The 144,179-nt window shown below is 32.7% G+C and overlaps 10 protein-coding genes and 1 long non-coding RNA gene across 23 annotated transcripts; 4 read left to right on the top strand and 7 right to left on the bottom strand.

The window, feature by feature from the left end:
* The first annotated feature begins 10,467 nt into the window (after positions 1 to 10,467).
* Positions 10,468 to 14,241, top strand: LOC114191578 (uncharacterized). The gene is made up of 2 exons (XM_028080828.2): positions 10,468 to 10,749; positions 11,925 to 14,241. The coding sequence occupies exon 2, from the start codon at positions 11,934 to 11,936 to the stop codon at positions 14,064 to 14,066; it is 2,133 nt and encodes a 710-aa protein (XP_027936629.2). The 5' UTR covers positions 10,468 to 10,749; positions 11,925 to 11,933; the 3' UTR covers positions 14,067 to 14,241.
* A 1,442-nt stretch (positions 14,242 to 15,683) lies between these two features.
* On the bottom strand, positions 15,684 to 21,203 carry LOC114189730 (uncharacterized). 5 transcript variants are annotated; one of them, XM_028078392.2, is made up of 14 exons: positions 21,045 to 21,203; positions 20,899 to 20,958; positions 20,694 to 20,783; positions 20,543 to 20,620; positions 20,155 to 20,229; positions 19,754 to 19,806; positions 19,077 to 19,227; positions 18,602 to 18,712; positions 18,005 to 18,131; positions 17,815 to 17,912; positions 16,441 to 16,579; positions 16,215 to 16,267; positions 15,883 to 15,990; positions 15,684 to 15,782 (listed from the first exon to the last, which is right to left on the bottom strand). In XM_028078392.2, the coding sequence occupies exons 1-13, from the start codon at positions 21,129 to 21,131 to the stop codon at positions 15,886 to 15,888; spliced, it is 1,227 nt and encodes a 408-aa protein (XP_027934193.2). In that variant the 5' UTR covers positions 21,132 to 21,203; the 3' UTR covers positions 15,684 to 15,782; positions 15,883 to 15,885. The 5 variants fall into 5 exon arrangements, with proteins under 5 accessions (XP_027934193.2, XP_027934192.2, XP_027934194.2 ...); XM_028078391.2 differs by having other exon boundaries at positions 15,873 to 15,990; XM_028078393.2 differs by having other exon boundaries at positions 15,684 to 15,990; positions 17,815 to 17,909.
* Positions 21,204 to 28,244: 7,041 nt separating this feature from the next.
* LOC114191189 (uncharacterized) lies at positions 28,245 to 28,814 on the top strand. The gene is made up of 2 exons (XM_028080369.2): positions 28,245 to 28,342; positions 28,496 to 28,814. The coding sequence occupies exons 1-2, from the start codon at positions 28,245 to 28,247 to the stop codon at positions 28,812 to 28,814; spliced, it is 417 nt and encodes a 138-aa protein (XP_027936170.2).
* A 2,501-nt stretch (positions 28,815 to 31,315) lies between these two features.
* LOC114192099 (uncharacterized) lies at positions 31,316 to 37,578 on the bottom strand. Of its 4 annotated transcripts, none has more exons than XM_028081679.2 (13): positions 37,398 to 37,576; positions 37,240 to 37,299; positions 37,067 to 37,156; positions 36,345 to 36,422; positions 36,176 to 36,250; positions 35,710 to 35,762; positions 34,963 to 35,113; positions 34,500 to 34,610; positions 33,367 to 33,496; positions 33,120 to 33,217; positions 32,225 to 32,363; positions 31,966 to 32,018; positions 31,316 to 31,798 (listed from the first exon to the last, which is right to left on the bottom strand). In XM_028081679.2, exons 2-13 carry the CDS (start codon positions 37,282 to 37,284, stop codon positions 31,700 to 31,702), a joined length of 1,122 nt encoding a protein of 373 aa, XP_027937480.2. In that variant the 5' UTR covers positions 37,285 to 37,299; positions 37,398 to 37,576; the 3' UTR covers positions 31,316 to 31,699. The 4 variants fall into 4 exon arrangements, with proteins under 4 accessions (XP_027937480.2, XP_027937481.2, XP_085521269.1 ...); XM_028081680.2 differs by having other exon boundaries at positions 37,388 to 37,549; XM_085665143.1 differs by lacking the exon at positions 31,966 to 32,018 and having other exon boundaries at positions 37,398 to 37,578.
* Positions 37,579 to 56,328: 18,750 nt separating this feature from the next.
* LOC114190550 (receptor-like serine/threonine-protein kinase ALE2) lies at positions 56,329 to 64,002 on the bottom strand. Of its 3 annotated transcripts, none has more exons than XM_085675426.1 (9): positions 63,499 to 64,002; positions 61,192 to 61,281; positions 61,017 to 61,115; positions 59,981 to 60,349; positions 59,630 to 59,896; positions 58,414 to 58,803; positions 58,097 to 58,337; positions 57,203 to 57,795; positions 56,329 to 56,517 (listed from the first exon to the last, which is right to left on the bottom strand). In XM_085675426.1, exons 1-9 carry the CDS (start codon positions 63,566 to 63,568, stop codon positions 56,510 to 56,512), a joined length of 2,127 nt encoding a protein of 708 aa, XP_085531552.1. In that variant the 5' UTR covers positions 63,569 to 64,002; the 3' UTR covers positions 56,329 to 56,509. The 3 variants fall into 3 exon arrangements, with proteins under 3 accessions (XP_085531552.1, XP_027935286.1, XP_027935284.1); XM_028079485.2 differs by lacking the exon at positions 56,329 to 56,517 and adding an exon at positions 56,524 to 56,664; XM_028079483.2 differs by lacking the exon at positions 56,329 to 56,517 and having other exon boundaries at positions 56,919 to 57,795; positions 63,499 to 64,000.
* A 6,042-nt stretch (positions 64,003 to 70,044) lies between these two features.
* On the top strand, positions 70,045 to 71,797 carry LOC114192523 (uncharacterized). Of its 4 annotated transcripts, none has more exons than XR_003606114.2 (5): positions 70,045 to 70,203; positions 70,395 to 70,708; positions 70,830 to 70,933; positions 71,135 to 71,291; positions 71,388 to 71,797. It is a non-coding gene; the product is annotated as an uncharacterized LOC114192523 (long non-coding RNA). The 4 variants fall into 4 exon arrangements; XR_003606113.2 differs by having other exon boundaries at positions 71,397 to 71,796; XR_003606115.2 differs by lacking the exon at positions 71,135 to 71,291 and having other exon boundaries at positions 70,050 to 70,203; positions 71,388 to 71,793.
* Positions 71,798 to 82,046: 10,249 nt separating this feature from the next.
* LOC114191656 (uncharacterized) lies at positions 82,047 to 83,135 on the bottom strand. Its single transcript, XM_028080964.2, has 2 exons — positions 82,649 to 83,135; positions 82,047 to 82,512 (listed from the first exon to the last, which is right to left on the bottom strand). The coding sequence occupies exons 1-2, from the start codon at positions 82,741 to 82,743 to the stop codon at positions 82,296 to 82,298; spliced, it is 312 nt and encodes a 103-aa protein (XP_027936765.2). The 5' UTR covers positions 82,744 to 83,135; the 3' UTR covers positions 82,047 to 82,295.
* Positions 83,136 to 83,256: 121 nt separating this feature from the next.
* On the bottom strand, positions 83,257 to 87,153 carry LOC114191655 (Beta-ketoacyl synthase). The gene is made up of 14 exons (XM_028080963.2): positions 86,756 to 87,153; positions 86,436 to 86,665; positions 86,187 to 86,294; positions 86,029 to 86,100; positions 85,787 to 85,873; positions 85,100 to 85,251; positions 84,912 to 84,992; positions 84,783 to 84,816; positions 84,635 to 84,701; positions 84,477 to 84,553; positions 84,049 to 84,109; positions 83,844 to 83,926; positions 83,688 to 83,759; positions 83,257 to 83,591 (listed from the first exon to the last, which is right to left on the bottom strand). Exons 1-14 carry the CDS (start codon positions 86,868 to 86,870, stop codon positions 83,421 to 83,423), a joined length of 1,410 nt encoding a protein of 469 aa, XP_027936764.2. The 5' UTR covers positions 86,871 to 87,153; the 3' UTR covers positions 83,257 to 83,420.
* A 33,771-nt stretch (positions 87,154 to 120,924) lies between these two features.
* LOC114190551 (alcohol dehydrogenase class-3) lies at positions 120,925 to 126,367 on the top strand. The gene is made up of 9 exons (XM_028079486.2): positions 120,925 to 121,083; positions 121,230 to 121,366; positions 121,569 to 121,615; positions 121,825 to 122,150; positions 124,771 to 124,853; positions 124,948 to 125,023; positions 125,419 to 125,576; positions 125,734 to 125,895; positions 125,995 to 126,367. Exons 1-9 carry the CDS (start codon positions 121,050 to 121,052, stop codon positions 126,109 to 126,111), a joined length of 1,140 nt encoding a protein of 379 aa, XP_027935287.1. The 5' UTR covers positions 120,925 to 121,049; the 3' UTR covers positions 126,112 to 126,367.
* A 493-nt stretch (positions 126,368 to 126,860) lies between these two features.
* On the bottom strand, positions 126,861 to 130,705 carry TPR2 (Tetratricopeptide repeat (TPR)-like superfamily protein). Its single transcript, XM_085675652.1, has 8 exons — positions 130,471 to 130,705; positions 130,176 to 130,388; positions 129,891 to 130,082; positions 129,597 to 129,801; positions 129,442 to 129,515; positions 128,715 to 128,844; positions 127,336 to 127,422; positions 126,861 to 127,264 (listed from the first exon to the last, which is right to left on the bottom strand). The coding sequence occupies exons 1-8, from the start codon at positions 130,573 to 130,575 to the stop codon at positions 127,188 to 127,190; spliced, it is 1,083 nt and encodes a 360-aa protein (XP_085531778.1). The 5' UTR covers positions 130,576 to 130,705; the 3' UTR covers positions 126,861 to 127,187.
* A 2,852-nt stretch (positions 130,706 to 133,557) lies between these two features.
* ESP1 (hydroxyproline-rich glycoprotein family protein) lies at positions 133,558 to 137,193 on the bottom strand. Its single transcript, XM_028082456.2, has 8 exons — positions 136,961 to 137,193; positions 136,496 to 136,590; positions 136,338 to 136,415; positions 135,766 to 135,804; positions 135,114 to 135,686; positions 134,938 to 135,030; positions 133,967 to 134,152; positions 133,558 to 133,887 (listed from the first exon to the last, which is right to left on the bottom strand). Exons 2-8 carry the CDS (start codon positions 136,586 to 136,588, stop codon positions 133,762 to 133,764), a joined length of 1,188 nt encoding a protein of 395 aa, XP_027938257.1. The 5' UTR covers positions 136,589 to 136,590; positions 136,961 to 137,193; the 3' UTR covers positions 133,558 to 133,761.
* Between the last annotated feature and the right edge of the window lie 6,986 nt (positions 137,194 to 144,179).

The following is a 144,179-nucleotide window of genomic DNA, read 5'->3' on the forward strand; positions in this document are numbered from 1 at the left end:
AATTGAAATATAAATTAAATAACATTATAAAAAAATTATTGTGGTATGTATATAAATTTATTAATTTTTATGATGAGTATTTTAAACCTATAGTTATAATACTTTTATCTTGATTGCTACGGTAAAAAATTATATTTATTATATTAATTCATTCAATTTTTTTTTCAAAAGTATCCTCTTTTGAAAATAATTTTATATTAAAAATCCAGAGAAAAAGGAATATATATATATATATATATATATATATATATATATATATATATAATCTTAAACTTTTATATTAGAGATATAATTTACTCTCTCTTCTTTATTAGTCATCAAAATGTCTATCTCATCCAATTATATCCAATATTTACTAAAACAATATGTAAAAATTAAGCTCGTAAATAATAGTATATTAAAAAAAAGAAACTTTCATAGTAGGGCATGGAAAAAAATAATGGAAATGCACTTTTGCCCTACAAATTGAGTGATTATCGGAATGAAGTGTGGCTTTTTGGGGGAGAGTTTGCCAAACGACGGCGTAAGGTGACACCGCCTTGATAGACGGAACCCTAATTAGGTCACTTTCTAATTTCTAATTTGGGGCTCATAACGGTCCACACACACTCCTACCCTACAAAACGTAAAAGCTGAAAGGGCACTTCCCATATCCATGTCGGTGCCTTATGGAAAGAGACATAACACATGTTGCATTTTGCGTATGCAAGAGTTTGCATCACTTTGTAATTTACCACAAATGTTCTTATATGTTATGTTTGGATTTGTTACGTGTTTCACAGAACTGAATGATGGGCAATTTATTTTTATTCAATTACTAAATATATAAAAGAATTATAAAATTGGCCTCTTAATATATACATATAATATATATATATATATATATATATATATATATATATATATTATTTTAATATTTAAAATTTATTGGCGGGTTGGTGAGTCAACCCGGCTTATCACGGGTTTAACCCGAATGAGTCAGGTTCTTAACGGGTTGAGTTCAATTTTAATCTGTATTGAAATTTGTAATTTTTTTTCAAGCCAACCCGACCCGAACCCATGATGAGCCGGGTTGACTCGCGGGTTATAACCCATTTTGACAGCTCTACTCTTAATATTATGATTAATGTTAAAGTAATTTTTAGTTTAATGTCTAATTAATTACTTAGAGTTACATTTAGATAATAAAAATGGTCACATGAAACTTGATGGTAAGACAAAATCGTGAGGCATTTTGCATATTTAGTAACTAAAAATAACGTTTATATATATATATATATATATATATATATATATATATTCTTGTGGAAACAATAATAGAGTACCAGGAAGCACAAATCATATCTTACTCGTTGACTTTTCAAACGGGTTATTCCTTGGTTTTAGATATGTCCTCTTTTAATGTTGGTGAATTGGACCCTTAGGGGTTACCTGCGGAAAGGACTCTAACCATCAAGTCAACAAAGACTCTCAAAACATACCTTTAATTGTTGGGGTCTGCATGTATTTATAGAGCTATTAACTATGTTTTACCCCCTTTATGGGCTGAGCCCTTCTTTATTGCGTTGGGCCAATGTTCAGGATTTGATTGAGTCCGGGTCAAGCCCAAGTTCCAAGTTTGTGATCTAACACTAGAAGCTCCACTGTTATTTCCTAAGTTTGGAGTTGACGGCTTTTACTTATGTGTTATTCTTAGAGTAGGCGGCGTTAGCCGTTATGTATGTGTCATTATTTTGTGCAGCTAACTAACCATCTATTCTTTTTATGATAGGACTAGTCGTAGGCGGTTCGGACCGGGTAGTTAGCTATATCGATCTTGGCTGCCTAGGTATAGTACATCAGTCCCCTAGCCTTTGGCGAGATAGATCACGTCGAAGGTTATATGTTGTCAGTTTGAACTGGGTAGTTAATCATACTAGCATTGACCGTCTAGATATAGTACATCAGCCCCCAAGCCTTTGGCAAGATAGGTCATGTTGAAGGTTGTCATGTTGTTCTGGCAACTTTTGCAAGAAAAATTACTCCTTTTTTAGTATTTCTTAGAGTATAGTAGTCTCCCAATCTTGAGAAGTAGAAACATCGCTAAGACTCTGTTAAAAGTGATGGAGTAATTGAAGAGACGTATGTTGTCAGAGATCTCATAAAAAAAAGTTTGCACAGTCACATTTTATTTGTGATGTTTCGTATTCATAACGTTTAGGCGGAAAAAAATTTATTGGAGCAATATATTTAAAAATCAAATTCATTATTTATCCGTTTTATAGTTTTAGTAGAAAAAAAATGTATTTAAAATGTATGTTCAATAAGGTTTTAACTTTCCAAACGATAATCTATCGAAATTTTATTTTAACAATAAGATATTTTCTCAACAAATGTCGGGTACAATATTCTACTGTCATTAAATAAGTGTGCATTTAGTGGTATCTGAGAAAACGATAAATTCGTTGGTTTTAATACACTTAATGATTTAGAAATAAAGCTATGCTACTTGTGAAAATACTTATCTCCAAACTCAATTCTAAACTTAATAATCTGTTCATCTATCATTTAATAAAAAATGTTAAATACGGTTTTAATTTGAAATTTTTACTCAAAACTAAAATTTGTCTAATGTACAAATTTTGATACATTTTTTTTTCTAAACTTAAAAACAAAAATTAACAGATATGATTTTTTGTCTCAATATTATGTCAATATTTTTTTAACATACTAGACACGTTTTAAGCTAGTTTTTAAGTTATTTATATCATTTTATATATTCTACTTTTAATATTAAATAAAAAATATATTTGACATAATAAAAAAATTAAATTTAATGTAATTGAGTTAAAAATATTATATTCATTTCTTTCTGAAATTTTAGGATAAAAGTATATTAAAGTTTTGAATAAATAAATTCAATTTTACGTTAAAATTGAAAAATTAAAAATATATTTAATTTAAAAAAATATATATTTTTTCCCTGTTTACTTGGATTGTTCCTAAATATAATTTCTTCATTAATTTAGTTAACAACTCATTAATATTTTAGAAAGACATATTCCAATTTTCAATAATATGCTATTAATTGACCAATGTGTAGGTATATATGCTATGTTTGAAAAAGTGAGCAAGACCATGGGATATTCATTTTGAATATGTGGAGAAAAAAAAAACCTTCTTAGTTTAGAATGTTATTTATGCCTAACTTCTTTTTAAGTAGAAACGTTAAGGTTAATTAAATGACTTACATATATGATACGATGATTAGTTACGTAAATTGATTCACGAGCTTATCCACTTACTCTTTTTTTTTTTAAATAAAATTGTAGTGAAATAGGAATACATAGGTTAAAAATATTTAATCATAAAACAGAAACTAAAAGAATAAAAAAAGAGAGTACATTATGACATCACAAATACCTAACTCCTTCAAAGTGTTTCACAAAATACCTAAATCGTAAAGCATGTGCTCAATCCTTTGCATGAAAAAGTATTTATTAAAAATATACTTTTTTAAATGAATCCAATGGAGAGAAAGATACACTCACTTCATCCCCTGATATTTTTTTTTATATATATTAAAGGTATGAGTTTAAAGTAAATTAAAAAATATTAAAAAAATATAAATAACTTTAAATCTAATTTATTAGTATTTCATTTTTTAAATATAGTTTTTTTACAATCTCTTTGGAAATATAATATGATAATTATTTTTTTTAAATAAATAATGGGATATGTTTGGTTGCGAATGATTAAAGTCTTGTCCACCAACTCTTTTTAAAAGGTTTGTAAGATATAATAGACTTGTTGTTTTGTATGGAAGGTGTGCTGGTCCAGTTAACTAAAGGTAATTCATTATAAGGTTAAATAATTATGTTGGTTTCCATTTTTTTTAGAAAAACTTCAAGTAGGTCTTCTTTTTTTAATTTGTTTTAATTTTGTTTTTTGAAAAATTTATTTTAATTAGGACTTTCACGTTAATAATGTATTAATTATGTATCACGTGTTCGTGTTTATTTTTTAATTTTTAATTTTTTTTTAATTAAAAAAAATTGTCACGTGTCAAGCTGATATTATACCAGATGACAGAGGCGCGATGTAATGTGGTAGTGGTAGTGCCACATGTCACTATTGAATATGAAAATTCTCAATGTAATACCTATATTTGTTATTTTGTCTCAATTTTGTCCTAATTATTTTAAAACTGAAGCAATTTTATCCCTATCAAAATTGAGACCAAATTTATTTATTTTTTTATAAATTTTACAATGATATTTTTATTATAATTGATATTTTAAACCAAATTAAGTTTATTTAAATTTATATTTTGCATTGAACTTTAAAATAAATATATTTATTTAAAATTTTACATTTAAATTTATAAAGTTGTTATTTTTAAACCAACTCTAACACTTTCTAGAAATTATTGATATATAAATATTTGAAATAATATTTAAATAAAGTTCAATGTAAAATATAATTTTAATCTTGTTAAAAATATCATTGTGACATTTATATAAAGGTTAAATTTTGTCTCAATTTGAATAGGAATGAAATTGCTTCAGTTTCAAAAAGATTGGGACCAAATTGAGAAAAAAATAACAAATATAGAGATTAAATCGATAATTTTCATATTCAACAGTGACATGTGGCACTAACACTACCACATCACACTGCCTTTGTCACGTAGTACAACATCAGCTTAACATGTGACAATTTTTTTTTTAAATTATAAAAAAATTAAACAAATTAAAAAAATATAAAAAAACTACGAGTTGACATGTGACACATATTACTGCATTACTAATGGAAATGACCTAATGACAACAAATTTTCCAAAATAGGGACCAAATTGAGACAAATAAAAAGAATGAGACCTACTTGAGATTTTCCTATGAAAATGGAAACCAATGGAATGATTTACCTTAATTATATATATTCATTCAAATTTTGAATTAGATTTGTTGAAAATTGATATCAAATTTCCTATAAGTGGAATTGGAATATACTTGTGGAATGTCGAATATAATTTTGTGTTTTCCATTTTTTCTAAGCCATTTTTGAGTTGCACGTGAGTTTCCTCTACTTCCATGAACTCTCTTTGTATGTTGGTGAGTTCTGCCATGTCTCGGGGTCATTGATTTGATCTTCTTGTGGTGTGTAGTTAGGTTTTCAAAGGGCAAAGTGGTGGGGAAAAGTTAAGGAGCAATTTAGGTGATGGAAGCTAATTCATTGGTCTTAGATGTTTGATTTTTTTTTGTGGATTGTTGAATTGAGGTATGTGATCTTCAATTTTATGAAATTAATATGCTTTAGGGTTTTGGTGTGTTATAAAATTTGGGGCTTTATACGGTATGTGCGGTGAGTGTGATGATTTTTGCTGGATTGATTTGTTTACCACGAATTTGACGTGTTTAGAACATGCATGATGCTTGAAATTGGGTTTCTAGTCATCTAGCAGTCTCAAATTGTATAAAATTTGGCTTTAGAGAGTTTTTCCCTATACCATAATTCAACACAAACCCAAGAGAGTTGTAGGAAATAAAGCAAGAAAAGCTATAACACGCTAAATTGCAAAACTCCAGAGATTGAATGGGATAAGACGAATGTAATGGCCAATAAAGATAAGCAAGAAAATTAAAGGACTTGAAACAAGATAACACTCAAATTGGAAGCCTAGGAATGACACTAGAATTGATTAAAAACAACAAGTAAAAACACAATAGAATGAAAGGAAACTTGTTCTAATCACAATATCCAAACTAAAACAAGTGAATGAGCTCACATTTGCTAAGGCCGAAATTTATGATTGATTAAAACAAGCTACTATTTGAGCAAATTCAAATGATCAACCACAATTTGATGCAAAATCTAAGAGCTATATACTTCACTCAACCAATTTCTGAACTTAAAATATCAATTTTAGCTCTCAATAAATTGCGATTAATCAGATACAAAAGGAAACAACAACATATTTAAAACAAAAATAGCAATTAAAAACATAAAATAAATCTACATTATTGGCCTAAATACAAGCCCATCATATCTTAATATCTTCCTTGGCCCAAGTAAATAAAAGTTGAAGCCCATGTGTCTCAACATGCTCCCACTCTTCTTGCATTCTTCTCAACATGCTTCTAGTAATTGGGTCTCTAGTTGGGCTTATGTCATAAGATTGGAGAATGCGCAAGAATGGACTGGTGCTCGAATGAAGGCTTAGCTAGGGCTCTAGATGAAAAAAGAGGAGGGAAATTTTAATCTGATGCCAATCCTTTTCAATTTACTTCTTACTTCTTTCTTAAACCCAATGTCAGCATAGAGTCATAGAGAGAACGACATTACACTTGGTTTTCACTTTAAAATATCAATTTACTTTATCTGACATGTTTCAATCGAAATTTATTTAATTTTCTTTACTCAATTTGCGTCGTCGTGGACGACGCTAAGAATGTTGTAGAGCTTAATTAATAATATAAATTAGAAATGTAAATTAGTGACTATCTTTGAAATTTTTTTCCTTTTTTGTCTTGTATAGCATCATCTTAGCCGACGTATGGTCGATGCTATTAGCGTCATACATATGGCCAACACATTTTGTTGGAAGCTAAAAGGAAACATTCTTGTAGTGGGTTATATGGTGGGAGTAACATGAGGTTCTAGTCTAGGATTTTTCCTTGACCTAAGACGCGAAGGGGATTAACCTTGTGAGTAGTGGGGTGAAACCCATTGGCAATGACTCTGCAGAGTAGTTGAGGCCACCACAAGTGCATGTTTATGGTGAACCTAATATCAATGCATGTATCAAGATAATTGAGTTTAGAAGAGACTTTGATTATATGGTTTATATTTATATGATTATGTTGAAGTGCATTGTATTTTGATAGGACGTATTTTATAAATATATGATTTTCTTTTTGGAAATTAGCTTACCCTCTTGTGTTTGTTTATCTTATCTGTGGTTGTCTCTCTCTTTTGCAATGATTGTCTTATTAGTGTGAACAAATGAAGATGCAGGTATAAAGGTGCCTTTGGAGGATGAGAAGCCATTGGTTCGAGTTGTGGGATGTTTTGGAAGCAATAGTGGTTAGTTTTGGTATAAGGCTTTTGTTGGTTTAATGTGGTTATATAAATGTCATATTTTTATAGTCCTATCTCTTGGAGGCTTGTATTAATATATTTTATACTCTAGATAATTGGTTTTGAATATTATTACGAAATATCTTATTTTATTAGTTTTATGTTACTAAAATGGGATGCGATATCGTATGTGTATTACTGCATGTAAATGATTATACGAAATGAGTTGTTATATATATATATATATATATATATATATATGATGGATTATATGTACATTATTGTATGCTATATAAATACTTGGAATGATATTGTGTCCTATTATTTTTTATACTACAAAGTACATGAACTAATTAAGGAAAATATATATTTTTTATTTTATACATAATTTAAATTGATATCAAGTGATAAAAAAATGAATGAGGTTTATGCACTTTGGTAGAGTATGTGCAATGAACCATCCTAACACAAGAGAGTTGAGGTGGATTCTAATATTCTTTGAGATGGATTATGTGTTATTTTATTATCAGACGTATAAAATGAATTTTTTTAAAGACATTGAATATAACAAATTTCCTTAATGTCATTGGAGATGCAACTGAAGATTTATGTAGTATTGTAATGTAAATCATGTATAGTTGAATTTCTTTAAATTGAGAATATATAATTAGGACTATTACTGATGTAAAAATATATCATAATTATATATATATATATATATATATATATATATATATATATATATGATGAATCCTAGCTTCAAGAATGACAAATGGAATATTGTAGAATTGGATGTAGCAAAAGCACTTTGAAGTGATTTGGTTTAGTGGAAGGGGGTTGTATGGTGTAAGAAGGGTGCTCTTTATAAAGGTTAGGCCAATTCTATAGGAAGGAGACTCGAGGAAGTCCTAAGGGAATATCTTGCCTAGATGACTCACAAAGAAGAGAGTTATGGAGTGATCTCAATAGAGTTTTCTTACTATCTTCATGAATGAATTACAATGAGGTGGATACCTCAATTTATAGGGATGAAGGTCTCCAAATTCAAGATGAAAAGGGGAGACAAAATTCAAATGAATTCCCCCATGTGCTCCTAAAGAGGTGCTGCACATTGTTGATCAAGTGCAGAGTGGCACTAACACTTCCATGCTTTGCAAAATATGAAAATATGTTCAATGTGAGTTCTCCTAACTTAGGTGACCAGCCTAGAATTTTGATTGGGCTAATTGAAGCCCAATTGAAACCTTAGGTGATCTCATGATCCAAACCTAAAGACAAGAAACCTATAAAGTTTAGTCTAAATAAAAGGTCCAAATGAAATCCTACTCTATTCGGCCAAAATACAAGGCCTAATAAAATCTAATATACTTGGCCCAAATACAAGGCCCAAAGATATCTAATCTTTACATTTTACTAATCATTATAGTTGGACCTTTTCAAAGATGATTTTGGGCCCAATAAGGTTGTTGAACGCACAATTATAAGCTATTGATTTAAACTCTACATCTTGTGTCTCTCTTATTTGATAGATGATATAATTGTGTGAAAGTCATCAAAATATATATATATATATATATATATATATATATATATATATATATATATATATATATATATATATATATACATTTTTATTTTTGATACTTTATATATATTTTAAAATTATGCGCTGTTTGATGATAATGTAAAAATTATATGATTACATTAAGTTATTAATTTTATTTATCGATATAATTTTGCATTGTCGAATAGTATAAATATTTTGGACAATTTCCAAAATAAACAATGACATATAAAAATAAAATGGATGATAATTATGTTATTAAAGTTACTTAGATAAATATAAAAAAGTATACAAAAATTGGGAAATAAACTTTAAAAAATTTCATGTAGTATACAAAAATATGAACTTGAAATATAATATCATAAAGAGGTAGAAGAGAGTGAGCAAAGGTCATTTACGTCCTTTCCAAGAAATAACAAGATATTTTATTAATAAAATATTATTTCACATAAATCTCATAAATGTCCTTTTTTAAGTAAAATATAATTATCTATATAAAAAAATTCCTTTAAGAAGTTAGTTTTTTTCACCATAAAATTTTTCAGTAAAGATAGTGTTATATATTATTACTTAGGAAATTCCATGATAAGGAGATTAAATGAGAGAAATTTAAATTTACGTTGAAATTAAAGTAGGTGAAAAGAGGAGAGTGAAACTCATCCATATGCTTTTTTATATATGATAATGATCTTTTAACTTATTTTTTTTATTCACTTTTAATTTATTATTTTAATTATCATTATATCATCACATCACATCACTAAATAATCAAAATAAATAATTTAACGGTGATTAAAATAATAAATTAAAGTGAATAAAAAGAATAATTAAAATATTATTATCCATTCACGTGACATCAATTAATGATTTTGGTAAATGTTAGACACATATAGAAAATTAAGTGCAAGCAGTTGATAAGTAAAGTGTGAACTTCAATAAAATACTATTATTTTTAACACCTAACAAGAACTGCACCAGAACCCAAATGTGAATAAATCAACAAAAAGGATTTGGTTTTAAAGTGCAGAAATAAATAAGAACAAAAAAAATTCCAAACCAATAATTAGTAATCAATTAGAAACACATTTGACTCGGTCTTTAGACTTATTGGTCATTGAGTAGTACTTGGTCATAAAATATACTTAATTTCACTTTGTTATTATCCGTTTAGATTTGCATCACATTGACGTGCCCGCAACAAACAAATGTAGGACTTTGTCATAATTTTCATTCCTAAACATCGATTTTATGTCACCCATTTGCATATTTCATTTTTTCTCACATTCATTTTTTGTTAGCTAGAAATATATTTTCTTTTATCTTTTTCTTAAACAAAATCCATAGAAACAAGACAAATACTTCACAAATTTACTTTGTGCGGAATTTCTAGGATAAGATTTTTTGCAGAACTAATTTTTCTGAATAAAATTTCTGACATGGGTTTTCCAAAACACTCCACATAAAATGCATTTCGTGAAAAACCTTATCTTTTGAAAAGAACCTTATCTCTTTTTTTTCTTCCTCTGCAGCAATGGCAAGCAACGGCAATGGTGAAAGCAGTGACAACGACGATGAAAGGAAGTTATTTTTATTAGGGGTACAATTAATAATTATAGAGGTGCAGGAAGTAATAACCTTAGAAAATGGATCAGAGTACCCAACTAGTTCCGAATGAAATGGGTTTGAATCACGCTGACCCGGGACAAGATATCAGCTTTATCACTCCTATTTATGTTGCTTTTTCTAAAAAAAATAAGGTAAATATAACCGATTTATCTCTTAATAATATAATAAATTGGTTTTTGAAATCAGTAAAATAGAAAAATATTTCTTAAATTGAAAATTATGAATTAACTTTTTCTTTTCCCTCTCTCTTCTTTCTAAACTAAGGGTTTAGCTCACAGGAACTCACGCACCTCATCTCCATCGCAGTACACCGCACGGGATCGCACCGCACCACCGGACCTGCACCGTTCCGCTGCACCTGCACTGCACTGCACAGCCGAACCTACGCTGCGTCGTTGCGCCTGAAACTTCGTCGTGGACGAGAGGAGTTGCAACGCCGAACAACGGAGCTGATATATCGAAGGTGGTGAAATAGGTCAGCGTTTTCGATCACGAAATAGGTCAGCGTTTTCAACTTCGGTCTTCTCTTCTTCTTCGATTAGGGTTTTCGATTTGGGATTCAATTTCTGTTTTCGATTGGATTTTCGATTTGGGTCGTTGGGGTTTTGGTTTGGTTTTAAAATGCGAATGCCAACGACATGTTTTCTCGTCGTTTTGTCTCGTTCTTCGAACTCGCTGACTCACTCTCGAACTCATGAACAGTGGCATCACGGGCAGACTCGTACGGGTGTACGAGTCAACCCGCGAGTTTGATAACCTTGGAAGGACATGTGTAATTGGAGTAGAGTAGTGTAATAATCGTTGAAAACGGCATGCCGTGTGGGCTGAAGTTATTTGTGAGCTGTTAAAAGAAAACTTGCATATGGTATAAAGTTCGAAATGCTTAGGTAGTGGACTGGAGTCTTTGACTGGTAGATAATTGGCATATTTATTGGTGCTTCTGTTTGCTTCTTTTAGTATAGCTAGATTTTGGTTGGTGATATCACTAACCACAATCTGTAATTAATTATTTCATAAATTAGTAGCTCTATGGTAAGTGCTCTTTGACTAGGTATTTTGATCTAATATGGAGTTCAACACCTTTGGCACCAAAATTTTGTTAGGATGTGTGCCTCTCTTTACCTTTTTCGTTGATTCTTGGGACCATGATGATAATGTCGATATTAAGGTTGATGACACCATTGATAGCGTGAGAAATTGTTACATGTGACCCAATAGCGGGAAATACGAGGCCCAAGAGGATGGTCAATAGGCCTGTTGGTTGGTTTGATTTCATTCACTAATACCATGCATTTTATTAGGACTCATTTTCATTGTAGAAGAAGTTTGTTAAGATTTGCAACGTTGTTGTTTGGCCTTATATACTCTGTACTGTGCATTGACTGAAGGCAGAGAAAAGTATTTCCTATTCCTTCTTTTATCCCTTCTTAGGAGGTAGCCTGACCTCAAATTCAGTGCACATCTGGATGTAGTTGAAAATTTATTTGCGTAAAATATTGAAAAAACAGTTTAGTGGTGCTTGGATGTGAAAAGTTGCATTAAATCATTTAATCTGGACAGAGAAGATTGTGGTTCTTTTTTGTCATGATTCCTGAATTATTTTATTGATATGCATTATAAAATGTTTTTCATACCACCTTTTGGTACTTAAATATTCCATTTATGGTCGAAACAGGTGCTTGATATGCAGATGATGAAGAAGAAGAAATCAGATGTAGAAAGGCAGCAGGACGACTACAATGAATTTAAGAGCAATGCAGATAAAGATGATAGTCAAGACAAAAAGGAGGAGAGGAAGAAGAAAAAACTGAGTGAAGAAGGTAAAAGTAAGGAGTATAATGAATTTGAAAGAAATGAAGCTGAAGATGATGCCCTAAGTAAGAAGAGGAAGAAGAAAAAATTGAGTACAGAAAGCAAAAGTAAGGAGTATGAAGTCTTTGAAAAGAATGAAGGTGAAGGTGATGCCGAAGGTGAAGGTGAGGAGAGGAAGAAGAAAAAACTGAGTGAAGAAGACAAATGTAAGGAGTATAATGAGTTTGAAAACAATGAAGGTGAAGATGATGCCCTGGGTAGGAAGAGAAAGAAGAAAAAATTGAGTAAAGAAAGCAAAAGTAAGGAGTACAATGTCTTTGAAAGGAATGAAGGTGAAGTTGATGTCAAAGATAAGAAGAAGAAGAAGAAGAAAAACAAACTGAGTGAAGAAGCCAAAAGTAAGGAGTATAATGAATTTGAAAGCAATGAAGTTGAAGACAATGCCCAAGGTAAGAAGAAAAAATTGATTCAAGAAAGCAAAAGTGAGGAGTATAATGTTTTTGAAAGGAATGGAGGTGAAAGCCATATCGAAGGTAAGAGGAAGAAGAAAAAGCTGAATAAAGAAGGCAAAAGTAAGGAGTATAATGAATTTGAAAACAATGATGGTGAAGATGATGCCCAAGGTAGGAAGGGGGAGAAGGAAAAATTGAGTAAAGCAAGCAAAGGTGAGGTGTATAATGTCTTTGAAAGGAATGAAGGTGAAGATGATGCCAAAGGTAAGAGGAAAAAGGAGAAGAAAAGAAAACATTGTGAAGAAAGCAAAACTGAGGAGTATAATGTCTTTGAAAGGAATGAAGGTGAAGATGATGCCAAAGGTAAGAAGAAGAAGAAGAAGAAAAGAAAACATGGTGAAGAAGGCAAAAGTAAGGAGTATAATGAGTTTGAAAACAATGAAGGTGAAGATGATGCCCAAGGTAAGAAGAGGAAGAAGAGAAAATTGAGTAAAGAAGGTGAAGATGATGTTGAAGGTAGGAAGAGTAAGAAAGGAAAAATGATTGAAGACGGCAAAAGCAAGGACAAAAATATGATGACAAAGAATAAAGCCAAGGCAGATAATGGCGACTCTCCTAATCCTGCAAACAGTGGATTATCCAAACCCAAACGGGTAACTTTTTCTGATGAAGTGGAGGTTTGTTGTGATGGTTTAGTTCGTGGGAAACGGTTCACACCAGAAGAAGATGAGCAGATTAAATCTGCTGTTTATAATTTTATAGAGTCTCGTGGTTTGGGAGATGAAGGTCTAGATATGGTTCTCCATTGCAGGGCTCATAGGGAAGTTAGATATTGTTGGAAGGAAATTGCAGCAGCCTTACCCCACAGGCCACTTTATAGTGTGTACACTCGTGCCCATATTTTGTTTGAAAGGAGTGAGAAGCGAGAGTGGACACCTGAAGAGTATGAATTTTTACGGAAGGTGAAGGAACAGCATGGATCTAATTGGAGACAAGTAGCGGATGCATTGGGCAAAAATCGAATTCATGTAAAGGATGCATGGCGCAGAGTGAAATTAAGTAATACAAATAAAGGACGATGGACCCAAGAGGAGTATCAAAAGTTATTTGATTTAGTGAACCTGGACCTACGTGTGAGGGCTTCACAGGGTTATAGAAAATCAAAACATGGTATGTTACGAGATAATATTGGTTGGGAGGCAATTGGTGAGAAGTTGGTCACTAGAAACTCCGTGAGCTGCTGCCACAAGTGGTATGATAAATTAAGATCACCCATGGTTGCTGCTGGTGCATGGAGTGATACCGATGACTATCGCCTTGTTGATGCTTTATATAATTTGGATGCCTGCTGCATGGAGGAGGTGGATTGGGACCATCTGCTTGAGCATAGGACTGGTGAGGCATGTAGAAAACGGTGGAACCAAATTGTCCGATATATTGGAGACCATGGAGGGAAGTCATTTGCTGAGCAGGTTGAGATTCTTGCAAAAAGATATTGCCCCGACTTATTGGAAGTAAGAGAGGCATTTGATGCAAAACCTTTGGTTTGTTGAGATTATTGTTTTTAAAAATGTATTGATTTATGATTATGTTCTTGTGGGATCATCCAACACATCAGAAACTGTATTCTATTTGCAGTTAGTTTTTAGTAGTGTTTTCTTATATTGAACTTTACCTTGCAAGTTATTTGAGAATGCTACTTATCGCTGGTTGTTGGATTTTTGTCTATTATTAGTCTTGCTAATTCCAATGTGGTGAGAAACAAAATCTTTTAGGTGCATATACGGTCGCTCAAATAAAGGGTATCCTTATAGATGATACAGGATGACATGTTCCTGGCTAATTGTGCACAATTCAGATGGGCATTTCATGCTCAATTAATCATCTTAGAAAAATGTACTATGCTGTGATTTTGTTCTGAAAAGAAGAATGAGTCGCCTTTGCGTTGCAATGAGATATGTTATGCGAATAATCAAATTCTCCAACTCTATTTGACGTTTTTTTAATTGTTTCTTATAAATAATTACTTTAGGAGTAGAAATTATGGGTTGGAAGGAATATAAAGGATAAATATTAAATTTGAAATAAAATGAAATTGAAAAAGACATGGTAGCAGACTTTCCAGGATAATTGTAGATGGGTTTGATTGTTAAGAATTGTATATTGGAGGAGGCTTGTATCAGGTGAAGGCTATTTTTATGCTACTAACTCTTTTATTAATATTGGGTTATATTTTTTACATTATTCATTTCTATGTATTATTTTAGTTAGAGTATTGATGCATTATTTTAGTTGTATGTTTTGAATCTTTTTGTTAGCATCAAGTTATTTCAATTATCTTAGTGTTTTATTTGTGTCATACTTAGCTATTTTTATCTTTGAACATTTCCACATTTGGAGAATTGGAGATTGTTTGTTGAGATGGAACACATTAACGTTTGTTACAATTGGAAAATTAAAAATTAGATTTTGTTAGATAACAAAATACCCATTTTAATTTCTTGGAAAATTTATCATTCTGCAGCAATTTTTTAAGAAATTATCAAAATTTGGAAAGTCATGCTTAAGAAGTATGAAGTATAACAAGAAATCAGGATTTCAACTTTTTATTTTTTATTATTTTTAATAACACAAATGTTATATTTATTTTATAATATTTTTTTTATTAAAATACAACTTCTACCTTTTGTATCAAAATTATATTTGTTAAAATACGACTTTAATAAATAAAAATAAAAGTTATACCTGATAAGTACGGTTTCACTAAAAAATAGTAAAAAATATGTTTAATAAACATGACTACAATAAACAAAAGTATAACAAACACATTCTGGTAAATTTTCCTGACTTTTTTAAACATTCGCAACCTAAAAGCAACCTGTATATGAAAGGATAACTTCCTATTAATACTTTTTTTGATTACATTCTGTATAAAGATGTAAGGACGCGAGTTTCCATTTTATAAATTTGTCTAGCTTTCTAGGTTTTATACTGATCAAATAAAGTTGTTAGTAACACCCTTTCATTTATTTTTTTTCTATAGTATCTAAACCTTCATTTTTCTTCCACATCACCAAAATACACTATCTTATGATTTAATTGTAATCCATGAGGAAGTTAACTCAAAAGCAAAGTAAAAATTAAAAAGCAGATTATATCTTCACTTCGACTATGAAAAATTAAATATATAGAAGCCAAAAAGTTAAACGGTCGATGATCAATAGCTCCACTGAACAACTCAGTCGAATATCCCAATGAAGACATCTCATCTGAAATGAAAGATTACAAACCATTTATACTTGGAACTATTGCATAACTAACTAACGGAAAACCTAGCTTTGGAAACAGAATACAGGTACATGTTATTACATGTTAAGATGAAGTAATCAATTTCTCCAATATAAAGGATTCTATGCGTGGATCCGCACGGTAAGGAAGACCACTCCGTGCTCCTAGATCCCTGCACTTGGCACCTGCCTGAAGTGGCAATAAAATGAATAAGCTCAACCTGACCCATTCCATCAATGCTAAGGGTTCAGTATGTGGAGTCATTTGTGGGCAAAAAATTATCCAATCGAATAATAAAAAATATACTTTAGTTCAATAGATTGTTCAAATTGCAGTACAAAATAAGGCCATGCATATACTACATTGTATTTGTGTGTGCACGTGCAATGACAATTGAGTATAAGATCGCATACCACATTAGCAGCAAAGGATAGCATTGTCTCTGGTGTAAACTTGGCACAGATAGCTGAAAATAATAACCACAGAACAGATGTCATCGGTGTATTCAGAGAAGTTAAATACGGTTTCAGGAAGAATAAACATAAGACACGTGGAAGTTTATATGCAAGTCGTACATCCTGATATCATGGCCTTGCCAAAGACTATGAGGAAAAGATATAGCAAAGCTGTAGAATTTACCATAGATTACAGCCCCAATAAAAGCATCCCCAGCACCAGTGGTATCAACAAGCTCTGACTGTGGAATACTCTCTGCTGTTCCAACATATAACTTCGCACTAACTGTTCCTATCCCCTCTGCCTTCAATTTCGCCACTGACTGGGTGAATTAAAGGGAAAAAAGTATGACTCAGTTGAACAAAATCCAAACAAGGACGTGAATTTTTTAAGTTACAATCCCTGTTCCTAGAACCGCAAGGATCCAAGCACTTGGCTTTAGTTTGAATGACTGTAGAATACTTTTATTTATCTCTAACACTGTTATCAATATACACAATTAACTCTGAAAATATAAGAAATTAGTATGTAGAAGAGATTAAGTTGAACGCTGCAATCCCAAAGATTAAACAAAGAGTGGCAAGGAATACTAAACACAAGTTGCTCAATCTTCCTTTGTATTGGTTTACACGTAGACAAAGATTGCCTTGGCGGTTTAATGGTTTCAGAGTCTTCCATGTCAAAGATTGGCAAAGGAATGTAGGTTATTAAATTTGGTCATCTCTGCAAAGGTTTTCTGGCATCCCTATCCTTTATTAATATGAGTTTTAGAGGCTATGATCATAACGCTTTGCAAAAAATGTCTAGCTCATGTTAGTGAGACAATATATTCACCTTGTGAATGTCTAAAAAACATGCTCCAATGCTTGGTTTACGCATTATAACACTGGTGTAAATTGTGCATACAACAATTCACTTCAGTGATTTGAAATTGGCTCAAACGGAAGATAATCCAAAATAAGAGCTATAGAAAGATCTCATATAGTATAAACACACCATTTAGTGCTGTGTCTGCAAGTTGGACACAGACACTTCTACAACACACTGCTCAGACACTATTTAAAATCTTTTAACGGAAAAATTGTACTTGTTCGTAGCCAGTTAAACTATTGACAATTTCATTTAAGAAATTCTTAAGATAATGTCAAGAAATTATCCTCCATGTCCTTATTGCACAAATTTTAGAATTTCTTCTGTCTCTACGTTTGTGTTAGTGTCCAAGCTTAACATCTAAGAAAAATTTGAAGCCCTTACCAAATACATTAGTACATCGTAAATGGTTTTACAAAAGAGAGAAGTGATAGCAACACTCTCAGTAGTATTAGTTAAAATTAATTGAAAAGAAATGGGAACCATAGAGATTTGTGATTTTCAATAAATTTCAGCCAATAAAATAGAGTAACATTTGCCTTACTAAAAGCTGGGTGTTTGATATAGCCCAACAACATCAGTTGTTCTAAGTAGCCTAGCCTACCCCATACAGTGTCATAAAGCTTGGGTGAGATTTCAGTAATACCAAAATCAAGGAAAAATAATTCTGGGTTTTGTTGACATTACTGATGATATGCAGGTTGGAGTGGATAGACTCTTATTCCTTTTTAACTCCAATGATTCCAATAAGGTGTCTGCATCCACTTCTTCTGCAGAAGGACCTGCTGCCAGAAAACGCTCAGTAAATAAAACTCTCTTTACATGAAAACCGAATAAAACATGCTAATATAATATGGCTACTATCATCTATACGTACCATCAACCCTTCTCTCCAGCATTATGCATCCATCTTTTCCCAAAGTTACAATCACAAATTTTATGTTGGGCAACATTAAAAGCATAGAAACAAGTGCTTGTGGAACAGTGGATGCCTCTGTCCATGCCTGTCAGCAGAAAAGAGTACATATTTATTAAATAATTAAACCCACAGAATGGAGTAAAAATAAGGTTTCAGTAAAATAAATGGGTATATAGGTGTATGAAATAAAAAAAAAAAAGTTACGGCAACCAAAAAAGGAAAATGATATGTACCATTGGAATCAGGAAAGCAGTGTCCCTTTTCCATCACAAAAAAAATAGCATACAGATTAGATAACTGAAATGAATAGCGTGCTAATGTGCCTAATTACAAATATGAGCGTGCCACACGCACAAAGGAAGAGAATAGTTTTTTCTTTTCTTGAGAGATGACACAGCATATATTTTACAAAGTAAATAAAACATTTATTGATTGGCTGGGAACAGCAAAGTGGACTGTTAAAATCAATTCAACATTTCTGAAATGAAAACAATATTGATGAGAAAATCTGGTATAATACATTTGTCATCAATTTTAGAGAAAAAACACACTTACCTTTGGAAACTTCGCTGAGCATACAACATAATCAGCTAGTTTTAGGAGATCGTCCAACCCTTCCCTTGGCCTTTCTGCATCAATTAAGATGGGTATATTCTTTTTAACTGCCTGCACTGAAAAAATATAAAATTTTGTTTGCTTCCCTTCGGATGAAGCTCTCTTTGTCCATCCCCAACTTCCTTTAACAGCAGGGGAAAACAGATAAAAGAGAGAAATGTGTAAACGGTACTTGTAGTATTCACAAACTAGTAAAACTATACACGTAAAAAGCTCTCCCTAAGATTGGTTGGTGGGTTCCACCCCGCTCCCCCTTAAATTTTCCCTTTTTCGATTCAATAAGTGTATGCTTCTTTTAAATTTTGCATGCTTCAAGCCTTCAGCTTCTATTTTCCTTCTTGCTGATTCCACTATGAAATATGACTAGGCCTTATAAATTGCATCAGAGTTGCAAATAAATTGTACAGATGATAACCTCTTGGGCAACAAGTAGAGCAGTGTCAGGCAACCTGCCATCAAAATAAGCAATTTTCGCTCCATCCAATGCAGATAACAAACTTGATTTTGGCAGGTTGTCTGGTATCATTGGAGGATATCCTGGGGTATGTATACAAGTACGGGTCTTCCTGAAAAATCACACTTAAAATGAGTCAGGTTACCATTAAAATTATCAACAATCTCCCTAGAAGATAGCAATGAAATCAGGTCACAATGCATAAAGAACTCAATTTATAATGAATAATGATAGCAAATAGTTTTTTTTTTTTTTTTGTATTCTTACAACTAATGAGCGATTTCTGTCTCATGCATGCAGTGAAGGTTCGTTGAAACAAGTGTAGGGTATTGTCAAGTGTCCAATTATGGATAAACACAAGATAATGGAGACATGCAAGTTAAAGTCGATAGACATGTAAAAGTAAAACTGAAAAGTTTGCAGCTTCTGTTCATTTCCTTCTATTTTTATTCTTCAATGCAAATAGAAGTACAATAGCATGTCTAGAATTTTATGTTAAAAACATTCAGATGACAGTGACCCAAATCTTGATTAGATACACAAATCATACTCTATGCCCCCACCTATTCGTATTTAGGTCATGAATATACTCAGTAAAGTCAAGATATGTAATATATATGTAAGCCAATGACCATTACGTTTGGTTGTCGACAATAATATATGTAAATGGTGATGTTCCCTCCTTAGACACCTGCAAATAACAGGGAATGCATCCACTGAAAAAGTATTAAAAACAATAGTTATGGCAGATGCCCTCTCAATTATCTATTCTCACCCATCACTAACTGCTTTTAATTGCAAAATCCAGAACAAACATCGGAGGAAATTACAATAAGTAGTTAGTGGGGAGTGTAAAGACAACATTGAGAGCATCAATAGCATTGGAGTTAAAAAAAATGTATGCATACATATACATACACAACCTGGTGAAGAGTTAAAAGAAGCTAATAGCAACTTCGCAATGGAATCATAATATTGCTCATATCCGATGACCTTGACAAAGATTAAAAATTACAAACAGAACCGTCTTAAAAAGTACCACTATAAAGGATGTATCTACACCATCAGCTCGCAGCTCGTCTAATATACCCCTGCCTTGACTGTCATCAGCAACCTAATAATTGTCCAACCGTGTGTGTATCAGTATAAAATTTAAACCATTAAATATTATCCATAGCTTTATTTTTACAAAAGAAATTCTGAGAGGGACATGAGTAAATAGTGCACTGAACCATTGATCATTTAAAGGCTTTTACACTTTCATCGAATGACAAACTGATACGTATACTAAATCTGTTAAGTAATACAACAAATTACCTTAAAAGTCATAGTCACAATGATTTCTGATTGATTGACAGTATAATATTTTTTTAATTCCAAGTGTATAAAAATTAAAACTTTAGTTTATTTAAATGAATAAAAGCAACCTTGGAAATAAGCCTTGGGTTTAGGCCCAAGCGAGCAAGGCAGGTTAAGGCATTTCCAGCATTGCCACCTCCTTGAACCTGATAAAAACCACACCACCAAATGTTAGCACAAAACAAAATTATTCATGAAAAGTGAAAAAGAAGAAGGCACCTTCAAATTTGTGGTTCTGATTTTGTCATCTGGCTTAGGATAAGCGGCCACGCTGGCCAAGAAATCGATAGACACTCCTCCACATCCCACCTGCCCACACACACATACATACATATGTAAAGATTAAAGAAATAAACTCTCTAATTTTGACGACAATGCTTCAAATGGAATCATAAATAAATAGAGAGAGAGAGAGGGAGCTTACAACGACGGCGTTTTGAGGATCGGAGGACATGGTGACCCTGCAGCGAGGCCTTCTCCTTCTCTTTGACCCAAACAAAGTAATTGAGACAAAAAACGGAAATTAAGAACAAATAGTTACAGAATTAGCAAAGAGGGAGAGTGAATTACATTGAAGAAGTTGAGAAGTGGGTGATGTTGAACGCTGAATGTGAAGGTTGAAGAAGCATTGGGAATAACAGCGCAGAGGTTCCACATCTTTTGGTTTGTTAGCGAGTGAGTGAGTGAGCCTTATTCAACTTCATCAACTTTGCTTCTATTTCAACCTACCATTTTCTTTTTCTTTTGCTTCATATTTTGCCTAAAATAAATATTTCGGTTCTTTATATATTTTTCATACATCTATTGTACCGTTTTATTTATTTACTAAAAGAAATATCTTTTCAAAGTAAAACTCTTTGAAAATTTTATTTTTTTAGTTTATTTTCTAAAACACAACTTTAGATCATGTAATACTTCTTATTTAGAGTTACAATACTGATCATCTTCTAAGCATCCCACAATTGTAAAAAATTACTATACTATTGATATACTTACAACCTTCATCGCTTAAAATTTTCAAAGTATTTTTTATGATAAAACATGTCTGAAGATCATAAATATGTATCAATATCTTTAGGGAAAAAATAAATAGTTCTCAGCTATCACATTGATCAACATTCTAGCTTTTACTTTATTTTTGTGCAATACACAATTATTATACATAAAATCACAATCATAAAGCAGAGAAGACAATTTATTCCAAGGTTTAATTACGTTTCGAGACTATGACAAATTTATAAAATTTTAATAGAATCTTCTTAAAATTTTAAAACTTTTTAATTGAATTTCTACAACAAAGTGTAAATGTTAACTTTCTGATATAGTTATTTTGTATTGTCATTCTCTATAAATATTGTTATATAATATATTATTATAAAATACGTTATGACGAAATTTTTCTAAATATTTACCGTATTTAATGAAAATTATTTTTAAATTTAATTAAAATCATAAAATACAGTAAAAGTATAAAAATATAAAATTACAAAAATATAAAACATCTAACTCTAAAATTTTGAGAAAAAAATTATAAAATAAAAAATAAAAAAATAAAACAATATAAACAAAAATTAATAAATTACAAAATTATAAAATTATAAAAATATATAATTTTAAAATTTTAAAATTATAAAATATACAAATATGAAATTATATAATTATAAAAATAGTTACAAAATTTATAGAAATACAAAATTATGAAATTATGTAATTATAAAGTTATTAAATTGTAAATTTTTTTATTTTTTTATTTTTAATTTTACAATGTTATAGTTTCAAAATTATAAAACTATAAATTATAAAATAAAAAAACTGTGAAATATAAAATTGTAAATTACAAAAAATTTACAAAATTTATAAAAAACTACAAAAACAAATAAAAATTATACAATTATAAATGTGAAACCCCCTTTAATTTGCTTCTCTTTCCATATGTTGGAAGAAGCCAACTTCTCCTCACTTCTTCTCTGCTTCTAATTTTTTCCTCAGCCTCTCTTCCAAAAACTGCCCTCTCATCATTTCTTTGAATTGTCACCAGATTCTAAAAGAATAAGTTCAACAGAACCCTCTGCTGCTTCCTCTCTTAACTCCCTTCCTCCTATGTAAGTTTTCACTCGTGCTTTGTTTCAATTCCAGTTAGAATTCACAATTTTGTCTCTGATTCTGAGTTTAATTATGAGATTTTTCCTTCCGTGTGTCTGGATGATGAACTCCCTAGGTTGAATTGAGATTTTTGCCTCTTACAACTAAATTGACTTCACCAAGCTCAAAATTCAGTGAAAAGGTAAGGGAAGCTAACTCTTTACTCAATTTTCGGAAAGTGTCCTTAAGTACTTGGATTGCATGATTTTATGTTTGATTGATGTTTGGAATTGTTTGTTGTGTGAAATTGGGATTCTGGTATGAAATTCGAAGTTTGCATGTGAAAAACAGATTGGGATCCTAATGATTTCGCCTAGGCAAGTAGCTCTCGCCTGAGCGAAAGTATCAAAGAATTCACCTCTGTCACTACGCGAGGTCTCGCCCAGGCGAGCTGGTTTCGCTTGAGCGAGGGATCCTCTCGTCTAAGTGAAACAACTTAGCCTGAGCGAGAATTCGCTCAGACTTGGGGTTGCCCACTGTTTGGGGTCTCGCCCAAGCGAGAACGACCCGCTTAAGCGAGATCACCCTCTAGCCTAGGCGAGATTCTCTAACTTGAGCGAGTGTCACTGCAGATGTTATGTTGCTTTCTCTATTTTAGGTAAATAAGGCTTTGTTAAATGAAATAATGTGATGTTTGCTTATAGTATGCTTGGATGATCATGGTTGGTAGTATATCGAAAGATGAAGAACTAAATTAGTCTAAAGTTTCAAAATGAACTAATTCCAAAATCATTGAAAGTTAAGGGATCAAAAATATATTTAACCCTTAAAATTATATATAATGGTAAGGAGATGATTCTGAATTTTCACGTTTTCCAATTATGAAATTTTTAGGATGTAATTAATTTTTGGAGGGGCCTTGCTGCGGGATAATTCTATTAGATGTAGCATATAAGTTATACTAAAATATAATGTTTATATATATTGTACTGTAAATCTAGTAAGTACGATATTAATTTATAATAAATTAATTTTGTATATAAAAGGAAAGGTGTTATCATATAAATATTAGCTATTGCTTCTGGACATTATTGAATACTTCTATTTTATATGTTACGTATGATATAGATTAAATTGTATGAGTAGTATTATAAATAGGGTGAAATTCATTATTATATTTGAAAAAAAATACATATGCCATAGAGGTAATTATGTGCGATGCAATTTGGGAAATTCGTATATAATTAATTTATTATACATAACGTAGATTATAATATTTTATTAAATGATTAGGATATCATATCGCATCGGGATATGATAATTTATTCCATATAGGTGTTTGTAAGAATAATATATATTATGTATATTAATCGTATTTTAGATGTATAAAACTAAATTAAAGTTATGGAATTATTTAATGAAGGTGTAATAAAAGGTTAATATGTTTACGAATATGTATATAATAATAATATACTTTTTATTAATTGGGATAGCAAGAATGGGTTCTTCAATGATTTACCTAGGAAACTCTAGTTATTGGTGTAACGTCTAACGTATGGATTGGACCGCCAGACGATAGCTACTAACGGGAGGATTCTGAAGCATGTGGCGCTCGGTGGTGTATCGGAACCGTCAGGCGATCTGCATTGTAACTTTGCCTGGTGGCGTAGTGGTTGCGTTATGCGATAGTGTTGTGGCAATTTACGTTGTGGTGTGTTTTGCATGGCTTGTTGTGTTGGTTCTGATATGGGATATGCTTAACCGTATCATGAGCGGGTAGGTTCGTGATTGGTGTTGGAACGCGTGATTAATATGAGCAGGGAGGTTCATATTAATGATACTCTCGTGTGAGGATACAAGCGGGGAGGTTCGTATGTTTCGTGCTAACACTTGAGAGTTGCTGCGAGTAGGGAGGTTCTTAGCTGAATGGATCATGTGTGTTGGACTACGGACAGGGAGGTTCGTAGAGTTGGACTACGAGCGAGGAGGTTCGTAGAGTTAGGCCACGAGCGAGCAGGGTCGTGGAAGCATTGGAATTCCTAAGACCAACTTGAGTGTGTATCTTGTATGGGCAATGTGTTTTCCTTAATTTCGTTTTGATGTGTTGAGATGTGGACTTAGACCAGGAGATGCTTGACAGGGTCATGAGCGGGTAGGTTTATGATTGGTGGTGAACGCATGGTTAATATAAGCAGGGAGGTTCATATTAATGATGCTCTCGTGTGAGGATACAAGCGGGGATGTTCGTAGAGTTGGACCACGAGCGGACATGTTCGTGGAAGCATGATATATCCTGGGTCCATGACCAAGTAATTATATGGGTAAATGGATTAGTAGTTTCATTTGTATAATGAGACGAGAATCTGAAATCCTTGGGTATCGAGTGTTAAGATTAAGCAATTTAGATGAAATAAAGTAGTTTGTGGTGAATCTCTATTTTTATTAATTGTATATTTGTATTGTTATGAGTTCACTCTTTTTTTTGTGTGTTTGGTGATGATCGTGTGACTTGTCACACAGGAGCAGATGATGTTCCAGATGATGCTGGTGAGACATAGAGCCAGAGAGGGGCTAGCGTGGGAAAGCTTTTGTGGAAGTTTAATATCATTTTATTTTCAAATTTTTGTAAACCGTATTTTTACTCGAATATGAACTAGTATGGATTATTAGAACAATGTGGTTTAATTGGATGAGTTTATTAAATGTTTTAAATTTTTGGCGGTTTTGGAAAAGACAATAATAATAAATGCGAGTTTGTATTTATTTCTATTTTATTTAAATTAGTAATATCTGGTCGGGATATTACAGTAAGCATTTCACCGAATTGCCTCAAAAAATGGTAAAAGATAAACTTACTCTGATTTAGATTCTGATCATATAGTATGATTGCCTCTGCATTAGGACTTCTATGGTGCATTCCAATCTTCAAATTGATGATCAAATGTAGAGAAATATATAAGAAGAGAATATAAGTATGTTTTATAGAGAAAATGTCTATTAGTTAATTTTCTATTTATAGTTCAATCTTTTTAATATTAAGTTAATTGAGTTTCACTTGTATCGTCTACTCGTCTCATCTACCAATATTGTGAAACCCTTCTTTTTTTAAAAGTTCTCTCCTTGCTCTCTCTATGGTAAAGACCCAAATGGCTAGCCACCTCCACTTTTCTCTTCAGCTCTAAACACTCTCAAAGCTCTACATTCTTAACCAATTTCCTCACCATTTCTTTAATCTATGATCAGATTTTGGAAGCAACAACCCAACTGAACCCTCTGTAGCATCCTCCCTCCACTCCTTACCTCCTAGGTATGCTCTTTTCTGTTCTGGCTCAATCCCAGCTCGAATTTACCGTTTAATCTCTGAATTCTAAGTCTAATTGTGAAATTCTCCCTTCTCTACGTCTTGGTGATAAATCCTCTAGGTCAAATTGAGATTTCTGCCTCCTTGCAACTAGTTTGCCTCCACCAAACTCAATTTCTTAGCAAAAAGGTAAGGGAAGCTAACCTTCACTAAAATTCGAGTATATAGTATCCTTGAGTGCTTAAATGGTATGATTCTTGTTTAAATCGTTGTTTGAGAATTGCTTGTTGGTTGGAATTGCATATTTACATGATTTTCGTAGCTCTGCATGTGAAAAACAGTGTGGAATCCTGATACTCTAGCCTAGGCGGGGAGCGCCAATGTTGCTGGTTAAAAAGAAAGATGGCAGTTCTAGACTCTGTGTGGATTACAGACAGTTAAATAAGTTAACCATCAAGAATAAGTACCCTCTGCCAATGATAGACGACTTGATGGATCAATTGCACGGAGCCACCGTGTTTTCTAAGATCGATCTAAGATCAGGATACCATCAGATTCGAGTCAAGTCTGATGATATTCAGAAAACAACTTTCAGGTCCAGATACAGGCATTACGAGTACGTAATAATGCCTTTTGGAGTAACTAATGCCCCTGCCATGTTCATGGACTATATGAACAGAATCTTCAGGCCATTCTTGGACAAGTTCGTGGTGGTTTTCATCGATGACATGTTAGTATACTCTCGGAGTCTTGAGGAGCATACAGAGCATTTGAGGACAGTTTTGGGCATCTTGAGAGAGAAACAATTATATGTGAAACTGTCGAAGTGTGAGTTTTGGATGACCACAGTCCAATTCTTAGGGCATACAATCTCAGCTTAGGGTATATCAGTGGATCCATCCAAAGTGGAAGTTGTGTTGAAATGGGAGCGTCCTAAAACGGTGACTGAAATAAGGAGCTTCGTAGGGTTGGCTGGCTACTATAGGAGGTTCGTTGAAGGATTCTCTAAAATAGTGTCACTCCTGACACAGTTGATTCGAAAGGACTAGCCTTTCGCTTGGACTGACCGGTGTGAAGAAAGTTTCCTTGAGTTGAAACAAAAGTTGACTAGTGCCCCTGTGTTGGTGATCCCTGATGCCAGTAAACCCTTTGAGGTTTACTGCGATGTTTCCCATCAGGGATTAGGGTGCGTTTTGATGCAAGACAGAAGGGTGGTTGCTATGCCTCGAGACAACTGAAAAACCATGAAAAGAACTATCCCACACATGACTTGGAACTGGCCGCTGTGGTTTTTGCTTTGAAGATCTGGAGACATTATCTGTATGGCGCGCAGTTCCAGGTTTTCAGTGACCACAAGAGTTTGAAGTACCTGTTTGACTAGAGAGAGTTAAACATGAGGCAAAGACGGTGGATGGAGTTTCTGAAGGACTTCGACTTCGAATTGTTATACCACCCAGGAAAAGCAAATGTGGTGGCCGACGCTTTGAGTAGAAAAATAGTTCATGCGGCTCACATGATGATTAAGGAGTTGGACTTGGTGGAATAGTTCAGAGACATGAAGTTACAGGTGATTTTAGGAGAAAGTGTCATTAGATGCAACCATCTAACTGTGTCTAATGATTTCCTTGTCTTGATCAAAGAGAAGCAACTATCCGATCCAAAGCTACAGAAGACAGTGAAGTTACTTGGTACAGAAAAAGCCAAGGACTTTATAATAGGAGGTGATGGGGTGTTGAGATTCAGAGGCAGAGTATGTATACCTGAAGACATAGAGGTGAAAGGTATGATCCTTGAGGAGGGGCACAAAAGTTGTTTTAGTATGCATCTAGGCATGACTAAAATGTACCATGACTTGAAAGAATCTTTCTGGTGGTCGGGCATGAAGCAAGATGTTGCCCATTTTGTATCCTCTTGTTTTACCTGTCAAAAGGCTAAGACAGAGCATCAGAGGCCTGGGGGAATGCTGCAACAAATGGAGATACCAGAATGGAAGTGGGATAGCATTGCTATGGATTTTGTTACACACTTGCCGTGGACTGCGAGAGGCCACGACGCCATCTGGGTTATAGTGGACTGCCTGACTAAGAGCGCCCACTTTCTGGTTGTGAATCTGAGGATGTCCATGGCTAAGCTGGCGTAGTTATACATCAGTGAGATCGTGAGGTTGCACGGGGTGCTGTCCAGTATAGTCTTAGATAGGGACCCACATTTTACTTCCCGTTTCTGGCAGACTTTGCAGAGCGCCTTGGGTAGCAGATTGGCCATGAGCTCAGCCTACCACCCCCAAACGAATGGTTAGTCCGAGAGGACCATCCAGTCCCTTGAGGATCTCTTGCGGACGTGCGTGCTTGACCATCTGGGTGCCTGGATGAGATGCAAGCATTGGCATGTCACCTTACGAAGCTCTCTATGGCAAGAGGTGCAAGACTCCCTTGTGCTGGTACCAAGATGGGGAGTCAGTGGTAGTGGGACCAGAGTTACTGAGGTAGACTACTGAGAAGGTCAAGCTGATACAAGAGAGAAAGAAGGCATCTCAGAGTCGACAAAAATCTTATGCTGATTAGAGGAGAAGGCCTTTAAAATTTGCACTTGGAGATCATGTCTTCTTGAGAGTTACCCTGACTACTGGTGTGGGAAGGGTGATTCGCTCTAGGAAGTTATCTCCTAAGTTCATTGGTCCCTATCAAATCCTGAGAAGGATTGGACTAGTGGCTTATGAAGTCACTTTACCTCCTCAATTGGCCAACCTTCACCGAGTGTTTCACGTCTCGCAGCTTAGAAAGTATGTGCTTGACCCCTCCCATGTACTTGAGGCAGAAGAATTGCAAATTAGAGGGTATCTGTCAGTAGAAGCTCAGCCAGTTGGTCTTGGTGATATCCAGATAAGACAACTCAAAGGGAAGTCCATCAACCTAGTTCAGGTCATATGGGATAAGAGAACAGACGATTCCACTTGAGAAATTGAGGAAGACGTGAGAAAGTCATACCCCCACATGTTCTTGGGTAAGCATCAATTTTTGGGTCAAAAATTTTTGTTGTAGGGGAGAATGTGAAACCCCTCTTTTTTTAAAAGTTCTCTCCTTGCTCTCTCTATGGTAAAGACCCAAATGGCCAGCCACCTCCACTTTTCTCTTCAGCTCTAAACACTCTCAAAGCTCTGCATTCTTAACCAATTTCCTCACCATTTCTTTAATCTGTGATCAGATTTTGGAAGCAACAGCCCAACTGAACCCTCTGTAGCATCCTCCTTCCCTTCCTTACCTCCTAGGTATGCTCTTTTCTGTTCTGGCTCAATCCCAGCTCGAATTTACCGTTTAATCTCTGAATTCTAAGTCTAATTGTGAAATTCTCCCTTCTCTACGTCTTGGTGATAAATCCTCTAGGTCAAATTGAGATTTCTGCCTCCTTGCAACTAGTTTGCCTCCACCAAACTCAATTTCTTAGCAAAAAGGTAAGGGAAGCTAACCTTCACTAAAATTCGAGTATATAGTATCCTTGAGTGCTTAAATGGTATGATCCTTGTTTAAATCGTTGTTTGAGAATTGCTTGTTGGTTGGAATTGGATTTTTACATGATTTTCGTAGCTCTGCATGTGAAAAACAGTGTGGAATGCTGATACTTTCGCTCAGGCGAGCAGGTCTCGCCTGAGCGAAAGTATCAAAGAGTTACCCCTGATACTGCACGAGGTCTCGTCTAGGCGAGCTGGGGTCGCTTGAGCGGGAGATCTTCTTGTCTAAGCGAACCAGTTTAGCCTGAACGAGAACTCGCCCAAAATTGTGGGTTGCCCACTGTATGGGGTCTCGCCCAGACGAGAGTAGTTCGCCTAAGCGTGATTACTCCCTAGCCTAGGCAAGATTCTCTAGCTTAAGCGAATTTTCACTACAGAGTTATGTCCTTTCCCTGTTGTAGATGCTCAAAAGCCTTATTTTAGTGAGATAATGTGATGTTTGTTTATGGTATACTGGAAAACTGTGATTGGTGATGTATACCTATAATTGCATGATGAAAGCTTGAGGAATGGAAGTGTGAAGGGGTGTGATGGAACTAGGATTTCAACGGAAATTCTAGGAGAAGTATGTAGTGTATGTGTAAGCACTTAAGGACTCAGATTTGGTTGGCATCCTGACGCTCCAATAGTCCATTAAGACTCATGTAGAGTATGATGGACTATGTCGTGAGGAGTAGTAGGAGGTCCTAGTCTATGGACCCGATCAGTCATGGACGCAAGTACCTTGGGAGTGGTTGGGTGATAACCCCTTGAGCCCAAACTCTGCAGAGTTTGGGAACCTTCACAAGTGCAAGCCACCAAGAGATCCAAAGTTGCTTACATAATCCAGATGTCGAGTCTAAGGTTATGTAACTGTTTTGTTCTGTGTTGGTCTCTTAAATACCTATGATAAAGTGAATTTTCCTTACTAATAATTATAATTAAATTGCTTGATTTATATTGTTAGCTTACCCTTCTTGTATTGGTTTGCCTTCTTTGTGTATGTTCTCTTTGCGATGATCACCTACGTTGTGATGTGTGCAGGAAAGGATCAAGAAAAGGATACTCCCCTTCAGGATCAGAGTTGACTCGTCGCTATGAGGCGTTTTGTAGACTTCTGTTTTGTGTAGCTTGGGATTAAAGTCCCCTTTTGATTTTATATTCGATCTTTCTCTAGTATAGACCATACTTATGCTTGAAGGTTCATATAGTTATTTGAATGATTGTATTAAACTCGTGTATAGTTTATTCCAACTACCTGCTTGTTAAATCATGATATAATGTTCTGTTTAGTAGTTTGAAACTATTAAAATGGGATGTTACAAATATTGTTTACGTATATAATCTATTCCTACATATTAAACTTTAACAAACTCATAATGATTTTCTTATGGAAATTTTAAATACTAATTATTTTGTATTAATCTGTTTCTTTTTTCTCTTTCGTAAAATAAAATCTACTTTTTTTAAATGTATAAAATCTAAAAAACTTAATTACTTTTGCTTTAATATCTCCATTATTAAGATACTTTTATGTAAATTAAATTACTTTTTGTGTAAAATTTTTATTTTCATCGACGAGGTCTGTTCACATTTTTATTTTTGAGAATTAACCTTTCATTTTTAATTATTTTTGTTTTTAATCTTCCTTTGCCTTTTAATTCTATTTGAATTTTATTTAAATTCTAAAAATTATTAAATTAGTATGCATAAAAAGAATATTAAAATTTACATACAATAAATAAAAATTTGCTTGTTGAGAATCAACCTATATTACAAAATTTTATAAAAACTTAAATGCTTTGATTTCAAAATAACATTGAATATTAAGCATTACTTGAACCACTGAATGCCATTTTTTCTTCAAATTCTAAACAAAAATAAGAAACTCAAGGAGGAAAAGAAGCTAACAAAACAAGAAAAAGAAGCGAGAAGAATAACAAAATAAAGAGTGAGTAGAATAGAAAATGATTGTTCACAACTATAAAGATAACACCATTGATTATGAAGGCAACACAAACTACAATTGTCATGACTTGCCAGTGAAGCTTTACGTGAATGCTCCAATGGTTGTCTAAGATACAAGAAGTGTTTGTTGGCCTTGTTTATGGGTAGGGTTGGGTCATTTTTTAACCCAACCCTATATCTTACAGAAAAACACTTTATTGCAAAAAGAAGATCTGAGTAACTTGGACCTTGACGACACATTTTTCCCAACATCTATACAATTTAAGCTACAACTAGATACACAAACATTTGAGCTGCATGATTAATTATAAACTGGAAGACAGCAGAAAAATTCCTATACTGAAGCCTTGTTTCTTGCATGATTAATCTACGATTTAGATGAACTGTTTAGGACTCTACTATACTCTCAGTAAAAGATGTCAGGTATGGATTGGTGCGGTATGGAAGGCCAGCACGAGCTCCAAGGGCTCTACATTTGGAAGCTGCCTGTAATTAGCATCAAAAGCAACCTTGATTATCTTCAAATTTCCAATTAAGTTGAACATAGAAAAGTATGTGTTTCTCTAATGTTCTGTATTTGTGTACAACTTTTTGTATGTGATAACATTGATTACATTATAAATCCAAATTAAGCCATCTTGTTTCTTGCTTACCACATAAGAAGCAAAAGGTAACATTTTTTTTGGTGGTAAGTTGGCACAGATCGCTGCAGATAAAATAAGCACCATGTAAATTCTGAAATTGTAGCATCAAAGGAGCAAAACTAACAAGTGACATGATCAAAATTTACAGAGGGTAGAAGTGATGGATATAATAGAATTATGGTGAACAATATAATTCTATCTCTGAAATTGGGTAGAATCTGTATAGAGGAAAAAACAGAAAATTCCTATATGAAGAGATTGCACTTACCATATAAAACAGCTCCTGTAAATGCATCCCCGGCACCTGTTGTATCAATAAGCTCTGATGGTGGAATCTTTTCAGTTGTCCCAAAATATAACCTCCCACACACAGATCCTATCCCTTCAGCTATTAATTTTGTAACTGGCTGGGAGGATTAAGCAAAAAGATCAATCCAAGAGGATTTTTACATGAATATAATGCAACCAGACATTGTTTAGACAACATTTACCATAAATCAGAGCTATGACAAATGGTGTTACAGGTATAGAAAATTTTAACCTCAATTAATAGAATGCTAGAAATTTCAAGTTCCATGACATTTGAATCAAAATGCCTTTACAAAAAAGGTATCCCATCGCATACTTTTAGGTTGCCCATCATTTGATCAACATGAAAAGAACTTTTGATCTGTACTTATCTTAATTACAAAAGGATCAACTCTCTTTCCACAATCAAAATAAGTTGAGCGCAAAGTCTCAAATTTTTTTTGCCATGTCCATATATCCATGGGAAAAGTATCAGTTTTATTTTATTTTTTTTGCCTTATTCTGTTAACCAATGTTATCTTGCCCCAGGAATAGTAACCTAAATTAAATTTCTCCCATTTTGGACATTTAAAATGTGACACTTTTTTGTCTGGACAGTCTCTACCAGAAACATGTATATATCTACCAGTTGGACAAGCTCTTGTGCCATTTGATAAAAAGACTGTCTTGTGTAAGTGACGACTTTGTACAACTAGTGTTTCATATGACAGATTATTAGAAGCAGTTCAGTCCATATCCCTAAAGGGTCCAATGGTGGGGTAATAAACATGGAAGATCATCTCTTAAGAAATAAGAGAACACATTGCACAATCAGAGCTAACCTAGAATTATAACAATAAATAGCAGGTTATTACCGAGGCTATGCAGGTTGGCATGGCTATGCTATCGTCCTTTGTTTTTGTTAATGATGTCAAACAGCTGTCAACATCCATTTCTTCTATATGAGAACTCTCTGCCAGAAAGTAATTGCAACTTATGCTACAGAAGAACTTAAATGTAAAAAATAAAAAATATTATTTATCCAGAAGCTACACTTTCTGCCTATTTTTTCATATGAATTCAACTTGATAGCGCCCAAAACAAGTAAACAAGTATTTTTACCATCATCTACACATTTCTCAAGCATTATGCAGCCTTCTTTTCCCAAAGTTACAATTGCAAATTTAAGTCTTGGCAACCTTAAAATAATTGCAACTAGTGCTCTTGGAATAGATGATGCCTCTGTCCAGGCCTGTAAAATTGTCACTCACAAATCAAAAATACAATTCATATAGAAAGAAATATCACATAACCAGCTCAACCAAGTAGAATAGAGAACCATACATGAAATATAATAATGCACAAACATTCAACTTTAAAATCGAAAAAGATGAAATTAGGAAAGAATTCCTCAAAACAATGAAATCTGATTTCATGGTTTCTTGTACAAATCTTTGAAATTAGGAAACAAATGGTGAAAGTATTGTAATTACAAGTGAAAACAGAAAATGGAAATAGAACACATTCTCTTTCTCTCAAAGTAACGAGCCCTTAAAATGGTCACATGTTAGACTTGGAAGGAAATGGTTAGTGACAGTTGTTCACTCACAGAACTGATCAACCATTGTCCATTTACATGCCCTGATGCACTAGTTATGTCTTATTTGACCTGATTTACCAGTTTTCCTTTACCTGCTCCTTTTAAACATCAGGTTGACCTGATTTTTACTAAACATATGCACCTGTTGTGAAAGATGTCAAGGCACATTCCTAACGTAGATCCACCATGGGACAGTCTGGTGGATGCCTTTAGAAAGAGGCTGGGAGATGCATACACCATGCATGTTACATAAACCTCTTTTTTTATGCTTTATGATGCAATGCATGTATGATGTTCCCTAAAGCAAGTCCCAAGTTCTACTCTACAAGGAGGTCCTTTCACATGTTAGATGGGAACAAAATCATATTTCCATTTTATTATAAGCTGTAAATAGTTTTCCTAGGTCATTCTTCTGACTATAAGACAGAAACAATTTGAATTTGCAAAATAAAATTCATTAAATAGTTCTCCTAGGTCCTTCTTCTGACTATAAGACAAACAATTTTGAATTTGCAAAAGAGAGTTCATCATCTAATGATGAGATGGTTGGAATCTAAGAATTATACAATATATCTGCAAGCCAAAAAAGGACTCACAGGTCCCAAGTATTTGAGATATTCTAGGATTCTACTTCATGATAGTATGAGTAACTTACCTTTGGAAAATTTTCAGAACATACAACATAATCAGCCAATCCAAGGAGGTCGTTCAACCCTTCCCTAGGCCTTTCAGCATCAATCAAGATAGATATATTCTGCCGAAATGCCTGAAAGGACAATATAATTAAATTTAGCTTATGTTTCACCACAATGCTTTCTCTTCAAATATCAAACGCAATCACGTTAAGGACAACTTTTGTGAGTCTAGTAATGATTCATTTACAGATACATAATCAGGTGTATTTTCACAATACTTCATACAAAAAAGGGATTTGAAGTTTTCTATCCTAATTACGAGGCATATGATCTGTTATCTTCAATCATTGCTAGGATTTGAATTAGTAACCTTAATAAGTATTGATAGCAGTCACAAATTTGACTTGAGCACAAATCTAATGAGAATAATTCTATATGGAAGTTTGCATTACCCAAACTAGGTAACAACTAAGATGTAATTACCTCTTGAGCAATGACAAGAGCAGTGTCAGCCATCCTTGCATCAAAATAGACCACTCTTGCTCCATCCAGTGCAGACAACAAATTGGCTTTTGGAAGATCAGCTGGAACCATTGGAGGGTATCCTGGGGTGAATATACATGTCCTTGTTTTCCTGAATGTTTAAATTTCTAGGTTTAATCATTTTGCTCACCTGAATCAATCAGGTACAAGGAGTCATTTAAATCATTTCAGTTAGGCATGACAATTTATAAAGAAAGAAACTTTCATATGAAGATATTATTCTACTGTATTTCCATCATGTTCTTGCAAATGTCCTTTGTAATGTATAAATTGCACATATAAACAAACAAGAATGTTGAGTCACTGTTAACCTCACAACTTTAATCTAGTTTTATCATTATTTCAAAAGAAATTTAGATAAAGGAACGAAATTTAAATGCAATTTTCTAAAATACTCTTAGTGTTGTTCTCCGGTCAAAATTAACTCAAAAATTAGAATTTTATCTGATCCATGTATTGATACTTTGGAGGTTAAAAATATATTATGCAGATTAAAGTGAAACTTTAATTCTGACTAAAGAACAACACGAACAATAGTTAAAGAACTGCATTAAAGTTTTGTGCTTACAAAAAATGTCATTGTCAAAACTTTCATTTTTCAAAGCCCATCAAGTGAGAAACCGTACAGACTTAGACAAGATAATACACATAAATCTTGTCTAAAAATTGTTTAAGTATGTCACATACGTTTGGCTGTCAATAATGATGTAGCTAAATGGTGAAGTCCCTTCCTTCGAGACCTGAAAAGAAATGGAAAAAAGAATCAATGAAAGAACAACCTCAAAATAGAGACTGGATTGAGCACTGTTTTGCTTGCCACAACCAGGAGCAAATGACAAAAGGATAAAGTGGCATTTAAAACTTTTTTCATGAATTTATTCATACTTCTATTACAGACCAAGTAGCAATTTAAGCAACCAAAAATAAGAGTATTTTACTATGATTCAACAACTACATGTATAAATGACAAAGCATTAGAAGATTCAATCTTCATGGCACTATCAAAATCGATGGTCAAAGACTAAAGTTTACTACAATGTTATCTTACAACATATGCTTGTGTGTGTGTGTGTGTTTTGTAGGAGGAAGAGTATCCAAGTGCATGTAACTCTCTGCTCTTCAGACTAACAAAAAAACATCGACATATACATACCACTAAAAAGGAGGTATCCACCCCTTCAGCCTCTAGTTCCTCCATCATACTCTTACCCGGAGCATCATTTGAAACCTAGAGATTTCAAATTGCATAATCATAAGAAATTAACCCCAATCATGATATTAAGTGCTCTATCATAAACTTAGGTCATGCAAACAAGAGAAACCTTAGAAATTATTCTTGGCTTTAAGCCCAAACGGGCAGCACATGTCATAGTATTTCCAGTATTTCCACCACCTTGGACCTGCCAAACCGAAAATCACAAAAAACATTAATCACCCTTATCATCACATTACCACTGTTAGGAAGTGATCATTCTGGAAAAGTAATTTTAAAAAACAAGAAATAATAATTTTTCATGTTTAAAAAGTAAAAGAAAAAAGATATCTACTGTGAATTTGCCCGAATTAAAACAGAAAAATATATAGAAGTAGTGCCACTCAAGCAAGAATGATAATGGTTATCCATAATAATACAGTACTATACAGTAAAAAGCAACAATTAAATTACAATTAGCCACACTTTATAATTAAAGTTGTGATCAAGGTGACATTATTTTAAATAAACAAAGGCAAATCATTTAATCTATTTGAGTTTTAAAAGGAAAAAATAGTGGTCCACTCTACCGAAAGTGAGTGGTTAGAGTTGGTTACTTGGTTTAGTTAATGTTAAAGTCAACGTCAAACAAAAAAACTTTTCTGGACCCAGAAGCAAAAACCACATCATTTTAATTTTAATTAATGATGTTTGGTGTGATGTGCTCAAAGTTATCACAAATCTGAGGTGTTGGAAAGGAAGAATAGTAACCATGATAGCATCAAGAATAATAACAACAATAGAAGAAAGAGGAAAGAAAAGAGCGTGAGTGGAAGCTAGAGAAGGAAAAACCTTGAATTCAGTGGTTCTGATCTTGGCATCAGGTTTAGGAAAAAATGGCACTACTGCCAGAAAATCCACCCCAACCCCACCAAACCCCACCTGCCAAATAAACACAACACACACTCATAAATTGAATTAAGAAGAATCATTATGAGAATGAGAATGGTAGTAATGATGCTCACAATGATGGGAGTTTCGAGGAGAGGAAGAACAGAATCAGAAGACATTATCTGTTCTTCAGCCTGGGAAAAGTTAGCAATCATGTCATATATCATCGTACCATATGTTATATTTATAAGAAGAATAACGTGAGATAAGAAATGAGTGTACTTCAATTTACCAGAGAAACCTTGTGATGATGGTAGCACAAAAGTGGCAAGTGGTGAGGAAAAGTGGAAGAAGGTGTGTGTGAAGATGAAGAGAGCAATTAGTGAAAACAACAGGAAAAGGGTTTTAAGTTTTGACTGTGAAATCATTGTCACCATTAAGGTTTTGGTTTGGTATATGTCCTGCTAAGATTGACTTTTGAAAAATCAATGTTGCCCTTTGTAAGGGTTATGATCTTTTGAATTTCATCCCTTTGATTTTTCTTTTCAAATCGTGCAATTCATTTGAATTGAAGGATACGGGTAGTCATCATTGCTTCAGATTTTTTTAATTAATTTACCTCAAAGTAATTTCAACTTTTAGTTTAATGATTCTTCATCTAGTAAAATTGCTTTAAAATACCAAAAATCAAATCAATCAAGACGGTAAAAATTTAAAATGATATATTTTTTAAATTTAAAATATTGATTGAATATTTAATTGATAGACAAAAAATAACAAAACAAATAAATGCTAAAATTAACAAAAATAATTAAGTCTTGTATTTTTTTTTATGGAAAACTTTTGTCTTAGAGGATTGATGTGAAATAAATTTAATATTGTAAAATTAACTGAAAGTTGCTACAAAGTTCTTTGGACTAACTTTCCCAACTACCACCTTTTGAATTTTTATTTATATTAGATATTTGTATCGGTCTGATTACTTTAAAGTAAATGGTCTGACAAATATAAAAAAATAATCATATATTTTATTTTGGTAATAATAATTTTATTTTTATTCTAATTTGTATTAATAATTAATATAATTCATGAAGTATTCTAACTTTAAAATTAGTCTGTGTATTTGTTAAAACAAATTAAAATAACATGTGATTAATTTTTAAAAAACAGTAAATATCTTAAATTTACAAAATAAAAAATAAAAAGAGTAAAATAGTCCTTAAAGATTAATTATATACTAAACTTAATTTTTCTTTTAATAAATACGAGTAACAATTGCCGAAGATTAAATATATGTTAATTATTTCTATTATTAACATATTTCAAACGAAATTAATATTTTTATTATTAACATATTAAGAAGTTAGTGTTTATGAGAAATAATAAAGGGGTAATAAAGTCAAAATTAGTGAGAGGTAATATAATATAGATAATATAATATAAGGATTCATGTTTACATGAGATATTATTATTTTTAGTTCAATTATCCCTTCAATATCATATTAAAATATTTCTAACTTCAGCTAAGTGCATAACATCATTTTTAATTATAAACTAAAACTTAACTAAATTAATTTAAAAAAATACTTTAATTATAAAATAATTATAAAAGTATTTGATGTCTTCCATTAATTACATGTTAGAACATATTAAAATATATAATTTTTTGCGTCTTTAATTATATAAAGTAACGTCCCATTTAATTAATAAATATAATTAAAGGAAGTATCACACTGAATAATATAGAAATGCGATCCAAGAGTTTAAACCTTACTCTTTACAATATTCGAGGCACACCACATACCACGATGCCAAAATATAACATAATACAAGAACTAAAGACTAACAGTAGATGATAGAATATTAAAGAGTAAAGCAATACATGGGCCATATCCCTAACGAAAAGCCCAAAGAAAACATAATGTCCAACCCAAGCAGACTATGTAGCGGAATCATCTTTTCCCGGTTGACCTCGAGTGCCTCTCGCATCTACTCACATCAACAAGTTGATGATCATCGTAAAAGAAGAAGAACCACATACAAGACAATCAAACAAACAAATAGGGTAAGGTAGAGTAGAAACCATACATCAAGCGGTCACATACTATTACACAATCCAAGCAGTACATATATCATCCAATCATGTTATGACTTCTCAAGCAATACACTAGACTCTGACTCAACTCATCCGGATACATATAATCTAGTCAGATTCAGCGGATGCTTGCACTTGTGGTGCATATCTCTGCTCACCCCCGAGCTAAGTGTTATAAGTGTTACAATGTTTCAATCCCCCCACACAAGGTTAGCCCTTAATGAGTTTCAGGCCTCCTGCTACTCTCACCACAAGAGTCAGTCTGCTCTAAGTGAGATAACTTACTCCTTAGAGTATCAGGATGCAACCTTACCTTGAATCCTTACCAGACTATATAGATGGGGCACCACCATGGACACCCACTAATAGGGGCCATGGAATTACGTCCCGACTACTGAAGCACGACCCTGAAATCTCACCTAGAGATTTCAAGGAATTACGCAATGACCACATACCAAACATATTCAAACAACCAAGTAATATTTATCATGCATGTATATATATTATGTCAACCTTTATAACCAACCCTCACTCGTATTCCATGTCAAATCCATACCAACTCATCATTCTCAAACCATGGAACCAACCATACATGTAGCATATCCAAATCATGTTAAACTCATTCATCGCAGACTATAGATTTTCTTATTCATACCAAATTCATGACCACATATATAACCAACCATTCATGTATATTCCATACCAAGATCATGCCAAACTCATCATTCACCACCCATAAACTATCTTTACTCATGCATATTCACTCATCTCATGCTTTAACATAGCAATCCAACTTAACATCACATTGTGCAAACGATTTTGGGATTTTAGAAATAAAACCACAGCTTGTGTAAAGCTCAGAAAATTTTTGTATTTATATTCAAATTAAATATGATTGAATCAAGAACCAAATGAAACAAGAACCAACTTAATTGAATAACTATAAAGAAGGTTGTACACCAAACAAGCAACAAAGGTCAATGTTGTCAACAACCAAACTACAATGATCATTGCGATAAAAACTGCTCTCACTACTGAGCTCCGATTCAAGATCGGACCGGTTAAAGTCAAAACCTATGTGTTAAGGATCAGCTGTTAAAATATCAACTCGATCTAATGGTTAACGAAGTAGTAACTTTCATTTTACGAAAAGTGTACAGTGTTGTCAACAACCAAAGTACAGTGACCTTGCGATAAAAACTGCTCTCACTACAGAGCTCCGATTAAAGATCCGACCAGTCAAAGTCAAGACGTTTGTGTTAAGGATCAACTTTTAAAATATCAGTTCGATCCAACGGTTAACGCAGTAGGAATCTTCATTTTACGAAAAGTGTGCAATGTAGAAAAAGAGTAGCGCCACATCAATCAAACATACTCACACACCATACATTTTTATTCGACCAACAACATCATTCAAGCATCATAACCATACAAACAGACCAAAAATCGGCAAAATAACTTTAAATATATAAACCCTAGCTTCCATTACCTGGAAAAAAGTTAGCAGAATATCCGACACCCAAGCAAGTGAGTACTACCGACCACGGAGCAGATTCACGATTTGTAAAACAGTGGAATATATTCAAAATGGGTTACCATGGTGAACCCTAATTAGAATCATGATGACAGAGTTGGGAATGAAAAAGGTATGGTGGAGAATCAACTTACATGGATTGAAGAATGTGGTTGAGTTAATGCAAAGAAGGGTAAGACCCAAACCCTAGCAAACCTACTGTGGAGAGAAAAAGGAAGAGCGAAGCGGGTGCAGAATGAGAGACCTTGGCACCCTATGGGTCAGCCTTTAGGTCCAACTGATTAGGGGCCGCCCTTAAAAATAAGAGTAGAAAATAATTGAGCCTTACAATAACATATTTACTAGATTATAAATTTAAAATATGAGCTTTTTATATTATTAGAATAAAAAAAAATATTTTCAAAACAATTTTCAAAACTTACAAATTAAAACTTAGAAAATAAACTTAAAAAGAAATTATTGATATACGAATCTTATAAACTTAGTATTCAAACAAAAGTTATGAAATTTGAAGATTAACCTAACAAAATAAAAAATAAATTAATATTTGATGAATTGTATGACAGAATAATCCTTCATGCAGCGGTCTTAAAGCGTAGGCAGTCGTTTTCGACGAATAATACATGACAGCAGCATTACCCGCCAAATATAATAATTGACTTCATTTTTGGGGCGACGTGGTGGTTGATTGCAATGCTTCATCCACCACTTCTACATCTATCTTCTTTTATGTTTTATGTTAATTTCATCTCTTTTATTTATTTCACTATATTTTATTTTTAATCCAAAAATAATAATTTAAAAATATGAGTGACAATATGATGTCAAAGAAATCTGTACCCGTGGATATCTATGGATAAAACTCATAACGCATAGAGAATGAATATTAAAAATAGATATCGCTGGTAACAAGTACGAGTAATTTTTATACCTACATGTTAACAGGACATATACGAGTATCATAGTATCCGCCGTTATACTTTAATTAAAATTAAAAATAAAAAAATAAAAAAAATGATTAAAATATTAACACATTGATTTTGAATGAGTTATTTTTTATCAATTGGTTTTAAAAAATCTCCATTTATTTGTAAACTATCATTCAACACTATTTAAATAGGTTATTTGCACTTTGTTTGAAATTTATAAATGTTATGCATTGTATTTTTATTTGAAGTTATAGCTAAAATTTGTTGTTAAATATTAAATTTTTCTTTTTGTAAATACTCGCGGGTACCCGTGGATATCCGTGGATTTTAAAAAAATATGCGGGTATCCGCATAACGGATACTCAAACCAATATGGTTACGGGTACGGATAGATATTTATCCGGCGGGTAGGGTACGAGGGAGCTACTACCCGTACCCTACCCACCCTATTGACATCCCTAGTGGTAATGTTATTTCATTAATAGATTTGGTGGGTAAGTTAAGCTTTTTTTTTTCTGATGATTTTGTCTATTAAAATACTATTGTAAAATATCTTTCTAACAAAAGAAAAAAAATCCATTCCCTCTTCTTTATTTTTTTAAATTTCACCTCCAATCTTCATCTCTTTCAGAATTAGATTGCACCTCACAATAGTTGAGGAGTCAGAGAACACTTTTGTGTGACCTGATTTTAGATTAAGTTTTTATTTGTTCTGTACATTTTTTCTTCTCTTATTTTTCTTAGGATTTTGTCGTCAATATTGGTGGGATCAATTGATAAAAGTGATTCAAATGTTTGGGTACCTTGCTCTAACTCCCTAAGTTTTGAGTAGCCTTATTGTAACATCTCATTTAATAGCATGAACTACTAAATAAAATATTATAAAATCGGTGTTTCAAAATAGAAAGTTAAACTCATATATATAGTATTGATACAATTATCCAAAATAATAACTATAATAATAAAATATATGTACGATGAGTCATTATTTTTTCCTATTCCATTGCCTTTTTGTGTTCATTTTTATGGATGTTTACTGCTTAATTGTCTATCTTTAGTGCATTTTCATCCGATGGGCTTTATTGGGTCATTATTCCAAATTTTGATTAATTTGAAATTAATTGGTCTAATTTTTGTTTCTAAATATTTTTAGGTATTTTGTGAAACAATTTTGAAGCTTGGACGCTAATCATAAGGTGAAGACAGAGTTGTCACATCATTTCCACATCATTGTCATATCTACACCATGTCAATTAATCTGTCAATGTCATTGGACCAACATTTTAGGCCTACAATGACATTTTTGTAATTTCGAAGTCTTTAATGTCATTTTTGTAAATATGAGTGACAAATTTTAGAGCACCACATTTTTCTAGGGTTTTATGAGGGTTTTAGACTTCATCTTCTTCCTCCATTATGTTTTCACATTTTTATGAGAGCACCCAGTTGGGATTTTTCGATTTTGGTGATTTTGAGACCATTGGAGCACCACCCAACTTAGGATTTTCGTCCCATTCAATCTAAATTGTGTTTCTTCGAAAATCTTTCCTTACTCTTATAATTCAATTTTGTTTTTGTTTGAGTATTTCGAATTTCATGTCTAGCTAAATTTTTTGTATTGATTCCTTGAAGAAATTGAAATCAAACCATGAGGTTATTGTTCGTTTTCGAATTATGTTCTGGTTTGCCCTTCTTCAGGTTGCATTTTCATGGTAAAACACGAAATTGATGTATGTTTAATCTCAATTTTGTGTTTCTACACCTAAATCGACTTATAATCATGCTTAATGAGTATGAGTTGTTCACAGTATGCTTAATTCGTGGGTGTTAGTTGCTTCAAGTATGATTTTCTTAATGACATATTGAACTCGTGTTAATTATCGCTTAGTTGATTAATTTCGGATTTCATGAGAGAAAATTAGATAGAACAATTAATTGTGTAATATGTGATTGGTGAAATTTTAGTTGAATCAAGGAATCAATACGCTTTGAAATCTGTTTAATTAAATTTTGCAATTACGTTTTGTTAATTTTGTGTTTGAATCCGAATCTGCTAAACCAACCCCCCTATGTTGAATTTGGAACCTTTGGTTAAAAACAATGGTCACTGGAAGACGATCTTGGGTTAACTCTTGAGTATTGCATTTATTTGTTTTATTTGGTTGGGTATGACCTCGATCAATGTACATACCAAAATGCAAGATTGCTTTTTTGTTCACAATCACATCTCCTTGAAATTAGTATTTGTATTTTCAAAATGTGAACGAAGCTGGTTTTTAAAGGCGAATATGTTTACTTATGATATTAATTGATTATGAAAAATATTATAATCGATTAATATTCTTTAGCTTTCAAACTTTATAAAAGTGTTCTGTTTTAATTGATTGGATTAGTGAGCTACTTAGTTAATGAAGGTCAATGGCAAATATATATTTTAAAATGAATCCTTTTTCGCACCAAAACTGGTCTTAATTGATTATCCTATGATTAACTTGATTTTAAAACATTTTGCATGGCTTACAACATTATCTAAACTCAAAATACTTATCTGGACTTAGATAGTAGATGGACATCATCAAAAATCAAAGACTTGAATAACTTGAAGATCTATAGCACCCCCTTTTAACAATCTCCTTTTTTTTAGATGCCAACTTGCGGTCAGGAAAACATGTCTTTCTCCCCCTATGGGCATCCGCAAAAAATGGGAACAAGATAGAATATAGTCATAAACCACAAAGGCAATTGTAAATTAAGTCATGCAAAATATTACAAACAATAGCAAAACAATGAACAAAAACATAAGTCACAGAGTTCATGATATTTAAAAAATAGGACACAATGAACAAGAGGAAAGTAAACATGAAACTAAGTCAAACGAGACCATTACAAAATATGTCCTAAGGGTTCGAAGGGTCGATAGTATCTATTCTTCATCAAAGTCCCCACTTGCTTCCTCCTCCTCATGTTTTTCTTCCTCCTCAACAACATCATCCTTACCACTACCAATGTTGTGTTCTCCAAGGTGCTTCTGGATGGTTGTTATTGCTTTGTCTAAGCCATCAAATATGTCTAGATAGAAAGGATGGTCGGAGATAAGCGAATTTAGTTGCTTGGGGTACACATTTCTGAAAATCATTCTTTGGATGCACAACAGCTAAAGCTTGAGACATATCAACATTAACAAGATCAACATCTTCTCCTAGGTTAGCTTGAGGCTCATCTTTAAAAATTCATCCATCTTCCGTCTATCTTAATCCCTTGTGATGAAGTGTAGACTTTTCAATTTTGTGGGAACTGGAAGTGGCTCTGGATACTTCATCAGTTAAATTCGCATGATAGTATTAAAATACTTTAAAGAGAAACACAACATAAGGTAATGCAACCATGGGTAACCTCGTAGTTTCGATGATGGTATCACTAACAACTTCAACCCAATTAGTGAGAATGTGTTCCTTAAAAGCATGTATGAGATAAATGTCTTACTAGTTAACTAAGCATGATTGCTCCCCTTGGGAATCAAAAGCCATGTAATAATAAACACCAACAAACAATCATCCCTTTTCATGCCACTGACTTTAAAGAGTGTGTAATCTCTGGGTTCATTACGATACCTTAAACAAGATTGGAAAATCAGTAGTTTGTTCATCCCTGGAAAAACCTTGTGGGATGTTGCTCTGTCCAGCTGAAACCCAACAATAGAGGTCTAGATGTCATAATCTAACACTATGTGTATTTCTTTCACTCAAGAGACAGTGGTTCCATCCACCACTATGACATTAACATAGAATACTTTAACTAAATCAAGACACCACGTACTAGTCCTTTGCACAACGCTCCAAACCCTAATAGGCGAGCAAATCTAGAAAAGAGAACCCTCACTTTGATAAAATTGCAGGTTTATATACATGTGATTGATGACATTGTATATTCAACATAAGCAAATGAAGTTTTATTGCACCTCTTCATCACTCATTCATCCCTCTACATCAGCTTCACAAACTTGTATTTGGGCCTTTCTCTAAATGCGCTTGGGTTTCAAGGATGAAGACATGGTTGGTTTGTAGAAAAGAAAAATGAAGTATGGTTTCTAGGGTTTGGTTCTCGTAGTGAGAGAGATGTAGATTTAGGGGTTTTGTGGGGCAAAAGGTTTCAGGCCCATAAGGTTTAATGTATTTGACTTGGTCAACTTAAATGTAAAATTTAAATGTGTGGTCAAGGCAATTTTTTTACATACTGGCGGTCAAACATAATGGTAAAGTAAAGCATGACGTGAAGTATATCAAAGGATGACATGTAACATCCCTAAGGAATATTACCTATTTTAATTAAATAAAATTGGAATCACAATAAATACTACATTGAATCATAAAACGATTTCCCAAAAACGCGGGAAAATTTTAAAAGAACATAACTGGTACCATACATAATCTGAATGTACCATATCGTTATATACAACTGATATTAAAATTCAACATCAAAATATTTACATCAAAACAAAACAGTAGAGTTTCTTTCAAAATCCCAAGTAGCCCATGCTCTCCGTCTCTAAGCAGCTCCTGACTCACCTGTCACATCATCTGCTCTCGGATAACAAATTATCTGATCATCGCCATACATACACAGATAGGGTGAGCTATGCACAAAACAATGTAAACATATATATAAAGAAAACATAAGTATAAATATGTTTCCCAACCCAAAATAACATAACTAAGTTCATAATTTCCAAATCTCCCAACCATGACCTCATAGTCCTTCATGAGTCATATGCATGTATTAGGTCTTGTGACTTCCCTGTGCTCCCACGAAACTAACTCATTCGTGGTCCAATCCTATGAGCCTATCCCGCTCATAGTCCTGCCCTACAGACTCCTCGCCTGTAGTATAAACATCCAAGTCTCACACTTGGACCCTGGCACGCACGCAATCACCATACTATGGACTCCTCGCCCGATAGCAGCCGACGGGAACATCACAGTTCCTTGCCTATCGTCCGCCCGACACATGCAATCACCATACTAAGGACTCCTCGCCCATTAGTAGCCGACGGGAACTCAACCAGTTCCATGTCCATCATGTGTCTAACCACCGAGCACATCTCAGACCCCTATTGGACTTAGTCCTTCAAGCCCAAACATCACACCACATGCATAAACAATCTAAACTTGGTATAACAGCTAAACACACTCATAAGCACATAGAAACATAGTAAATCACATAAACTCGCTTAAGCTAGGACCCCTCGCCCAAGCTAGACCCTCAGTCTCGCCTAGGCTAGTCCACGTCGCCTGAGCGAGTTTAAATCAGCCACAACCTTCACGTTATCTCGCTTAGGCGAGATTCCCTCGCTTGGGCGAGCTGCACCATCGCTCAAAGTAACACCCACCCCTCACCTAAACGAAGAACCACTTAACAATGTCATTTCACATCGCGACCTCGCTCAGGCGAATGTCTCTCGCCTGAGCGAGACGGAGTCGTTCAAAACACCAATACTTCTCGCCTGGGTGAGATATCGCGCTCAAAAGCACCCAAGTTTCCTTGTGACCTCGCTTAGGCGAGCTGTCCCTCGCCTGAGCGAGACTAAGTCGCTCAACACCAAACCAAGGTCACCTGGGCGAACAACGCGACCCAAACCAGACGTGAGGTTCTACAACTCTCGCCAAGACGAGATGGACTCGCTTGGGCGAGACTTGCAGAGTTCCTTCACTGTCACACACGCATTTTACCCAAAACAGTGTCAATTCATACCCAACAATATACCACCAAACATGCAATCGATACTAATCTAATTGTAATGGCAAATAGCACCCAAAACCACGCTTTCCAATCCCAAATACAATCAGAAATAACCAAGATTATCAAAACCCTTATCCCACAACCTATTACACATACTTAATCATGCTTCCAACCCCAAATAACTTCCAATTCACAACCACAATGCATAAGGTACGAATTTTACCAATCAAATAGAAATCAATTGAGACACCAATGACTCAAAATCACAACACATAGCAATTTATTAGCATACTCAAAATACAACTCCCCTAACCTGAAAGTTTGATTAAAATTGGAAGAAAAATGAGATTTCCTTAGTTCAGCCCCTTTTTCGCACCCAAACTTCACCTCTCAACCTCAATTTCGTGCTCTCTCTGGAGCAGCTCACCACAATTTCCAAAACCCTTCCTTGGGATTGGCTTTAGGGTGGCCTTAATGACTATTCAAGTCCTTTAGTGAGTGATTTTTCAGCACCTCCTACTGCTAGGTTTTCTTTACCCCTTCACATTCATGCCATAACTAATAATTAGCAAAACAAATAAAACTTATGCTTTACCCCACCAAGGTTTGAACCTATGACCTTCCACTCCTAAGGCCAAAGCACAACCACTATGCCAAATCACATTTGATGATATCCTCTAACCTAAACAGTTTACATCATCCATCCCATACTCATACGTATTATAAAAAGGCAATAATAAAATAACAATACATAATTGGCATACATAGGACTCAAACCTAAGTCCTCTCACACAACCAAAGTACTCTTAACCACATGAGCTAGTACTTTTCCACACCTTATTAAACAACAACAATTATCACAAAGACGCCTTTTACCTGCATTTATTAATTAATTAATTATTTAATTAATTAATTTTCCCGGTCTTACATGACACATGGTAAGGTTCACAGATTTAATTAATGGAAAACTAATGTAATCGATTAAAGAGTATAGCTACATAAGGGATACATAGTCAATAAAGTATAATAAATTAAGACGAGTCATAATCAATTAAAACAAGAAGCAATTTTAGTATTAGATAATCATATATTAATCAATTAAAGTGGACCATAATCAATTAATTTGTGCAGAAGCACATATGATGCATGTATTTCAATTTGAGCATGAATATCTAGTAAGCCTACTTCATTTCTGATTGTATAAAATCTTTCTCATGCTAAGGGTTCGGTAAACACATCAGCTAGTTGATTTAAGGTGTCTATGTACTCAATTTTGCACTCCCTTTAGGTACATGATCTCTAATGAAAAGGTGTCTGACCTCGATATGATTTGTTTTAGAATGCAGGAAGGGTTCTTGGTTAGATTTATAACACTAGTGTTGTTGCATCTGAGATGAATATGTTCTAGATAGATGCCATAGTCTTCTAATTGGGTTTTAATCCAAATAGATTGGGCACAACAACTACAAACAACAATGTATTAGGCTTCAATGGTTGAAAGTGCCCACTAGTGCTTTTCTTACCAGTTTTGTAGATCTTAAAGTCTGAATCACTATACCTAGTTAATAAAATATTTGCCCCTCTAGGATACCACAACCTAAGGATTTGGTTCCTTTTAGGTATTTTAAGATTCTTTTAACAACAATTAAATGTGATTCCTTAAGGCATGATTGAAATCTGGCACACACACGAACATTGTGCACACCTTTGTATTTGGTTTGATCAACATTCTTTCCAGATTCATCAGCATCTAAACAACAGTTTATAAACATTGGGGTTGATGATTCTTTGCAATTGTCCATTTGGAACTTTTTCAGCAATTTAGTGTAATATTTTGATTAATATATAAAGAGACCATGTTTTCCTTGTTTGATTTGTTAGCACAAATGATTTGGTGCTTGAAGATTAGATGAAGATATATAAAGACATTGCATTAGGACGTGATGAAGCTATGATACAATTCAATGGAGATTGGCTTCATCAAATTAGGGGAAATTGCTCGCACAAATGATTTAATGCTTGAAGATTTGACGAAGATATATGAAGACATTACATTGGGATGTGATGAAGCTATGATAAATTGATGAAGAAGTGAAGACTTGGAGACTTGAATGTTGATCAAGCTTGGAATGTGTGCTAAATTTGGGTTTCACATGAAAATCACAAAGCTTGAAGATTGGTGCTCTTAGTGTAGACAATTTGGCATTGTATAAATGTTTAGGGTATGGTTGGTGTCTTTTAGCTTGTTAATTGGGTTTTTAACATGTTAAATGGTTTTCTACTATAGTTGTATAAGTTACATGGTGCCACCATATTCTCCAAAATAGACTTGAATTATCAGTACAATCAAATTAGAATTAAAGAAGGTGATGAATGGAAAACCTCTTTCAAGACTAAGTTTGGATTGTATGAGTGGTTAGTCATACCTTTTTGGCTTGACCAATGCACCTAGTACCTTCATGAGACTCATGCATCATATGCTTAAAGACTACTTAGGCAAGTTTTTTGTGGTCTACTTTGATGATATTCTCATTTATAGCTTGTCAAGGAAGAAGCATATGCATCATTTAAAAAGTGTGTTAGAGACCCTAAGGAAGAAGTCCTTGTATGCTAACATGGAGGAATGCATTTTTGGAATGGATCATGTGATCTTCCTAGGGTTTAAAATCAATCAACATGGGGTCCATGTGGACCAAGAAAAAGTAGTGGCTATCAAGGAGTGCCTTACACCCAAGAATGTGAGTGAGCTTAGATATTTTCATTGACTAGCTATCTTCTATAGGACAATTGGGCCAAACTTTAGCACAATAGCATCCCTTTTAATGAGTTGGTTAAGAAAGGTGTGGGCTCCAAGTGGGAATTGATAAAACAAAGGCCTTTGAATCTTTAAAAGAAAAATTTATCAATGTACCACTTCTAGCCCTTCCCAACTTTTCCAGGACATTTGAAATTGAGTGTGATGCACCAAATGTGGTATTGGGGTCGTGCTTCGTCAAGAAGGACACCTCATAGCCTACTTTAGTGAGAAGCTTAAGGGTAGTCACATTAACTACTTCACCTATGACAAAGATATTTATACTCTTGTGAGAACTTTGCAAACCTGACAACACTACCCTCTTTCCAAGGAGCTTGTGATCCATAGTAATTATAAATCCTTAAAGTTTTTGAAAAGCTAAGGCAAGTTGAACAAGAGACATGAAAGATGGGTAGAGTTTCTTGAACAATTCCCCTATGTGATTAAGCATAAACAAGGGAAATCCAACATAGTGGAGGATGTGCTTTCAAGAAGGCATTCCCTTCTTTCCATGCTTGAAACCAAATTTCAGAGTAGTTGATGGAATCATGCCCAAGACCTTCAAAGAGATCTCAAAATGGACATGATTTTAATCGGTTAAACTCTTAGAATTTGACATGTAATTGATGCACATGACTAAAACAACATGGATTAGATGCTCAAATCAAAATTAAACTCAATTTAAAAAAATCACTACATAAAATGAAGAAGACTCAAACAAAAGTGCAAAAGCACACAAAATGACACATAGGAATCATAATTAATTTGTACCGAAGGATTCAAGAAGATGAACAAGTTGAACCATCATTCAAGCATATAAACTCAAAATAAATAGTGGAAACAATAAGACATCAAAGGAATCATGAAGAACAACACAAAAATAAAGATGGAACCGAGAACTTAGCTCAAACCCAAGACAAACATGGTTTGATTTGACTCTTGACACCACTTGATGAGGCTCCAAATACATGAATTGATGGAGAATGAGAGCTTCATTGGATGAGCAGCGTGGAAGCAAACTTGGAGAAGGATAACATTCAATATCTCAAAAGTGTTTATATATGAGGTGGAGCTCTCAATTTATAGGAAGTAGAGCTCCAAATTTCATCCACACTATTGGAGGAAAAATTCAAATAATTCAACACATGTTTTCTAATAATAATTGAATCATATTAGTTAGCATGAAAGATAAATTGGTTGAATGGTTGTGCATTGACTTGATGACAATCATGGTATAGGTTCGAACCTTGGAGAACCCAAATTAAACTCTATTTTGCTATTTTTAGTTTTGGCTTGAATTTGAAGGGTTAAAGGACACCCTAGCAGACCTAGCAGCCAAGGATGGCTGAAAAAACAGAAGGTATCAAACAATTGAATGGTAATTAACATTACCATTAATCTTTATTTGTGTTTTTGACAATTAATCATCATTAAGCCTCCATTATAAGGCCTATTAGTGGTAAAAAGGAAGGTTTGGTTGGCTGGCATTGGAGAGGGTACTGTGAGGAGCAAAAATTCAGAAAGAAACGTGTGTTCTGAAGTGATAGGGGAGCTGAGATAGGAGAATAAGTTGAGAGGAAGCCATTGGTGATCATTGGAAGCTTTCAAGGAGTCCAATTTTAAGCGAGGAAACCAGGTTAGGGGAGTTAATTTGGTGTGTTTTATATCTTGTATATGTTTTCGTGCTATTCTGGATTAAATGGATTGTGAAAATTGGACTTTCGTTGAAATCTGTCGCGTTTCTGGAAATTTCCAGAAACTGCCTGGCGGCGTTGAAGGTCCGCCAGGCGGCTCATGCCTCCAGAACCCATTTTCTGGGTTTTCTACTATGCACTGCCTGACGACTAAGTGTTGTCCGTCAGGCGACACCTTGCCCAGTTCTCTATGATTTTGGTATTTTCGTGATGTGGGGGCGCTTGAGAGTGATTCTTCTGATACGAGATTAATCAGTATGACAAATTATTGTCTGTAAATTTGTAATTGGTGGACTATTGCATGAACTTTTACTTGAATTGGGGATTTAGGGTTCATGTGGGATGGGAATTGAAAAACGTGGATGATCTTTGTGATTAGCAATGTTGATGTGGAAATTGAAGTTAACATGATTAGATTATGAAAACTGGATACTGTGTGTACGTGAAAGCATGTCAGTTTGAATGTGAACTAAAATGGGGGTGTTTGTGAATCTTGCTGGATTGGGTAAAATGTGGCAGAACCCAATATTGGCACGAACTGCCTGGCGGCACTTAGGTTGCCGCCAGGCGACGCATCAGAGTAGAGGTTGCTTGGCGATGTTTGCTGCGAGTTGTGTTCTTAGGGAGTCGCGGGTGATTTCTGTGAGAATTGGATTAGTGGTCAGGGCTTTCCTCTTTAGAATTGGGTGAGGGTGAACATTTTAACACGTGTGTGTGTACTAAGGATCATTTTGTGGTATGACTTAGGTGTAAATGAAATTTGAGAAGGGTACTGTAAACTGTAAAATTGTATTGGGGCAAATGGGAAGGGTTACAACATTGATATTTTGTGAATTGTCCTAAATCGGTGAATAAAGTAAAGTAAGCTAAGGAATTGAAATTACTTGGTTGGGCGTGAAATACTTGTACATATGTAGTGGTGGTTGCCGTGTTATGTTCTAAATGCTATGATTTATGTGTGAAAGATGCATTGCAATTTTGGGTCCTCTTAAGATCTGTGAATAGTGCCAAAAACTAGTAGCATTGCGCTACTGGTATGGCGCCTGGCCATGTGGGGCGAGCCGCCAAGCGATAGGGCTCTAAAGCAGTGGCAGTGGCCACTGTCTGCAGGAGGCGCCTGGCGGCAGGGTTGTGTCCGCTAGGTGGTGACAGAGCTATGTGGCTCCTGTTGTTTAGTGGTGCCTCGCGGTGGGGGTTTGGTCGCCAAGCGGTTTGCTTCCAGTTTCCGACTAACGGTGTATAGGCGGCGCCAGGCGGTTTTGGTTACTGTGAAATTTGTTGTTGCTTTGATTAGTGGACTTGAAGGACTAAGTTCACTTATCTTTGTGTTTGGGCTTGATGGACTAAGTCCAATAGGTGTTTGGGATGTGCTTGGTGGTGGGACGCATGATGGGCATGGAACTTGTTAGTTCTCGTCGGCTACTAAGAGGCGAGGAGTCCTTAGTATGATGATTACATGCGTCGGACGCACGATGGGCAATGAGTAGTTTTATTCCCGTTGGCTGCTATTGGGCGAGGAGTCCATAGTATGGTGATTGCATGCGTGCCAGGGTCCAAGCTAGGAAGGCTTGGATGTTTTACTACAGATGAGGAGTCTGTGGGGCTGGACTATGAGCGGGATAGTTTCGTGGGAGCACAGTAAAGTCCCAAGACCTAGTTTCATGCATATGACTCATGAAGGACTATGAGATCAGGGATGGGTAATTTGAAGTTGACACATTTGAGTAAAATTTATTTCTTGGGATGGGTGTCATATTTATTTTATATTTATATGTGCATAGCTCACCCTATCTGTTTGTGTGTGGCGATGATCGGATAACTTGTTATCCAGGAGCACATGATTTGACAGGTGAGCCAGAAGACGCTTGAGTTTAGAGAGTGGGAATATATGGGCATTTTAAGATTTTGATCTTTTGATCTTTTTATGTTTTTGAACATTAGCTATTTTAGTTGTTTTATGGTTATAATAAATTTTTTATTGCGAATATTTGTAATGTATGCGATTCCATGGTTTTAATTTTCCCGCGTTATTGGGAAAGTACTGTTATAAATGAGATTTGACCGTTAATAATTTGTTTAATTATTTTATTATATTTATTATAAAAGTAATATTTTTTAGGGATGTTACAACAAGTGGCACCTCACATTTACCATGCTTTGCACCATGTGCTAAATATGTTAAATGTGTGGTGTTAAGAAGATAGTTCTCGACCTAGCATTTAAATTAATTTAAATGCTAGGTGATTTTCCATGATCCAATTTTAATGTGCAACTCAATTATTTTAAGTAAGGCCTAAATACAAGGCTCAAATTAAATTGATGCTAATGTACTAGGCCCAAATAAATTTGATCTTTGTATAACTCTTATTTGAAAGCATGGTTGGACATATGTCATCAATCTTCCTCTGTGTTCCAATCTTCAAGAGCATTCATCAAGCCAGTCAGATCTTGCCACTTGTCTAAAAGTCCTCGATCTGGGTCCCAGTAAGAACACATATAAATACTTGGATCTCAAAATTTTCATACACAAATTATTCCTAAATTAAGAAGCAAGTAAAAAAAATCAACTTAACAAACATCATCAACCTTTTAGATGGCAGAAGCGAGGAACAAACGAGTGGTACTCATAATTTAATGTGCAGTAGAAATATCCAAAACATAACATAACATAGTCCTTTAATGTGCAACATAAATATCCGAAACATAAGAATTTTGCAGCAAACCATTACAATCTGTCAAACACATTGCTTACTAAAGAAAAACATGGATTTTCACAGCATCCGAATTGGGGAACTCGAACTTACATCAATGAATCACAACGACACCTTCAACTCCAATTGGGGAAATATCGAAATTAGAGTTAGGAAATTTGCGAATTAGGGCTAAAAATTGAAAATTAGGGATGGAAATGTCGAATTAGGAATGAACCTATGTCGTGGTGGTAGCCCTTCATCAGAATCACCGTTATCGCGATGTGGTGGCTCTATGTTGTCCTCGTGGTGTAGTCGTATCGTGGCTCTGCGTCCCGTCACCATTGCGCTGTGGTGGTCGTGTTGCCTTCAACACCATCAAGGTCTCACGATGGACGAAGGAGAAAGATGAAGGAGAAGAGAAAGACGCAATAGTGTTGTGAATGCAGAGAAAAGAAGAGTGTTTTCTAATGACTTCGCGATAGTGTAAAAGAACTTCTTTTTTATGCCTTAATAACACAACAACACTTAACACTCATCATTGTTTGACCACAACATACTGTGCAAGTTTATTTTTAAGAAGTGCGGGTCACAAGTTGGGTCGTTTTTGCCTACGTGTTGGCCCGTCAGGTTAGCGGGCCAAGCCGGTCGAGTTGGTGCATGTTGACGGGTTGCGTTCTTTATCCTGACCCGATTTTTTTGGGTGGGTCAGTGGGCTGACCTGTGGACCGAACCCATTTTGACAAGCCTAAATAAGATATTTTTGGACCTATATTTAATATTGAAAGAATTTAATCATCATTCTTTAACCATAACTTGAATTAGCAAACATCTTAAAATTGATTTAAAACATGAAAGTTCTTATCATTTTTGTGGTGAATTTTAATTTAAAAAATGAAAAGTAATTTAAGAATAATCAACATAATGATATCAAATTCTTTAAAGTCATTTAGCTTTTTTTTAAAATCACGTTAAACATCAGTGTGAAATATTAAGATACCTTATGAAATATTATCATTTTAACTAGGTTAACATCTTTAAGTTTTGTTAATCACAAGTTACTACATGAAAAATCTATAAAAGCAGGAAAAAAAAATTTACAGTAACCATGAGAGCAAACCAAAGTTGTGCAAATAATAACCAACCTCCAAACAGTTAAATGATTTCCATTAAAGAATGAAAACAAATACGGAAAGGTAAAGCATCAAATTAAAAAAAAAAATGTCAAGTCCATTAACAAGATCAATGTTAAAAAAATCTCAATGCATTTATTACTCTCTTAAACAAGTGTGAAAGACTTTAAAATCAATATATTTATAAGTATTAAGAGCCTTCCCCCAACGAATTTTCATTCTCCACGAAACAATGTCAAAATTATAGAAAAAGTGACACCAAAAAAAATAAAAAAAATTTATTGGAAGGATGATCATCAATTCAACTTTTCATTTAGCTGCGTTCTATATAACTATAAAATAATATTAAATATTTATACTAGTGTTGCATTTATCAAAAAAGTTTTACATTTAAGATTAATTATGTCTCGGGATAAATTAAATGATCTTATTTTAATTTTTTTTATTAATTTTTTAAAATTATTGATTATGGTTTCTTAATGATTTAAAACACATAAGAATATTTAAATGATTAGAAAAGCATCAATTTCTCATACCCAGTACAAAAAAATCTCAAACCCGTTCCTCCTTAGAGCTTTCGGTTCTATTAGGGATTTGCTTTACAAACGCAGCAACTAATTACCCAAACAAAGATCCAACATAGATTTTCCTTTATTAATAAGAAGACAGCTGTACATTGCTTAGAGAACTTGCAGTATTAGATTGAGGGTGAAGAAAAACAACACGAGATTTAATTCTTCCCTGACTTGGCACCTTCTGACAAAGGAACGAATGAATATTTATGAGAGTCCCACTTGAGTTAATGATCTGCGGAACCAAAGAAAATACTAAAAGCTTTATTTCCTGAAAAAGACCAGATACCCTCCTTATATCACATCCTATTTTTTTACTTAAAGCCTTTGTGCAGTTGATATGGATTTCTATGACAGTATTTTCACACAACTTTCAGGAAGCCTGAAGAATGAAAAAGAATATATAAAACAAGTGAGAAAAAAGAGAGATTAAAAAAATGAAAAAAGTAACAAGATAATAAAAAGGGGAATTTTAAAAAATATAAATAAACATCCAAGTAAAACAATCATAGTTGAGTTGTATACCATATACATTCTATACTTGCTGTATGAGTTGAGATTGAAACTAAAATAACATTTAAATAAAGTCTAAGATCAAGTAATTTTAATCCCTTTTGCCTTTTTTCTCCAAAGAAATAAGTTTAACTGTTTGAAATCTTGTATAATTAAATCAATTCAGAATTATAACTGAAATTTCTCCTTCCCTGGTCTAACTCTAAAAATGTAAGGATTTGAGGACTTGTTTGAAACTGTACATTTCTGAAACGCAAGAATTGTGAAACCTTAACCTATTAACCATTGATAAATATTATTAAAACCTAAACCCAGTAAGTAACCATCAATTCATCATTACAAACACGCTTGGAAGGGAACCACATGATCACTGCGACTTCGAGTAAGCTTAGCAAAGGATGGCTTACCCCGGGCTGTTCTCAAGGGGCCTGATCTATTCCCGTGCCTGATTGGCAAAGATGTCTCACCTGCATTCAAGCTTGATGTTCCCTTTTCCATTTCTAGTACACCAGAACTGTACTCCATAGTGATGAGGGAAGATTCTGGTCCATAAGTTAATCTCGGGGCTACCCATTCACCATCCAACCAACTGCTATCAGAAAACACAAGCTCACCTCCAAAATCCGATTCATGCCACAAAGACTCCTTCTCACTCTCGTTGGTGTCGTCGTTGTAGATCAATTTAAGAGCCTGCACAACTTCACCCATAAAAGGCCTTTGAGTGACCTCCGGGTGTACGCACATGGAAGCAATAGCAGCCACCTTTGCCATCTCATCCAAGTCACACTTTCCAGCCAAAAATGGATCCACCAGCTTTTCTAAACCTTCTCTGCATCTCAACAGTGGTCGAGCCCACGTTACAAGATTCTCCTCTCCTTCAGGTTGAGACATGTCCACTGATTTTCTGCCTGTTATAAGCTCAAGCAATACAACACCATAACTATAAACATCACTTTTAACGAGTAAATGGCCTGTCATTGCATATTCTGGGGCAACATACCTGCCAAACGGAATAGTAGAAATGGTATAAGTTGAAGGCTACGAATATACAATGGCATGAAAAATATAAGGTCAATCTAGAGTCGAACATTATATTAAGAATAAAAATCTCAGAGAAAAACTTTATGATGTTGATTGATGATGTTATCTAGTGTTAAAGAAATGGAAAAACCATACAGCATGAGTGTACCAGACACACACAGGACCACCCCCATATGCTATGGCAGTTAGGTTCAAACCCAAGCCGTGAAGTGGAACTCAAAACAACGCTAAATCTCCATGGACAAAGTCTTAGAACTTACCCAAAAGTACCCATGACCCTTGTAGAAATATGACCATTTCCTTCACCCACTTCTCTGGCTAATCCAAAATCAGAAACCTTAGGGGTAAAGTCATCTTCTAACAACACATTACTAGCTTTAAAGTCTCGGTGAATTACACGAGGATTGGAATCCTCGTGTAGATAGGCCAAACCTCTTGCAGATCCAATGGCAATTCTTTTCCGTGCTTCCCAATCCAGAGGGCAGCTTTTCTTGTCATCACCTTCAGGATCATTAAGAAGAAGTAAATTTGATTGATATAGAAAGGCATTATAATTGAACAAAAACTAAATAATTACCATGCAAATGAGACTCAACACTGCCATTGCAAACAAACTCATAAACCAAGCAACGCTTTCTCCCTTCTATGCATATACCAAAGAGTTTCACAAGATTACGATGATGCAAACGGCTTAGCATCTCAACTTCTGTAATAAATTCACGGTCTCTATTCTGATCATTCCTTGTTAGCAGCTTAACTGCAACTTCATTTCCATCATCCAATGTCCCAGAATAAACACGCCCAAATCCTCCTTCTCCCAAAACTCTCTGAGAACTGAATCTATCTGTTGCTTTCTCAAGCTCAGAGAAGGAAAATGTTTTAACGGAGAGAATAGAAGCAGCAATAGTGGACACAAGGGACATAGATCTTGAGCTCATAATTCTGCCTGACAATATAAATTCCACGCCTGCATAATCCATCCATTTATCTCTTCAACTATGAGACAGTTTACATAACAAAGTAAATGATCAAGACTCAAGAGTCCAAGACAACATAAAGTGGAATTCATTGTCTTGAAAATGAAAAATGTTGACTTCACCAGTCTATTTGATTGCAGGTATATTCCATAACCACCAAAAGTGAAGGGCATCTCACTAACTTATTGATCCAATAGGAATACTAGCGTCCTTTTAGTAGAAAATATGATATAAGGATACGTTACTACAGGTCCTAGACTACCAGTCAAATTATCAATGACGGGCCTAGAATCCTTGAGGGACAAGCAGAGGCCCACCAAAGGATTGCCTCCAAAGAAATTTTTTCTAGTCAGGAAGACTACTCGACTAACCTTTGGAAAGCAAGTGATATCCTTTTGAAATACTAGTTATATTGATGGGGATAAGAATCTGTTTTACCATTATTATATAATGGTCTTCATGTAAATCACAAATATCTAATTTAGTTGTGAGACAAAATTAACTACTTCATAAGCTAGGCAAACCTTTAAAAGCCATTGTAAAACAAAAATATTTTTACAAGTACTTTTCAAAGAAATAGAAATGACTAGACTAATCGTTGGCACATAGTAAGCAGAACTTAGTGAACCGATAAAATAAAGTTGCAAAAGGAACTGTACTCAACCTAACAAATGATATTTTAGGCATCAATTCAGCTAAGTATAATTTACAATAAATTGCTTACCAATCAAACAACAAATTCTTCCAATTCTATATAAGCATCTGAAAATGATTTTATGAAAATATTAACATACACAGTAAAGTAAAAAGATATACCAGATCTCTTATTTAGATATGATGTGAGTGAAGAGCTGATAGCACTTGATGAGCTCCTAATTTTCCACCATTTCAAAAAAATGAAAAATGCTCCAACCAAAACTAAAAAGAGTACAGCAGAACATAGAGAAATAATGAGTATGGTTTTAAGAGTCAATTTCTCGTGCTCACGCATGAGGGAAGCGGTGATTGGGAGAAAACCACCGGTATCACTGGGCAGGGGACTACTCCCAATTAGATATCCAGGTGGCAGTGCTGATGGAATACCTGGATACCAACTGCATCAGTCTCACGCAGTAACATAAGATAATGATAAAGTAAAATGTCATTAGAAAAAAATGAAACCACTACCTGGATAAGCAACGTACAATGTTGAATAATCACCAAAAAGGCTCCTATTTAGATGAACTTTTTTGTGGCAAAACCTCTCATACAACAGAAGTGCAGTGGTATTTTCAAAATTTTCCCCAAGTGGAACCAAGTCAATATCAACAATGGTTCTCCACTGATTTTGATTGTCAGCACTGACACCTATTATCCTCACTTGGCTCTGCTTCAAATATGTTCCAGATGCAACTTCAATCTCTAACTCAGTAGTGACTGGAAAAACAACCATAGGGGCTACACCCAGTACTAGTCTGACTTTCATGGGAAATATACAACCACAAGGTGAACCAAAAGGAGTTGCAGTGAATGGATCAGTACAGATTTGGCTACATGCTGCCAGAAATTATTTTGTTAAGTGAGTGTATGGCTTTATGGTATAGTCATGTTAGATAACAAAGACTGGGCTATTTCACAGAATTGTGTGCAATTTAATAAGAAAAGGATTGAACTCATCACTCATGCCAAATGAAACTTTGAATTTTCCATTATAGAATATTTAGTTCCACTCCAGTGTATTAAATATTTACTAAACCTTTCAGGCCAACCATACCTTAAGACAGCAGACTATGAGAATCTGAAGGCTTATTGAAATAACATTGAGAAACTAATACAATCCAAAAAAATTTTCTTTTACCCCATTGCACTTTTACCCTTACCTAGTGAAGAAAACATCAAATATTGTAAATATATTAATTTAAAAAAAAGTACTCAAGCATCAAACAAATTAGATCCGAAAGATTCTTCCAAATAATCCGAATTTTGACATCATGCCTATTTACACTATCTCACCATGTATGACAGTATCATACATTAAAAGAATCAAATTTTTATTCCCTTCACCAACACACAGTACAAAATACAGACGTAGAGAATTATATGAAAGAAAAAAGGACTATAACTACAGTATTGCCTGAGCAGAAAAGCAATTGAGATTTTAGAAATAGCCCCGACCTTGGTAAAAGTGGTAGCAGAAGAAGAGTGTATAGCATTCAGGAAATACCTGGGTCTTTATAAGGGGATGGAACCACAGGATAAGGTTTCCCACTGTGGTGATGATGGTCATAATGAGGAAGTTTTGGTCTTGGAGTCAGAATAGGACCTACATAAGAAAACTAATTCTTAGTCTCGTAGTAAACATGAAGTATAATGACTTGTTGAAAAATATGACAGCTTACCTTGAGACGGAGATTGCTTAGAAGGTTTAAGTAACAACATTTTAGCTCGTTCAGATGAAGCAAATGGGACATTCATAGAAACTGAGTCCACTGCAAGAAAATCACCTATCAGTGTTATATATAGCAGCATAGTTAAATTTGCAGAGAAAACGTCATAACGAATCTGTTAAAATCATTTACAAATAAATGAATTAGTCACACTCCTTCTCAAGTAGCCACCTCTGCCTAGTAGGCAAAAGACTTTTGATTCCATTTAAAATCCTCTCCATGAATTACAAAGTGATTTGGTATGGACTGGAGCTCAAGTATAAAAGTAGTAGTGCATAGGATTCATTTAGAAAAAATCTATCCAATATCGGAAGGGTTTTATACTACCATCTTATTTAATTAAATCTGAGTTTAATATTTTTCATGATCAAGAGCCTATACATTATGGCATATCCTCTAATATCCTTTTCAATGCTTTAATGGAAATATAATGAAGTATAAAATCTCCAACTGTCAGGTACACAACCCAACAAGATGGAAAACGATCACAAAACACACTTATGAAAGGAAATTGTATAAGTAACTGGAAGATCAAGGTGGCCTTCTCCAAGAAAATTGAATAAAACATGAGAGTATGACACATAATTACCTTCCAATTTTAAGAAACTTAAGAATAAGAATACAAGAAGAAAATGAGAAAGTTTGTTCATAGGCAAATCTAATAATTTATATATATTCAACAGCCACTGAGAGAAATGTCTGTTTACAGTTCAATCATTAAATACTCCAAAAGATGAAGCATTTTAAACATCATGTAACCAATGTCAAAAGATTAACTTATAATAGACTCTATATTTGCAAGGACTAGTGTTATTGAATACAACGATATAAAAAGATAGATTTCCTACATTAATTCACATTTAAATTTTCAAGTATTCCAGTACTAAGTCATTGGTCTGCATAAAACACTATAGGGCAGATGTTAGCGAATGCATTGTTCAACTTATACTTCTTTGACTGACAAAGGTCGCACATGACCGGAGAAGGAGGAAATTGTATGTTGACGAAGAGAAATGAGCCAAGATACAATGTGTCCTAGGCTTCACTAAAGAATAGCAGACACTATCTCATGTTCAACTGTACAGCAGATTCTGACATAACAAGACAGACTTACAAAGTACATGTACAAGTCTTCTCCTAAAGTTCCTAAATGAAAAAAATACAAGGTGAACACATGCCACATTAAAACAAAAATCACAAAAGATCATCGCAATATGTTTTAGGCCAAATTTGAATTCAAATGGAATCCCTGCCCCAGAATGTATGACATTACATTCAGATCAATTTTCTCGGACCTAAGCTTACCATTTTCAGCAACAGATGTATAGGTTAAATTCTCTCTAATACATTCATCTTTAATCCTATCTTATGTCCCCTCTTCCAACTTAACATCTCATGACTTCTACGTGCAACTAGTAGGCATAAACAGTGATTTCATTTTAACATAGTCAATGAGAAGCATGCTAGAAATGCTTTCTGACAAATTCTCAGACAAGTGGATGAAGAAGAAGCCAATGTGATGAGAGATGGAAAATGAGCAGTAGGACCAGATAAAAGTGTAGTGGAATGCAGTCATAGCATTAAAATACTCAATGATGTCTGCATGCAAAGCCAATCCACACAGAGCACACTACTCTATTTACAAACATAGAATTAGGTTTCATATGAGAAGCAAATATTATCTAGAACTACCGAATAATTAAATATACAGCCGCCAGTCTAACAAGAACTACATGTAAGAAACACTAGAAAGCTGCTCAAGATGGAATAATTAAGAAGAAAAAAATTGACCAAAATGTGAAGAAACCAACTAATTATTAAACATAACGTGAACTCCCAACATAATCAATAGTCATAATAACTTTCTACTACAGTTTAGGTGCTGTCAACATGAACCCATTCAACGACCATCGCCCTATAGTGAAAATGCACTAGGTAATAGCTACAATTCACCAATTTCATTGTCTGCCACATGTTAGCTAATGTCCAAATGTTAGCTTGACATGCTACGGCTCAACCTCAACAAATTAATTTTTCAATCTTCTTAGATTTCCTTCCACTGTTATACACTCTCCCTGGTGTAACCATTCAAAGACCCTGCACAATTGAAAACCAACCTTTCTCCAAGAAATTTCACGTGGCAGAAAATGACAAAGGCTCGTGAGATTATTTGTTCGTCATTCATGAGAGGAAAATAGTAACAGCATGCGAATTGATTAAGCAGCGTAAGCAACTGGAAGGAATCATCATGATTGATACCTTGGAAAGAGAGAAGCATCAAATGGAGGAGAGCAAGGATGAACATGAAGGAGGTTGACATCAAAATCATCGTCAGTACTGGAGCTCGCGGAAAGTCGTTATCGTCCAGCAGTTACAGTGTATACAGAAGCTGGGCGTAGCGTGAGGATACCGAAGGAATCATCGGCATGTGGATTGGAAAACCTAGAGGAGAGAGAAGAATGTAGAAGACGACGGTGGATTGAGGAATGCAAAGCTTCTAGATCCCAGAAATGCAGGAAAGAAAGGTATGAAGAAAAAATGCCGCATGTATGAAGAAGAAGAAGAAGATTGTTGAGGAAGAAAGGTATAGAGAAAAAAGAAAAATGGTGGAAGAGGAGAGAATTTTGTTGAAATTGTGAGTAAATGGGTTTAAGCAATCGAAGAGAGTTGATGGAGTAACACAAGTTTGTGAGTAACACAAGTGTTGGAGCCATAGCGAGGAGGATGGGTTCACCAAACGACAGATGGAGAGCCGTTTCATGCGTTATTTGAAACAGTTCTACTACTTCTTTTCTTCATAGGGTGACACCATTCCATAGAGAGAAGTGATCCAGTGTGACGCAGCATCATGGAAGTAGGTGGCCCCCTTCTCAAATCAAAATCATCCTTTCCATCTAATTATGGTTTTGCATTTTTTTTTAGTTTTTCAACATTAATTTCAAAGAACATTAATTACTCGTTATTGTTGTTGTCTTTATTATTTATTTTTATATTTGTTTTAATCTTAATTATGATTTATAAGTTTGGAAACTTTCGATTTAAATCTTAATAAATTTTTACAATTTAAAATTTTTTTAATTGAGTCTACACTTTCCTTACATGCGGGTGTTAAGTTAATATTATATTGCACTCATTTTTTCATAGATATTATTATATATTGTTAAAAAAGATAGACGACAAAATCTTTTTTAAATATTTATTATATTTATCAAAAAATATTTTTTAAATTTAATTAAAATTAAAAAATTAAAAATATAAAAAAAATTTATAAAATATAAAATATGTAATTGTAAAATTATGAATATAAAATAATAAAATTTTGTATTTTCATAGTTTCACGATTTCTTATTTTTATAGTTTTTGTAGCTAGTATTATAATTATATAATTTTATATTTGTATATTTTATAATTTCATTATTATCAAATTATATATTTTATAAGTTTTATAATTTTGTAATTTTTTATTTTTGTAATTTTTTAATTTTATAGCTTTAAAATTTTATAATTTTTTAAAATTTTATAATTTTAAAATTTTTTAAATTTAATAATTTTATATTCCACATTTTTGTTTTATAATTTTATGGTTCTATAATTTTTTTAAAAATTTTTAAATTTTTTAAATTTAATAATTTTATATTTCACAATTTTATTTTATAATTTTATAGTTCTATAATTTTGAAATTATAAAACTATAAAGTAAAAATTGTGAAATATGAAATTATAAAATTAAAAAAAATTAAAAATTTACAATTTCATAATTTTATGATTTCATAATTTTTTATTTTCATAATTTCGTAATTTCATAATTTTACAATTTTATAATGTTTTTTTAACTTTTAACTAGTTTTATAGTTATATAACTTTATAATTTTATATTTGTATATTTTATAATTTTGTAATTATGAAGTTATATATTTTTATATTTTTTAACTTTTTAATTTTTTATTTTATAATTGTGTTTTCATAATTGTACAGTTATATGTTTTATATTTTTTAATTTATTTTTATTTTTCTTTAATTTTATAATTTTCATTAAATTTAAAATTGAAAATTGTTAAATACCATACATATTTGGAAAGATTTCATCACAGTCTCTTTGTAATAAAATATTATGTGACGCTTTATGAAAAGTGACAATAATTTTTGTTAAATATCATAAATATTTGGAAAGATTTCATCAGGGTCTCTTATAATCAAATATTATGTGACATTTTATGAGAAGTGACAGTATAAGATGAGTGTTACATCAAACGTTAACAGCCACAATTAACGGTAGAAACTCAATTAACAAGTTTTAAAATTTTAAGAACTACATAGACCACCAAAATTAATGAGAGATTCAATCAAAAATTATCAAATCTATCAAGGAACCTCGAAATGTAATTAAGACATTATTTTATAATAATTGTTTATGATTTTTTTCTAACTAAAATAATTTAATTTTATAATTTAGTTTGAATCATGTATTTTCCTCTCTTTTTTCCTTTTTTTTATTTGAATTTTTTTTTCTGCTATTTGACTCTCTCCGTACATTTAAAATTTTTTAAAGTTAAAAAATATAAATAAGAAAATATTTTTTTACAAAGATACAACTGAAATAATTAATTTATATGTGTGCATTTATTATAATATATAATAATTAAAATAGTTATAAATATTTTATTAAAATAAAAAATATATTCCATTTCTTTAAAACTAAATTTAAATAACATTTAATAAAGAATGAATATTATTATTGATTGTTACCATTATTAAAATATAATACAAATTATTTATTAACAGGTGCGGTTTTAAGAGAGCTTTAGCTACACTTCTAAACTTAGTTTAGATTATAGAAAATAATGTTCGTACAGTAATTAGTTAAACATAATCTTAAGTAATTTTTTTTTAAACAATTAGATTACAAAAGTTAATTATTTTTATATTTCATTTTATATATGCTAATTTTTTTAATAAGTTTATCACTATAGGATTCTAGGCTATGTTTTTACATCTTCTTTAACCTATATGAATTTTAACTTGGGTTTATCATGCTTAGAGGAGGTTTAGTCTTCTTCTATTCTCCTAGTCTTAATTCGAGTTGTAGGTCCCTTGATTGGAGGTGTGTCATCACTTGACATTCTTCACGCAAGCATCATTTCTTCTGAGTGATTGGTATGGCTTCTCTGAAGATAGTCAGTTTGTGTGACATAACCCATAGGTGTATGTCAGACATGTTGGTCGACGTCTATTTGAACAAATCTTTATTGTTTTCAAGCACGGTTGTTACTACCTGTGTTTCTTCATTGTCTAAATTGATTCCTAATTGGGTGGTTTGACCTTCCAACCTACCTTTTTCATTCCTTAGTCTCTCCTTGCGCCTCCATTTTGTCTTCTATTTTGGTTCGGGGTACAAGTTGGTCATAGTTACCTCCGATCAATGAACCTTTCTAGGTGGGTGATAGGGCATCATCTTTAACCCTACTGCATAACACTCAATAACCGTCATTTGATCGACGTACATTGTACAAATTCTCCCTTATCGGAGGGAAACTTCATTGCCAAGTGTGGTGTAGACACTATGGCTCCCAAGTGTTCAAACACATTCGACTGATTAACAAATTGTACAATGTGTTGGCCTCTACCAAGACATATCTTACTCTAATCTCTTGACTATCCATTCCTAAGCAGAATCGAGCACGAATGTTTAGATATCCGAAAGTATCGACTCGTTCACTCGAGAATCCTACAATCTGCTCACTGTACAAGATGATGAGATCTTCATCTATGTCCATCTTGAGGAACGTCTTCCAAGAAATAATGTTGACTGAGCTACCTTGGTCAATAAGGATTTTGCTTATAGCATAGTTGGTGAGCTTGATCGATATAACTATCGGATCATCATGATCGAAGTTAGGTGCCTTGAGATCTTTGTCTAAAAAGGTGATGAGAGGCATGCTTTTGACTCTATTCTCAACCAAGTGCATTATTTTGAGTGCTCGAATGTGCCTTTTCCGAGTTGACCTGGTGTGCCCCCCACTAGCAAAACCTCTATAAATGGTGTTAATTACGCTCCTTAGTGGGCGGTCTCTGCTTTTGCTCATTCTTCTACTTTGTCAGCAAGGCTATTCTTTGCATAGATTGGTTCTTGGCACTACCCTTTGGGGTCTTCGAGCCAGACTTCGCCTACGAGGGGGACTTCTCTCTTAGCAGTTCGTCCTGATAAACTTTTTCAGGTGTTGTGCTTAGATCAACTCTTCTAATTTATCTCTCAAGGTCGCGCACTCCTCGATGGTGTGGCCAAGGTTATGGTTGTGCTTAGATCAACATGGCCACATTAAGGGCTACCTTGAGGATCTTTGTGTGAAGAGCGTTTAGCGGTGTGCATTGATGAAAGTGTGATCCCCTTATTGATTCCTTGGACCACAATTTATGTTTTTCATCGAACAATTTTTTGTTTGTTCCTTTCTTTCACATGCAACCTTTGACTGCATCTGTTTGCATAAATTCCTCAATCCCTCAATCTGCATGAACTTTACTACTCTCTACCTTAGTTCATCCAGGTCTTCTACTGGTCGCATGCATATGCTATCAACGAACTGTCTAGGTCGCAACGCTATGATCATGTGATGCATAGCCACCTTAGGACTTAAGTTCCTGATATGTAAGGCTACTTTCCGAATTAGTCCATGAATGTCCGAAAGGATTCATCTTTCTCCTACCTAATGTTGACCACGACTATGGAAGTCATGTGGTGCGGTCTGTTGGTGGCAAACTAAGCATCGAACCTCACTCAGATTATGGCAAAGAAGTCTACAGAGTTGGCCAAGAAGCACGTGAACAATGACAGGGTTTCTCTTGTGATTCATCGTGTACAGTGCCATTTGGGTGACGAACATGTTAACTTGCTTATTTGGGTCAGTTGACTCACCGTACTTCTTGAACACTAGCATCCTCCAATTGTTAAGCAATGGAGTCCCCATGATGTTAGTGGTGAACGGGTGCGTGCCCGATGTGTTCATCGTGACTGGGGCAAACGAGTCATGACACTTGCTTTTGTTAGTGCTACTTTCTTGGACTGTTTAGTTTCGTTTATTGTGGGGTTGTTTGGATGGTTCAGGTTGAGTGGGGTAGACAACAAAGGCTCCCTCATCCCATATCTTGCCTTATGAATGCATTCTCCACGTGCAAGACCTTCAACTCATCCTCATACTTCCTCTTCATTGCATTCATTTCCCTCCTCATTTCTCTCATCATTATTATAGAATCTATTTGTTGCTCGTCAGGCACTCTCAACTCTTTGATGGCTTAGTCTTCTAGTCGCTCCTATATCTGATGTGTTTGTTCTCAAATGTATTTCGTTCTTCATGAACCGCTCGGGTGGTGCCTGTAGATGACACTATGATGCTTAAGTTAGTAGGTGTTCGAGTGCAAGAGTATTAAATGTAGTAATCAATGTAAAAAGCTACCTTACTTGAACCTCTATTTATACTATTTGTAGTATGCTTTTACTTACCATTGGCCTAATTATGGTCCAATCATGCCTTAATATGATTACTTACCTGATTTGCATTAAGCTGCTTTTAGACTAGTTAATCGCGTCAGACGTTAACTGATCAGTCATGTTCGAGATTGGTGACCATGGTGATTGATCGACCTATAGAATGGTATGCTACACTTGGTTGTTTGACTAGTCAACGTGTACTATTCAAAAAGCATTTTTGACAAGTTGGAAAATGATTTTATTTAGCTAATATATTTTGGTTTCTTTCCTTTACTTCTGGTTCTTCAACGATCCTAACCTATTGGTATGTCTTGACTGGCCGGTCCATACTATATATACAATCTATTATAACATTACCTATATTAAACATCAAAACTAATAGTTATGGAATTTTACATTTTTCTTATTTTACATAAAAATAATTACATAAGTAAATCAATTAAAGATAAAATAAAAAGTTAGGGTATTGTCAATTTGAAAAATTAAGAGTGTCTTACATTTTAAAAATATAGAAAAATAAAAATAAAATTGAAAATTAAAATGGAATGAAGGGGCTAAATGAAATGTAACGAGCACTCTTTCAATTATTTTTCAACAATTTGTTAATATTTATAAAAATAAAAGTTAAAAAAGAAGAAGAGCAAACGTAGTTTTTTCTTCTGCGTGTGTGTTCTCTGCAAAGGTTTTCTCTTCTTACATCCCCGAAATTTTAACTACACTCGATAATATTTTAAATAACCATTTTATCTTTCATAAAAGTCATTTTTAGATTATTTATTCTGGAAATCTTCCTGGGCGAATTTTTTTAAAATTTTAAATATGATTTCCTAAATACGATTTCATGAATATAATTTTAAAGGATTTTCAAATGGACTGTTTAGAATAAATTCTCTAAAACATATGAAGTATATTCTGAAATAGGTTTTATAGTCTATAATTTTTTTTAATAGGCTTTCAAGACACGTATATGATGTTTTCTGGAACGAGTTTTTCAAAATAAAAATTCCAAAAACATGCAAAATGTGTTCCAAAATGCACTTTTTGGAATGAGTTTTTTAGTAACGCATTCTCTCTCTTGTTTTTCCTCTATTGTTGTGATGGCATGGCTGTGGTGTAATGAGTTAGGGTATTTTAATCTTTTTAGTTAATAATGAAGGGGAGCACTTAGTAATAAATAGGGTGCAGGAAGAGGACGAAATGTCTTAATTACTTATACGTTCTATTATATATCTAAGAAAAAAATGTTAGTGTAGTAAAATTAGTGAGATAGATATTATCAATTGATTGACACGTGTCTTAAATAGAGGATTTTTGGTCTTTCTACACTTATTGAGATTTCCCCCTCATTTTACATTTAACTTCCTATTGATGTTGGTGAGAGAAAATTAGCATTCTTCTTCTCCTCGAAGCCAAGAATTTGCATTCTTCAATTTTCCATCAAAGAGCATTTTGAAGAGCAGAAAAAACCCTTCCGGTTTGAGGTTAGGTTTGCTTTTTCTTGATGAAAGTTTGTACTTTTTAACTTCTTATAGGTTGAACATGGGATTAGTAGTATTTGAAAGTCAGTCGGTTGAGTTTTGTTTGTTCTTTTTAGTGGTGTTTTCTTTATTTTTTTCTTTAAGGGTGCCAAAGTTTCTCTTTTTTGTGCTTATTTTTCATTATCCTATGGTAGAAATCGTTTTAACTGGTCACGAAACGGGTTTGTTGTTTCAACGAAAAGAAAAACGACGAGAACGAGCAGTGGTGGTGGCACCGACAGTAGTAGTTGGCGCATTCCTGAGGTTGCAACGCTATCTACTCTTGCGCGGGAAGGAGAAATCGAAAGAAAAGGAGAGTTCTGACATGCTATTTGTCGGCGTCATTGTTGGTGGCTGCGACGTCGCTGTTTATGGCTTCGGCGTAGCTGTTGGTGGTTGGTGGTGGCTGGTGGAGAAACCTTGGTTCTATGGCAGCAGTGGTCCGAAGGGGAAGAGAAGAAAACCCTAGGTTTCTAATTGAAAATTTTATGGTTTTTTTAGAGAAAGAAATGTGTTGTACTATTCCTTTCTCTAATACACGTTTTCTACTTTTATTTTAACCGAGTTATGTTTCTGTTTCGTATTTGCAGGTCTCCTTCATCAAAGGTATTTAAATAGTAAAGGTATGAAACCAAATTAAAATATCGAAGCAAACTATAAAGCTGGAGAGAGATTAAATGCAAGAATATTAAAGGTAAATTAAATATATAAAGTTTTAGATATGCTACTTGGTTATATGTTTTTCCAGGAGTTTTTATGCTTGTTGGTTATAATATAAGTTGCAACTTCTAGCTGTTAACTATCATTGTTTGTATATTTCTGTGTATATTTTACAATCGAAAATGCTTTGCACAAGACCTGTTGTATCTATAATATGTTTGTTTTATGCACTCAGATAAATATATTGACGATTCAGAAAGTTGTGCCATAATAAGGGTAAACCTAGAAGACAACCTAATATCCTTAAGGGAAAAAATTGGAGTCCAATGAAAATATGGACGGGTTGCTTGACAATGATTTATAAGGAATGAAAATAGTTGTAATTTGGCAAGGTATAAAGAATGTCAACTTGGCTTTCTTGCTTTCTCATTTGTTTCTTCTTCTTAATTGGTTTTTAATTTCTAACACGGGGAAGTATGTTGTTCAAGGAGAAGCAGATAAGGGCAGACGAGGAGAGATTACTGGAGGAGTATGTACCTAAACAACTGATGAGTTTGAAAATTTGATTCAAAGCTCACCCAAGTTTTATCTGCATCAATAACATGGATTTCATGAAAATTTGTTTTTTTTTTTACTTCTTTAGGTTTTTTTGGAGAAGTTATACATATAATAAGTTAGTACATTATTGGACTTTACAGTTATTTTATGAGTTTATTTTTCTGTTGGGTTTATTGTCTTCTGATTGTTTGTTCTATTAAATTTCCTTGATGTGTTGTATTCCAGATATATTAGAAAAGCTCATGTTTTACATTAAATCAGCATTTGAGGATTCATGTCTGATTTTTCCAAAATTCAACAAGGCAACTATAACATCCCTATTTTTAATAAACTGTATTATTTACTTTAAATAAAACACTTAGAAAATCTTCTATTTTTACTAATATCTCATATTTTATTATGATGTAGTTTAAACATTAAAAATATTTTATCATGATGTAGTTTTTACTTATTGAAAATAACAATAAGAAGAAAACAAAACTAATAAAATATGTATATATATATATATATATATTAGGTAAAAATATATTAATTAAAATATTATTAAATAGGTATGTGTATTAAAAAAAATCTTCTAAAGAGATAAGAAGATAAAAAGAGAAGATAAGAAGAAAAGAAAAACAAAAGAAAAACAAAAAGATAAGACGAAGAGATAAGCATTATCTCTTCATTAAGGTAATTAATGATGATTTGGATAAAAACAAGCACATATGCACATGGCTTGCTTATATATATATGGAATGAAGGTTACCTAAGAAAAAGTGAGAAAGAAAGGAAGGAAGGAGAGAAAGAAAGAAAGGAGAAAGAGGGAGAAAGAAAAGGAGAGAGAGAAAGTTTTGAGCAAAGATTTAAAGTGATCCTAGTCCTTTACAAATATTATTAGTGTACCCTTCAATCAATAAGGTAAGGGGAGTGAGGTTAAGCTCTTTTTATATTAATCTTGATAAACTCATGAGTTTTATATTAATCTTTTATTTATTTTGACTTATATATTATTCTATTTACTTTTATTTAACTTATTTTCATTTATTATCCTCATATATTTATTTTATTTAATTATGCACTGATTCTGTTTATTTATTTATTTTATTTAATTTATCTCTAAGTATGGACTGGTCCAGTTTATTTATTTTATTTAATTTATCTCCAATTATGCACGAGTCCTGTTTATTTATTTTATTTAATTTATCTCCAATTATGAGTTATGCATTGGTCCTATTTATTTATTTAATTTAATTTATCTCTAATTATGCATGAGTCCTATTTATTTATTTTATTTAATCTCCAGTTATGCACTGGTTCTGTTTATTTATTTATTTTATTTAATTTATCTCCAATTAGCACTGATCCTGTTTATTTATTTTATTTAATTTATCTCCAGTTATGCACTGGTCCTATTTATTTATTTTATTTTATTTAGCTCCGGTTATGCACTGGTCTTGTTTATTTATTTTATTTAATTTATCTCCAATTATGCACTGGTCCTATTTATTTATTTAATTTAATTTATCTCCAGTTACGCATGGGTCTTATTTATTTATTTTATTTTATTTAATCTCCAGTTATGCACCGATCCTATTTATTTATTTTATTTTATTTTATTTATCTCTAGTTATGTATTGGTTCTGTTTATTTATTTTATTTTATTTATCTTCAGTTACGCACTGGTCCTATTTATTTATTTTATTTATCTCTAGGTATGCACTGGTCCTATTTATTTATTTCAATTAATATATCTCCAGTTACGCACTGGTCCTGTTTAATTATATTTTTGTTATTATATTTATTTATATCGTTCTAATCCTTATCTAATTATTTATTTAAAGTTCTTTCTTTGATTCTTATTTTATCATTATTTTATGATTAAAAATAAATAAATGTGAAGTGCAAGTAAATATTATTTTATTCAGTGAGCTTGGATTGAAGAAAATTGCATGTACATTTTATTGTTGTTTTATATTCTTTGTGTATAGTTTATACAATGACATGAATCGATAGTCATCACATTTTACCTTTGAAAATATCCAAGAGTATGTCAGTTAAGTAAGAGTTAAGTTTGGTTTCAATAAGTTGAGATTAAACTAGTGTCAAAGTGTTTGTATTTGGGAAGTCACAGTTTGGTATACTGCGGGATGAAAGGCAGGGACCATGGTGGTGTCTAAAAAAGTTTTACCAAGTAGGTGAATATCTGGATAGTTCAGAATAGCGCATTGGACTAAGATATTCATAGGCCAAACAATTTAGTTTCTGAAATTGTGATTTATTGTTACATTAGTGCTCTGAAATAGAAAAAATGCACTATGTTACTCACTTTAATCCAAAGATATATGAATCAATGTGATTTAAATGATAATATTAACATGTTTAAAGACTTTTTTTTGTATTTTGTTCAATCTAAAGAATAAAATGATTATTAAATTGACCATTTACTCATCAAGAAAATTATATTTATCTAAAGGTAAGTGAAGAACGGATAAGGAAGATATGTACCAACTGCTGTGAACATTAGGATCAATCCATTAGTAGTTCATTCAAACAAGCTACTTCATATCAAAAATAAAAATCCCTAAGGTAAATACTCCATGGAATTTTTAGCTATCTAAATTGTATTATGATCAACATTATGCAGAAAGTGTTCAATTTCTCATCTGTTGATTTTATAGGAGCAACCTTAATGAAGTGGAAAAAGTTATTTAGTACCCTTATTCAATCTTATCAACAACATTAACGAATTTGTCATGATTATTTCATTATTCAACACTTTCAAAGAAAAAAAAATCATTATATAAGAAAGAGCACTCTTACTTGAGGCAACAAGGAAAGCAAGAACAATCTCCTCATTCATGACAAAATGACTTAGATCACTCTCAGAAAATAAGGTAGAAACATGACCTAATTGAATCAACCGCACAGAAAAATAGTTAATTTTTGGCTGCTGTGGAAACTTTATTTTTAATGCTAAGTGTTATAAGGAATGAGAAGTGAAAAATATGTGCTAGGATATCCATCCCGTTGCAGGAACCAACATAGCGAATAATGTCCCAATTATGTGGCTAACTATTCACCAATTGCTGAAACAAGACCAATTGTGTAGCTAACTTTTCCTTCCATCTCTATCTGTGAACTGTACACTGCAAATCCAGAGCAATCAAGAAAAGGCCCAACTTGAATCATAGAGTTCTCTACATTCATTCTTGAGAATTTCTTGAGAACCCCTTTTGGAGAAAATGAGTATAGGAATCCATCCAATGAACCAATAAATATCCATCCTGTTACATCAAGTCAGAAAAGAGTATGTTTCTGATTCGGTTAATAGCATTATGTTGGTTGTACTGATTTTTAAGATAAATGTAGAGTTTTATACATGATACACACTTGCAATATGATTGCATTTACTAATTGGGAGACCCCATATAAAGGTTTAAATTATTGAAGTTTGATTTTTTAGGATAAGACTTCAAATAATCCAACACCATTAGTGTCCACTAAAGGAGCAGAGTCAACTTTGCTTAATGACCCTATACTTCTCTGCCACAAAACATTACCTGAAAAGACATATAGAGGCAGAACAAGAGCCTTGGTTGGAACTGTTACATACATATATGGTTGTGGATTTCTTTACATTATCACCAAATAATTTTTATAAAAATAGCATTAAAAGGGATCAATATCATTTCATAAGTTGATTTAATTTAAAAAACCATTAGTCTTGACAAAGAAAAGTTAATACCAAACTGTACAATCAAAAAATCACAAACAAAAATACGATTTGATTCTAACTAGGGATGGCAATGGGGCAGGACGGGGACGGGTTTCACTATCCCATACCCATTCCCGTAAAAAAAAAATTCATCCCCATCCCCATACCCAAACCCAACCGGTATCAAATTTTTGTCTCATCTCCATCCCCACCAGGTAACGGGTATAATCTCGTACCCATACCCGTACCCGCTTTCTTACTACTTTAATATTAGTTTTAATTAATTTTTATAAAATAATAAAAAATTACGGTAAAGAAAAGATAATATTATCAAATATTTAATATTAGGAGTATAGTTGTTTCTTCAATATCAAATACTTTGAAATAAATTATAATTGTTTACATTTTAGATTAGAATACCAAATAAAATTTAATGAGAACCAAAACATTTATTAAAATTGCAAACATTAATGAAACCTAGTTGATAAATTTTAAAAATATTTTTAAAATAATATAAAAGGAAATTTTTTTAAAAAATATAAAAGGAAAAAATATTTAAATTAAAATATATTTTAAATATTTGTTTACTTCAATTTTTTAAATTATAATGAATCTATTTTTTATACACTAATAAAAAATATAATACACCACTTGATCAAAATGACGCAAAAAACAAAATAAACATAATAATAAAATTTTAACATAGATATTGTATCTTTTGAACCACAATATATGTTGGATGGTGGTAAAAAATTATTCATGGCAATTACATTAAATTTTTATATTGTAGTAAATAAAAATTATTTATACAATTATAGTGAAAAAAATTAAAGTATGATTGTAATGAGTTAGAAATAAAAGTAATTAGATAAAATTTATCGAAATAGTATTCTACATGATGAAAATAAACAAAAAATAAAAATATTAAAAAATTAACAAATGTGTGTCTTATAAACAATTTGGAGACTATTGGAAGGAATCACACAAAGGAAAATAAATATATAATTAATGGTATGATAAGATGAAAAATATCTTAGAGATGTAAGAAAAATTTTCAAATATCAATATACTCGATGGTTGATAAAAAAAATGACGCAAAGAACAAATAATAAACATAATAAAATTTTATCATAGATCTTGTATATTTTAAACTCCAATATATGTTGGATGGTGATAAAAATAATATTCATTGCAATTACATTAAATTTTTATATTGTAGTAAATAAAAATTATTTATACAATTATAGTGAAAAAAATTAAAGTATGATTTTGTAATGAGTCAGAAAATAAAAAATAATTAGATAAAATTTATCAAAATAGAATTCTACATGATGAAAATAAACAAAAATAAAAAATATTAAAAAATTAACAAATGTGTGTCTTATAAACAATTTGGAGACTATTGGAAGGAATTGCACAAAGAAAAACAGATGTATAATTAAGGGTATGATAAGACGAAAAATATCTTAAAGATCTAAGAAAACTTTTCAAATATGAACATATATATTCAATGGTTGAGAAATAACAAAAATTGTTTTAGCGAAATAAAAGAGAATTGAACAAAGAAAAAACAAATGTATAACTAAGGGTATGATAAGATGAAAAATATCTTAGAGATCTAAGAAAACTTTTCAAATATGAACATATATACTCAATGGTTGAGAAATAACAAAAATTGTTTTAGCGAAATAAATGAGTTCTTCAAATGAAACAAAAATTAATAATAAGTAAAAACTTTTTTTTTATATTACCTAGTAAATGAAATGTTTATGCTATTAAACACTTAAATTGAAAGTATTAAACATTCTCATGTTAGACATAAATTTTTTTTAATTGACATACATCATTTTAACATAATTACATAAAGGTTATAATAAGATAAAAAAATATATTGGAGATGTGAATGAGTTTCATGACAAACCAAATATTTAGAAGAAATAAAAAATAGAAAGAATATATATATATATATATATATATATATATATATATATGGTTACTTAATTAATTGTGAATATTTTAATAATTTAAACGATGATGGAGATATGACGGAGACAGGTATTATGGCGGGGGATATATTCATCCACATCCTCATCCTCATACCCAATTGAGAAAATTGAAGATTTCCCATACTCATATCCAGTCAATGCGGAGATTCCCCATCAAAATGGAGACGGATTCGGATAATACCCACGGGAGCGGGTTTATTTGCCATCTCTAATTCTAACTAGATGAATTCTAAAATTGTTTATTAGTAATTAAGCAAATTAATTGAAAATAATAATACATTTCATTTCTTACTCTGTCATTGAAACAAACTAAAATTACTATAACTATAAATAGTTATAATAAATTAATACACCATATTAAAAAAAATCAAAAAACATAAAAACAATTGATTAGTGAGTTTTTACTAGATTATGTATGTACGCGTTTAAATCTAATAATGACATATAAATATATAAATATATATATAAATATATATATATATATATATATATATATATATATATATATATATTTCATTTTAATATAGTATATGAGTACAATATTTAATTCTAAATTTCAATAATACTGTCATTTTATTTTATTATGTATCACTAATCAATTGTGTCAATATTAGATTATTTAATTTATTATTATACTATTTGTATTAATTAATTTAACTAAAATAAACTTATAACTGATTATTTTTCAATGTAATCTATATTTGAATATTGTATTTATAATTATACATAATTAAACTAATAATAATCATTGAAATAAATAACAATAATAATTCTCTTAAAAGTAAAACTGAAATCAAAAAAAAAAAATGATACTTTAACCCACTTTTTTTTGACTCACTTTTAATCCACCACTTTAATCACCATTAGATCATCACATCACATCATTTGAGAGAATCAAAATAGATGATTTAATGGTGATTGAAGAAGTGGGTTAAAAGTAGGTCAAAAAATGTGGGTTAAACTATCTTTATCCAAACAAAATAGGACAATGATACTTTAACCTATTTTTTTGACTCACTTTTAATCCATCACTTCAATCACCATTAGATCATCACATCACATCATTTGAAATCAATTTCGTTTTGTGTTTTTTTCAGACTAAATTTATAATGCACACACTAATTACATTTTATTTTAACAATTATTTATATATACACCTTTCATTTTTCATTTAAGTATATAGCAATATTATTTTATTACACCGAACTATGAACTATTAATATATTATTATGGGTTAAATATGTTTTCGATCCCTTAACTTTCAGTAAATTTTGGAATTAGTCCATTTTGAAACTTTGGACCAATTTAGTCCTTCATCTTTCGAAATACATAGATTTAGTCCTTTTAATCAAATTTTGTTAAGTTTATTTGATGTTTCGTACGCATTTCAGGAGTTGTTTATACTGTTTGACACATTTTTGCTTTAATGTTAAGTCAAATATTATTGTGAAACGCGCTTGAAATGCCAAATAAACTTAACAAAATTTGATTAAAAGGACTAAATCCACATATTTCAAAAGATGAAGGACTAAATTGGTTCAAAGTTTCAAAATGGACTAATTCCAAAATTCACTAAAAGTTAAAAGACCAAAAACATATTTAACCCTATTATTATTAGTATTATTAATATTATTAGTATTAAAGAATATTTATTATTTTATTATTAATATTATATTTTATTATTATTTATTATTAATTGGTTTACACTATTTTTTTATTAGTAGTAACAGTTATGTCACTATTTTACATTATTAATTTCATGTTTATATTATTAAATAATATTCATGTTACCATAATTTTACAATTTATATTTCACAAAAAATAACATAACATGGTTATTTTTAAAATAATATAGATAAATATATGAAATAATATTACTTTAAATAATATTCTTAAAAAAAAAACTTATAAAGAAACTTTCTTCGATGATAAAAATTGAAATTTGGATAAATAAAAAATTCAATTTTGTAATGACTCTTGTGCATACGTGTACAACTTGGAATTGATTTATATAATCAATAATTATTTGATTCGTAGATAATTTTTTTCATTGACTAATTAATTTCATTAATTATTTTCTAATTCTTTTTTAATCCTTTGAAATCTTTTAAATTTGTATATTTGCAATTAATAATAATATGAATAATTTCAAAATAATTTTTATCAATTAGTTGATTTTATTAATTATTTTAAATTTTTGTAATTATAAATTAAATTTTTTGTTGGTAATTTATAATACTATTATAATTACTATTACTTTTTTTGTTGTTATTTTTATTTGAATCAATGAATATATTTGATTTTAAAGTATTCATTAAATTATTACCCAAGGAATTTAAAGTACTATTTATTTGAATCAATATATATTACTTTTGTTTATAATATTTCGAGTTTAACATCATTTTATTTTAGTATTTTTATTTTATATTGTGAACTCATTTTAAATATTGGCTTAAGTTTTATATCTATTCTTTTATTTCTATTAACAAAGTTTAATATTTACTTCGTTCTGTATTTTTGTTTTGTATGTGATCCATAATACACAATATATGTATATTCTATTTTAATAATCATTTATGCATATGCATTTCATTTTTATGTAATATACATGTGTTTGTATGTACACGTGTTTTTCTTTAGAAATGTTAACATCAATTTCATGTTGAATTTATTTTATACGGGACCATATTACACCATATGTATACGATTTACTTCAACAACGACTCATACATATATACATATGTTTATATCTACACATGTTGTGTTTCTATTTAACATCAATCTCATGTTGTATTTATTTTATTTCGGAACATATTACACAATATGTATACATATTACTTTAACAACGACCCATGGATACACATTTTATTTTAATATAATATATATGTGTTTATTTATATCTACATATGTTTATATTTAAACAAATCTAACATCAACTTCAGGTTGTATTTATTTTGTACGAAATATACTTACATTTTATTTTAACAAGAAATAATGCATACGCATCTCATTTTAATATAAAATACAAGTGTTTATATCAATTTCATACGCATCTACATGTGTTTTTATTTAAACATTTTACATCAATTTCATGTTGTATTGACTTTTTACAGGACCATATTGCACATTATACCTACATTTTACTTTTTAACAACTATTCATGCAGATGCATTTCATTTTAATGTAACATATATTTGTCTACATGTGTTTCTATTTAAAAATGTTAACATCAATTTTATGTTGTATTTATTTTATATGAGACCAACTGTACACGCATTTCATTTTAATATAATATGTAACACAAAATATAATTATAAATTTTATTCTTTTAAAAATATTGTTTTACTATATCTTACTAATCAATTAATGTCAATTTTATAATTTAAAACAAAAAATTCATATTTAACTATTATTTTTAATCTTATTATTATTATTATTATTAATATTAATATTATTATTTCTATTAAATTTAAATATTAATTACTTAATCGTATCATTATGACTATTTCTTTTAATTAATTAAACAAAAATCATATTGTTATAATTAATTAAATTAATCATAAATTTAAATAATAGATTAATCATTATACATAAATTTAAATAATAAATTAATTATTATATAAATTAATCAATAATAATAATCATTCAAATTATTGATTTATATATAATAATAAAATAGGTTTTAAAAATAAAAAATATAAAAAAAAACACACCCGTGCGTATGCACGGGTCTCTTGCTGGTTTTAACTAAAATCCAATTTTGGGCTTTACGATTTTGAAAAAAACAACAAGAATTCTTGAATCTTTTCTTCCTGCACCTCCCTTATTACTAATTGCACTTTCATACTAATAGAGAAAAGTTAAAATACTCTCCCTCACTGCACCACACATCACCACTTCCAAAAAGCTCATTTAGAAAGCTTGTTCTAGCTTGTTTAGAAAATATCATATATATATATATATTCTAGAAAGCTTGTTTTGAAATTTTGTTCTACAAAACTCATTCCAAAATGCATTTCAATGTTACGGAAAACTTGTTTGGAAAATTCCCGTTTAATTTTTTTTTTCCAAAAAATCTATTTTGAAAATCATGTTTCAAATTTCAGAAGATTTCCAATCCAAAAGTGTCTTTAACGAAGGATAAAATGGTTATTTTAAAAAGCTTAATTATTAATTTAGTTATTTAATTTTTTTTGTCCTCTTGTTATTTTTAGATTTAATTTAGTGGTTCAACTTTTTAAAAAAATTCAATTTAATCTTTTTATTATTTTTTATTCAATTTAGTATTTTTTTTAAGATCCAATTTTGTCCTTTCCAATTTGAGACCAAGTTAATAATTAAGTTTAATTACAATTTATATGTACATGTTAAAATAATTTTTTAGAATTTATACATCAAATCACTTCACTTAAATGTAAAAAAAAATTGAGTATTTAGGTGAAGTGACTTGATGTATAAATTATGAAAAATTATTTTAACATGTATATATAAGTTGTAATTAAACTTAATTACTAATTTGATCTAAAATCGGAGAAGACAAAATTATATCATTAAAAAAAAGAAATACTAAATTAAATACAAAATAATAAAGAGATCAAATTGAACATTTTAAAAAAAATTAGATGATTAAATTAAACCAAACAATAATAAGAAAATAAAAAAGAACTAAATTAATAAATTAGAAAACTGAATCATTAATTAAACCTTTTAAAAATTATGGTAGAAGGCCTACTCTTTTGTACCAGTAAAAATCTTCACTTACTTCTTTTTTAACTTTGGAGTGTATATTTTAGAACGTAACATATAAATTTTACATTTGAAATATCTAACTTTTAAAATATAGAAATTGGGATGAGAAAAAAAAAATGTGATGGAGAGATGGATGAGTCAAAGAAACATTAAAAGCTGTATCTATCAAATATCTAACTCTTTAAAGCTATACCTTTGACTGATTGGTTCTTTCTTTGACTAAACCCACCAAGAATTGGAACAACCAAACAACCCCACTTGTCTTCCACAAAATACTAAATAATGAAAGAAACTGTGAAAGAATTGGAAGAAATAATAGTGGTAACTAAACATAATGTAATGACAATATACAATGTTAATTGATGAGTGGTCCAAAGCATGCACTAAGAAGAAGATGATTCAAATTTGTAGTGCTTATCCACAGCAACTGAAACATCCCAAGTGCAATGGAGTCCTTTTGGGATGGTCACAAGGTCTCCAACACCAAACTCTACAAACTCTGATGACCCTTTTGGGTATGCCTTCACCTTCCCTTTCAACAAATAGCATGTCTCTTCAGCATCAAACTTTAATTGGTACTTCCCTGGAGAGCAGCCCCATCTTTCATTTTTCATTTTTTTTACCAACCCCACCAAAAGAAAAAAAGAAGAAGGAAGAGCATAAATAATTATACATGGAGACAGAAGAAAATATCATAACAAAGAGGTGAAAAAGAAAAGAGAGTATGCATGCATACTTGGGCCAACACTTGATATTCAATTCAGCTAGACGTGACTCTGGAGGATTGCTTTCAATGGTGATTCTAAGATTTGAATTGGAATCGGAAGCCATGGGTTGATGAAGAGAATAGTATAAAGAACGAAGTTGAAAACAGTAGAGCACCGAGAAAAACTAGGTTTGTGTTAGGGATTTTGAAGAGAAGAATAGAATATTTGGGATCCGAGATTGAATATTATGATATGAGGAAGTTGGGTATCTCCATATTTAACAACTACCAATCAAATCATGCCAAGTTGTTTTTCAACGAAATCATTTATTGCACTATGCCTCAATGGAAATGAACTATGCAACTAGGGAGGTTTCGATTTGTTTAAAAAAAATATCATTAAGCACGAGAAATTAAAAACACTTGTTAATTAAAAAATTTAAATTTCAAAGTAAATAAGAAAAAAGATTCCGGCATTCTTAAGTCTAACAAAATTATGAATAATTTAAAACTAAAAACTAAAATTACAGAAAAATAACTTCGGAACTAAAATTGCAGATTTTATAAAATGAAAGAATTTAAGGTACAAATAAGATAATTTTTTTTAAATAAAATGTTTAAGGAACTCGTTGTCAAAATTTTAACTTTAACGAAATAAGGGATCGGATCTTCATTTTATGAATGTTGAATCATCAACGCAGCGTTCCAAATACATTAAAAAACTAATTTGCAAAAGTAGTAGATGACAGAACATGAGGTCCAAGCCAAGAACTTTTAGGTCATTAAACTCTCTTCAGTCTTGTCAGTCCGAATCAGTATGAGCAAAAAGTAGGGCCGCATTTGTGCCTCCGAAACCAAAAGAGTTTGACATAGCTACTCTAATTGGCCTTTCCTCTGAAGCAGACAATGGCATGAAACCATCATCGAACACAGGATCTGGCTTAGTTAAATTCAGAGTTAATGGAGCAATTCCCTGTCATAACAACATCATACAAACCGATATAATAGATTAAACATACGTACAAAAATTCTTCCCCACAACTTCCTGAAAAAAGTGCATATTGCTTACATGTCGTATTGCTAATATTGCGAAAATCGCTTCAACAGCTCCAGCTGCACCTAGGAGATGACCAATAGCCCCCTGTAAAAATTGTCTCAATTAAGAAGCAACGGACACTTTAGATTATACAGACAATCAGATAAGTAAAAAGATCTGTAGCTTTACCTTTGTGGAGGAGAAGGCTAAAGCAGATGAGCTTGTTCGGTCAGAGAACATGGTTTTGATAGCATTACCTTCTATGGTATCGCCTATATAAATAATTCTGGTGAGAAAATTTACGGCAAAAGCACAGACACAGAGATGTAGTATTAAAACAATAATAATATTCAAGCTTAAATTGCTGGACTCGGCATAGGTTCACTTCACTTGCCCAACGGTGTAGATGTAGCATGTGCATTTATGTAATCCACTTCAGAAGGATGGAGACCTGACTGCGTATCATGAAAATCGGTTAAAATGAGTATATCTAGACATGTCTAACTAAGCCAATGCACAAAGCAAACGAAAATACATATGGCAGAAGAATTTCATTCGTAATAATGATTAAGACTAAAGTTCTGCTAAATAGGCGTGCAGATCTCTCAAATAATAAATGCTAAAAGCACCCAAGTATCTAGCATATTCTGTTATAATAATGGTTTGGCCATCTTGTGTGGACATTTATCATTGTGACATAACATAATCTTCACTTACATAATTTTCAGTAGGGCAGGTATACATCAAAAGTTGGAAGCTCAGCCGACAGAACCTCTAATGATGCATAACGAATGCAGAGCAATACAGGATGATAAAAGATACCTGTCTTAAAGCATGAGTCATAGCCATAATGGCACCTCTTCCATCACTAGGAGGTTGAGTGATATGGTATGCATCACCTAGTTAAATTCCACATGAAAGAAGTCAACCAAATATAAAATTAAGGCTATAAGAAAATCTTATATCCTGCAACAAACTACCTGACATCCCATAGCCACGAATCTCTGCATAGACATTGGCTCCTCGATTTTTTGCATGCTCAAATTCCTTAAAGATTGGAGAGCAAATAATTGAGAAATGTCAAATATTATAAATAAAATATAAAACACAATAAAGTTCTTAACCAACCTCCAAGACCAAGACTCCAGAACCTTCACCTATCCTGAGTAAAAGTAACTTTGATATAAGCAGCAAGGCTTATATCAAAAACAAACATGATTATAATCAGAGACAAATGTTCAATGTTAATATACTTACACAAACCCATCTCGACCACAATCAAATGGTCGTGATGCTTCCAGAGGGCTTGAATTATATTTTGTTGTCAAAGCCCGAGACCTGCAAGTCTCCATAATCAGATTTAAAATATCAGAGGGAAAAAAGGACAAATTATTACTGAAGTTGTCAATAATAACAGAGGACACAGGGCATTGATCATAATTTACCTGCAGAATCCTGCAATTGATAATACATCAATGCTGGACTCTGTTCCTCCAGCCAACATAACATCTGCATCCCCAAATTGAATCATTCTCATTGCATCACCAATAGAATGTGAACCAGTGGCACATGCAGTTACTGCAGCATGATTTGGTCCCTACATTCAAGAATTCCGGAATAGGGAACATGTTTTTCCATTGCTCAGTATTATTAAGGATAGAAAAGGTCATAGCATAACAACATCCTCATAGCTCCGAAACAATGCCTTTACTATTTCCTTTTTCTGATAATTTTGTTGACATGTGTTATAATTAATAATTGTTCTACAGGGAGATATAACATTTTTTTTTGAGTATTTAAACTCTCAAAGCTGATGGACAGACAATTACTCATCCAAATTAACATGAAGGATTTTTTTTGTCTCAGAAGGCTGTTACTTTTCATTGGATAATGATCTTAGAAATTATTATAAGATGAAGAAACATTGAAGCAAGAAGATATATTTCCTACATTCATTCTATAGAAGGGCAAACAATTCTATAATATAGAAATAACTTTCATCTTAAAATCCACAATACAAGTATTTATAAGCTAGCGTGTCCAGCGCTCCAGCAATTGAAGGAGGCCAGGAGCTCATTCATATTTGCACTTTGTAGTATAGAATATAACTCAGGAGAAAGTAGTCTCTTCACCTGGAACCCATATTTCATGCTCACATGACCCGATGCCATATTGATCAATATGCGTGGGATAAAAAATGGACTAAGGCGACGAAGACGCTGTATTCAGGGTAGAAGAAGTAAATATCAAATGCAGTATAATTTATTTAAATTACTAAACATTTCGCTGCCATAACTAAAAGCACTTGTTGAAAAACTTTGACAGGGAAAGATTATCAAAATTGTTCAAGACCATTGGATTTCAACTAACTGACCTTCTCACAGATCAGTTGAGCAGAATCTAGGATGTCACTAACGCTTCCAGTTCCCCCACCAATAGACACTCCCTAATAGTTTGAAGTTTTAACACAAGTTACACAAGGAAAAATTCAAAAAAAAAAATATTTATTATACAAATTCAAAAAATGCATACCGTTCTTTCCTTATCTTCCTGCTCAGTGGGAAACCAATTAGAATCCTTGAGAGCTTCATCAGCAGCACACAGTGCATATGCTATAAACCTTGCTATTGATCGATGGTCCTAAGGTAAATGTCACAGTACTATTATGGCATCAATAAGCATATTAAAGTTCATCCCAGCTAAAGTACAGAGTGCTGTATCAAAAGTCATCTCATCAGCCAGTGTAGGAGATAACGATAACGATGATAATAACAAGATTACCTTAGAATTAAGCCAGATTTGATCGTTGAATTCACCTGGATTGGTTCCAGTAGGAACAAGAGCAGCAACTTTGGATGTCAACTGTTCGAAGGCACTCAACTGAGTTTCCTTATCAAAAGAATTCATCTTGAGGTCTTCCAAAGACAATGCCCTTACCCCACAATCCCCATCAATGAGGCGCTTCCATGTTGTGCCCACTCCACAACCAAGAGGAGTAACCATACCTAACCCTAAAACATCGTGAATTGAAATGAAATCTGAACTCAGCACTGAAAAACAAACATGATATGAATTTAAGGAATAGTTAGCTAGTCAGTTACCGGTAACAACTACTCTACGGGAAGAAACAACGGGAGGAGGTGGAAAAGTTGCAGAGGAAATGGTTCGGTGAAAGGAAATCAAAAAATTTCTCGCAGTTCTACGCATAGTTGCCATATAATTATCTAGTAAGAATCTGAAACTAGAATTTCCCCAATCCTTTTCTTTCTACTCTCAGTACTCACTCTCTGTGGAAGAAACCAACCACTTCCGGTGGCGCTGTGATATGAGGAACCTAAACAAAACCAATCGAATTAAACCCTAAACCCACTCTTTCAGGCAATCTAAGAACAGACATTCACATTCACATTCTGTAGCCTATGAGCTCTCATGTTCTATGGTTCACAACAACTCTTTCTCAAAAAAAAAAAAAATTATTACTTTTTCATCTTCAATTGCGTAAATTGCCTAAATCGAAGGCTTAAATATTTCTTTGTTCTCACTTTTGTAACTGTTGGTGCGGATGGTCTTATTTTTATCAAATATTTTAAATGATTCTCAATTTTGTAATTCGTGTTTAATTTAGTTTTTCTATATGATGTCGTTTAAATGAGTAACAGAATACTACACATGTGACACTGTTTGTATTACATTGTATTGAGGTGTATTACGTGTATTGTACATGTGTAGTAAATAGGTGAGTTAGGGTTTTGAAAATGAATTATTGGACAGTTGGTGAGTTGCTGCAATCTTCTTCCTCCATTCCCAATTCATGTTGATACCTTTATTTCAGGGCTGATCCAAGAAAAAGATCGCAACAAGAAAAAAGGAGCAGGAATAAGAGAAAATTCAGGGTTGATCCACCTTTAGAAGAGCCAAATAAGAGAATTCCTTCAGCTCAACATGAAAGCCTAAGTTATGAATTCTCTGCTGAAAAGTTTGAAATAACCCCACGTCATGGGCAAGTTAGTACCCAAATTCTATTCTCGTTGTTGGTAACCCAAATGCATTACCAGCTATGGATACTGATCTTTCTCTTTCTTTGTCTTCAAAAAGTGAGTATCATGTTACATCTATATGCTGCAATAATGAGGCACCCAATAGTAGTTGTGTAGGGATACCACGCGACAAGCCCCTAGGATAGTGGATACCCTAAGATAGGATGAAATGATTTTGAAGCTAGTTCCATGGGTTCATGAGCTCCAAAACCAGCTTCAAGAATGGACAGAGTAGGCAAATCAAAAGGTTATACAGGTTGCTCGGCGGTTGAGCAAGGACAAGGCTGAGCTTAAGACACTAGAGGAAAACACTATGAAAACGATTTCAGAGATGGAAAATGCCTTGTGTAAATCAAGTTCTCAAGTAGAACGAACTAATGCAAATGTTCGCAAGCTTGAGGTAGAGATTGTTGTGCTGCGGAAAGAGATGGAGGTTGCTAGGTTACGTGCAGCAGAATCAGCCACAAGCTCTCAGGAGGTCTCAAGGAGGGAAAGGAAGACCCAAATGAAGTTTCAATCATGGGAAAAGCAGAAATCCTCGTTCCAGGAAGAGCTAATGGCTGAAAAACACAAATTAGCTCAATTTCAGTAAGAATTAGGGCAAGCTAAAGCACAATAGGATCACCAATTGCAGTAACTCACCAACTACCCAACAATTTATTTTCAAAACCCTAGCTGACCTATTTATCCCCAAATATCTAATTACTACACCTGTATAGTACACGTAATACACCTTAATACAACGTAATACAAATAGTGCCACCTGTACAGTGCTATGTTATTGATTTAAATGGCGTCACAGAAAATGACTAAATTAAATACGAATTGCGAATATGATGACCATTTTAAACATTTGGTAAAAATGAGGACCATCCATAACAAACACTACGAAAATGAGGACGAAAAAGGTATTCAAACCAATATTTTATTCACTTCATGTTCAAGTAAAAATTGGAATTAGTATTTTTTGGAAATCTTGAATTAATGTAGTTTATTAGATCTAAAAATGCGTAAATTTAGTTATTTAAACTAATTTTTCTTTTAAATTTATTTAACGTTTCAAACGTGTTTGTCATTTAATATTGAAGTGAACATGTGTCAAACGGTATAAATATGTTAGTTTTGAAATGGTTGAAAAGCCAAGAAGGGGGGGTTGAATTGGCTAGTTAAAACTTTAGGCTATTTTTGCAAGCTAAAAACCTCCTTTAATTGAATCAAATAGATCACCAAGTTAGGATCCAAATAGTACTGGACTATACACTTTCAGTCAATCAAAAACAGAGTTAATAGATTGATTTTACTAAACAGATTCTGTTCTGGTATAATCAATCGATTGAAACTGAAAAACAGTCGACTGAAATACTGGGAAAAATGCAGAAATATGAATTTGAATTTTAAACCAGAAACAATCAAGATCAATTCCAAATGATTATACAAACATGCTCAATGCTTCAGATGCTATAAAAACATGCAAGAACATGAAAAAAATGATTAAAGCACAAGTTCTTGAAACTTTAAAATGAAAATGCAAGAGAGAAAGGTTAGAGAAGAGAGGACACCACGAATTTTTATACTGGTTCACTCAAACCTGAGCTACATCCAGTTAGTCAAGGCAACCTGAGCTTGACTTTGCACTATTTCAAAAGTTTTACAAAGAATCCACCCTTACACTTCCAAAATATGCAAAAACACCACAAAAGACTCTTGAATCATACAAGAATCACACCAGCACAGCAAGAACCCTCTTACAGACCTCGAAAACCACCAGGCACACACACAAAGCTTGAGAAAGATCAAACCTTAGTGGTAGCACAACCTTGCCTACCACAAACCACTTTCTCCAAGCTTCAAACCAAGCCAAAAGCTTCAAGAATTGATCCAAGATCAATCTTCAACAGCTGCAACACCTATGATCACGAAGGAGAGAGTTTCCACACATTTCTAGAACCAAATCGTGCTCTAAAATGATCAACGAACCTCTCTTTCGAAAATCACAACTTTTATAGTCAAACTGTTACGAAATTCAACAGGTTGATTTTCAAATCAATCGGTTGATTTCACTTAACTTAAGTGAAATCAGTCAATTAAAATCTAAATCAACTGATTGAATTTGTTGCAGTTTAAGACTACTACAGCCAACCTTTTAACCTGTTAAAAAGTCATTCAACAGATTAAAAGAGACATTTTAACCTGTTGAAAAACCATTCAACAGATTAAAAACACACCAAAGACCAAACAACATCTAATTAATGCTTTAAGGTCTACAACATGAATTACAAATTACAAGTACACTTTCTTAATGATGTAATTACATGGAGAGCACATGTTTCAGCCTTGATCACCATGGATATCATCAAATCTCCTTTCCTTCATCAATGTAGGCTTCATTCCAATGTTTATGGCTTCAAGATAGTTCAAAAGAGCTTCATTCAATCTTCATCAAATCTTCAAGAAGCAAACCACCTTGGCTTCTCATGTCAACAAAATAAACTAAAATACTATAACAAAATATGTTTGAAACGTCAAATAAATTTAATAAAATTTGGTTAAAATGACTAAATTCACGCATTTACATAATTGAGAAACTAAATTGATTTAAGGATTCAAAAAGGACTAATTTCAATTTTTACTAAAAGTTGAAGAACAAAATCATATTTAACCATACATTTAATAAACACAACCATTTTTGGTCTTCAAGACTTCACATTCTACAATTTTAGATATAACCTTTTTTATTGAATATTTTTTTAAACTTTTTTTATTAAATGATGTTGATCACCTTAAAATTATGGTATCATTATTAAGTAGTTATCGTGATGTAGGATTATCTTATTCCTTTTAGAAGATTATTGAATATGGTGATGATTGATTAAGAAAACCAAGGAAATTTCCACTGAACATTAAGATAGCAAGCTATCTAGATGTGAATGTTCCTTTCCAAGGTTCTAGAGAAGAGAAGAATGGATTGATTCAAAACAAATAAGAGTGGATAACACATAAAAAGAGTAAAACCCAAGTCACACACACAAAGGAAGAAGAAAGCATAAAATGGAAAGGAAATGAATGATAAAAATGTGAGAAGCACGCCACTACAAGGCTAGGCTAGAAGAAACCATGACAACCTTGAAGATGAGTGGATGTGTGTCGCCACTTGAATCAAGATTCAAGATAAGGCTTAAAAGAACTTCACTCCCTAAGCAGGAAGACTCTCACAATGGTTGATACACAAAGGTGTTTAATTTCTCTAAAATGTTCAACCCTAGTACAAGTGTTAGAGGTCCCTTTAAATTGAAGTGTCTAGGGGCCTCTTAGCAAAAGCAAATAAGCTAAAAAGGATTACAATGCAAATAACAAAACCTAGAGTCTAGAAAGTAGGTTAATAAGCACATGGACACATTCTAGAAGCCTTCTTGGCCAAGACAAGGTGGATGCTCCTTCTAGATGTTTCTAGACTTCTTGGTGGCCAAGGCATGTGGTCATCCTTTCTAGATGTTTCTAGAAAGCTTTCCTCCTTCTCTTTCCTTCACATGTGCTCTCCAAAAGCCATCTAAATGCGTCACTTGTCCTTCCTTGTCCCACCTCTTAATGAACCTATAAAACAAGTTAATTTTGTATTAGCATGTTGGCTTTAGGTTAAGTTAATTCTTTGAGTCAACAAGTCAACCCAAAGTCAAGGTCAAAAAGTCAACTTAAAAATAGTCAACCAAGCCAACTTAATGGAATTTTAAACTAAAGAAAATAAAAGCAAAGGAAGGTATCAAGGAACTCCCTTTCTTCTAAGCATGTGCCATGGGCTATCATCCTTGGTAGGGATCAATCCTTTATCATATCGGAATGGACATGAATGCATGTATTGATGTGACATTGGTCAAGCTATTAAAATAGTTCGATTTATATAACAAATTTGTCCGTGTAATCTAATTAATCTGAGTGAGTCTTGCAAATATTGGCTTAGTTTATGGTCTAAATATTTTGTAATTACTAGAGTAAATTTGTTTCTATCATGGATTGTTTTTATAAAGTAGGTTCTTAGTGGTTGTAATTCTTCTAATATTTTATAAAATATTCTCTCTCGTATTCAATTCAATTTCTTCGAACCTTTCAGTACTTAAATACCATTTATCATAATAAGTGATTCAAGGTAGTTCGATTCATGGTTATGGTGTTACACTAATTAAAAAATTAGAACACCATGGTGACATTGTTACAATGTACTTTAGAAGAGTTCATGAAAAAAACGTTATAAGAAATGTTGCACTACAAGGGGTGAGATGCCTGATTTTCACTAGATAGAATCATGATTGTTCTTGCATGACCAAATTGTACTCTATCAAGCCTTCAAAGTTCGAACTGACTACTCGATCTTCAATCCGGAAATCCTTCACTCTTAGCCGTCTTCATCCAGAGTGCAGGAGTGCTTACAAAAAACACTTTGATACTTAAAATAGCATTGGTATTGTCAAAGAATCTCAAAGAATTTCAAGGTATAATAATTGCGTAATAAATACATAAGTAACGTAATATATATATATATATGTATATATATATATATATATACATATATATACATATACATATATATATATGTATATACATATATATATATATATATATATTTATATATACATATATTTATATACATATATATATATATATGTATATATATATATATGTACATATATATATACATATATATATGTATATATATGTATATATATATGTACATACATATATATATATATATGTATATATATATATATATGTATATATATATATATGTACATACATATATATATATATATATATACTACTTTTTCAGGCCCCATTGAAATGGACTTTTTTGGTCCAAAATACCTTTTTTAAATGTTTTTGGGTCTATTAGAGTTTGTGCAATTACCTTAGAGCTCTTGTTGCTCTATGGGGTGAGGCCAACATAGGGTAGTATGGGGTTCTTTGATTTTTTATTAAGATCAGTGTGTAGTGCCAGACCATGATGAATGAAATCGGGTACGAGTACTGTTGGATTCTTAATCTCTTGTTGGAGACAATATCCAGTACCTGGCTATGGTGAATGAGGCCAGGTACAGGTACTGTTAGATTCTTGATCCTTTTTTGGAGACAACATCTAATACTTGGCCAAGGTGAATGAGGTCAGGTACAAGTACTGTTGGATTCTTAATCTGTTGTTGGAGACAACACCCAGTACTTGACCATGGTGAATGAGGTCGGGTACAGGTACAAGTACTGTGAGATTCTTGATATGTTGTTGGAGACAACACCCAATACTTAGCCATGGTGAATGAGGTCGGGTATGGCTACTATGGGATTTAACTGATCTCTTACTGACATCAGTACCCGGTATCTAGCTATAGAGTATGAGGTTGGGGTACAGGTAGGACAATGATCATTCTTCATATTTCCTCACACAGACTTATCTAGATTCTTAGGAGAAAATGTTAATCAATGTCATACTTTTATTATTGATTGATAACATGTTGGTGAAGGTTAAGCTTGTGATAATGCACATGCGAAGACATGTATTATAGTAGATCGCAACCTAGGCAAAAACTATTAATAATTCCTATTTAGTTTGGAATGATTACAATAAGTTGATTCTTAAGTGTTTTAGAGAAGTGAATGGTGATCCTGTGATATATTTAATGAAGTTGCACATAAGATTGTGATTGAGTATTCTAAAGAGTTTAATATGATAATTGATCGTTTGAATTTGTGTAAATAATATATACTTAGTTTCTTTTTAGGGGGCTTAAAAAATGATGAAGGCTTGACCACACAAGATACAAAAGAGGGATCACAAGGAACATGTTTAGATGGGAGACTTATAGTCCTTCATCTTTATCCGTGTTTAGCATTTCATTATGTGATTTCCCTAAGTTGACTTAGTTGACTCAACCTTAGTTAACTTGTTGATCTTTGACTAAGTGTGACTTATTGACTTGACTTAAGCACCTTTTGAACTTTTGTAGAGACATTCCTTATCTCATTTTGAGAGCTTGGCCGAAATCACCTTAGGGTTTCCCACCACCCTTTTAGTTTGTGCTATCTTTAGAAGATGTTTCTAAAAAATAAGGTTTTGTATTTGCTAAGTAACCCTTTTGAACTTTGTGTTTATTTCCTAGAGACCCATAAGACTCTCTATATAAGGGGTGCTCATAAGCTTGTAATATGGTTGATCAAAGTTGAGTAAAACTTATATTGTTTCAACCACAAAATCAAGAGTTATCCTCCAAGGAGTGAAGACTCTTCCTTTGCCTTATCTTGCATAGCAAGTGGCGACTTCCATCAATCATTTCTAGGAAAGAGCTGGTCTTTTGGTTCTCACCTACGAGTGGCGTGCTCCCTTGTCCATTGTCATTTTCTATTGCTTCCATTTTTATCTTGTTTTCTTCTTGTTTCTATTTGGAAATCCTATTATGTTCATCAGTTTGTTTTGTTTCTTGATTTAATTCATCACTCTCCTTCTCAAGAACCTCTAAAAGTGAACATTTACATCTATATAGCTTGCTATCTTAATGTCCAATAGGGATCTTCTCTAGGTTTTCTTAAGAACTCAACCACCATATTTCATAAAAGCTAAAATGAACTTACATTGTTTGGTATCTAGAGCCTAGACTGTCTAAAATATGGTGTTTTTCTTGTGCTAACCACTGTGTTCTTGTGTTTTTCCTTTGGTGGATCTCTTTGAATTTTGAAGTTCAAGTTGGTGTGCAAATTTTTCCCACTTCACTTGGAGGCTTTAATGTCTAAATCTCATCCTCATGATCTTGGTTTCATTGTGAAGTTGTGCACATGTTGTTTGTTGCTTTGTTGACCCCAAACCGAGAGCTATCTAGGTTGTTACAATGCCAATTTTTTTTCTCACATGTTGAAAATGTCTTTAAATGTGCTTAACTTTGATTTTGAGTCTTTTCTCATATGTTCATTTGAAGTTTTCTAGTTCTTGTTGCTTAAAATATTTGAATATTGCATGTCTTGTTTGATGTATGTACCTTGGAATTGATTTGTGGCCTAAAATAAAGGAACTAAGTGACCAAGACACATAAAACACCTTTCTATCATCTTTGTTGAGCTAGTTGTTAAAAGAGAAATGTTTTTCAACATCTTTTGGTCTAAAATCAAGAGCATTCTTGCTTATTGGTGAACAAAAATCTGAAAATTTGTTATGTGTTGTGCTCCTAATTTGCATTTTGAGTGTTGGGTGATATTGTCAAATTAGTTCCATACTTTCACTTGGTTCTTGTCTTTCTTGGTGTGTGCATGATTTGAGCTTGGAAATTGCATGTTCAAGTATTTTTCCATAGTCTTTTTATGTACTTTTGTTGTGTTAGTCTTGTTGCAAGTTTTGTCACATGATTTTTCTCCCTTTTAGAGTTTAGCTCTTCTTATTTTTGTGCTTTTCTTACTTTTCTTTAGGTTATCTTTATTTTGTCTTAGTAGTTTTCTTTCCTTGAACTTCTTTTAGTGTTGAGGTCGTTACATATTACTTGCTCTTGAAAGTTTTTTGAAAAGTTTTTAAGGTGTTTCTTCACTCCTTTGGTGGATTTTGAGTGATAGCCTTGCCTTACTTGCTTTAGTGTGTAAACTAAACACTTGGGATTGCATTTTGAGGTGATTTGAGTCTTGATTTGTTTTTGACTTTGCCACTAACCCCTTTCTTTCTTCTTAATTTGTGAATTTTGTTGTAGGAAAAGATGAACTTAGACTCAATAGTGGGAGAGGAGGAAGAGGAGTCACCTTTGGCCTACTCTCCTCTAATTTTTACTCTACAACAAGAGGATCAACAAACACTTGCTCACATCCTCCGAGAAATGGAGATTAGTTGAAGAAAGACCTTTGATCAACTAAGGGCGAATATGAGACAAAGTGAAATCATGCTTTAAGAGTATATTCAAAGGCTTGAACTTAGTGAAGATGAAAGGAGAAGAATGAGATCATCATCATCTGAGGGCTCCTTTGGTGGTGAAGAAAGGAGAAGAGGGCACCACTATGATGGAGAAAAGAGGCACACCTCATTACCACAAAGACAATCACCTCCCATTAGGATTCCTTAATTCAAAGGAGAGAATGATCCTAAAATCTACAATGAATGAGAGAGAGAAAAAAGTGGACCAAATATTCATCATTCACTTAGTTAGTGACCAAGAGCAAATAGATCTTGTAGTGTTAGAATTTGAGGACCATGTCATGACTTGGTGGCATCAATTATGTATGGACAATATTAACCAAGAGCCACTCGCGACTTCTTGGAGGGACATTAAACATTTAATGCGCGATAGATTTTTTCCTTCCTACTATGAGAGGGAGAATCTTTTGAAGCTCCAAAGGCTTCAACAAGGGTCTATTTGTGTTGATGAATATGCCAAGTTAATGGAGTCCCTACTTCTAAAGGTGGAACTTCAATTTGAAAGTGAAGAAGAAAAAGTAGCTAGGTTTGTGAGTAGTCTATGGAGAGAGATTCAAGATGTAGTTGAGTTGCATGAGTATTCCACACTTTACAATTAGCTTTAAAAATTGAAAGTCAATTGAAAAAGAAATAAGAGGCCAAGAGAAATACTTATTATAATGATTACTACTATAAGAATTGGAAAGGTAAAGAAAGAAAAGATGAAAAACCACCCTCCAAGAGTTTCCAAGACCACCCACCTAGGACCAAATCACCTAGAGTCCCTTGTGACACTCCTAACTCTTTCCAAGGTTCAAGAACTAGTACCATAAAAAGTTTTAAATGCTTGGGTTATAGACATATTGCTTCAAATTGTCCAACTAAAAGGAACATGATCTTTAACACTAAGGAAAAGGTAGAGAGTGAGCATTCTTCCCCCTCTTCCCCCAAAAGTACTTCCTCGCGCACGTCTTCCTCTTCTTCAAGTGAGGATGAAATCAATCCTAATGAAGCAGGTTTGTTGGTGGTTAAGCGCATGTTAGACCAAGTCCCAAAAAAACTTGAATCTAAAAAAGAAACAACTTTCATTCAAGATGCCTAATCAACAACAAGCTTTGCTCCCTCATAATTGATAGTGAAAGTTGTGTCAATATTGCTTGCACAATGGTTGTGGACAAGCTTGACTTGAAAATTGTAACACCCATTTAAAGATGCCATGTGTAATCTTATAATTTGTCAAAACTTCAAACATAAAACTCTGATACCATCCTATAAAATAGGAAGCTTCACAACATTTTATTTCAAAAACCACTTGTCAAAATTTTCATCCGAATAAAACTTTATCATTCAAAATAAAACCTCATTAAAATAAACCAAACCAATTTATGTCGTCAAAATGAGACTTATTACAAGTTCTTTCAAGTTTAAAAATCAAAACAACTAAATTATTACATCTTATTCAAAGAAAACATTTCCAAATGCTTCTCAAAATCTCCCCAAAAGCTTTCCCACGAGCTTCTCATAACTATGCATCTCCATTAGCATCTACATCAACATTTGCTCCCATATAACACACACGTTATATGATCATCGAACAAACACAAACAACACTAAAAGTAAAGGCGAGTTAACCATATAAAACATCATTCCACATTATATTGCCAACATCCAACTCAACTTGCATTATCACGATATATGCATAACATCAACCAAGATAACAACCCACCACGTGTTCCCAAAATCACAACATGCAATCATCAACATATTACAACCAAGTAACATCAAACAATATGACATTCTCTTATAACCAACCATTTTACCTTTCTTGCGCAACATCGCCTCTTGCAATGGGTCATTCCTCTACTTTTCATAGACTTACAAGCAACAACTCTACCCGCTCAACAAAGTCTTGTGTAATAGCACTCTTGCTAAGATCATGGCAAAGTGATGCTAAAGTGGACAATTTTTCATTGGAAGGAAGGAAAAAGTGATGCCCCAATTTAGGAACCCTAGATTCGAGCTCATCCGAAACGAAAACATCGTTGAGCTTCTCCTACTGGAGGTGGAGCTTCACATGTTTGTTGTTTTGTACATTCTAATTATTCTGATTTGAAATGCTTGGATTCAAATACTACTAAAATATTTTTCGATTTTTTACACACATTTTGATACATAAAGAAATGGAGAAAATGTTTGGTGCATAATCAAAACCATGGCCCCAATTTACCATTAACAAAAGGTTTATCAGGTAAGCACATTTTATACCATTATTTCCTTTTTTTCTAATTTTTTCTTTTTATATTTATTCAGTTTTCTTACTGCCCTTGGACGATGTCCGACTCTTGAAAAGCTACTAAAGGATCCACACTTTTTGTGAAGTATGGAGTTAGCATTTATGGATTGAGGATTTTTTGCTTTTATTGAAATATAAAGGGCGATTCAAGAATCACTAAGATGCTAGTTCATGTGTGATGTTGAATTGATTTTAGGCATAATTTGCTCAGTTCAATACTACATAACATAACTAATTTTTAATATATAAATTTATCTAAAAACGTGTTTTGATCTTATTTAGATGTTGACGAATGTTTACACAATGCCATTTCATTTCAGAATGTTTACACCATGCCATTTCAGAATATATTGTTGTTTCTTTATGAACTTGATGTTGTCAACACCAGGCCTTCTACAGTTGCACCACTATCACAATGCTGAACTGGTAAGTATTTAGAGTAGGTTAATTGTTCTTGTAAGGAATAAGATTTAGAATGATTAATATACGTGAAACAAATAGTGATTAACTTAGCAAAACATTGGTCTAGATTCATTCTTCTTCTTGCCATTACTTTTCTCTCGTAACAACACTCTAAAGCTATATATATATATATATATATATATATATATATATATATATATTATTCATCATCGGTTAATCATGTTCAACCAAATAAAGTGATCTAAGGCAATCAGATTAAATGGTTCCTAAACATAAATATATTTAAGAGTAATTATATTTTAATACTATATTATAAGCTTATAGAAGTCAATTTTATATGTTAACATGTTTATGTGCAATCTTTTCTTTCTCTAGATACCATTTGAATATTGAAATACAACTATATCCTAGTACTTTAGTAGCAAGATATATAAATCATGTTAATTTAGAATATGATTAAATATATATTTGGTCCTATTTTCGTTGTTTTTATTCAATTTGGTCATCATTTTCGTTTTATGTTCATTTAGGCTCTCATTTTCGTCAATTTGGTTCTTTTTACTAACGATGTTTAAATAGTTAACATTTTTGAACAATGCATGCCACATGTCAACTCCTGGTTTCTTTTTGTTTTTGTTTTTTTATATATTTTTTAATTTTAAAATAATTGTCCACGTGTCAAGTTATAATTGTGTCACATATCAATGTTAGTGTCACATGTTAGCTTGTGGTTGTGCTTTATTTTTTTTTCAATTTGGACCTTGTATTCGTTATTTTTGTTCAATTTAGTCCCTATATTCGTTATTTTTGTCCATTTTTGTCCCAATTTTGGTTAAAATGAATCAATTTTGTCGCTTTCAAATTGATACCAAATTTAATATCTTTTATAAAAATTATACTAATATTCTTTCTAAAATTGACATTTTTATTAATTATTTTTGAAATTTAAATATAAATTATTAAATTTAATTATAAATTGAATATAATTCTCATATTTAATTGTTAAATAGAATACAACTATTTAAAATACTATTAGAATATAATTATTAAATGTTTTCTTTTAATATTTATATTCTAAAATACTGATACTTTTACAATTGATATTTACAAATAGGGTTAATTATGTTTTTTGTCCCTCAACTATTGGTAATTTTTGGTTTTAGTCCCTCACCTGATGTTTGCACTATTTTAGTCCCTCATGTTTTATATTGCATGGAATTAGTCCTCAATTTTAAACTCCGTTAGTTGCAATTGACACTTGTCAAACGAAAGGCCATGTCAGGATCCCGTATTCAGTAGTTTAAATATTGCACGTGGTTATTTTATTGGGTAACGTTTTAAAAGAGGCTAATGTTTACAATAAAGAGGGATTTGGGTAATTTGTGAAACCCTAAATTGGAGTGGTGCGACGAAGACATTGGTGAGGATCTTTGGCAGAGTACGAAGATGTTATGAATAACATTCACGATTGAAGACCGTTGTAGAGTGATGAAGAGTGGGAGCAAAGGATTTCACTGTTCGCAGAGGAATAATGGTTCGAGAATGTCTCAAAGTTGTGCATCGTCTGTAGATATGTCCTCAAAAGTGTGTGGGTGTGGGGAAAGATTGTTGCTCCTAAAGGCAACAACTGTGAAGAACAAGGGGAGATTATTTTAGAGATGTAGAAATTGGGCTGTAAGTAACAAATTTAAATTTAATATTGATTGGTCAAGCTTGATTTTGTTTCATCTGATAATGGTTTCGTAATTTTTGCAGTCGAATTCTCACTGTAATTTTTTTGAATGGATTAATGAAAATGAATCCAAATTCGAATGTAATGAATATGAATTTCAAGATAGCGGTGGAAAAGGAGTTGAATAAGATGAAGTGTCGCCGGAAAAGGAGAGAGTAATATTAGAGTTGATGAAGAAAAGTGAGAAGTTGAAGAGGAAATTACAAGAAGAGAAAAAGTTTGAGAGATTCCTACAATGTTTATTGGTTTTGTCATGGGCGATAACAGTTGTATTGGTGCTTATGTTGTTGTTCAAGTTGAATTGTAATTAGTCATGTACTCAGTAGTATTTAGGACTTAGGTATTACTTTTGTATGAAACTTGAAGGGTTAATTAAGTGTTGTGTGTTCCCGTTATGTTTTAACTAAGTTTTGATAGGCAAATGTTCTGTGCTCCTGAGATGTTTGAATGAATGAAATCAGAACTTTTGTTATTGGTGTTATTCTTGTTTGTATCATTATTGGCCTTTTTTTTCAGCAATGTATCATATCATATATTGATTCTATAGATTGTATCATTCTTGTTCGTATAAATTGATTCTAATACTGGAATGAATTTTTGGTATAAATTGATTACATATCATACTGGAATCTATAATATTATTGGAATGAAACAATAATATTATTGGAATGGAACAAAAATAGTATTATTGGAACAAAAATAATCCCTCGTCAATTATGACAACAAAAAGTAGTCCAACTGTAATGCAACGTGAAAGTGGTCCCTAACATTGAACTCAATAAAATATTCCAGGCCAAACAAGTGGTCCATAAATTTGAATACAATAAGCTTTCATATTGCTTTAATAAAAAAAGTTGTCCACTATCACTATGCCCACTGCAACAAAAAGGTGGTCCACCATTAAAAGCAACAAAACAACTTTGTTTCCTCCATCAATTTCACGTGGGCTGGGCAGAAGTTCCAGTACTTTCTTGAGACCCTGAGACATGTGCCGCCATGCTTCTGATTTGTGTTGTTGATGGTTTTTCTCCTTGGTTCATGTTTGCAGCAACCATGGGTGCAGATCTTCTTCAGCTCTAGTTGGATGGTCTTGCAGGGCTGGTAGCTCCACTCATAGTTGGATTTTTTTGTGTTTATCCCTGTCAATTGGGTATGTATAACAGATTCAGATATGTATGCTTTGAACAAACAAAAAAAATTGAACAAACAGATTAAAATTTACCTTTCTATTTCTGATTCCCTTTCTACAACTCCTTATGTTATGTCCTAATTGCTTACACCTGCTGCATCAGGATGAGATTTTTCTTTGACAGCTTGGAATGACTGACATGTTCATCAACTTCCCTTCTTCTTAGCTTTTTAGGTCTCCCAGGCGGTGTTTTATAAATTGGTGGACGTAGTTCCGGCTGATTTCTTTTAGCCAGAGTTGTCCATTGATTGGGGTTATTTTTGGGCTATAGCATGCCTCATAAGCAGCTCTTTTGTAATATGCATGCACATAAGCTTCAGGGTTTTCTACCTTATAATTAATTGTTGCCACAACATGTCTACAAGGTATGCCTACCGGATCCCAAAAATAACACGTGTAACTATGGTTACTGAGATCTACCACAAACTTCTCCATGGTGAACCCTTGTGTTACTTCAAACTTAGCACCCTTTGCCCACACTGGAAGTCAATTTCCACTATTTCCCACTTCCCTATCAAGCCTTTTCCGTGGCTTAGGCATAACAGTTCCAGGATATGCATTTAATTTTTCTCTAAGTGTTGCAAATCTACTCATTGTGTATGACCTAATCCATTCCATCATACTAATAATTGGTTTATCCCTAGCCAATAAGGTAGTACTATTGAATGACTCAGACAGGTTATTCATTAAAACATCACATCTAGGATAAATGCTGAATGCATGCTTACACCATGAACTTCTAGGAATGCCAATTAACCAATTGTACGCTTTAGGGTTAATGTTTCTTAACTCACCCATATTTTTTTCCTAACCTGCGTAGAAGGTTGCCTTTGCTGCCCCCATCATAAGGTCTTTGATAACTACCCCACCACTAAATTTCTTCTTGAAATTGCTATAGAGATTCCTCAAACAGAAACGATGCTCCACCATATTCAAGATTTCATCAAATACTGTCATAAGTCCCTGCAAAAATGAATAGTTGTATATAAGACTATAGTATCAATTAATTATCATACTCTAAAATTTCAGTGCATGTAAGTAGTTCACCTTTTGTTGATCTGAGATGAAAACCCAACGATGATTTTCAATTTCCCCAATATCTTCTGGCAACAGTGAAAGAAACCACCTCCACGTCTCCTTACATTCATTCTCTACAACAACAAATGCCAGTGGATAGTATTGGTCATTGGGGTCCCTACCCACTGCAACCAAAAGTTGACCACCATAAGTTGTTTTCAAGTGGCATCCATCAACCCCTATAAAGGACCTACACCTAGCCAGAAAACCAGCCTTACAACCTTCTAAGCACATGTAGAAACAACCAAACCTTGGTGGCAGATTAACTTGAGGCTGATTTATCTTAATTTTGAATGTTCCAGCCTTTACTCTCACCAATTCAGCTACATAATTATATAAGCGATTGTATTGCCTTTGTCCATCCCCTACCAAAGAGTCCATTGCTATTTGCTTTGCTTTCCTAGCCCTCTAAGGGGTTATCCCAACACTGTATGTCTTCTTGCTCTCGTCAATAATTTGACTCACTGTCATTACACCTACATTCATAAATTTGTCTACTAACACTTGTGCTATCCAGTCCTTATTTGCATTTTTATTCCCAAAAACCCTGCTACACCTATGACGCCCAACCAATGTCTTAATCTGAAAGGTTTCCCTACCACCAACCTTGCTCGCCATCATTAAGAAACCACATTTTTTTTACAGACAACCCTAACTCTATTTTGATCATTTTTAACAAACTGAACTTCTTTACCATTTAAAACACTATGCTCCATTAATGCTTGCTTAAAATCCTTCAAAGAAGAAAATTCCATTCCTAATTTGAACTTGAAGCCCTTTGTCATATCTTCAGCTCTATATCTTGAAAATTTGGGCTTATCACGACCAACACCCTCCTCACTATCAACATCTGAATCCAACTCGTCAGTATCGTATTCATCACTTATGTCATGTTGTCCAACTTCAACATTAGTCACAAATGAACCAGGTCCAACATCTTTCTTACTCCTCATAGTGCTTGAAGTGCTTGAATTTTGTTTCATTGCTTTCCACCTATCCCAAATCCATCATCATCATCTACCACCCTTTCTTCTTCACTGTCATCAAGTTTATCTACAGAAGAACCTTCATTCTTATCAGACACATCCTCAACTACCACATCTGGTTGTCCAGCTCCATCCTCATCACCCCCCATTGTGCCTCATTCCCAGTTCTGCCTCACCCACTGGTTCTACCTCACCCCCAATTCTCCCTCACTAACCACACCACATGAACTCCTACTTCTACCTCAACCCCCAATTGTGCCTCAATGCCCATTTGTGCCTCACACCCCTGTTCTGCCTCACCAACCAGATCACCAAGAACTCCTACTTCTGGCTCACACCCTTGTTCTGCCTCACCAACCAGATCACCATGAACTCCTATTTCTGGCTCACACCCTTGTTTTGCCTCACCAACCACATCACCCTCACATCCTACTTCTTGCTCACACCCCGTTCTGGCTCACCAACCACATCACCCTCACATCTTACTTCTGCCTCAACCCCCAATTGTGCCCTAGCCCCCATTTCATCCATTCCAGCACCAGCAATAAAATGAACTACTTCGGGCTGACAAGGAATGTGTTGAACATATATATCAACCTCTTCATTCCTATCCTCTACATACTTAGAAGAAAGGGAGTTCCTTGATCCCTTCCTTTACTTTTATTTTCTTTAGTTTAAAATTCCATTAAGTTGGTTTGGTTGACTATTTTTAAGTTGACTAGTTGACCTTGACTTTGGGTTGACTTGTTGACTCAAAGGATTAGCTTAACCTAATGCCAACATGCTAATTCAAAATTAACTTGTGTTTGTAGGTTCATTAAGAGGTGGGACAAGCATTGTCCATGTCCTCCTTTTTGGACCTACTTTCTAGACTCTAGGTTTTGTTATTTGCATTATAATCCTTTTTAACTTATTTGTTTTTGCTAAGAGGCCCCTAGACACTTCTATTTAAAGGGACCTCTAACACTTGTACAAGGGTTGAACATTTTGGAGAAATTATACACTTTGTGTTTCAACCTTTTGTGAGAGCATCCCTCCTTAGCGAGTGGAGTTCTTTCAAGCCTTATCTTGCCTTGGCAAGTGGCGGCATACACCACTCATCTTCAAGGTTGCCATGGCTTCTTCTAGCCATCCTCCTTGCTTTTCATTTTATGTTTCTTTATTCTTCTTGGTTTATATTGTTTCTATTATATGTTTTTCCTTTTGGTTTCTTACTCTCCATCAATCCATTTTCCTCCTCTCTAGAACCTTGGAAAGGAACCTTCATATCTAGATAGCTTGCTATCTTAATGTCCAGTAGGGATTTCCTTGGTTTTCTTAATCAATCATCACCATATTCATTAATCTTCTAAAAGGAACAAGATAATCCTACATCATTTGGTATCTAGAGCTCTGGTTGTCCTTGAATATGGTGTTTTCATGTTCTAACCTTGTGTTTTGTAGCTATCTTTGAATGGTCCACATAAAAACAGTGCTGGCAGCAATGTGTGCGTTTTTGAAAAAATACTGCAGCTAGGTCAGACGTCCAAAAGTAACGTTCTTTATATCAAAATAAAGATCTGTGAGTCTAGTTTCCAACAAAAAAAGAATGAACGCATTTGGAGTTATGTGGAGAGAGTTATGATGAAATGAGTGAGCAAAGGTCAAAGCTGCCGAGAATACGAAAAACAATGTTTTTCAGGTTATGTTGTGACAATTTTGGCTTCGGTTTTGTGACTCTTTTGCTCCTAAATGTGGTTGGATAACATGTCTTTGGATGCTTAGTCATGGAGCTTCAAATCCATGAGTTTAAATGCATGATAGCTACATGTTTGTGTCTTTGTGTATGTCACGTTGAGTCTTTAAATATGCCTAACTTTTGCTTGAGTCATATGTCATATGTTAGCTTGAAGTTTTTTTGTTCTTGTTATTCCAAGTATTTGAATATTGCATTCACTTTATGTATTGCTTGATGTTGCTCCTTGAAATTGATTTTGGCCTAAAATTTGAGGAACTAAGTGTCCAAGTAAAAACATTGTCTTTCTATCTTATGAAACTTGTGAAAGAAGAAAAATCTTAACACCTTTTTACTCATTTGCCAAGGGCAAACTTGCTCTTTGGTGAACCAAAAGTGCAATTTTGATTAGGTGTTATGCTACTAGTTTTCATATTAAAATTGTGGGTGATATTAGCTAATTAGTTCCATTCTTAACTTGACTATTATCTATTTTAGTGTATGAATTTAAGACTTGGTGTGGCATGTTCAAGTACTTTCCATAGGGTCTTTAAATGTGCTTTTCTTGTTTGTTTTGGTAAAATTTTTGTCATATAATTTCTTTTCATGAGAGTTTAACTTCCTTGGCTTTGTGCTTTTCTTGCTTGTCCTTAAGTAATCTTTGTTTTGTCTTAGTGGTTTTCTTCCTTTGTTCTCTTTTAAGTTTGGTGGCCGACCCACTTGAGTTTGTGGTTGAGAAGGTTTCAAAAAGTATTTCACTCCTTTTGGTGGATTTAAGTGTAGCCTTGCCTTGTTGCTTTGGGGAGAGTGATCTAAACACTTAGGTAAAATTCTTTGGACCGTACTTAGTCTTGGGTTTGGTTACCAATTGTCACTAATATCTTCTTTTTTTCTCGGACTTTGAGTTTTATGGTAGGAGACTCCTTTCTAGACTCCTTTTTCCCTCCACTTTTTGAAGACTCCTTGGTCTCATTTTAGCCTATAAATAGAAGGCTTAGGAGATGTATTTTTCAGCTTGAAATTGAGTAATGAATTGCTGCCCAAATTTGTGCACAAATCTCTTTTGAGCTCACCTTAGAGTAAACTCTTCTCTAGTTTACTCTAGTCTTCTTCCTTAGGAGTTGGCCTCACCTCTCTTAAGAATCCTTTCACCTACACCAAACCAAACACCTTAAGCTTCTTTCCTTCATGCTTCCGCATCCAACACCATCCATGGAGCCTCCATTCTTCATGCAAGCTTCAATGGAGACAAGAGAAGCCATCAATAATCAACAAAGTTAGCCATGGATTCATGATTCATGATGTTCACACGAACCTGCCCGCTTGTGGTCTTGCCTCTACGAACCTCCCCGCTTACAGTCCTACTCTACGGACCTGCTTGCCCGTAGTCCAACACATGTGATCCACCAGCTACGTACCTCCCCGCACGCAGCATCTCTCAATTGTGAGCACGGAACATACAAACCTACCTCGCTCGTATCCCCACAGGAGAGTAATTTAAGTATGAACCTCCCTACTCATACCATTACATGTCAACCTCCATCCATGAACCTACCCGTTCATGACACAGGATCTCCTGATCTACATTTACATCAATGCGTACAACAATACACACAAACGGCACTAAACTTGCTTGGGCTAGAAGCCTTAGCTTAAGCAACCAGGCCTGTCTCGCTCAAGTTAAGCTTCCTCGCCTGAGCGAGCGTGCTACCATGGTTTACGTGCGAAGACTCGCTTAGGCGAGCTTGTCTCGCTTGGATGAGATCTCCCTGCGCTCAACACAACATCACTCGCCTAGGCGGTGAGACATCAGAACACACACTCCTCAATTGCAATTTCTCGCTTAAGCGAGTACCTCTCGCCTGAGCAAGGTACTCTGTCGCTCAAACCATGGGCTCCTCGTCTGAGCGAGACCCTCGAGCACAACCTCACCACTACGCGATTTCTCGCCTGAGCGAGATGTGCAGACACAACCCATAATTTCGTTTATGCTATTCTCGCCTAGGCAAGCCTAGTTATCTTGAGCGAGAATAGCAAATATCCTCCCAGTCATGCGCGCAGAAACCTATCCCAAAAAGCCCAAAAGCCCATTCAACTATGCCAAGCAATACATCACAGGATACCACATTATGTGCATGATTTGAACACCAAATTAATCACCCAAAATGCGAAATCAGACCTTAAACACCAACAGTACAACAAATCCCATAATTTCCATACAAACTCATAAGGGTTTTATCACATTACCACAAAACAATCCAATACCCCAATTCATAGCCTGTTGTCAAGAAAATTACATGGCAAAGGTACATAAATCATTGCATATCACAATATACACGAAATTCGCCTCAATACTCATATAAATGCATGGAAAGGAGCTCCCCTAACCTGAAATTCCTTGCTCCAAGTGGTCTTTTAGCCTTAGCTTTGTGCTACCCAAAATCCTCCTTTGTTCTCCCACAAAAAAAAATAGCTCTTCTCTCAACCCAATTCACCTCCTAATTACCTTATTTTGTCTTTTTATATGGTCCTTAATTATGGTTAATGAAAAAAAACGAAATTACCCTTTTTTAATGTCTATAATTACCTTTCATAAACCATTATAGGTTATTTTTCCCAACTCCCTTGGCTGCCCATTGTCTCTAGGGTTTTCCCACCCTTTCACATTCAGACCACAAGTATTTTAACAAAAATAAAGATATTAATTTGTTCTCAACAAGGGTTGAACGCACAACCACTCAAACATAAGTTAATTGCACAACCAATCCAACCAAATCATGTTTCATGTTAATTCCTCTAATTCTGTAGTTACGTTATCACCCAACACAATCATGCATATGATTAAAATAATAATAAATCAAATAACACATACATGACATACATAGGACTTAAACCCAAGTCCTCTCACATAACCAAGTACTCTCAACCACTTGAGCTAGTACTATTCCACGTCACAACAACTAACATTAAATGCCATAAAGGCTTCTACTACCCGCATTTATTAAATAATTATTTATTTAATCATTTAATTTTTCCGGGTCTTACATGATGCATATTTGAAATAAATGGCCTCACTTGCACCTTCTAATTATGACAACACTTGTCAAATTTATTGGAAGGTGCCAAGGCTGATATTAATTCAGAAATTTACTCTCACCCTGTAATTTGGATAAGACTTGTCAATGTTATTGGGATAGTGTGCGAATAAAGATACATAATTTTACCACTTCAAAAGCTGACGGATATTTCAACACATGGTCGTACACATTAGACCAAAATATTCATCACCACTCCCCATTAATCTACTTTATACTCACCACTTATCGATTGATTCATGCATGGTACATTATGTAGATAAAAAATTTAGCCAGTATGACAACATTCACTACTAGTTTATGTCGACGGTGGACCTTTTTCAAATTGTGCTAATACTGATATTGTTCGTAAGTGGGGAGTACAAAGGTAGTAAGTGGGGAGTTGTGATGACTATTTTGGTCTTCATTACCCAGTTTTTATATAAAAATCAAACTTCATTGTGAACATAATATTCTCACACTAATCTTAACATAGTACAAATTCATTTCCATGACCATGACATTAAATACTGGATAATGTAACCACGGGGGTGTTTTGAAATTTTCGAGTCACACTATGTTCGAAATTGAGTGGAGAACAATTAAGTGGGAAGTTATGTTGGATATTTTGGTCATTAGTACCAGTTTTTGTTTCATATTTTGAGTTACTGCAACTGATAATAAAAAAAATTACAATAACTCCCCATTTAATCCAACACAGCTCCCCACATACCATTTACGTTACTTATGGGATAATTTGTAATGTTCACCATCCAAATAAGCTACTATTCAATTTAGTCGTCATGGAAATAATTTACTTTTGTTGTTCATAACTCAAGATCAAAATGTCCATCGTAACTCCCTACTTAATCTATCATTAGTCCCTACCTACCTCATTCATTAGTTATGAGACATTTTTTCCATTATCCTCGTCCAGCTAACATTTAGTAGTCTTGGAAATATTATTGTGCTATCATATGATTACAATGAACATTTTTCTCTTGACTCTCAAGTTTTATATTTTCCATTTTTATACTTTCCATTGAATTACTACAACTAATGTTCAAAATAATAAGAATAACTCACAAGTTAATCCAACAGGACTCCCCACATACCTCATACATACTTTAAGGGACATCTTTTCATTACCACCATCCAAAAAAAGCTGTTTTCAATTTCGTGGTGATGAAAATAGTTTTGTTCAATGATACAATGACAACGAACATTTTGTCTTAACACTCAAGTTTCATATTTTACATTTAAAAAATTGTTAGCGATGTTCATAATATTAAGAAAAACTCCCCACTTATTCCAGCATTACTCCTCACATACAGAACCCACAATGAAATGAAAGTCCACGAAGGAAAGATTCAAAAAACAGCACCCAAAAAAATTGATTCTCTCATCCTTGCAATCACTCCTATTAAAAACAATTAATACTACACAAATTATAAAAAAAAAAATTAAATTGACGTTTATATTTTCAAATTACACATAAAATAACTTACTACACAATACAAAATCTATTTTTATATCAACAAATTCAAAAAGGCAAAAAAAATAATTTTATTTTTTTATTTTTTCAAATAATACCTAAAATAACTAAAAATACAATAGTAAATCTATTTTATAAAAAATAATTTTAACCTTTAATGCAACATTTTTTACAAAAAAAAATAAAATTAACTCTTATATCTATATTATTAAAAAAATTCAAAAATCTAAATTCTAATTTATTTATATTAAAAAAAATCAAGTACAGAATTTGGGTCCTTGAGGACCGAAGTCTGACTTGGGATGGCAAAAAAAATTACAAATCATAGGCTGGAATTCGGGTCCCCAAGGACCGAATTCTCACCTAAAACAAAAAACAATGCTATGTATGTAATATTTGTGTACAATGTGCTATTGAGGTAAATAAAACGGGAAACAATGTTGATGGGAAAAAAATCCATATGTAGCACCTATAGTAACATAATTAACTTAATGTTTGTAATTAGACTGGAAATTTTGAACAAACTTTGAAAAAAATATGTTTCTTTTCGGCACAAACACACGATAAAAAACATAAAACGAAGTTCAGGCCATGACAAAGTTAATTTTAAATCATAAAACTCATAATCATGTAGTCAAGTAAAACAATTCATTTTAATTTCATTAATAAACAAAATTTTTAAAAATTCATGAATTTGATAAAAAAATTAGTATTAATCATTTCAAATTCATCTATTTTTCACAAGAATATTTACATAAAACTTTACAAGAGACTCGTATTTTAATTTAAGTCCTTCCCATTACTTAAGAACAATCTTAGTATGTTAAGATATATTATAAATATTCAAAGCACTTAAAATATGTTCATGACATCTCATATCTTTATGAGGAACATCATAATAGATTAATTAGTAGGTCTACATATCATATTATATATATATATATATATATATATATATATATATATATAACATATTTCAATGAGCAACATAACATTATCTCTGACTTTTGCAATAAAATGAATAATGATGTGTAAAAAAAACTTTTTCTCTGTAAGAAAATAATAAAAATAAATAATTATTATTATTATTTAGGAATAAAATAATAGAAGATTCATCAAGTCAAACAAATCAACAAAATATGATATAATTATAATTGAATAAAGGAATAGAAATTGTTTGGGGTGAGGTACGCAGAACACTGTCTTAGAGAGAAAACATTCTCACTACACAGGCAAAACAAAAATGATTTACGCTTCTCTTTTAAGATACGATAACATGTTAGATCAGATGTGGTGAAGAATCTTTGAACCTTATAAACACCAATGCAATATTTTATAATATAGAGAAGAAGATAACACTCTTGTATGAATTGTAGTGTTTGTTATGTTATGTATTTTTTTAATGCACATAGGTGGTTGTTATAAATATAAAGAGAGATACTTATGAGTAAATTGTAATAAATATGACTTTTAAATAAATTAATATGTAATCAATAAAATAAATGTAGAAAATTATTTATCCATAAATAGCATTTATCTCTAGAATTAATAATGCATAAAACATTAACGACAAGAATTTATTCTAGTTATTTATTTTCTAAATTATATTAAATATTCCAACAATATACTATGAATTTAGTTGACTCTTTTTGACATCTACGCTATGTGAGCTTTTGAGTATCTGTAACGTCCCATTTAATAAATAAACATCATTAAATGAAACATCACATAAATAAGATAAAGAGCATTGTCATGGAGTGGAAATATCACTCCTTACAGTTATCCGAAATACTTAGAAAGGAAACTAAGGCACACCACGATGCCATTAACAAAATGGGGTAAATGAGTATTCAAAATATATGCTCAAGGAGCAAGATGATACATAGGCAACAATGCCTTAAAAGAAAACTTGGAGCAAGGAGTCCAACTCAAGAATAGCTACGCAGCGGAATTTCCATCACCCTGACGACCACAAGGAGTTCCCACATTTGCTCACATCAATAAATTGATGATCATCGTAAAAGGAGAAAACCACACACAAGACACGCAAACAAACAAAAAGGGTAAGCTAGAGTGAAAAAGGTTTTATCATATTATTGCATACAATTTAAAATGTAAAGATACATAAAACCAAGCATGTGATGACCAACAAGCACAACGCTAAGACTCAATTATCCGAATACATATAATTAGTCGGATTTACTGGATGCTTGCACTTGTGGTGACCTCTACTACTCTGCAAAGCCATTGCTAATGAGTTTCACCTTACCACGCACAAGGTTAGCCTTCAAACGTCTAAGGCCATTATCCTACCAAAGATTAGGGCCTTCTACTACTCTCACCACTCAAGTCAATACGCTCTACGTGAGACTTACTGACTCTTTAGAGTTTCAGGATGCAATCCTTACTTGAATCCTTACTAATTATATAATGAGGCAGCATTATGAAACCTTCATGGAATTATGTCCTAACCATGAGGCACTACCATGAGCTCCCACTAAAAAGGATCATGGAATTACGTCCTGACCATGAGGCACCACCACGAAACCTTTGCGGATTTATGTCCTGACCATGAGGCACCACCATGAGATCTCACCTAAAGATTCATGGAATTGCGTCCTAAACCATACCAAAATCATGTCTCACCAACCAACATAAAATGATCATGCATATCAATCTCATGCCAATATGTATAACCAACCATCCCATTATGTTCCATACAAAGATCATAACAAACTCATCAATTCCAGCCCATAAATCATTTAAATACATGCAAAATCACTCAATTCATGCTTTAACATAGTAATCCAACCAAACATGTGACCATCAACCAAGAACAGAGGAGAAAACAGTACCTGAGCACATTCTCGCCCAGTTCTCGCTCAAGCTATAAGGCCTCGCTCAGGCTATAAGGCCTCGCTTAGGCGAGAGGGTTCTCTCGCTCAGGCGAGCTCCTTTCGCCTAGGCGAGAACTCAAAAAGTGGAAACAGTGGCCCTCGCGTTCTCTTGCTTAGGCGAGACCTCATCGCCTGAGCGAGATGGACTCTTGCTCAAAACTAGAGCTCGTCGCCTGAGCAACAGCTAGTGAAAACCCTAGGGAGCACTTCTGGCACTCTCGCTTGGGCGAGCCTTGCTCACCTGGGCGAAAACACCAGGTTCCTCCACTATTCACGTGTGTAACAGCTAGGTATTCACAACCAAATGATGTTTTAGCATTTCTCAGGCAATTACAACATCAAATAAGCCACAATTTCATGAAACAATACCAAAGCAAGTAGAAAATCGAAGAACAAACAAAACCCTAGCTTCCCTTACCTGGAAAAGGCTAGCAAAAGACTTAGACACCCCAAACAGCTAAGCACAATAGCTCTAGGAGTAGATTCGTGAGCTGGAAAATATTGGCACATATAGAAAATGAGATCATCAAGATGAACCTTTGTTGGAATCACGAAAGTAAGACTAGAGAAGAACGAGTATGAGCTGAAAAACAACTTACGTGGAGCAGAAAATAGGGTTGAGCTAACTCGAAGACGAATGAGACCCAAACCCTAACAGAGCACTGTTAAGGGAAAAAGGAGATGAGTAAAACACTGTTTTTGCAAGGTGGACAGAAAATAAGAGTTAGGTTGGTTTAGGAGTTTTGGACACCCTATGGGTCAGCTTTAGCTCCAACTGATTAGGACAAGCCCTTAAACATTGGGGCAAAATTAAAGTGGACCTTATACTATCTAAATTTTTTTTTACCTTTACCCGTATAACCCAAGTTGTGTGAGTTGACCAAATTGAGTTTTTATCAATATGTTTTGAAGTTTATTTCCTATCTGCATTATCTTGACATTGCTATTGTTTTTTATAATATAATTATAACTTTCAAAACTAAGACGTTAAATTACGCTAACGTTCCATTAAAATTAATTATACAGATTAAGGTTCAATTATTTTAATTATCTTAATATTTTTAACGAATATATTTTATATTTAAAAAAATAGACTAATTCCAATGTTTTATAATAAAATAATTTATTTCATATTCATATACACCAACAACAAAAATTAATAGACTCAAAAGTGAGTTACAGTTTGCTTTAAAAGATCGATTTTAATGTATCTATCATAAATTCATTTATTTCATTTCATACACTTCTAAAAATAATTAATAGACTAAAAAGTAACTTATCATTTTTTTTATCATAAAAATATTTACTTCATATTAGTAAGGTTGTTGACTTACATCATCAACAAGAGATAAGGTCAACTTAATATATATATATATATATATATATATATATATATATATATATAAAAGTTGATGTAAACCTAACCTTACAAGTCAGGTCAGGATTGTGAGGTTGAGTTAGGTTTAAAGTTCAAAGTTTACACTTTAATCTGGTATAAAAATCATTATTAGAGCATATCCTAACAAAGTTTAATGTTTGTTGGACACGTTATTCCGACACTCTGTCGAGTTGTTATCGGACCATTCATTGGACATGTTATTCTGACACCCTATCGAGTTATTATCAGACCATCCATGAATATCTAATCCACGTTCGAAGTGTATATAATTCTGCATAATCATTATTAGAACTTATCCTAACGAAGTTTAATGTTTGTTGGTCACGTTATTCCGACACTCTGTCGAGTTGTCATCAGACCATCCATTGGGCATGTTATTTCGACACTCTATCGAGTCGTAATATATCAAATCATCCATTAATATCTAATCCACGCTCAAAGTGTATATAACTCTGAATAAGAAAGTGTAGTTAAGTTTAGACTTTAAAGTTTACTTCTTCGTAAAAAAATAATTGTAATTTTAATAAACTACACAGTTTGGACAAAGAAAAAAATACTATCAAAAACATAAGTTCAATAATATAAATCAAAATCAATAAAAAGAGGTCATTAGGTAAACAACACATACACGACAAAAAATACAACTATCATTCAACTTACATGAATCTTCTTGATCACCAGAGATTTTTCAGCAAGTCCCTCTATAATTACAATAATCAATTTTAATTCTTAATTTTTTAAATACTTTATCTAATAACGTATGTAAATATATATATATATATATATATATACATTATTTTTAAAATTTAAATAAATTTAACGATTTAATTGACTAATCGAAACCGAGCTAATATATTTTAAATTACATAAGGAGTGAGTCTAAGTAGACTCATTTTTACAACTATATTATTACTTTTCTCTTTTATTCCTACCTACCATGACTACTCACGAGTCTTTTAACAAATTTATTAAACCTCATTTTTAAAAGTAATTGAAATAAGTTTAATATTTCTTAGTTTATGCGACATATATATAAAAAATAGAAAAGAAAAAAAACTTAGAATAAGTTTTAAATTATTGATAAATTTGTGTATATATTTATTTGGGTTCCTATTAAATTTATAAATTATAAAATTACAGATCTGCAAAATTATAAAATTGCATAATAGCATGCGACAACTGAATAAAGTCATAAAGAAAAATAACAATCATATTGTTATGAATTAATGGTCGTCCATTGATTTATACAATTACTCATATGATTGATAATCATATTATTCATTACTCTTTATGTAATATTTTGTATTTACTATTTGATTTTATATCTTTTCTGGGTTACCATATTGTATCTATAAATAGGACTCGTCCTATCAGTAATAAGACACACATACAAACAGAAGTTGCTCCCTACTCTCTCATTCTCTATTCTTCCTCTCCTTTGTCTCTCTTATTACCTTTATTTTATAACACGTTATCAGCACGAGGGTTATCCAACTGAGCGTGAAGGCATATTTTTTTTTTCTCCCTAAGAACAACGCTCTACATTCCTTAACCGAGGTTCTTTCTAATCTTTTTCTCATTCACAAACTTTATCTCATTTTTTTTTGTGTAATGATAATTGTTTGATTTATTTTTCTCTGTCATATTATTATTATTATTATTTGATTTTAATAATTTCATACATGAAATTTGATTATATTAATATTTTATGTGCTAGTTCTAAAACATGTCAAATCTTGCAAAGCTTGAATTTGCGGCCCTTGATATTTTGGGGGAGAATTATTTATCATGGATTTTAGATGCTGAGATTCATCTAGATGCAATGGGTCTGGGTGATGCTATTAAAGAAGGAAATAAAGCATCTGAACAAGATAAAGCTAAAGCTATGATTTTCCTTCGTCGCCATCTTCATGAAGGGTTGAAAATTGAATACCTTACTATAAAAGACCCTTCTGTATTATGGAAAAATTTAAAAGAAAGATATGACCACCAAAAGACCGTGATTTTGCCAAAAGCTCGTTATGATTGGATGCATTTATGGTTGCAAGATTTTAAAACTGTAAGTGAATATAATTCTGCAATGTTTAGAATTACTTCTCAATTGACTCTATGTGGAGAAAGAATTACTGATGAGGATATGTTGGAAAAAACATTCTCAACTTTTCATGTAACTAATTTGCTTTTGCAACAACAGTATCGTGAAAAAGGTTTTCACAAATATTCTGAATTGATTTCATGCCTTCTTGTGGCTGAACAAAATAATGAGCTCTTGATGAAAAATCATGAGGCCCGACCAACTGGTTCTGCTCCATTCCCAGAAGTGAATGCAGCAACATCTGATCCATATAATCATGGACGAGGTCAAGACCATAATAATAATCGTGGTCGTAATTTTGGCCGTGGTCGTAGCCATGGTCGTGGTCGTGGTCGTGCTATTAATCATGGTCGTGGACATGGTTATAAAGGAAATTTCAAAGAGAAACTTCATCAACAGAAGTGGAACAAGAATGCGAAAAAGGAAAAAGAAAGGGGTGAAAATAATGGCAAAAAGGCTGAAAATATATGTTACCGTTGTGGTAGTAAAGGTCATTGGACCCGTGCCTCTTATACACCAAAGCATCTTGTTGAACTCTACCAAGAATCACTTAAAAAGAAGAATGTAGAAACACACTTTGCTTATGAAGATGGTGATTCTGATTATGGTCATATGGATACTACTCATCTTGATATTGGTGATTTCTTTTCTAAACCCGATGGAAGCATTGATCACCTTATTGGTGATGGGAGTGTTAGAAAATAGTTTTATTTTATGATTAAATTTTAAGACAATGTTTTATATTTAATTCATGTTGCTTTTATATGTACAAGTTTTTATGTTTTTATGAATAAAATCCTCTATTTTATTTTTTTTATTTTTTTTCTCTCCTCTTACAAAGTAATCTCTAATATTGATATTTATGTTTATATGAAGAATGAATATTGGCATTAACACCAATGATGAGGATCTGTGCCTTGCTGATAGTGCAACAACTCATACAATTCTCAAGAGTAATAAATTTTTCTCTACTTTGGTAATGCGAGAAGTCAATGTTAGTACTATTTCTAGTACTACAAATATAATTGAAGGCTCTGGAAGAGCTACAGTACTTCTGCCAAGAGGTACAAGATTGCATATTAAAAATGCATTTTATTCTCCTAAGTCCAATAGAAACTTATTAAGTTTCAAGGATATTCGTCTAAATGGATATCATATTGAGACAAATAATGAAGGAGATGTTGAATATCTTTATATCACTCAAATTGAGTCAAATAAAAAATGTGTATTGGAGAAATTATCAGCCTTCTCTTATGGCTTGTACTACACATATATTAATGCGATTGAGACGCATGTTATTGTAAGCCAGAAGCTTACAAATAAGAATGAATTTCTTGTTTGGCATGATCGGTTGGGTCATCCTGGATATATCATGATGCGAAAAATAGCTGAAAACTCATGTGGACATCCACTTAAAAGTCAAAAGCTTCTTCAGTCCAATGATTTCTCATGTACTGCATGTTCGCAGGGAAAATTGATAATAAGACCATCACCAGAAAAAATTAGAAATGAGTCAATCTCATTTTTAGAACGAATACAAGGTGATATTTGTGGTCCAATACACCCACCATGTGGATCATTTAGATATTTCATGGTATTAATTGATGCGTCCACTAGATGGTCACATATTTGTTTACTATCAACTCGAAATCAAGCATTTGCTAAGTTATTAGCACAATTGATCAAGTTAAGAGCCCACTTCCCAGATTATCCAATTAAGAAAATTCGTCTTGATAATGCTGGTGAATTTACATCTCATGCTTTTAATGAGTATTGTATGTCAATTGGAATTGAAGTTGAACATCCAGTAGCACATGTTCATACTCAAAATGGACTTGCAGAATCATTGATAAAACGTCTAAAATTGATTGCACGACCTTTACTTATGAAAGCTAATCTTCCAATGACTACTTGGGGATATGCAATTCTGCATGCTGCAGTATTGATTCGCATCAGACCAACAAGTTATCACAAATACTCTCCTTTACAGTTGGTGTTTGGTCAACAACCAAATATTTCTCATTTAAGAATTTTTGGGTGTGCTGTATATGTCCCAATTTCCCCACCAAAAAGGACTATGATGGGTCCTCAAAGACGTTTGGGAATATATGTTGGATATGATTCTCCATCGATAATAAAATATCTTGAACCATCAACAGGTGACTTATTTACAGCTCGATTTGCTGATAGTCATTTTGATGAATCAATTTTTCCAACGTTAGGGGGAGAAAGAAAGAAATTGGAAAAGGATATTGGTTGGAATGAATTATCATTATCTCATCTTGATCCTCGTACAAAAGAGTGTGAACTAGAAGTTCAACGGATAATTCATTTACAAAAATTGGCCAACCAATTACCAGATGCTTTTACTGACACAAAAAGGGTAACTAAGTCGCATATACCCGCTGCTAATACTCCAATCAGAATTGATATTCCTGTTGGACAATCTAATATAGCAAATGAATCTCAAACACGCCTAAAGCGTGGTAGGCCTTTGGGTTCCAAAGATAAAAATACTCGTGTGAGAAAAAGGGAAAAAAGGCAAGATGGCCTAATCGAGGGGGTAAAAGTCCTAAAAGATTCTTTTGACATAATCAATGATTCAGTTCCAGAAGAACCTCAGGTACCTGAAATTGTTGAAAATGATGAGATCTCAATAAATTATGTCATGAATCATAAAATATGGAATCGAAATAAAGTCAATATTGACGAGGTTTTTGCATATAATGTAGCAAAGGATGTTATAAGTGACAATGATGATCAAGAACCAATGAAAATTGAAGATTGTCGGCAAAGAAATGATTGGCCAAAATGGAAAGATGCAATCCAAGCAGAATTAGATTCGCTTGCTAAACGAAAGATTTTTGGACCTGTAGTTCGCACACCTGAGGGTGTAAAACCTATTGGGTACAGATGGGTTTTTGTACAAAAATGAAATGAGAATGGTGAAATTGTTAGATACAAAGCACGGTTAGTTGCTCAAGGTTTTTCACAAAGACCTGGTATTGATTTTGAGGAGACATATTCTCCAGTATTGGATGCAACAACATTTAGATATTTAATTAGCCTTGTTGCACAAGAAGGTTTGAATTTGCACCTCATGGATGTTGTTACAGCCTATTTGTATGGCTCTTTGGAAAATGATATTTATATGAAACTCCTTGAAGGATTTAATGTGCCCAACAAAGCAAATTCTAAAAAGGATTATTCAATAAAATTGAATAAGTCCCTTTATGGATTGAAACAATCAGGACGTATGTGGTATAACCGTCTAAGTGAGTACTTATTAAAGGAAGGGTATAAAAATGACCCTATTTGTCCTTGTATTTATATGAAAAGATCCGAGAATGAATTTGCCATAATTGCTGTTTATGTAGATGACATAAACATAGTTGGAACTCCTAATGAGCTCACAAAGGCAATTGATTGTTTAAAGAAAGAATTTGAGATGAAGGATCTTGGAAGGACAAAGTTTTGTTTGGGATTACAAATTGAGTATTTAAACAAAGGTGTTCTTGTACATCAAGAAGCTTATATAACGAAAGTGCTTAAAAAGTTCTATATGGACAAATCACATTCACTATGCACTCCAATGGTGGTGAGGTCATTAGATGTTGATAAAGACCCTTTTAGACCTCAAGAAAAAGATGAAGAACTACTTGGTCCTGAAGTACCATATCTTAGTGCTATAGGAGCACTAATGTATCTTGCTAATTATACTCGACCCGATATAGCATTTGCTGTAAATTTGTTAGCAAGATATAGTTCTTCACCTACAAGAAGACATTGGAATGGAGTAAAACAAATACTCCGTTACCTTAAAGGCACTATGAATATGGGCTTGTTTTACCCAAATGATTCAAAATTAGATTTAATGGGTTATGCAGATGCAGGTTATTTATCAGATCCTCATAATGGTCGATCACAAACAGGATATTTGTTCACATGTGGTGGCACAGCGATTTCATGGCGATCTGTGAAACAAACAATAACAACAACATCGTCAAATCATGCAGAAATTTTAGCATTACATGAGGCAAGTCGTGAATGCATTTGGTTAAGGTCTATAATTCAACATGTGCGACAAACTTGTGGTTTATCCTTGGGAAAAATGAAACCAACAACGATATATGAAGACAATAGTGCATGCATTGCTCAATTGAAAGAAGGATATATTAAAGGAGACAGAACAAAACATATTCTTCCAAAATTCTTTTTCACTCATGATCTTCAAAGAAATGGTGATGTAGAGATCCAAAAGATTCGCTCATGTGAAAATCTAGCAGATTTATTTACAAAGTCTTTGCCAAGGAGAACTTTTGAGCAATTGGTTCATAGGATTGGACTCCGCTATCTTAATGATGTAAGTTTACATGAGGGGGAGAAATAGAAGATGCAAAGAACAATATTATATAGAATGATGTACTATTTTTCCTTCACTAGGTTTTTATCCCAAAGGGTTTTTCCTAGTAAGGTTTTAACGAGGCACATTCTTTTATCAATGGACACCCAAGGGAGAGTGTTATGAATTAATGGTCGTCCATTGATTTATACAATTACTCATATGATTGATAATCATATTATTCATTACTCTTTATGTAATATTTTGTATTTACTATTTGATTTTATATCCTTTCTGGGTTACCATATTGTATCTATAAATAGGACTCGTCCTATCAGTAATAAGACACACATACAAACAGAAGTTGTTCCATACTCTCTCATTCTCTATTCTTCCTCTCCTTTGTCTCTCTTATTACCTTTATTTTATAACACATGTCTCTTAATTAAAAAATAATAATGAAATATAATTTTTTTTATATTCAATATATGACGAAAAATTATTAGGAAATAAATCTGACCTATCCACATTCACAAGGACTTACCACTTAATAAAACCTAAAAAAATATAAGGGATTTTTACCTGTTACATTATACCATTTGGTCAGGAGCCCCACTGTCAGTATCTTATATAAACCTCGTATATATAATCCTCAAACAATCTCATACCTGGTATCATAGACGGCGACACTGACCATATATCTCTTTGAACCAATATCAACTCTTTTTTCTTCTCTTCCATGGCTACTCAAGGACAAGTCATTACCTGCAAAGGTTCCATTCTTTCATTTCTCCAATTCTTCACTCTCTCTTAATACATATATCAAACCCTCTCTCTCTCTCTTGTTATTATTAATATCACTACATTTTGTGAATTCATACGTGAATCATTGATTCAAACTGTTGATTTCATGGTGAAGCCGCGGTGGCCTGGGAACCCAACAAGCCATTGAGCATCGAGGACGTTCAGGTGGCTCCGCCGCAGAATGGAGAGGTCCGAATCAAAATTCTCTACACTGCTCTCTGTCACACCGATGCTTACACGTGGAGCGGCAAGGTACCATTCTTTTCATTCTTTTTTTTTTTTCTTGGCTTGATGGAGTTTTCTGGGTATGAACTTGGTTGGCAATGTAGAAAAAAAAATTATATTTTTTGGTATCTACGTGAGTTTTTGCACTGCTAGGGTTAATTCAATGATATGTTTGATTGTTGCATGGAGATTTTTTGTCTCATGAATTTATTTTATATTGATTTTGCAGGATCCAGAAGGCCTTTTTCCATGTATACTCGGTCATGAGGCTGCAGGGTATATATATAGAAAAAAAAAGCACTTGAAAATGTTCTTTTGTTTTTAACTTTCTCATGTATTCTCGGAAGCAAATTTGCTCAAGCACAAATGAGGACTCTAGTTTTAGTGAGAATATAAATCTTATATATGAAAGATTAACTATTTCTGTTTTTGTTTAGAGCAAATAAGAGAAAAAGTTTTGATTGTTAAGTATGTTTTTGGTGCAGGATTGTGGAAAGTGTTGGAGAAGGTGTTACTGCAGTTGAGGTTGGTGATCATGTGATCCCTTGTTACCAGGCTGAGTGTGGAGAGTGCAAGTTTTGTAAATCAGGGAAAACCAATCTGTGTGGCAAAGTTCGAAGTGCAACTGGAGTAGGTGTGATGTTGAGCGATGGCAAGAGTCGGTTCTCTATTAACGGAAAACCCCTTTATCATTTTATGGGAACCTCCACATTTAGTCAATACACTGTTGTTCATGATGTTAGTGTAGCCAAGATTGATCCCAAAGCTCCTTTGGACAAAGTTTGTCTTCTTGGATGTGGTGTTCCAACTGGTATGTTAATTCTTTTTAGAATAATCTTCAATACAATTTATTATATGTATTTCTTCTAATTCCTTTAGTTTTCTCTTATTCATTGTATGTGCTGCATTCCAAGTTATACCAAGTTATTGCAGATATGAAATCCTAAGGGAGGGGAAGTATCTCTCTCAAATTCATTGTATTATCTTTGTGTATCTTTCTGGAGCGGATCGATCACGCTGTGCTGGTTTTTGTCTTGTTTTTGTTTGAAAAAAGAATTGTTTATTAGTCATTATTTGTGTAGTCCATTGTTCTTTGTTGTTGTTCGCCACCATCCGCCAATGGATCATTATGTAATTAATTACCTTAGTCAATTAGTCAATGGATCCAAATTTACTTTTTAGGAAGTTGGTCAAATTTTCCTTTCTCCCTCCTTAAACCTAAATCATCTTCATATTGTCTTATTGTCCTTTCAATCTAATTTTCCTAAGTCACTTAATCAAATCCTTGAATTGTTCCTTTACCTTTGATGCAAATTCTAGTATAGGTCAATTGATTGGGGAAGGATATGAATCTAGAAGACTTTATTATTTAGTTCTAGAACATCAATGTCTTATTCAGCATCATCTCCTGCACTTTTGCATGATCGCTTAGATCATCTACATTTGTCAAAATTAAAAAAAAGAAAAATTCTTGAACTTAGCAAAATTCAAAGCTTAAAATGTGAATCATGTGAATTAGAAAAACATGTTCATTCTTCTTTTTCAAAAAGAACGGGAATAAGATGCAATTCTATCTTTTCTATAATTCATTCTGACATTTGAGGTTTTAGTCGAGTCACTTCCTTTAAATTTCATTATTTTTCCACTTTTATTGGTGAATTTCTTGTTGCACTTGAGTTTACTTAATGAAAGATATGTTTGAACTCCTAAACATCTTTAAGTCTTTCCTTAATAAAATTAAAAACCAATTTGACAAATTGATCTCGAGGACTTATAAAGCCAAAGGACATTTTTCTTCTAGTTTTTATACTCTTTTAAATTCACATGGCATTTTACATTAGTCTACTTGTCTATATACACTCTAGGAAAATAGAAAGAATAGATACTTAGTTGAAACTGCTAGTAGCTTATGAATTTGGACCAATCTACCACTCCATCATTGGAGGGAAGCCATTCTTATTGCGTGCTATCTTATTAATCGAATGTCTTCTTCATTAAACAATCAAGTTTATTCCATTGTATTTCCAAATGAATCTCTTTTTTCGTTACTCCTCAAGTATTTGGTTGTTTTTGTTTTGTACATTATGTGTTTCCATATTTAGAAAAATTTTCGGTCCAAGCCATCAAATGTGTCTTCTTAAGGTATTCTCGTCATCAAAAATTATATGGATGTTATTTTCTTGGCACTAAAAAATACTACATGTATGCAAGTGTCACATTTTTTTTGAAGAAACTCTTTTCTTCTTTTCCTCCGCCCAAGATGTTAACTATGTCCAACAAGTGTTGTCTATGCCAAAGGATGTTTATTGAGCTTTTTCTTATCTCTTATTCTTCAAGTAGATTGTCTAGTGGCAACGTCTAGTTGATGCTTCCAGTAGAGTATGTCTAGTAAACATCCTTTAAGAAACATTGTCTAGTGAACATCGTTTATCTTCTAAAGTATGAGCATTTGCTTGCTACTAGTATTAGATCATTTTTTAAATTTTGTTGGCTTCACATTGTCATTCTTTCTCTTATTTTTTGTTATCTTAGTTAGCTATGGACTGTGATATTTTAATAAACTTTTTTTTGACAAAATTTGTTTTTCAACACACATTAAACCTTTTTCTTCTTTTTTCAAATCACATCAAATCTTTCTTTCATCCATTAAAGTGTTGGTACGTGTGCATTGTTAAAAGTTTGTCAACAAAATTTTGTTAAAAATTAATTTTCCGTTAGCTATATATGCTAACTACAACTATATACATATACTTGATTGGAAAATTATTTTTTGACAGTTTTAGTGACAAACTTTTGACAATGCATACATGACATCCACCTTAATGGATGAAAGAATGATTTGATATAACTTGGAAAGAGAAGAAAAATGTTTGGTGTGTGTTGAAAAACAAATTTTGTCAAACTTTATCAAGAAAAAAGTTTATCAAAGTATCATAGTCCAATACTTGATTTCGTGTAATTGTATTCATGTTAATTATTGCTATAACTTTTTTATTTTTGTCTAAGTGTGTACTCTGAAATTATTATCCGTTATTGTATATATTCACAAAACCCTTTAACAGAGAACCATCATATTCTCTTCCTATGTTTTCATATCTCTCTTTTATCCAACGAAGAGATTATGGATGAACATAGAAGTTTCATCACTAGATACTAATCGTGATGTTACTCTACTAGTTTGGTTGAACTCAATTAACCATGTCCGTGTTGTATGAGTTCTAAAGCTGCGTTTGAGTTCTAAAAACAATATTTTTATCCTTGATCCAATTTTCAGTTTGTTATATATAACATTAGGCTTCCATTTCTTTTTTCTTATTCTTTTATTTCTTTCTTCTATCTTAGCAATCCGATGGACAAGAGTGGTGTATTTTTATCACCGTTGCTTGCTTAATATTTTGTACCCAATTTAATTATTATTTTGTACATTTTAGGTCTTGGAGCTGTCTGGAACACTGCAAAGGTGGAAAAGGGATCAATTGTTGCTATTTTTGGCCTTGGAACTGTTGGGCTTGCTGTGAGTTTCTAAAATAACAGTAGTAACTTTTGCAATTGTTTGCGTGGACTCAGTGCTACCATTATGAGATGTGACTAAAAATTTGCACTTGCAGGTTGCAGAAGGTGCAAAAACTGTTGGTGCATCAAGGATTATTGGCATAGATATTGATAGCAATAAGTTTGAAAGAGGTACACCTTAAGCTTTATTGACATAATTTTGAAATGAGTGTGCATTTAATGCTGTCAATTATCTCCATTATGTTTTTTGACTAATACTCTTCAAATTCAGTGTATTAACCATCATATGTTAATCCAACCATAGCCCCAAATGTTATCTGATAAATATGGTTTCATTTTTTAATAATTTCACTCACAAGTGGGACAATTATAGCCCCAAATATGATCTGGCTATCTTCGTTCTTTTGGTTTGTAGTTGTATTTCTCGATTTTTGCTTCATTATTTTTCTTCCGTGTGCTACTTTTTAAGATATTGTTTATTCTGAGCCTTGGTTTTATTCATTTTTGTACATAAAAAGCTGCATTACTTGTTTTAATTACTTGTCTTGTTTCACTTGCAATTGCAGCAAAGAACTTTGGAGTCACCGAATTTATTAATCCAAAAGAACATGAGAAACCAATTCAGCAGGTGATAGTTGATCTCACAGATGGTGGAGTTGATTACAGTTTTGAGTGTATTGGAAATGTGTCTGTGATGAGAGCTGCTTTGGAATGCTGCCATAAGGTGACTCTGCTGCTTTCCTTACACATCTAGACCGAAATTAGTGGCAGTATTAAAAGATCTAAAGTTAAGAAAGTTAGTTGAAGATTGATGATAGCAGAAAGTAATAGAAAAAAAGAAAGTTTAAGGATCTAAGTTTAAGGTTGTTAAAAAATTGCAGGGTTGGGGTACATCAGTTATTGTGGGGGTTGCAGCATCAGGTCAGGAAATATGTACTCGACCTTTCCAGCTGGTGACTGGGCGTGTATGGAAGGGAACAGCTTTTGGTGGCTTCAAGAGCCGATCACAAGTGCCTTGGCTTGTAGAAAAGTACATGAAGAAGGTAAAGGTTTTGAGCCTTAAATGTAAATATGAAAATGAAAATGAAAATGAAAATGAAAATGTATGATTAGTTTTATGGACTGAATGAATCATTTTGCAGGAAATCAAGGTTGATGAGTACGTCACCCACAGTTTGACTCTTGCGGAGATCAATAAGGCATTTGACCTCATGCATGAAGGAGGATGTCTCCGTTGTGTGCTTGCAATGCATGAGTGACTGTGTCTACATGCATGCATGCCTAATAATATGAATGTTATCTTCTCATGTCGCTTGGCATGAAAACTAGCTATCAGAATTCTTTTTGCGCTGGATTTCAGTTTTAACATTCGAATGTATGCTGTCACGGTTGCAAACATACAAATTCTTCTTAAATAATCCTAGAGTGCAAAAAACAAAGACACTGGATGACTCATGTCATTCTCATTCTGTCATAAAGTACAAACTGTTTATAAATAATTTTTTACAAGTTTAACTAGGAAAGCCAAATCTTTGCAAAGTTTCGAAATTAAAACACCAAAAGAGAAAGTCTAGTCCACTTGCACTTTTTTGTTCCTTTAACAATCATGCTCACAAAAAGTGCATAAAATCTTTTCAGAAACCTACCCTATAATCAAATTTGATTAATTACAACATATATAATTGTTAAAATAAAAACTTAGTGATCACGTTATTTATGTATTTTTATTTTTCAACTTTTAGTTGTGAATAAAAATGTAATAGTTTATCTTTGTTTTCATTTTTTACAATAATAAATTATTCTGACCTGAATAACTGCTATAATCCATCATCTCTTTGCTGCTAAATTAGTCCCTATTATACTGTTTTATCTAGTTTTATATTTATTTACTGTACAAAGAATCATAAGGAAGATGATGTAAGGAAATCGAGTGGAAAACAAGAATAAACAAACCACTTATAGACAACCATGGTGTGTCTAAGTGAAAATGTAAACAGGAAATTCTGCATAATGAAAATGCACGAAGAACTTTATAATGTAACAAAATTTATCAAATTATACATTTGTGCCAAAAAATCCAAGCTACATAACATTATACTTAGTTGACTAGGTAGCAAGAGAGAAGAATTGGACTCATTCAAGGGAGGTTCCTCGTATTCTAGTACTATCATTGGCCACTAGACCTGCCTAACATCTTTCACTCACCAAACAACTGCAGTAATTGGAAGGTAACTCTAGTTTAAAAGGAAGTCCAAAACAGTTGGAAGAACTACAATCAAACTTCAAGACTTGCAGTTTGAAACATTCAACCTTTAAATCATGCTTGTTTCTTCCTTCATACATTTGGAGGAGCCCACTTTCCAGCTTTGAACTTGCTGTAAAAGCTGGATCTCTTCGAAATAACATAGAAGACTGCAAATACATAACAGTCAGGAAATTCTAAACAAAACCAATGATAAAGAAGTTCGTGCACTATATTTTACCTGGGATCCCAGGAATGATGAAATCAGGCTCTTTCAGAACATCATGGAGTGTCCTCCTTTCATTCACTTTGATCCATTTTGGGGAACCTGTGAACATAAAAGATTACATCAAGTTTTCAACTGTCCCTGATGTTTATCTCGCATGTTATATTTTGAAAAATAAAACAACAAAAACCATGTAATCAAAAGGTTAAAATTTTCTTATATATGAATAATATATTCTGCTAAACCTATATACAAGCACTGTTTCGTTTTTCAGACAAACTGCTATTAATAATCACTTAACATTAATATGGTTTGAGATACCCATTTTAGAAAACATATAAAACCACTGACTTCATCTGACAGATTAAGCTTTTGGAATAGTTTATTGCTAAGCCTTCATGGCCAATCACTCAGATGAATTTTGTTGTCCTCATTCCTCATTCTTCTACAAAAGGTTGAATTTTAGCAAACGGTAGATGATGGGTCTATGCATTATCCACGCTTCAATCCTAAAGGGCTCTTGTGTAGAGTACAGAAGTAATATAAAAATCATTCACTCGTCTTAACACTTTGGGTATGGTTGTTTCATGACAATATCATTCAAGAATTATCTAATCAATCCAAGAACATAACTCCTCCCCATGTTACATGGTTGGCTATAAGACCTAAGGATTTAACCAAGGGAGTCACCATTCAAGTGCATATAATCAATCATAATTTTAACAGTTGACCTTTCAATCAATAGGTATAACTCCTCACTTTACTCTGGGTATTCAATCCTTACTCCAGATAGAAGACATAAATTTTGAAAAACAAAAGAAGTTTTTAAAGTACATTATGCAGACGTTTTGCCTTGCTAAGTGTGATGCGGCTGTTTTTTTAAGTGTTATGTACTGTAATCACTTGAGATTTTAAATAAGTTCTTATTTGATCAATTCTGCAGCGACCAGTTAGAAAATATCCATTATAACATTGGTATTCAACTAACTATGTTTATTTTAAATGAAAGTTTCTTCATTGTTGCTTTTTAATTTATTTTAACTTTAAAAAAAGGGATTAACCAAAATTTACCAAAGATACTGAACTGTTCAAAATCAAATTTAATACAAGCCAAGTATCAAATATTACAAAACCAGTTTGAAATCGAACATTTCCGAAATACTTATTTCTTATCCAAACCGAAACACCTTCTGAAGCATAATTATAAAGATTAGACAAGTTCGAAAAGTTTCATCATACATCACAAAAATGGTTCACCGAAAATTAGAGCAATACATGTTTACCTCGTACTTAGATTGCAAAACTTCATACATTGTAAATCACTAAAGAAGGAGAAACTAGTCAGACTCAAACATCAACAGCAAAGGAGGAAAAGTACTTCAGAAGTAACATACCCGTTTGTTGCTTATAATCCTCAACTGCATCTTTCTCTTCATCACCAACACTATCACTGTGAGCAGCTGCAGTTCCTTCTAATAGACAACAAAGAAGTTTTTCCTTCGATAGACAGTGTCCAGAACCAGCCTGATAAAAAAATCCAAAGGTGAGAAAAAAATGCTTTGAAATTGTCAAACATCTGATACAACATACATCAAATCAGAACTATGCTACCAAAAAATTGATGTTGCAAATATAATCTTAGTAGTCCATGTTAGTAACACAAAAAATGTTAATAAAAGAAAAAATGGAATGTGATGATAACTACTCAACAGAGAGTCAAAATGAATTGAAGATTGGGCTTATGACAACAACAACAATGTACTTAAGTTGTATCCAAAGCCAACTTTTACTTTCATTTATAATTTCCCATTCAGTTTTGATCACCATTGGGACCAGTTGACACATTTTGAGATCTATATGTGCAAACTGAAGCGACATTTGTTTTTTTTTTTTTTAAGATCCAGAACACAAACTTGAGTATTTATGTAAATAACCACAAATGTTGCATGCCCAAAGTCCCCAAGTGTTGACTCCATAAAGTATGGCATGCCCTGCAGTATCCCATCCTTAAGTAAGACTGCATACTGATATGACTTTCCCCCATGTGAAATTCAAAATTACAATTTACATTCAGAACAACAAACACAGTCAAACAACAAAAGAATTTCAACAAGAGCTTACCTCATAGTATAATTCAATAAATTCACGTTTGTAGTTGTTTTCAACATCCCATGACAAAGGCTGATCTTCTGAAAATATGTTTGATAGCTAAGGGTGTATGTAACACATTCATATTCATAAAAATTGCTTTTCTATAAACCAATTCTCAGAAAAGGATATCAAATCAAGGTGAGCCGAAAACATGTCAGTCTCGCAGAAATCCTCAATGAAGTCACTGGACATAACCTCTGCATACAGAAGAACAACAGGCCAATGAAGGATATTACTTTTATCCAACACAGGTTTCCTCAATCCAATAAGGTCTCGATACATTGCCTTTCCAATCTTCAAGCCTCTATATTCTATAGCAGACACAAGTTCCTGCATGTTCTTTGGTTAGTAAACAAGGGCATTGACATCCTTACATCCAAAACAGACATCAAACACATAAGAAAACAATTCAAAGATACTTTTGCCTCTGCAACAGCCTTGGAGACTTGAGCCTCATGCTTTTCCTTCTCTGATATCTTCAGACCAATCTGTCTGTCAAGCTTCTTCAAATCCTCATTATTGGGGTCCAACTGAAGACCCTTCAGACAATACTCTCTTGCTTCAGCCAACATATTCAGCGAAAGGGAAGCTTTGACAGCTCTATAAAATGCCTAGTCACAGTTGGCAGCACTTTGAGACAACAAACCAGCCAATTATAATTACAAAGAAACAATCAAAAAAACACAAACCTTCAACACAAATACCTTTATATTTGAAGGGCACAACTTGAGGGCCTCTTGAGAATCTACGAGAGCACGTCTAAGATTTCCTAGTAGCAAATTCACATGGGCTCTATTTGAAAACAGAATAGAGGTCTCAGAGTCACCCAAGGCTTTCTGATCAATTGCCCTTGTGTAACAATCAATGGCATCAGAATAATGCTTCTTACCCATCTTCACATATTGGTTACCCTTTTCCTGAATTTGAAGGTTGAACTCGAATCAAAAGCCAACAAGAGAAAAAGAATGTTTCTTTAGCATTACCAAAACATTAATATACCTTGAATTCAAATGCAGCAGACTCTTTGAGTGCAGCAATGGCTTCAAGGTCAGCCTTCTCGCTTTCCGTTAAGGGCTCCGAACCCTTTTCCATCCACAGCGCCATCTTCAATTTCTTCGGCTACTGCCTCTCACCAACTACACACAAAGCTTAAAGTTCAACTCTTTCTGCAGTTTCTCTGTTGCAGACGAATTCTACGGTGTGGACGAGTTGGCCCCAACCGTTAAATATGTTACTATAATATTCTGTGCTTCAGATTTATTGAGGGCAATTTGTATGTATTAAAAAAGTTAACTTTTTTTTAGGCTTAATTACATTTTAAACATATGCTATTATTCGAATTTTTACATTCAAAGAAATAAAGTAACAACTAAATGGTGTTTTATCACTAATCTATAAGTGTTATAATAATTAATCTATTTTTACATTTCAACCCTTGTTCAAATTAGTTTTAATACCAAATTTATCCTCTAATTTTATTCGAATTTTTAGAATGACTCCTAATTTTTCATTTGTTCAATTTAGTCCTTCAATTTTTAAAAAATGTTTCATTTAGTCTTTTTTGTTAAATTGACGTTAACGTCGTCTTCGTACAGTACCACGATTAAAAATATTTGTCACATTGAACATTTAAAAATTACAAGTGTCACTTTACATTTACATTTTTAATATTTAAAATAAATTATAAGTTTAAACAGGGATTTTTTATGTAAAAATGTAAAAGAAAAAATAATTTGAATATTTAGGTGAAAATTTTGATATATAAATATTTAAAAAATATTTTATCATATTTATATAAGCTGTAATTAAGTTTAATTACTAAGTTAGTCTCAGATTAGAAAAGGACCAAATTGCTTCCTTTTAAATAAAGAGAGGATCAAAATTATAAATAAGGGACTAAATTGACATGTGACAATAATATGACATGTTATACTGTACGAATACGACGTTAACATCAATTTAACATTAATGACTAAATTGAACAGAACATTTTAAAGAGATTGGAAGACAAAATTGAACAAATAAAAAATGAGAAATCTTTTAAACATTCGAATAAAATTAAATGACCAAATTTAGTATTAAACCTTCAATAGAAGGATTATGTTTGTGAGACTAATCTACCGCTACATTATACTAAGCTAAAATTAGAAAGACAAATGTTAGACCAACTGTAAATACGATTTCGATTGAATTTAGTTTTTTAGAAATAAAATAAAATAATATGATTTCGGTTCATCTAAAAAAAATTGAAACAAGCTGTAACAAACTGAAGAATATTAAATCTATCAGTAAGCTATGAACATTGCATAGGTTCCTCTGAAGTCAAAGTTTTCATTTTTCAAAATTTCCATTCGTTTGGTTTCAGGTGTGGATGCTCATGATGAAGGTTATCATATGATGAAGTCGTACAAAATATGAAAATTGTCTTACCTTGAACTTGTACACAATTATTTATGTTGTATTATTATAATTAAACTGATTAAGTTTTTAAAATAAATTTAACTAAAATTGTATTTTTCAATTTAAAAAACAACAAATTTAACTGAAGTGATATTTGATTTTTGAAAAAAGCCTTAACTGTATGCGCTAATTTAACTTCAAATATGCAAAGGATAATTATAATGTTCAAATAGGGGGTGTAAAGATAACTGTAAAAAGCAACCCCAAACTTAAATTTAAAATACTTAACTAGTAGAAAAAACTAGTGTCACCATGGTTCACAATGCACCAAACCTTTATCTTTTTTCGGTATTTTTTTTCGTTCACCTTAGAAATTTCTTTTGGTAATCTATATATTTTGCAATGCAACTTCTTTGTGAAATTATTTGCTCTTATCTTCTTTCATCTCCACCCTCTTCCACCAACGTACTCTTCTCCCCCTTCTTCCTCCTCCACTAGCACCTCTTACTCCTTCTTCCATTGGCTTTCCTTTCTCCGTTCTTTCACCAGCACCTCCTCTTCCCCATCTTTCTTCAATCGATGTTCCTCTCTTCTTTCACTTTCTTCTTACTAAAAAAAATATATATATTGAATTATGCAATCTATAATGTAATTTTATTTTACATGTATAATTTATAATTAAAAAATATACTTTGGATTATATATTTTAAAATACAAAATAAAAAGTTATATTCTGAATTGCATAATTTAAAATGCAAAATTTGTATTCCATAATACACAGTTCTAAATATAAAATTAGTATTACGAAGTATATAATCCAAAACATATATATTTGTATTCCATAATACAAAATTCTAAATTTAAATTTTGTATTATGAAGTATATAATCCAAAATACAATTAAGTTTCTTTTAATATTAGAATAATTTAAAATACAAAATTTGTATTTTATAGTACACAATTATAAATATAAAATTTGTATTTCGAAGTTTACGGTCTAAAATAGATATTTTGTATTCAGATTATATATTCCAAAATACAAATTAAGTTTTTTTTAATATTAGAAAAAAAAAATTAAGTTATTGAATACATATGTATATGTAGCCAAGAAGGGAAATTTTATTTGGATTAATATTAATTATAAAACTCCCGGTAAGGACAAAGATCAGAAGACGGGAAAATTCATGAGGAGAAATGTTATTCAGCTTATAACAATTGATATACTGTCACCTACCAACCTAAGGAATATTACACGAGAAACAAGACTTTTATGCACTTTGCTTTAGTATTGCTCAAATCACTGCTATATATAAATGAATAAAATAGACGAGTCATTGGTTGCAATAAGAGAAAATGTGATTTTAATAAGAAAAATAATACATTAACGATGAAAAGGCTAAAATTTAGCCCATGAAGTACCAAACCCAAGACTTACCACGCTGACACATCGAAGAGATGTGAAAACAAAAAGACGTGTTCCTATGCTGAGGGTGTTAATGACAGTAAACCAAATTCCCTGCGTCCAGAAGCTCCATAAAACTAGCCAACCATGGTGCATCCACTAGGAAAAATACGAATCCTTCCATCATTTTATAGTATATATACAGATAGACATGCATAATAGATTTAGATAACCGGTAAAACAGAGCAAGTGAAATTAACAATAAATGCGGAACACGGTGAGAAGTTTTGCAAATAGCCCCACCAACAGGCTGATATTTAATTGGAGCTCAATTCCAGAAGAAAAGAATACTATGATCTCTAATTTGTTACATGAAGTTGTATTAATTTCTACAAAACTTAGCAGCCAGTCAGTTTGGATATATGACACAATAATCTCTGGCAAACTGGAAGGATCGAAGGTTGCCTAACTTTCAAGGTGCGAATTGCATCAATGACGCAACATCTGCTGTAGCTGCAGCACTTGATTTCTCTGCTCTGGAGGCAGGAGATTTATCTGCTCTGGTGTGAGGCTCATGACCTGTTGAAGCAGAGCTTTCTCCATCTCTGGTGTCAACTGCATGTACCAAGAAAAGAATATCAACAGACTGGGCAGAAATGTTTACAGAAACTAAACTGTAATTCAAAACAACTACCGCAGGAGGTCGAAGAGCTTGATTAGCAGCACCCATCGGACCAGAAACTCCATATGGAGGTCCAGGAGGACCAGAAAGATGTGCAAGGTTATCTGACGGACCAGGTATCATAGAAGACCCTCTGTCTACTTGCATAGCATTTCCAGCTTGATTGCCAAAATCAGGCCCTAAAGGCATATTCCCAACCTAACAAAATAAATATAGATTTACTTTCTTATAATCAAATAACCAAAATAAATTTACAGTTAGGTGAAATGCCATCGTGGTAATCAATTAACCTTTGAATGAACCAATGATAAATTTTATAAGTTATATACAGAGAAGACTAAAAATGGCAGGAAAAATAAATGATATCTGAAAAAAAAATAACGTTTCAAATGTGGAAAATCTTCTAACTCCAAATAAAAAATAGTTGTTCTAAATAAAATTGTCTGAGAAAACTAGGATAGAGAACAAACTACTTTCCTGTTCTACCCTTACCACCATAATTGGATTGTGTCAAATATATTCTTTCTAAGGGTATGTTTAGAAGTTGAATATGGAAGAGAAAATAAAGACAGGAAACATTTTATTATTTTTAAAATATAGTTCAAAAAGAAACAAAAAATTTACAAATTTAAACATAATTTGTTATTTTATTTCTTCCATTTCCCTTCAATAACACAACGTCTAAATATAGTAGCCAATAAAAATAAAAATATAACTTTCTGATGTAAAAGCTACTTTATAAGCCAGCATTCCAGAAACAATGCTATTCATTACAACTAGAAGATAGCTTAATGACTAATAACTTAGGGGGGGAAGTTAGGATTAACTATCCAATGAAGCAAGGAATCATACATTCATAATAGTAATAAGAAATCCCTACACAAACCAATAATGCAGGTGCACTAGTGCCTAGTTGCTCCTCACAATTCATGGTGCCAAAACGCAGTCTTTAAGTCTTAATCATCAGGAAACCCTCAACATACCTGATAAGGTGGCTGAGATGATTTTTGACTTGGAAGTTGTGTCTGCCCCTGTGGGAAAGCAGATCCAACACTAGCAGGGGGTTTTGAACCTGGCTGAAAATTTAATCAATAAACAATATTCAACTTACATGAAACATCTCATTGAATTATGAATTGTAAACTGAAGCTCATCTTACATGAAACAAGGACTGTGAAAGGTTGTGAGATGCACCAGCATGTTGAAAACCTAAGTTTGCACCCATTTGTGGGGGATATTGGGGATGGAAGGTTGGCACTGCAGATGGTGGTCTAATCTGCGGTGCCAGTGGTTGTTGCATAGGTATATGGGGAAATCCAGGTGACTGCAATGGTTGTTGTAACTGACTGGAAGCAGTCGGCATTTGAGGAGGATGAAGAGGTTGTGACAATGAATGAAGTGAAGGAGGAGGTATGTTTGGAAGTTGTGATGATTGTGGAAGAGATGCAAGAGCCACTTGGGGAGCAAGATGTCCTTTAGGCTGCTGTGGCATTGGCAAAGAATGTGCAGAAATGGGCTGAGATTGATGACTCATTGCAGGAACAGCAGATGAAACTGGCACTGAAGATTGGTTATGGTGTTTCCTCAGAGGAATCTGTGTTTGAGATACACCTGTTTGGTCCTGTGCCCCACCATGCCCAGGCAATAATGGAGCAGGCTGAGTATTTGGTTGTTGTGTTGGTTGTGCTGGCTGCTGATTATTCTGCAAAACCATTGGCTGGACTTTTGGAACCTAGAAGCAAACAAAATTTATCATCCAAAATTCTACCGAGGGATGGTATTGACCACATCAAAAGAAAGTAAGTGCATACCACTTGAGGAGCCTGCACCATTCCAAGCATAATTTGGGCCTGGTTTTAAACAAACAAAATGGACAAAAATGTCAAAGAGATTTAAGTGGCTGAAGACCCTCAATTGAATACTACGGTTACTGAACAATAAAACCAAATCAAAAAGGCACAGACTACTGTTTTCATTAAAGAATTTCGAACTGCCCCAAAAACAAGTAAGTTGATTCTCGTACACTTGCAGATATTAATGCTTTAGTGAGACCACAACTAGAATAGTTATAAAACAAACAAATACAAATCTGATTGTTCTGAATATAATTCAAATGAAGTCCAAGAATAGATAGATACACTGATACACGTATATGAAAAATTAGGATTTTATTTATGACAAAACCTTAGGGAAAATAGCTAATGTAATATAATCACCAGAAAATAACTACATGATCGTAACTAACTAACAAGTATCAAATACACACCTGCCGTGGTAAATGTAATGAAGTGATGTTTAGAAGTTATAGGTGTGAAATCCGAAGAATTTAGTGAAGCAACAAAAAGAGAAAAATAAAAGAAAGACAATCAGAAACCCTAAGAACCTGGAAAAGCGCTTTGGTTAACGTAGGGTTTTGAATTAGGATCTGCCTGGCCTGTTGCTGGTTCTGTTCTATCAGACTCTGAGAGACGACAACAAACAAAATGGTTAGCATGGTGTTCTACATGAGTAAAAAAGAAGATGAAAAAGAAATATATACACCTTCATCTGAGACACGATATCGTAGAGCTGGTTCTTCGACATTCCAGCTAGGTTAACCGACAAGTCCTCGCCGCCACCCTGTTTTCCAGCCATTGCTACACCAAAATGCCGAAAAACCACCGGGGCCAATTAGCTTTGATTAAAAAAAATTGTTCAATTCTTCGTCAAAATAAACCACCATTATCGAAAATACGTTTTGATATATAGGGTCTAGAAAAGTGGAGAATGCCTTAAGAAGCAATTACAGCGCCATTTTGACAAGCCCTTTTGTTTTGCAAAAAGTGGATTCTGAGTTCTTGCAAATATCTCAGTACATGATTCGGGTTCCCGTTTGCACTAGTGCTCTAGGATAAGAATTATGACATAATGAACAAACCTTTGAATTTTTATATTAATTTAACAAGTATCTGTAACATTTGTTGTTACTGATATTAAATTAGCACTAGGTCACAATTAAAGACTTACGCACGAAGAGGGAGCGACGGACCCGCTATGCGATTCGACGATTCTGCGAACAGAGGAGAGAAACACCAGCAGGGACCGACTGCCGCCGGCGGCGAGGAGCGACGGTGACGTCGGTTGCCGGAATCAGAGCGTGAGGGGATCGACGACGCGACGGTCACGGTGGCCTTGAGGGGATTAATGAGTCGCAACGACAACAGAAAGGGAAATAGGAACTAATTAAATTAGGTTTTCATGTCTACACAAACAAACGTCAAAACCGGCGTCGTTTAGTAACTCATTGAAAATGGTATGTCTCGTACATTTCGTTTTCAAACAACACATTTTTGAGTCCAATCAAATCGTAAAATCTAAATATATTAAATATGTTTTAAGTCTTTTTACTTTTATGCAGTCTTTGTATCGGAATGCAGATTTGTGAGAGTGAATTTATATCGATTTATGTTGATTTGTAAATAAATATGACGTTGTTTGGATTAAAATAAAGATGATATAATTTGAGTGAATATAAATGAAAAATTTATGAAAATTTGTGTGTAACGTGATTGATAAAATTTAGTAAATTATCATTTTTAATAAAATAAATTGTATGATTACCATTTTATTTTTCAATGTAAATAGAAAAAATGTTATCCAAATAAAATTAAAAATGTTATTTAAAATTATAAAAATATAATTTATTCATATTATAATTAATAACTTAAAATAATTATTATTATTCTTAATTATAACTTGAAATAATTTATAATATAAACTGTTTAATTTTAACTTCACATTCATATTATTATTCTTATATATATATATATATAGTATTATCAATATTCATATAATAAATATATAATTATTATATATATTTTATTATATAATAATAATCACGTTAGTCACTTAACAACCACATATCTATCTAGTAAAATTCAATTGAAAAAATAATTTTATTAAGTACTCAATAAATTCTAAAACATTAATAAGACTCAAGTTGCCAAAATTTATAACAATTAAAAATATAATTTTTTTTAAATCGTCATTAACAAAATAATAATAATCTTTTTTAAGTTAAAACTTCCATATATTAATTTGAATTTGAAGTTTTGATTTTAAATATAAAATATAGTTATATACTTAAAAGGATTAATTCACTATGTTTTAAATTCATAGAAATAAACATTCTAGCTAGTACCAAAAATGAAAAAAATTACATTATCAGCCAATTAGAAGTTATTATTGGATATAATTTTAAAATTATTAAATTAAGGATTGGTAAACTTACTTAATTATGGCTAAACATATTGGTGAGTGATAATTATAGTTAAACATTGTCGCGCATTTTTTAATTTTCAAAAAATTTGAGTTAAGATTAATAATAAATATATAATTAATTTTTAAAATAGTTGTTAAATGTAAAATTAAAAAAAAATATGTATAAAAAAGTTTTTAAAATAATGATTTAAGACAAACAAAAAATTTAGAATAACGATTAAAAGTAAATTATTTATAAAATAATTAATTTTTAAAATTATTAAGGGTAAAACTAGTATTATGAAATGTGGACAAAAAAAGAGGAATCTTCTTTATATATTGTTATATATATATATATATATATATATATATATATATATATATATATATATATATATTATAATAAATTAAATTGTTAAAAGAGAAGGACAAGAAAGTAATTTTAATACGATGATCTGGTACGAATCTCTTCATTTTAGAGCAACTTACCTGAAAATCCACACTCGCAAATCAGTGCAAACAAGTATATCCAAACACGTTTTCAAGTCACTTTCATCCACATGAACAGTACTCATGCGTATCCAAACAAAGTATTATTGAAAATTAGAATTAGTCTATTTTTTATAATTTTGACCTAATTTAGTTCATTAATTTCATAATTGTGTGGATTTAATCCTTTTAACTAAATTTTGATAAATTTATTTAACGTTTTAAACTTATTTCTCAATTACTATTGATCCAAGTTAATCTATCAACTTTAGAACTATAGTGGATTTAGTCCTTCTAACTATTTTTTGTTAAGTTTATTTTATGTTTTACACGTATTTAAAATTTGGGCTATGACAGTGCAAACGGACACGTCACTGAATAGTATCCACGTCACACAAAATCACCACGTTGGCCACTGTTCTGTTAACGATTTAGACGGAGTTAACGAAAAGGAGTTGATTGAAAAAAAATTACGAAATGTAGGACCAAATTGAAAACATTTTCAAAAGTAGGACCAACGTGAAAAAAGTCGACCAAAACTAGGACCAAATGACTATTTAAGCATATATATATATATATATATATATATATATATATATATTCCTTTCTCTTTTAATTTTAAAATATAATAAAGAGTGAAATAGAAATATAAAATACGTAGGACAATCTCTTTTATATATCGATATACATTATAGATTTTCTTTTGCTTTTCAATTTTAAATTATGATTAGAGAAGTAAGGTCTTGTCATGTTTAAAAAAAGAAGGCTTAATTAACATTTTGGTTTCCTAATTTGTTGGTTTTGTTCATTATGGTCCTCTTATTTTTTTTGGTTCAATTTGGTCCATGCAGTTAAGTTGATGTTAACACCGTCTCCGTACATGCCACGTGTATACATTAATCCTTTATTTTTTATTTTTTTTTAATTTAAAAAAAATTTAAATAAAAAAATAAACTGCCACGTGTCACTTTATGGTTGTGACATGTGTCAATTTGAGATTTTTTTATTTAAAAAAAATACTGCCACGTGGTAGGACACGATTGTGCCACGTGTGAAGCTAACATTTGTTGTTTTCAATTTAGTCTCTCTATTTGAAATTTTGATTCAATTTAGTCCTCCAATTTTTTAAAATGATTCAAGTTTGTCATCTCCAATTTGAAACCAAATTAATAATTAAGCTTAATTACAATTTATATATTCATGTTAAATAATTTTTTACCATTTATACATCAAATCACTTCCTAAATACTCATGTTATTTCATTTCTTACATTTTTCACTTGTAATTTTTTACACTTGAAATTTTGTACACATGTAAAAATAATAATAATTTGAATAGTTAGATGGAGTAATTTGATCTATAAATATAATAAAAATTATTTTAACATGTATATATAAGTTGTAATTAAGCTTAATTACTAATTTGGTATCAAATTAAAGAGGACAAAATTGAATCATTTTAAAAAATTGGAGGACTAAATTGAATCAAAATAGTAAATAGAGGGATTAAATTGAAAACAACCAATGTTAGCTTGACACATGACACAATCGTCATGTGACACTTTTTTTTTAAATTAAAAAAATTAAAATTAATTTTTTTTATCAAGTTGACATGTGGCACAACCATAACATGACACGTGATAGTTTAATTTTTTTTTTAAATAATAAAAATAATTAAAAAATAAAAAAAAATTGAAAATTTCACAAAATGACATGTGGCATGTACGGAGACGGTGTTAACGCCAACTTAACGGTAAAGACCAAATTGAACTTTTTTAAAGAATTAGAGGACCAAATTGAACAAAAAAAATAATAAGGAGAACAAAATGAACCAAACCAACAAATTAGGGAACCAAAATAGTAATTAAGCCAAAAATGAATATGGTCGGAAGATTATTAATTCATTACAAAAACAATATCAAAATGAGATAAAGATATATATATATATATATATATATATATATATATATATATATATATATATATATAAAGATGTATAGAAAAACATTTATTGCTTATGGAAATACGACAATTTATGTTTGCAAATAAAATGATAACTAGGACATTTCATAGGAATATACAATTAAATCATATGGCAATAAAAAAATAGGTAATTTTAGATGTTTTACATAATCATGTGATATTAAAGTGTGAGTAGCACATAAATCATATAATATATTGATGAGGAAATATGTCCATTTATATGCATTTACCTTGGATTAGGTCTTTTGATTTAGCAACTTCAGTACCATTCGTACCATTCATAGTGAAAACTCTTCTAGTTGTCATATGTTTTCAAACTTGATTATTTCCTCCACTGTTACTTTCTTTATTATCTTGCTCCTTTTTTAACTACTAGCATTCATTACGATAATGACCAAGTTTCCCACAATTTGCATTCATTACGATAATGACCTAGTTTTCCACAATTGAAGCAAGTTACAATCCTTGTGGAACACTTTCTTGATAAGTGAGGTCCTTTGTAGTGGAAGCATTTGACAAGGTTGGTTAAACCATAAGTATTTGTGGGAATGGGATTTCTTTTACTTAAAGAATTTTAAGAAGCATGAAATTAGTAATCTTAGTGGCCCTCCTTGTCACAACTGAGTTTGTCTCATGTTAATATCATCCTCATATATAAATCCTACAATGATTTATAAGAGTATAGAATGAGAAGCAATCTCTAAGTAACCAACTGCCTATATAGTATTAAGTCTTAGTCCACCTTTGAACTTTGAACAATGGAAATATTCCTTAACTCTCATGAAAGTAGGGAAATTTTCTTACGACTTGTCAAATTTTGATGCATAGTCTTACACATGATTTCTTGACAAAAATTAAGGAATTCAACTTCCTCCCTCCTTTGAAAATCCTATAGAAAATATTTTTCAAGAAATTTTTGTTTAAATAATTTTCAGGTAATTTTTCTTCTTTCATGATAAAGGATTGATCCCTACCAAGGATGATGGCTCATGGCACATGCTTAGAATGAAGGGAGTTCATTGATCCCTTCCTTTGTTTTTATTTTCTTTAGTTTAAAATTCCATTAAGTTGACTTGGTTGACTATTTTTAAGTTGACTTGCTGACCTTGTCTATGGGTTGACTTGTTGACTCAAAGGATTAGCTTAACCTAAAGCCAGCTAATTCAAAATTAACTTGTTTTGTAGGTTCATTAAGATATGGGACAAGGAAGGACAAGTGGCACATTTAGATGGCTTTTGGAGAGCACATGTGAAGGAAAGAGAAGGAGCAAAGCTTTCTAGAAAGGATGACCACATGCCTTGGCCACCAAGAAGTCTAGAAACATTTAAAAGGAACATCCACCTTGCCTTGGCCAAGAAGGCTTCTAGAATGTGTCCATGTGCTCCTTTATTGACCTACTTTCTAGACTCTAGGTTTTGTTATTTGCATTGTATTCCTTTTTAGCTTATTTGTTTTTTCTAAGAGGCCCCTAGATACTTCTATTTAAGGGGACCTCTAACACTTGTACAAGGGTTGAACATTTTGGAAAAATTAAAACACCTTTGTGTATCTACCATTGTGAGAGTCTTCCTCCTTAGGTAGTGAATGCTTTTAAGCCTTATCTTGAATTTTGATTCAAGTGGCGACACACATCCACTCATCTTCAAGGTTGTCGTGGCTTCTTCTAGCCTAGCCTTGTAGTGGCGTGCTTATCACATTTTTATCATTCCTTTTCTTTCCATTTTATGCTTTCTTCTTCCTTTGTGTGTGTGACCTGGGTTTTACTCTTTTTATGTGTTCTCCACTCTTATTTCTTTTGAATCAATCCATTCTTCTATTCTCTAGAACCTTGGAAAGGAACCTTTACATCTAGATAGCTAGCTATCTTAATGTCCAATAGGGATTTCCTTGGTTTTCTTAATCAATTATCACCATATTCATTAATCTTCTAAAAGGAACAAGATAATCCTACATCATTTCATATTTCAGTTTGTTGGAAGTCCCACATCGATTAGAGATAAGGCAATTTCATAGTATATAAGTGAGATGCAAACCTCACCTTAAAAGCTGATTTTGTAGGGTTGAGTTAGGGTTAAAACTCACTTCTAACATGGTATCAGAGTCATTGTTTAAAACAGACATTTTGTTTCACCCGCTATTAGGCTCCTAACGGACCACCCATTAATTTCTAGTCTCACGTACGAGATGTATGTACCTCCTTGTGAGGGGGTGTGTTGGAAGTTCCACATCGACTAGAGATAAGATAATATTTAGCTTCTTTGATAAGCACAAAAATAGCAGATGTGACTTTATTTTGTTCAATGTATATCTAATTTATCATCTGCTTTCATATAACAAGTCATACAATTATCATAGATGAAAATCACAACATAATGAAGTGTTTTATTTTATAAGTTTTAAGCTACTAAAATGAAATGTTATATAAAAACTTTGAAAAATGTTGATAAGCCGATTCACTCATTCGTCCTTCAACAGGACAAATAAGATTTTTAATCCATTTTGTTGTGATGAGAAAGTCGATCCCACCTAAACTTTTACAAGTTAAAAATGTTAACTTCATATCATCAGTTTTCTAAATCACAAGTCTTTAATATTATAAATTGTTTGTTATATTTAGAATATATGTGAAAGAAATTATGCATCTCATACACCACCTCACACGAACAATAACATTATTTTATACTACCTTTGCCAATTTTAAATTTCATTTTTATTTTTCATTATTATTTTATCAACTTTCAATGATATATTTGAAATCTTCTTCTAACCATCTTAATTTCAATTCCTCAACTTACGAACTATATTAATTAATAATATTTATGCTTTTAATATTAAATCCAATATTTAATTATGTAAATATTATTCAAATTTTAAATATATATATATATATATATATATATATATATATTAACTCAAACAATAAATTTATTTTCCACCTAAATTTTCTATTTCAAATACAAAATAATTTTGTCACGGTTAAATATTGTCTATTTTTAATCCACAGTATTTGATTATATAAAATTTTGTACCTTTTAAAAATAGTTGAACATCGCAAGAAAATAAAAATAGTCATATTTGCATAAAATTAATAACATTTGTTGAAGTATTCTTATATATCAAATTAAATTAGTATAAGTATTTAAACTGTGAAAGTATATAATGTAAGGCCCAATTGTTTCTGCTTTTTTTTTTTTTATTTTAAAGGCTGCCCAATCTTATGGGCCTAAGGGGGTTGGCCCAATCCAATTTCTGACCTAAGGTGCCCCAAACCCTAATTTGTGCTCACTTTTCGTAAAAACAGATCCCTCACATCCTTTAGAGCAGTTGCTGTTATCCTCTGCTAGGGTTTGGAATCGCCATAGCCAAGTAAGCTCAGCCTCATTCTTCCATTCCGCGTAAGTCTCTCCTAACTCAAGCTCTATGTTCATTTCGTCTCTTCCTTATGTTCCCAGTTAGAGCTTTCTAGTAAACTCGTTTTGACCTTGTCCCACTGTTTTTCAATTCGCGAAACTGT

The sequence above is a fragment of the Vigna unguiculata genome, chromosome 7, assembly GCF_037176805.1.
Source record: "Vigna unguiculata cultivar grain cowpea cultivar isolate G323 ecotype 2 chromosome 7, ASM3717680v1, whole genome shotgun sequence".
Classification (NCBI taxonomy): domain Eukaryota; kingdom Viridiplantae; phylum Streptophyta; class Magnoliopsida; order Fabales; family Fabaceae; genus Vigna; species Vigna unguiculata.

What these genes read in the sequence shown, in the direction of transcription:
- LOC114191578 (XM_028080828.2), top strand. Translation starts at nt 11,934, where the DNA reads ATGCAGATGATGAAGAAGAAGAAATCAGATGTAGAAAGGCAGCAGGAC.
- LOC114189730 (XM_028078392.2), bottom strand. Translation starts at nt 21,131, where the DNA reads ATGTGGAACCTCTGCGCTGTTATTCCCAATGCTTCTTCAACCTTCACA. An exon ending in CACTTCTCAACTTCTTCAAT is followed by an intron (nt 20,959 to 21,044) that starts GTAATTCACTCT and finishes TTTGGGTCAAAG; the next exon opens with AGAAGGAGAAGGCCTCGCTG. An exon ending in GCTCAGCGAAGTTTCCAAAG is followed by an intron (nt 18,132 to 18,601) that starts GTAAGTGTGTTT and finishes TTCTGCTGACAG; the next exon opens with GCATGGACAGAGGCATCCAC.
- LOC114191189 (XM_028080369.2), top strand. Translation starts at nt 28,245, where the DNA reads ATGTCACCTTACGAAGCTCTCTATGGCAAGAGGTGCAAGACTCCCTTG. An exon ending in GTGGGACCAGAGTTACTGAG is followed by an intron (nt 28,343 to 28,495) that starts GTAGACTACTGA and finishes TGGTGTGGGAAG; the next exon opens with GGTGATTCGCTCTAGGAAGT.
- LOC114192099 (XM_028081679.2), bottom strand. Translation starts at nt 37,284, where the DNA reads ATGTCTTCTGATTCTGTTCTTCCTCTCCTCGAAACTCCCATCATT. An exon ending in AGCCAAGAATAATTTCTAAG is followed by an intron (nt 36,251 to 36,344) that starts GTTTCTCTTGTT and finishes TGAAATCTCTAG; the next exon opens with GTTTCAAATGATGCTCCGGG. An exon ending in GTTCTGAAAATTTTCCAAAG is followed by an intron (nt 33,497 to 34,499) that starts GTAAGTTACTCA and finishes ACAATTTTACAG; the next exon opens with GCCTGGACAGAGGCATCATC.
- LOC114190550 (XM_028079483.2), bottom strand. Translation starts at nt 63,568, where the DNA reads ATGATTTTGATGTCAACCTCCTTCATGTTCATCCTTGCTCTCCTCCAT. An exon ending in TAAGCAATCTCCGTCTCAAG is followed by an intron (nt 61,116 to 61,191) that starts GTAAGCTGTCAT and finishes TTTCTTATGTAG; the next exon opens with GTCCTATTCTGACTCCAAGA. An exon ending in ATTGTACGTTGCTTATCCAG is followed by an intron (nt 59,897 to 59,980) that starts GTAGTGGTTTCA and finishes GTTGGTATCCAG; the next exon opens with GTATTCCATCAGCACTGCCA.
- LOC114191656 (XM_028080964.2), bottom strand. Translation starts at nt 82,743, where the DNA reads ATGGCTTCCGATTCCAATTCAAATCTTAGAATCACCATTGAAAGCAAT. An exon ending in AATATCAAGTGTTGGCCCAA is followed by an intron (nt 82,513 to 82,648) that starts GTATGCATGCAT and finishes GAAAAATGAAAG; the next exon opens with ATGGGGCTGCTCTCCAGGGA.
- LOC114191655 (XM_028080963.2), bottom strand. Translation starts at nt 86,870, where the DNA reads ATGGCAACTATGCGTAGAACTGCGAGAAATTTTTTGATTTCCTTTCAC. An exon ending in CTGGAGTCTTGGTCTTGGAG is followed by an intron (nt 84,702 to 84,782) that starts GTTGGTTAAGAA and finishes CCAATCTTTAAG; the next exon opens with GAATTTGAGCATGCAAAAAA. An exon ending in TGACTCATGCTTTAAGACAG is followed by an intron (nt 84,110 to 84,476) that starts GTATCTTTTATC and finishes CATGATACGCAG; the next exon opens with TCAGGTCTCCATCCTTCTGA.
- LOC114190551 (XM_028079486.2), top strand. Translation starts at nt 121,050, where the DNA reads ATGGCTACTCAAGGACAAGTCATTACCTGCAAAG. An exon ending in CTTACACGTGGAGCGGCAAG is followed by an intron (nt 121,367 to 121,568) that starts GTACCATTCTTT and finishes TTGATTTTGCAG; the next exon opens with GATCCAGAAGGCCTTTTTCC. An exon ending in TGGATGTGGTGTTCCAACTG is followed by an intron (nt 122,151 to 124,770) that starts GTATGTTAATTC and finishes TGTACATTTTAG; the next exon opens with GTCTTGGAGCTGTCTGGAAC.
- TPR2 (XM_085675652.1), bottom strand. Translation starts at nt 130,575, where the DNA reads ATGGCGCTGTGGATGGAAAAGGGTTCGGAGCCCTTAACGGAAAGCGAG. An exon ending in TTATTGAATTATACTATGAG is followed by an intron (nt 128,845 to 129,441) that starts GTAAGCTCTTGT and finishes TTTTTTTATCAG; the next exon opens with GCTGGTTCTGGACACTGTCT. An exon ending in GGATTATAAGCAACAAACGG is followed by an intron (nt 127,423 to 128,714) that starts GTATGTTACTTC and finishes TTATGTTCACAG; the next exon opens with GTTCCCCAAAATGGATCAAA.
- ESP1 (XM_028082456.2), bottom strand. Translation starts at nt 136,588, where the DNA reads ATGGCTGGAAAACAGGGTGGCGGCGAGGACTTGTCGGTTAACCTAGCT. An exon ending in TAACCAAAGCGCTTTTCCAG is followed by an intron (nt 135,805 to 136,337) that starts GTTCTTAGGGTT and finishes GTTTAAAACCAG; the next exon opens with GCCCAAATTATGCTTGGAAT. An exon ending in TTTCACAGTCCTTGTTTCAT is followed by an intron (nt 135,031 to 135,113) that starts GTAAGATGAGCT and finishes TTAAATTTTCAG; the next exon opens with CCAGGTTCAAAACCCCCTGC.